At 45.6% G+C, this 144,179-nt stretch overlaps 1 protein-coding gene and 4 gene segments (V, D, J or C); 4 read left to right on the plus strand and 1 right to left on the minus strand.

Annotated features, from left to right (window-relative positions):
* Positions 1-41,158: 41,158 nt before the first annotated feature.
* On the minus strand, positions 41,159-63,714 carry SUCLG1 (succinate-CoA ligase GDP/ADP-forming subunit alpha). The gene is made up of 9 exons (XM_006275947.4): positions 63,605-63,714; positions 54,705-54,808; positions 51,473-51,589; positions 50,584-50,796; positions 50,405-50,462; positions 47,536-47,619; positions 46,485-46,636; positions 45,888-46,076; positions 41,159-42,992 (listed from the first exon to the last, which is right to left on the minus strand). The coding sequence occupies exons 1-9, from the start codon at positions 63,651-63,653 to the stop codon at positions 42,966-42,968; spliced, it is 993 nt and encodes a 330-aa protein (XP_006276009.1). The 5' UTR covers positions 63,654-63,714; the 3' UTR covers positions 41,159-42,965.
* A 29,528-nt stretch (positions 63,715-93,242) lies between these two features.
* On the plus strand, positions 93,243-96,050 carry LOC132248897 (Ig kappa chain V-V region L7-like). The segment is given in 3 exon segments: positions 93,243-93,317; positions 93,606-93,941; positions 95,998-96,050. Coding segments are annotated over 3 exon segments (438 nt in total).
* A 6,213-nt stretch (positions 96,051-102,263) lies between these two features.
* LOC109285147 (immunoglobulin kappa variable 1-39-like) lies at positions 102,264-102,907 on the plus strand. The segment is given in 2 exon segments: positions 102,264-102,329; positions 102,522-102,907. Coding segments are annotated over 2 exon segments (435 nt in total).
* A 3,786-nt stretch (positions 102,908-106,693) lies between these two features.
* Positions 106,694-107,674, plus strand: LOC132248471 (Ig kappa chain V region GOM-like). The segment is given in 2 exon segments: positions 106,694-106,981; positions 107,076-107,674. Coding segments are annotated over 2 exon segments (450 nt in total).
* Positions 107,675-112,441: 4,767 nt separating this feature from the next.
* On the plus strand, positions 112,442-113,359 carry LOC132248298 (Ig kappa chain V region 3368-like). The segment is given in 2 exon segments: positions 112,442-112,721; positions 112,816-113,359. Coding segments are annotated over 2 exon segments (450 nt in total).
* Positions 113,360-144,179: the final 30,820 nt, after the last annotated feature.

The raw sequence follows: 144,179 nt of genomic DNA on the forward strand, positions 1-144,179 counted from the left end.
TTAGCATCACCCATTACCGAGAATGTAGTCATCATGCTTCAGATAGATTGAGGATGAAGGGCAGATTTAAGACAGGAAGTGAAGACCCCCAAAACTTTTTTTTTTTTTCAGTTGAACCCTAAGAGGAGTCGGGGGAAACAGATGGGGAATGAGATACTAGACCAGTGGTTATAACCTTTTTAGACGTGAGGCATCATTCCATAACTTTTGTTTAATCGAGTGACACCCCGTTTCAGAAACTTATTTATTACAGTGTTTACATCCCTGCAGAGAGGCAGGGACAAGCTTGAGCCTTCACTTATCTCCTCCCACCTCGCAGCATCCCAGGGTACCCCAGCACCTTGGCTGAGAATCACTATGCTATACACGATAGAGATATGAGCTGGATACCATGAAGCTAATAGCCCTGTTCAGCCTGGAGTTTGTCCTCAAAGTACAGTTACTTTCCTCTGCTGTAATTCTCATTTTAGGGCCAGGGGTTTCCCTTTGAGACAGGTGTATCTCACTGTTTCTCAGTTATTGATTATATTAGTCATATTTACATTGTTTTTGACAAATTGCTATATTTCAGATAACTCATCTCTACAGTTTCTTCGCATTCCATCTAAAAAAGCCTCACCCAGATATTCCTGTGTCAGGAAACACAGTAAAAGAGCCAGATTGTTAAATATCACATCAGCTTGGTAATGCGTGTATGTTGAAAGGAAATAGAAACCATATCCCGAGGGGTCAAGCGTGATCTCAGAGGAAAGCTGTATGGGAGTTGGTTTGGCTTTTTTTATAGCAAAGTCCAAATGTTCAAAAAAGCATCAAAGTTATCATTTAAAAATTGATGAGTCAGATGAGTGACAGAAAAATCTTTTTGCCTCTCTTTGTGGCATGAGATTGATTTGCTGTTGTTTTTGCTAGATCAATGAGATACCTAGAGGCTTTTATTATTATTATTACCTATACAGAGATCTGAGTACTTGTCATTTTTTTCTTTCCTTTAAGATGCTGCTCTGCATTTGTCATGGCCTGATTCTTTGTTGTTTCTTTTTGAACTGACAGGGAAAATCACATCTTAGATCAACTAAAAAAAAAAGATTTTGCCTGATGAGTATATAATGCCTAAGTGATACCTAGAGTGAGCCATTTTCATTTCCCTACAGGAAAATGGGGTTTTATCAAAAGCAGGTGAATTGAGGACTTTGCTCTTTATTCTGTTCTTTTTCAGGGTGTTGTGCAAAAATAAAACAATCTGTTAACTGAGAACAAGTTTCTCAGCCAAGAAGCCAGTGATCAAAGGAAACATACCCTCTTCATAAGGCTCAGGTAGAGCTGTTTGCACATTATTGCTTGTAATTTGTTTTTTGGTGAAAAAATGCAGGTGGAGTGATGCTAAAATGTTTCACCAATTTGCCTTGATTTTGCCAAATTGTTCATGGCAAGACAACAAATCAAATAAATAAAAAAACATTTGAGGTTGGGTTCTATTCATTTAAACGCCTAAGTGTAGGCCTGTTCCGTCCTGCTTGGGTTCTTATTCTGAAATTAAATGAAATCATCATTGATTAAAAGGCTTAATCAGGAATAGCAATTCCCAAAGAACTCAGTCGATAGACAATTCCTTGATAATCTCATTCAGTGTAGCATACGTAGCACCAAACGAGACAAAAAGAGATAAACAATGGATGTATCCACACATTCATTAATGCACCGCGGTTATTGTGCATTAAGTTTAGCACCTGTAATAACAGGTACTAATTGAATGCACAGTAACCGGTGCTACTACGCAGTAGTGCCAGCACGTGGTTTTTTTGTGATACTAATGCACAGTAGACCAATTCTACTGTGCATTGTCGCATTAGCACAGCTCTTGCCTTGACATGCTAATGTACAGTAGAATTAGTCTACCGTACATTTAGCTCCTTGTGCAGATGCATCCATTAGGTGCAAAAGCAGGTCATGACTTATCTCATGAGACAGATCTGTCTGGAGAGGTAACATGACCTTAGGGTGCAACTCCAGCAAAAGATCTATGGAAGATGTGTAGCTTTGTGTGCTCTTGATAATCCTGTTCAAAGTCGCACAGTACCTGCAGAAGTGTGATACTTCCAGGGCACTGGGCGTATCTATATGAGACATTTAACTGTGTAGTAGCATAGCTTACTGTGCAGTGATCACATGTGTCTACACATGCACACTGTTACTGCACAGTAAACCCCCTAATCATGAGTAAATTTGATACCTGCAAATTCAGGTAGTAAATGTATGTGTTATTAGTTACTGTGCAGTTACACATGTGTAAACATGACCCAGGGGCAGGTTTGCTCCCAGGTAAGCCTTGCTACTAGGGGGGCAACCTGAAAGTAACCCCAGGGGTCTGGGCTGGGAGCCCCTCCAGCCCCAGGACTGGGCTGCCTCTATGGTAGCTCCTGCCTCCGGCCTTTAAAAGCCAGCAGGCACTCAAAGCCCTGGGGCACACTAGCAGGGAGCCTGAGACCACTCCAGGCCCCTGTGTCCCCCTGGGCAGCTGTCCTAGCCTGCCTGCACGACAGAATCACTGCCTAGCACTGCTCTGCTGTGCAGTTTCCAGGCCTGCACCATTCAGGTCTGCAGGCTGTCTCTGTGTTGCACACACTGCTCCTGGCCAGGCTGGTCAGAAAGCAGCCAGTAGGGCTGGCTTTTGTAAAGGGCTGCCAGCTGTTGGCAGCTGTAGCCAGAGCCTGGAGCCCCCCCCCCAACCCCCCGGTGTCAGCAGGGGCCAATTGTAGGCCCTTGGGAAGCGGAGGCAGACTGGCAGCAAATCTACTCCCACTTCCCTTCACGTGTAGACATTTTCCCAGCACATTTTTTTCATCTGTAATTTATTCACAAGTAAGCTGGTACCACAGAAAATGCACATGTAGACAAGCCCACTGGGTACTACCCAGAGTCCCAACCCTGTCACCTTGGAGAAGCAATAAAACCATTAGTGATTTTTCAATTGAAAAATCTCAACATTCCTATTTCACTTTTTGCAAGGCCAGTTATCAGTAGATTGTAGTTATATCACCTTGTTGAAAGGGCTAAAATACTGAGGATTAAGGCAGCCCCAGAGTGTCTATCTCTTTGTAGTATCAGCAGGAGGAGGAGTGGGAGGGGGAAGACTAGTAATCCTTTAGGAAAGACATTGTTTGTAGTTCATGTTAGACTAATATCGAGAACAGGACTAAGTTCCTGTTGTCTCCGGTACACCATAAATGTATATTCTGTATTGTGTTTATATCCGCATAGAATAGGCCCAAGAATGCTTCTCTTGATTTAACTGACAAATAAACATTTCTTCACAAGAGTGACTCCATGTTTTTTTATCAGGATTCATTGCAATTGAATTTGATTTCAATAACTTTTATCTTTAATTTTGCTATTATACACCTGGCACCTTCACAAGATGGACTTTGTGCAAGATAATGTAATGGCACTGCTGACAATAGAAAACCAATAGCAGGAGATGAGAAAATGAAGGCTTACTGCACAGATGAATATTTATAGCTTTATCACAGAAACCTATTCCTTGTGTTACACCAGAAGATATTTTGATAACAATATTGAAGAAAATTACATTATGGATTTAATATCCATGTATTCTTACATTGATTTGATTTATCTGGACTTAGTGGTGCTTTTATGTTGATGGTACAAAACAAACAAAAAAACCCAATTCTCTTAATTATTATTATTTATTGCCTAGTGGTTTTGCTTACAGAAAAAGTGTGTGAATAAGAGTGAGAAAAAAGACCTACTAAGAGCATGAATAAAGGTTTTAGAAAATACTTGAACAGTCACCTTGTTTCAGTAATACCTAACGTTAAAGACTTTCTTCTGCTAAAATATATGTCTCTGACACATTTAATGGTATTCCACTAAGCACTGAGGTGATAAGACAAGATTACATTTAAATTGGGAACTGGAATCCTTTTTGTAAAAGCACATACATAGAGAGAGAGCCTGTCTCATTCCCCTTAGAAAACCCATAAAAATGCCTCTATACAAAAAAGACAGGGCTTGGTAATAATGAATAAAGGAGACACTTTAAGGAGGCTGATGGACACAGAACTCTAAGGACATGTCCACACATGCAGGCACATGTACCTGCAACAGCTCAAACAGCAGCAGCATAAATATAAATATATAAATAAATAATAAATAAATAGAGAGAGAGAGAAAAGAGAGAGAGAGAGAGTGATGGAGAGAGAGAAATCTATCATTTGGGCAATGTTTTATTGATATATTTACAAATTTAAAGCAGTTTGGAAGCCTAGCAGTGCCTCTATCATCATAATAAAATAAATTCTAAATATCTATATGCTTTAGTGTTTGCTTTTAGTTTTCTAATCATAGAAAAATCAGAGCTCCCTCTGACCCATTCACTAAACAAGATGTTGCAATATCTGCCCCTGCAAGCATAGCTCCCACAAGCAGGTCCCATCCTGTCTGGCAGTTTGGCATGCAGGCTGTGAGATGTGCGGTGGATGTGGTGTTTACAGGAAAGGGTGTGGGGGGCGGGTGGGTGTGTGCTTCTTGGGTGGGTTTAGGGGTGTGTGGGGAGGAGGTAGGGGAAATGTGGAGTGTGGGGGTTGGTGTGGGGGTATGAGGGATGTGGGGTGTGTGGGGAGTGGCGGGGGTGTGGGAGGGATGTGGGGTGTGTGGGTGGGGGTGTTGGGATTGTGGGTGGCCAGATTCCAGAATATCTCTCTGGAGGACTCAGCCTCTGGTTGCCCCAGGCCACCTTTTCCGCGTGTTTTTTTGATACTGGGATTTCCCAGTATCTAATTTAGAGCCCACGCTGCAAACATGCAGTGTGGGAAACATTTTTTTTCATTCTTAGCATGCCTCTTGCAGTGTCTCAAACTGCTTCAAGATGCCACAACAGGCACATGCATGCTTTTCTGGACTCACCCTAAGGTTCTAGCTGGACTCTTAGACTGATTAAGGCAGGTCAGACCACAAGTGGCCATTTTGGGAGGCACAAGGTGAAGTAAGAATACACAATATTTTCTCCACCCCCAACCCCACCCCACCCCATTGTGTGTCTGTATGAGATCCAGCCAGAATTCTGACATGGCCTGAGCTCAATGAATGAAGCAGTAGCACAAATGCTTCCAGCCACTCATGGTCTTATGGAAATGGTGCGTGTTCTTCTTTATCCCTGTTCTGCAGAGTCGGGCCAATGAATGGTGGGATGGGATATGTACACCTTTTGAAAGGGTGTGGGGACAGCTTTCTCACCCCGATGCACCTTCCCTCGAGACACATTGGAGAATTATGGTTGAGGTACCCTGAATGCCTGAGTTTGGTATAAAGGGAGGAGGAGGGAAGGGGGAGAAAGAAAGAAAGAGAACTTGTGTGTTGTCCTTCACCAAGTACTATAAAATAAGCTGTGACTCAAAAGCCACTATCTACTGTCCCTCTTGTACTGAGGTGGAACTTCCAGGACTGGAGTTAGGGCTGCCTGTCTGTCTCGTTTAAGGAGGAGGTGTTTCCTTTTCACAGGGGTGGAGACAGTAACAAATGGAAAGGGCCTCTGCAGCTGTTTGGTTGCTGGGATAGCTGTTTTGTGAATATTGTCTTTACATTATCAACCTGTGCCTTGAGGTAAGGGGCGGGGCGGGGGGTAGCAATAGGTGTGCCTGTGCTTATGCGAGCGTACCAGTTTACACTTTCCAAATCACATCCCACAGCCAAACTCTTACATATTGAGAATGCATGTGGGGGGGTTTGTTTGTTTTTTACAGGCACACAAGCAAGTTATAGGTGGGCAGAGATTTACTATACATCATATACTCTGTGGTAACTGCTCATGTGTGCACTCTTCTCCCATGATAAGAACTCACCTAAAATAGCTGACTGTTCCTTATTGAGAGGTAAGCTGCTACTGGTTTGTTCTAACTTCAGTATGGGAGCATACAGTTGTATGGAGCAATGACATACAAGAACCTATCCTCCTTGATCTTGTGGTAACTTGGCTGTGTTATGAAGCCCTATGGAAAATATATAAAAGCTTTTTTGGTACTTAATGTTTCTAAAATCCCCTGAGAACTAGGTCATGATCTAACTGATAAATTACAGTCATCTTTGCATTTCCTTTAGTGGGACTTGGATTGGCCTATAATGCAGAGACGATAGCAGAGTGGGTAAAAGTGGCCATGTTTCCAGTACATAAGGTTATTTGGGTAAATCTGATCTCTTTTATTAGACCAATGCAAATAGTTGGAAAAATTCTTCATAAGCTTTCAGGTATAAATACCCTTCATCAGGCTGAGGAAGCATCTGCAGCTGGTGTGTGCTCTTCCTGGATGGGATGAATAGTAAAGAAGCCAGAGGCTGGTATACATGCAAGAAAGCCAGTCAGTCAAGATGTAAATTGAGAAGTCAGTAGGTAAGAGACAGGCTGGGAGGGGGGTGGGGCAAAGGGGAATGAATGTAGCTGGGAAATAGTGAAGAAGTACCTGGGGAGTCAGATGTTAGGCAGGTTATAATGTGTCAGAAATCCAATGTCTATATTTAGTCCATTACAGCTTGTATCCAGTAGGTTGATTAAGTGAAGTTCATAGGCTTGTCTGTGAAAGGTGTTTTGTAAATTCCCTTTGAGGATTAGAACTGAGAGATTGGAGAAAGAGTGATTTTCTCATGAGAAATGTGCCTCTACATGTAACTGGGTGTTCTCGTCTTTGGTAGATTTCCGGTGTGTGTTGTTTGCAGTATATACTCCTGCTTCCAAACCAATGTCTTGACTGTGAAATCCTTGCTGCTATCCTGTACCCCATGCTCCACTTTCTCTAGACTATCATGTGTCCTCCAGGTTATTTACTTGTACTAAGTTTCAGGTATTTAAAGGGCATTATCAGTTATTTAACAATTTAAATAGGTACTCTCAGCAGTTTCTTTACAATCCTCCATAAATTGTAATTCATGTTCTCCTTTCCTTTTATCGTTTGCAGTGAGGGCCTGTAAATGTTTCCAGCTAGCTAAAATATGGTGCCTAATTAGATGATTTCTTTGCACTTCCTCTTAATCATTAATTCAGTGATGGCGGTATCTTTAATACCCCTCTCACATAGTACAAGGAAATAAAGCAGGGAAAACAATGCAGCATAGCATATTAATAAAATGCAGCGATCTTTCATTTTGGCCATGGTTAAGCTAGTACTTTGCACCAAGTGCTTCCTGTCGGGATGTTGGTTGTAGCTGTGCTGGTCTATGGACATAGGCAGACAAGGTTCTTTGGGTAGATGTGATATCTTTTATCAGAACAACTAAATAGTTGGAAAAATTGTTCTTTGCAAGTTTTGAGGCACAGCTATCCTCCTTCAGACAGAGGAGATAACTTTTATCTGTAGTGTTTCACTGGAAGGTGTCTATAGCAGCCATCAAAGTGGTCTCAGATCAGGTCCAAAGGCAATCTCAGGATTTGTTAAAGACAGTGGGTAAGCCCAACTTCCTCCAAAGGAGCAGCCAAGTCCCTGTTAATATTAAAGACAACACATATAATGGCAGTGGAGGCCTAGGGCGTTAAGTCACATGGTGGGTCAGAGCTAATCTTCAGGGATTCCTTTGGTTTTAGGTGCAGGAATTAGGGATTCAGATCAGAGACTCTGCATATTGGAAGCATAAATAGTGAAGGAGGAGGTATCAAGGGTGACCCTAAGAGAATATCTGCACTGCATCCATGCTTTGCTTTGGAGAGCTATTCTGAAGCCTGCACTTCTGTTCCATATAGGCTAGCTCCTGAAGATGAGGAAATGTAGCCAACTGAGAGCAACACTAAATGTGTGCTCAGTGCTACTTTTATGATGTCTGCCGTGAGCCTACATGTAACCAGAGCCACTTTAGGTGCATCTACACTTTCATTAATGTGCAATAGTTACTGCACATTTAGTTTAGTACTAGCTTGATGAAGTACTAACTAAATGCACAGTGACTCGTTACTGTGCAGTAGTGCCGGTGCTCAGTTTTTGTTTTGTTTTTTGTGATGATTACTGTGTGGTAGTGTAATAACACTGCACAGTAGCTTATTAGCATGGTTTTTGACCAGCATGATACTGTGCAGTGTTATTAGGCCACTGAGCAGGAAGCATCTCGTGTAGACGTGCCCTCTGAGGTGGTTATGTTGCCTCATTGGTTGGATTTGGTACACATGGAACAGAAGCCAATGAGTGATGCAGACTTCATGGGGACATCCCTGAGCAATAACCAAGGCCCTAAAAGAAACCAGAGAGATGAGGCTGAAGCACCAGCACTGTAGATATAGGGACAAGATAATTGCCTCCTGTGTCATTCAATTGTCTTTAACTGTCTGCAAACAATTTTACAAGTCTAGGGAAATTTAGGCTGGCTAACCATCTATTAATATGGTGAGGAGAGGGAAGCAGGGGCTCAAGAGCAACCTGAGGAAGGGCACTTGATTTCCAAAAGCTTGTCCAGCAGCACTCCCAACTCTACAGTTGGTCCAATTAAGGAGATCACAACAATATCCTTGCCTGTCATACACCTCCTGGCCTATTATGGCTACAGCAACTTTCCAAACCTACCTCAAACATAGTAAAGTGCTGCTGTGTAGAGTGGCCCATAAAGAAGAAAAAAAAAAAGAAATAGATAGACTTCAGCTACATAATAGAAAGGTTAAATCTGAGCTTGGTCATTAACAGCTTTAAATATCACATGGAAGTAAAAGGACAAGGGCTTTAGAGCCAAGATACTATCCCCAAAGACTGCTGAAAGGAGATGAGGCCAAGGAATAGGCCTGAAGGGTGGTTGCAAATCCATGGAAATTTGGGCCAGCTAAGCAGCTATTAGTTTGGAGGTTGGTCCTCAAGAACAGGTCTGGTGAGTCGAGGCTTACGCTAAGCACCATCTGTCCAAGCCAGCACAGTACATCCATTATTCATTACCTGAATCCATTTCAGTATGTGCTATCCTCTCTCTCACTAAATCAAGCAAGTCATTGAGATAAGTAGTTACCATGGGGAAGGAATAAGTTCACAAACAGGGAAAGGAGAGAGCAGCATGGCTCCTAATGTGTTGAAATTGCACTGGGATAAGTTTTCCTTCCACTTAGTTTTCAGGTTGAAGGGGGTGAGTAAGCTTTCAAGAAGGGACAATTTGCACAGCACCCAATACACTGAGGAACTGTTTCATGACTGGAAATAAATCCATGAATGATGTTATGCTGGAGTTGGATGAAACCCTCTTGAAGCTGGTGAGCAGTAGCCCTTTGTCATTCTCCCAATGACTACGGAGATGATGATCCAATTGCCCATGGATCTTGTTACTCATTAGCCAGAGCAAGCAGGGAGCAAACACCAGCACACATTGCTCACAACAGCTTTATTCAGAATGGAGACACCTTCGGGCAAACTCCCTCACAGACACACGGCCTGTGAACACGGGGAGCAGCCCTGAACAATAGTTTTTTCCACATTTTATACACTTTGATTTACACTCATTACCATTTATTTCACCCTTTGCTCCTCCTATGTACCACCCATTTCTCCTCCCATCTCAAGCTCTGCCTCTGTTTACTGTTTACTTCACTAGCATGGAATTGCCTATGCATTTAATTCATTTACATGTCTTTTTGCTATGAGCGCACATCTAAGTCCATGAACTTACTTCTTCGGTCAGTGGGCGGACTTCAACTAAAACCTGGAAGCTTCTGAAGGCCTCTTCACCAATCATCATTCACCTTTTTTGCATATGATCATCTCGGTTACATGTTATCTTTCACATTCCAATCTGTTTTTCTGTCCCATGTTGAACCATCTCCACCTTTCTTAGGCCCCTGTATCTTATCTCATTCATCACTGTAGCTGGTTCACAGCACATAGACTTACTTGCTGCTTTTTCCAGAAAATGGTTGACACTATTAAGATGGTTACTTAACATAAGCATTCATAAGCAAAATCTACTTTTCCTTCTAACAATAGCTGGTGGTTTACATTCTGTTTCTTTTATATAATGATTATATATATCTTACAACACTACTATACGGTTAAAAAACTACTTTTCTACTATATATACTTTTAACATATCATTCTGCCTTGTGATCAGCAGCTTTTGCTGGGCCATAGGTTATAGCCTTTTTATTCAGCTGCAAATCCAATGCTCCCCAATATCCAAATATAGTCACTCTACCAATTCTGATTACATTTAAGAACTGATTAAGCTCCTTTATGGAATAAGAAACCTGAAAAGTAGGAACTACTGTCCAAGAATATAAAAATCCACTCAGGAATCTGAACTATGCAGGTAGAAGGGTTTCCCTCAGGCTAAATGCACATTCATGGAGTGACATATTGTTTTAAGGATCAGTGGGCATATTGACACACAAATTTATGTGCACCTAAACTTAATGCACCTTAGCCTAAGACACATTAAGGTGATTTAGGCACGCATCTACATGTACATGCCTAAAGATGCCTTAACACAGTTCACTGGGTGAATGTATTTTCAGCCTGTCCTGGGCAGCACCCTGGACCGGCACCCGCATACAAAGCCATAGCAGGCAACAGGCAGTTGCCATATCAGGAAAGCAGCTGGGGCAATGCGAATAATGAGCACATTACTTGCTAGGGAGCACAGAGAAAGGAGCAGGATGCACCCAGGAGCTGCCAAGAAGAGGCGGTGGGTGCTGTTCTCCAAAGCACAGATGCTGGAGCTGGAGCAGCAGTTCTTGCAGCAGCGATACCTGTCAGTATGCCAACCAACTTGGGACTAAGTTCGCAGAAGAGGCAGGAGGCATGAGGGCTTCTGTCAAAACAGAAGGGAAAACCCCTGCCCCCCCCCCCCCCATATGACCCTTTCTGCAGAGGAAGAGAGCAGCACAGTGTGAGCAGGGCCTTTGCTAGTGGATCCTCTGTGCCTTTCCCCCAGGGTGGCTTTGATGGCTGGGCAATGCCGCCCTTCAGGGCAGGATGCCTCACTGCCTGGCCAGGATTCAAATGCTCTTAAAAGCCTGCAGACGGGCTGGGACTGCATCTGCCCCCAGTACCTGGCATGGCTTTCCCTGCTCCACCCATCTCCATCCCAGGCAAGCACCTGGCCTCCCTGCTGGGCACAGGGGAAGACAGTCCCAGCCACATACTGTCCCAGGTGGGATCCTCAGCATGGGCTTCTAAGGGTGCCTGAATCTTGGGTGGGCAGTGAGGTGTTCTGCCCTTCCAGGGCTGCACTGCATGAGCAGCAAAACTGCCCCGAGGGAGAGGCATGGGGGACCTACTAGCAAAGGCCCTGCCAGCACTGCGCTGCCTGCTTCCCCTGCAGGGAGTCATGGAGGCAGGTCTTTCCTTTGTGCTTTGATAGGAGCCCTTGTGCCTCCTGCCCCCCCTGCCAACTTAGTCCCAAGTTGGTTGGCATACTGTTTCAGCTCTGGCCCGCTCAGTGGACGTAGAAAACGTTAAGGAACCTAAAGCACACATGGGTTAAGGCACCTTAACTAAGCATGGCTAAATTTGATACCTGCTTTATGCAGGTATTAAATTGAGGCATGATTAGCCTTAAATCACCATTTTTAAGGTGCATTAAGGGTACACACATGTACAGCCACACCCTTAACACACCTTAAACATGACTAATGCGCCTTAAATTGGCATATGTAGATGCACCCAGTACATCTGAAGAGAAAGTAGTAGGTGAAAAACAGAAGCAAAGACAGGTAGTAGCAAGGATGGTCCAGAGAAAGCCAAAGAAACATATGTAATGTGGCAGTGGGAGAAAAGCAGAGAGGGACAGAAAGCTTTTGGGCTTAGTGCTGGCTGAGAGGCTTAGGACTATGAACTGAACCCCCCCCCCCCCCCCAAAAAAAAAACCCCAAAAAAACAAAAAAAAACAAAAAATGTCCGCTGCTTTCTGATTCCTGTACTGGTGAAGGAAATAGGACTTGCTTTACTTTCTTTGTAAATCAATGTGATCGCATCAAATAAATACTTGACTCTATCATCAATTCCTCCTCTTAGCAAACAACCCAGAAGCCTCTGAACACTGGCTAATCACCGAGGTACAAGGGAGTAACAATATAATGCATTTGAAATGGGAGGGTGAATCTGCAACAGGCAAGCATTCACTGGTATGTGCCAGTAGGGAAGCCAGGTCAATGGCTCTTGTCAATCAACTTTGCACCTTTGATTTAACCAGAGCTAGATCAGGTCCCTCCTGTGGAGAATCTGCTCTGCTTTGTTGACTCCACAAGGTTTCTGTTTGATTGCTCACTCAATTTTGGACTCAATTACTGCTGTCTTAGTGTTAATAGCACTGTTTCACTATTTGGACCATTTCCTGTTAGTCAGCTGAACAAATGCAATTAGCAAAAAGCCTTAAATGAGGTTTTCGTGTTAACTGTTTTGAGGCTCTCTTTCCTTCTTTCCCCCATTAGAGTAATGAGGCATTTAGGAGAAGATCTGATTGATTTCAGACAGGGTGCTTGGAAAGTTTCACTGATGCAGTAGCACAAGGTGGCAGCTATTGAGAATGACAGGTCCCAGTAAAAATAAATCCTGGCTGCAAATCACAGCTCCCAGTCTGCACTGACAACTGCATGTGTGTCCCAAAGATTAGCAGCAGCCCATAAAGCATATGATCTAATTTTCCTGTAGTTATAGTTGTCCCTATAGCCATGTACTCCAGCAGAAAGAGAGGGTTGCCTGCTGATCTTATGTCACACAGCAAATTGTGCTAGTTCACCATTAAAGCTGTCTGATGCATCCACTCCTAGCCCAGAGCATAAACTCTGGCCCATCCAGCTCTTAGGATTTGAGCCAGCACTTCCAATGACTGCCCTGCATTTGTATCAAGCCCCTGAGGAGAACAAAGCCTGATTTCCTATTTGTCACCGTGGAGCTTTAGCCATTGGTGCTATCATTACTTCTCAGTAGCGATCTTTCCCCTCAAGAGGTGACCAGGAATGGAAGTACACATACTTTACCTGAGGGGATACAATACAAGAGGGCACAATGGGGACCAGTCCACCAAGATTATTCAAAGAAATATACTTTCATTTCAAAATAGGTCCTTTCAATTCCAAAATCTTTACATGCAAACTTTTCAGCAAAAGCCACGCCCTCAGAAAAGGACAACCAGAATTTTTTCTTGTAACCTGGGCATTCTGGGGAATGGAACTGGCAAAATATTTAATGAGTCTCAGATACATTTTGCATAATATTTACTAATATTTTTTCTTTCTACTTTAAATCCAAGAAAGGTTGTATTCTCACTTAAAATACAGGAATGTAATGTTTAAACAGCTTTGATGCTAAATTCATTAGCCACAAAGAGGTATATAGTGTGAAGGAGAGAACTAACCTAAGAACGTATCCTACCCCAAACATATCTCAGGCCAGTACTAATCAGCAGAATGGACTCTTTAAAATTAATTCTTTGCTTTTTTTATTTACTCAAAATGGTTATTTAATTTCTTATGGGAACTTGGTATTTATCAGAAACTCACTTGGTTTTCAGTTGGTATATGACAGAACAGCAATAATGATAATTTCATTTCTGCTTCTGTATTAAGGAAATTATAAGAATATACAAGATACTCAGCCATTCTGTGACATACAGAAGATATGTGGTTGCTAGAATAGTATGGAGGGGTGAGATTTTCATAATAAGGCTCATGCAAAGGCACAGAGCACAGCAAGTCCAACATCTTCCTCCAAAAGAAAGCAAAACCTGCCAGGTGTATAGGAAAGACTAGACCTTGCCATTAAGATACAGAGTAGGTGGTTTCAATAAACCTGCATCCCATGGCCCTACTACCAAGGTTCCCTCTAATGTACACACGTGCGCAGCCACACACAACTAAAAGTGTGGCCACACACAGCCTTTTCAAGCCCACGCACCAGGAGAGAGCTGAAGGTCAGCTCCTAGGTGTGGTGGGGGCGGGAGCCTGGCGTGGGCTCCACCGGCTCCAGAGAAGTCAGGGCCAGGGAGTGGAGCACTTCCCCAAAGCCAGTGGAGCCCATGTCAGCCCACCCTGCCAGACTCCATCCCTGCCTTGCCTCACCTGGGGAAGGAGCCACTGCCTTCCCTGAGTGAGGTTCCGTCAGCTCCAGGACACTGCTCCGTGCCCCTGCAAGGCCTCAGGGGGCGAGGAGGCACGTGGCGTCAGGGCCAGGGAGCAGAGCAATGTTCCAGAGCTGGGGAAGCCTCAGTGGGGCAGGCTCCCTGATGCAGGAGAGTGGAGCACTTCCTCGGAGCCAGTGGAGCCCGCACCAACCCCTGGCTCCAGCCCCTGGCCCTCGGCTCCAGCCTTCAGCCCCCTCCCCCAGCTCCAGCCTCTGGCCCCTGGCCCCAGCCTCCAGCCTCTTGGCTCCAGCCTCTGACCCCAGCCTCCAGCTCCAGCCTCTAGCCCCTGGCCCCAGCCCCCAGCCCCCAGCTGCTCAGCTCCAGCCCCCAGCTCCAGCCTCTGGCCCCTGTCCCCCGGCCCCTGGCTCTTGACCCGCAGCCTCTCAGCTCCAATCCCCGGCCTCCAGGTCCCAGCCCTGGGCTCCCTTCGGTAAGTGTCCCATGCTGAACTGAGGCGGCGCACTGACAGACCATTACTCCTTAGAGGGAACATTGCTTACCAAACCCCTCCAGCTAACTATGTCTGCCCCCTGGCTGTTCCTGTAGTTCATGAATGACGCGTGCCTCCTGAGTTTGGGGGGGCATGGTGGCTACTCGCAGGCGTTGGCGGTGGTGGTGGCATCATGGGGACGGTGGTGGCAAGTGGGGATCACCTGCAGACGGCTGCGGTGATGTCAGTAGCAAGGCAGGCTGATCAGGGACCTCCCACAGGCAGCCGTGGCGATGTCAGCAGCAAGAGGGTGGCAAGCAGCGGATGGCCACACTGTTGGCAGTGGTGAGCGGGGACCGCCCACAGCTGCTGGCAGCCATATCAGCAGTGAGGGGGACCAGCAACTGCCCACAGAAGCCAGTGGCAGCTTTGGCTGCGTCCAATCTCAGGGGGGCATGTGCCCCCCTGCACCCCGCTATGCGTTGTTGATAGTTCACCTCCAGATCTTTCCTGATTGCCAGGGTCTAAGGGAGAAGCTTTTCTTTTGCCTGCCCATCTGTTTCAGCACATTCACAGTTTCATAGTAGGTAGGGTAGGAAGGGACCTGAGCAGATCATCAAGTCTGACCCCCTGCCATGGGCAGGAAAGAATGGTGGGGTTAAATGACCCCCAGGGTAGGAGCGAGTTGGTTCCAGATCCTAGCCGCCCTGACTGTGAAGTAATGCCTCCTGATATCTAGCCTGAATCTACTCTCGGTCAACTTATGGCCATTATTCCTCATTACTCCCGGTAGTGCTCAGGGGAACAGAGACTCTTCCATAGCCTGCTGGTCCAGATCCGCCCCAGCTGCACCAGCCCCAGAACTCACACAGGCTAAAGATAGCAATTCTAAGAGGACCATCAGCACTTGCTTTTCAGTGTTTCTTAACCTACTTCCTGTTCATACTTCACGTAAGCAGAGCTAAGAATGGAAAGAAAAAAAAAAAAAAAAACCCTTCTATTTCTAAGGCTCAGTCTGCCCAAACCTTGTTTATCCCATTGTTGCCAACTCCCCAAAGCAAAAATCATCAGACACACCTCACAGACACTAGGCAGGGCTCTGGAGTCCTTCTAAAGTAATCAAAAATGCTCCTAGGCCAGACCGTTTACCAATATTACACATAGTTGAGTGGTATTTAGGACTAGTTGTGTTAAATTGGTAAATGGATTGTAATATATTGTTAATATGGGTTGTTAATATGTGCATTTGCTTCTGCAGACCAGATGCAGCCTGCCAGGCCATTCTATTTGGCCCGTGGGGCCTCTAAAAATTTTAGAAAATTAATATGTATCTGCCCCTGGCTGCCTGTCAAAGATGACAGGAGCCAGGGGCAGTAGGACCTAGGGGGAGCTGGGCAGAACTAAACAGCCGCAGCAGCAAGTCCAGCCCAGCCCAGCCCAGCCCCCAGCCCCCTCAAGCCCCGCTACCCCAAGCCCCAGCCAGAAGCCTCTGTCTAGCAGGGGCTGCTGGAGGCTTCTAGCCTGGGGCTGCTCCTGCCTCCCCATGGCATGGGAAATACAGATACGAAGGAGGCGGTGATGGAGGTAAGGGAGGAAATCACCCCAGTCCTCAGGACTAGCTGGGCCAGCTCCTGCAGTCCCAGCACTGTAGCTGTGAATGATGTGGTGTGGGTGGGAGGGTGGGTGGATGGATGGGTGTGGGGAGGGAGCAAAGAAACAGCAGCAGCAGGTGGAGGGAAGGGCAGTGAGTGGGTTCACAGCAACAGCCAAGTGGGAGCATGGGGCCCATACCGGTACACCGAGGCCAGTGCCGGCAGGGGCCAGAGCAGAGCACAGGGCCAGGCTGTCCGGGAGTTCTATGGGCCGGGCTGGCTCCCTCCTCTACCTGCTTGAACAGTGAAGCCTGGACCCCGTACTCCTGCCACCCTGCTCTGGGTCACACCAGTGCTGGCCCCAGTGCACTGGCATGGGATCCACACTCCTGCCTGGCTATCGCTACTCTCTGCACACCTGCTCGCTGTCCCTTCCCCCCACCTCCTGCAGCAATTTCCCTCCTCCCTCTTCCCCCCTGCCCCACCACCCGCCATGATCTGACATTACATTGTTTCCAGCCGCAGCATCAGGACTGCAGGAGCAGCTGGGATGTGGTGGCGGAGTGGCAGAGGGGAGGGGGGGACGGAAAGTGGCAGCAGTGGCAGATGGGGGCTAAGTGGCAGCAAGCGGGATCATGGGGCCCATGCCAGTGCCCTGGGGCCAGGAGCAGCAGCAGCATGGAGCCCTGGCTTGCAGAAGAGCTGGTGGGAGCTCACTCTGTGGGGGGGGGGGGGCAGGCTGTGGGCAAACCCTCCCCCTCCATGCAAGCCACAACCCTCCCAGCTACCATCCCCCTACACAGTCACAGCCCCCCACAAAACCCATGCCCACCCACACCCCACACACAAATCCCCCCCACACACCCTCCCTTACACCCCACATATCCAAACCTATACCCACCCTCCCACCCACACCCTCCCACTATATACAACAGTAAGACTTCATTTTATGCTATTATACTATCACCTCTATGTACACTGCACAAACGCATGTACATCAGGACAAAACTATTTTTTTTTAATGAAATTAATGAATGTTGTAGTACGTTTGATTTTTAGAATATAATTTGGTATTTTTCTGGTTCAAAGATAGCAAAACCCCTTGCTGAAAGGAGTATTTCTGGGGGCAAGGGGAGGGACTTCTTGTGGCAAAGGTCAAGGGTTAAGGGACAGGACTTCCAGTCCCAAGATGGTGATTGGGGGTGGAGCACCTGTCAAGGGGTGGGGCTACCCGTGCAGCCCTTGATGGCTTGCCAAAACTCAGTACAGCCCTCCACCTGAAATAACTGCCCGCCCCTGTGCTAGATTTAGTGACAAAATTGCCGAAATGTCAAAACTGCCAATGATGACAATGGCAGTGTAAGAGAGAGGTTGTTGCCCTGATGATCCAGAAATCATGTGAGAGGCAAGGATTTCTTCAGGTGATATTCTTTATTGAGCCAACTGCATATCTGGAATAAAGTTATACAAGCTTTCAAATGCAAGACATTCCCCATCAGGTTGCTGCGATCCGAGACCGAGGGAAGAATGCCTTGCATTTGAAAACTTATCTAACTTTATCCCAACTACATATTTGGTCCAATAAAAAATATCACCTGAAGAAATCCTTGCTTCTCACATGAAGACAATCACAGTTATCTCGGCTGTTTCTGTGAGTCACGTCTTCAGCCACCCCCATACCATAATGAAAGCAAGCAGCAGCTTCTTTCCCCACTGTGCTTGAAGTTGCAATCTTAATGGGGCTGAACAGAGTAAGGGCATGTTCTTCTCTATGCCACATGGCAGAATAAGGGCCCAGGCAAATCCTGAGAGAGAGAGAGATGAAGGCAGAGACCAGGAGCCGCCTTTGTCTGCAGTATTTGCTTCCTCTAAGGCTGTGTGTACCCAGATGTTCATAAACTGTCGGGGCTATGAAATGCTAGACGGGTGGATACCAGTGTCTTTGAACTGTCAGAGCAATGGATGTTACACTGTAGTCCCAATGGATGATAGAAATGACATACTTTCTCTAGTTGTTTGGACTAAAAGGCTTGTGAGCCAATTTCATAAAGCATATTTCTGACTTGCTGAATGCATGCTAACCCACAGCAATTGCTGTTTAACTACTGGAGCTTATCCTGATGTAGGGGTTTCAAAGAGCCCAAGATAAAGCACATCCCCAGTTTATTTTGGTATTATTCATGATGCCCATTCAGAGCTCAATTTGGAGGATGTCGATGAGCTGTTGTCAAAGACCAGGGACCCCTCCTGTAATGCGTGTGTCATTCATAGGTGCAAAATAAAAAACCTGCAATATTGTCAGGATGCAGGAGATTTCAGAGCGAAGGATGAAACTAGATTTGGAAAAGTGAAAGGCAAGTTAAAATTTATGGTGACAAAGGAATCAAGACATAAAGGAGGAAAGAGCAGCAGATTGAATGAAATGAAAAAATAGCACGAGAGAAGTTGTTTTAGAAAGGCTTCAGGGTTCACAAGTGGAAAGGTTTTATCTCATTTTCTGCAGCTCTTCTGCAGTTGGATATCACTTGCCACAGCTCCAAACTAGTTTAGAAGTCTAACCTAGTAAGTTTAGGAGGTGAGTTAGTCTTTGGGCTTCAAAAAAGTGAGCTGGCCTCGTATGGACTACTCTTTTATAAACTAACCTTGCCTATCAGCGATTTCTTTAGAAGATCAAATGTGGATTGGTTCAGAAGGAAATTTGCCTGCTAAGGACTAATTAAGTTGGTTTCCCAGGTAAAGACTAATTAAGTTGGTCTAGTGCAATGTAATCTCCTCAGCAGACACCACCTTTTTCTAGTGTATTGTGTCAAGCAAGCTGAGAGTGTTCTGCCACTAATAACAATATAATAAATGAACGCATAGGGACAAATCCCGGCTGAAAACTACATGAGATCAATCAATTCTTCAAGCTATTTGGCACCAGATCAAGTGTCAGGATACTGTACAATCTATTTAAGTATATTTGGATTGCTAATTGTTTTTAAGTTGCAGTGAGCTAAATTCTAAGTTACCCTAGTGCTAATGCAGTGGAAGCACACTGAAGTCAGAGGTATTATCTTGGACTTGCAACAAGTTATTGGGCTCACTGGAAAATAGAAATTGCCATACAAGATCCATTCAGTAATTCACCTACTCCATTATCTCATGTCTTGCACCAGCCACTACTAGGTCCTTTCAAGATACTTCACAGTGGACGCAAAGCACTTTGAACATGCTCATGGGAAAATACTTCTTTCTATCTGCAGACAGTTTGGCTGGCTCATGTCTGAAGCATGAAGTTTCATATATCCCATATATATATATATATATTTTTTTTTTTTTTTTGCATTATATATACATGCATATAGAGAGGAAACATATTTAAAAAAATGATTAAATACCTACTACCCAAGGCAGAACTGCCTGTGAAACAGGTCATATATGTACAATATGTATATGTACACACGTGAACACATACACATGCTATATATATCTATATATCTATATTTATAGATATAGGTATAGATACACATACACACACACACACATCTACAGTTACAGTAGATAAACTCATATATCTCCTGTATATCTGTACATATATAATACTTTATATAAATACGGGATATATATATCATATATATAGTAGTGTATATACTGTAAATGTAGATGTTATTATCCTTACAGATGTCAAACCCTTCCCTGAAATCTGCTAAGCTATTTGCCCCCCAAATACCTTGTGCCATTGAGTTCCACAGGCAATTCGATGTTGAGGAGCAGGCATCTACTTTAATCAATTTTAAATGTGTTTCCTCTATATGTTGCCTCTTTCATTTGGGGGATCCCTTGCTCTTGTATTTTATGCTAAAGGAAAGAAACAGGAGACATCCTTATAAGTCTACCGTGACATCATTTATTCACTCCTTTGTATGAAAACTTTTTGTCCTCCTAATCATTTCCTTTGCTTTTCTCTGGACTTTTTCTATTTCCAACATATCCCTTTTTAAGAAGGGGTAACTAGTCTTTGAACCTTATAAAAGATGACTATATGTATCTAATTTATGCAGGAGTAATATAATAGCACAATTATCCTCCCTTCCTTTCTCAGTATAATGTGATAGCGTGTTTGTTTCCCGGCACATGGACCTATCAACAACGAAGACAGATTTTTTCTCTGAGTGGCTCTTGCTACTTTAGACCTCATCGGTGTGTATGAATAGTTTAAATTCTTCTTTCCAATGTGGACAGCCTTGTTGATCAGAATCTGGCTCTGTGAATGCAACACATTTTAATTTAAGACCTCAGTCCCTTTACAGTGATCATGAATGCAATCTTTTGCAATTACATTACACTGACACCTCTCTCTTTCAAACAACAATTAATCTTGCGAAGACAGATAGGAACATTTTAACACTGAAAAAGAAAGCAAGGAATGAGAAAACTAAAAGGGGGAAAAATAATGAACCCCTTTCTGGCTTTCAGTCACCTTCACTTCTCATCCCTCCTCTCTTCCCCTGGGAACTAAAGAAATGCGCTTAAAAATGCTAAGATGTTTACAGATTAAAGCAAGTTGCAAACCTGTAGGTGATGAAAGAAGCCTCAAACTGATGACGTATATGTCAGGGAGGCTATATCCTGGGCAATTATGTGGTGTCCTGCATGAAGTTTGGTTTGAAGACAGCTAGTCTCTTGCCCCTGCTATTCTGATAAAGTAGGTTGTTTCCTACAAAAGGTTGTGTATCTCTGAACTGGTTAGTCTCTAAGGTTACACCTGCCCTGCCTTCTGCCTGGCTTCAGCTAACCTCTTCTGTACTTTGTGTATTGTAAAAAGAAACTGTTCTGAATCTTGCTCTTCAGAGTTTTAAAATCTTTTTTCTAATTTCCAGTCTAAGTGTATTCCTGGCTAGTTTATAGCCATTTTTTCTTGTCCAACATTATCCTACCCCTTAACTATTTTTTCCTCTTTTTTCCACCACTAGCTAGTGGTCGATAGTAGTGACAGGCTCTCAGAGGCTTGATTTTGTTGACTAAGCCAGTCGAGCTCCTTTAGTCCCTCTCAAGGGAATGATACAATCCTTCCCAGGAGTGTAGCATGGGGCAAGCAAGCAGGACACATGCGCTGGGTGTCACCTTGAGTGGAGGAGAGCCAGAAGGACAGGGCAGGGACACCTCACCCTGCCATCCAGGCTGCAGAAAGAAGCCAGCGTAGGCGATGAGTGCCTTGCAACACAAGGCATTCTGGGTGTTGTAGTTTTGTACAGCAGCAGCAGAGTTCACTGCTGCGGGAGCCGAGGGTAGGGGGTAATTTTTTTTGCTGGCAAAATCAGCATTGTTTGCCCTCTCAACATAGGTTTTGATGGTCAAAAAATAGGGTGAAAGTTTTCCCCCCAGCATTAAACTCCATTGCGGCTCTGGAAAATAATGGTTTTCTGGACGCCTTGTACTCGGTGACACTGCCTGGCTGCTACTTGCTGCGGCTCCTGTGTGCTGCAAGCCAGAAGGTATAGGGGGAGGAGCGGGCAGGAAAGGTGAGAGAGGACTGCCCCAGGCACATTTTTCCCACATTGCATCTCTGATTCTCCCATTTTCCTTATTGTCCTAGCAGTCAAACTCTTTCCCTGAGTCCATTTTCCCGACCACCTGGGACTGCACACAGTATTTTAGATGAGTCTCGCCAGCGCAATAGTGAAATACTTCTCTAACTCTTCTGTAAATACCTGGCTTGATATATTTTGAATCACATTTGGCCTTTTCATGGCTATACCACACTGGGGGCCCATAGTCATACTGCAAATTTGCTAATACAACCAACTGTTCTCTTTCTGTGTCATTGCCAGCTGATGATCCATCCGTTTTAACAGCCCTTTGGATTTTGAAAACACTCATCCTTTCATACGAACAACAGCTCCAGTGCAAGTCCTGTGTCAAGCTATTGTGCTCAAAGAGGCAGCAATTCTGTCTACAACAAACTAGCTTATTGTGCATGAATGAATGGCCACTGTTATCTGTTGGCATCTGGGTCTATGGAGAGGACCAGAGGCAAAACATTTCTTTTTGGCCGATGTGGTAAAAGTTCATGTTCTGATGTGGTGGTGATCCACCTGTGTGTGTGTGTTATTACATGGCTTATCTCTTTTGCTCCTAAGTTCACTACTTAACTTGTACAAAAATGAAGAGATCAAGAAAAGGAAAAATAGGCCTTGTCTAAGGGAAGACCTCTGAATTGAAGCAATGTCTGTCCAATGCAGGGAGCATAGAAATGAGGTCTCAAGAGAAGGGGATGAAACAGATTGCTTTTGCTAGGCTGCTCTAGAGCCAGTGACTGTCCATCAAACAGTGCATGACTGTGATGGCCAGAGGTCCCATCCCACCCTCACTGCCTGCAGCTTTCCTGCTGGCTGTGCTATTCTTGCTGAGATGCAGAAAGAAAGATGACCAGGTCCTGACTCACTGGCAGTTCACAAGAAGGCCAAGGAGCTCTTTGCCATAATCCGACCTAGGAGTGGCTTACCTTTTTGGCCTTTCCCTGAAAAGGCAGAAGCACGGTCAGCTGGTCAACTGAATGTGGGCAGGGTGGAAAGGCAGAAGCACAGTTAGCTAGTCAAATGAATATAGGAGAGGTAGGTGGGGTTGAGTAGAAGCTTTCCTGGCCACTGATGTTATTCAGCTTTCTGGTTATAGGTCAACTAGGACACCAAGACTATGATGGAAATTTAAAAGCATAAAGGTATCAGAGTCTTCACAAAGTTTGATTTACATATTGGCTCTGGAAAGGAACTTATTGTATCTAGTAGGGTTGAGTTGAATTTCCTTTCTCCTACCTATGAACCCCCCCAAAGTCAGTGGGAGTACATCCATTGGCATCAGCACTCTTTTGGATAGGACTTTACCTCACCTTGTTCTCCACCTCCTCACTTTTGATTATTATGTTGTGTACCCATTTCAAGGAAAGCAATCAAACTTTTATGCCTCATCCACATGTTTCTGCTCAGTTTTAGGACGCAGCAAGCCACAATAATGTCTAGGGATTTTTATCTCTCCATTTCCAAGTGTCACCTTCAGCTAGAGCAGTTCAGAGTAAAATTGATCTTGAAATGGCAATGTGATTTACACATTAAGTGGAAGGGGCAACAGCAGGTGGATTCTTTTTTTTTTTTTAATCTTTTGAATGTTTGGAGGATCTAGCAACTACAGCCCTGAAAGGAATGAGGAGTAATGACAAAAGGTTGATCTACTGCAAAGAGATATGTCAAGTGTCCACTTGTGGAAACAACCTAAATTCACTATATCTGGGTAGGGTGCTGGAGAACCAGAAGGTGGAAATGAAATGCAGATGCATGAATATGGTGGGTGAAGCGTAGAGAAAAAAAAAGTCTGAGGCTTGAATAACAAGTGTTTAAAATAAACACCCAGCCATTCACCCTCTGGCATCTGAGTTTGTATTTAGCTGAGGTTGACTGGAGTACAAGGTTGGTGGCTTCCCATTCAAGCCTCATGAGGACATTCATCCATACAACAAAGCCAAGGTACATTTGAATGTGGTTTATAGGCTTAGGAGAGGCCTGACATTGGGAAGTAACACATTTGGACTGAGGTGCTATGACAGGCTGGTGCAAACCCTGCTGCAGGCCATCAAATAGAATTCATTTAATGGATGTTTCAAATTTAAGGGTAAAAAGGAGGATTACGGTCATCTAATCTGACCTGCACAGCACAGGAGAAAAAGCCTCAGCCAGTAAGTCCTGCATCAGGTTCAGAATATCACTTCTATGAGCTTTGAATCCCATATGTGTAAAAGGTTGAATAATTTCTCCAGGTACAGTGGTACCCTTAGGACTTTGATTCAGATCCTCAAAGATGTTTAGAAGTTAGGGATCTAAACACCTTTGAAGATCTGGGCTTAATGATATCATTAGCAGGGAAAGCAGGAGTCCCTGAACGTGGACTGGAGCATATCAGCAAGGAGCTATCTTTTTTTGCTACTAACCCTGCTCTCCCAGAATCCAGATCCAAGCACTGGTTTCACCCAGGGGATGGGCAGAAGGGTTGAAATCTGGACCTGAGCTAAATGTAAAAGCATTTGTTGCATTGTGCCTGCATGATTTGATAGGATAAAGTAGGGCTGTTCAACTTCTAAGTAGCCAGAAGCTGCCCACTACATGGGTGCTCCTCCACTGCACCATGCTGCACGGACACCCCAACTTCAGTCTCCTCTAGCCCTGCCACGCTGCCCTGTCCCCTGAAGTAGGGGCAGGAAGAAGGTGATAGAAAACCCAGAGACCTTGATTGCTTCTGCAGCTGGAGCAATGTGGGGAGTGATGGCCAGGTGGGAGCCCAGGGACATCAAGTTAACCACTGAAGTGCATGCAGTCCAAGGGCTATGAATTAGGCAGCCCGAATAAGGTGCCTTCAGTGTTGAGTTCTTGAAATCAGGCCCTAATACTAGACTGACTCATTTGGAAGCTCAGGCATGAACTGCAGTATAGGCCGTTTCTTGAGCAAAACATTAATTTCAGTTCACGTGATTTTTTAACATAGATTTACAAAGGATGGGACTTATTCAACATTGCTCCTCCAAGCCAATATCCACTGAGTATTTTATTCACCAAATAGTAGCTATTAGTCCTCAGAAGCGGTTTTTGTCTGCTTTCTGTGGCCTTTTTGCATGGAGAAAGAGTTGCTCTTTCACCCAGGAGGTGACCATATTTTAATGGCAGACGACACTCTTTCATCAATTTATGTTTCTCAGCATAAAGGCTTTGAAATCCTTCATCAAGAAAGGTATGGGGAAAAGAAAAGCCATTAATAACTATTACAGGTTAAATACTGACATCTGTGTTCATCATGAATAGCACTTACTTCACAGCGTGCCCCACTGGCACCAGTGCAGATAAATGGATCCGAATCCAGCCCTGCTTTTTCTTAACTCTTTGCGATGAGACGTTCTAGCAATGCCACATAAAACAGATAAGAGAAAGTGCCTTTTTTCTCCTCGCTATCAAAGCAGCCTCAGTCCTGCCGTTGCTCACAGTTCGAATGAGTCATCACGACTCCTCTCCTGCAGACCTTCGGGGAGCCTCTGCCACCTGGATTGTCTGCAGTTTATTAGCTGCTCTCCAGAGCTGCATCTGGGAAGGAACATTACATCCTGATTACAAGGCTGGAATTTATTTGCCTAATTGGAAAAACGGTATTGAAAAATAAAATATTCACAAATAAAATGTCAACAAGTAGCTCATCTCACTGGCTCTTTCATCAGCTGGTGCATTTAGCAATGCCAAATACTTGCTAACTAAAGAGTATCTGGTCTGATGATCTCTGTTAATTTTGCAGGGCCCTGAGCCTATACACAGCGTGTGCTGCTTGGTAAGTCTCTAACTAGGTGGGCAGGGACATGGCTTGCTTTACAAGCCTGCTAGGGACAGAAAGATTGAGTCTATTTTTCACTCTAACTCACGTCTAAGAGAAAAACCTCCGCTCTTCCTCCCTGCCACCCTCCCAATAAATCCCATCTCTTGGCAGTTTCCACAGAAGCATCCTAATCAGGAATTTGCCAGCACACCACTGATGATTTGAACAGGGGATGGGAAGAATGGGCTGGCATGGGAGGGATGAGAGACTAAAAGGTCATTAAAGACTGATAATGAAGCTGGTGCCATTTGCACAGATTTAAATTTTAAATACGCACAATGAGCCTCTCACTTGCAAATTAGGCCTGCCTGCACCAGGCCAACCCACTGCACCCACGGGGATCGAACCAGCACCAACTTCAGTGTCTGAATGGCACCTGCTCACCTCTGTGGAAGGAAGTGCAACCTTGGCCATGGATTGGGTCATTACCAGGGATCCAGGGTTTCCATTTCCCATGGAAAAACAAAACAAAACACAGATTTTTCCCTGTGTCAGAGGAAAACTCTGATTTCTCATTTTACTGGAGAAACCTGCAGATTTGGCAGTTTTGCAGAGAGCTGCAAGGGGCTGGCAGGGAACAGAAGGGCAGTCAGGCAGGGGGTGACATGTGCGTCTAAATACACATGGCTGCCAGGCAGCCTGGAGAGCAGCTCTGGCAGGGAAGTGGGGGTGGGATTGAGGCCCCCATAGGGAGAGAGTTGGACAGGGCTGGGGCTAGGACTGCTTCCCAAACAGGCAGTGTGTGGGGCTTGGGGTCCGGGGCTGCAATGTGCGGCTGCAGGGCCCCGGCGGGAAGCAGGACAGGGCTGCAGGCAGCTTGTCCAGGGGGTCAGGAGGGCCTAGCTCCCCACCGCTGTGCGCACTCCCAGGGGGCAGGGGGGCCTGTGCCCCCCAGATCTGTGCACAGGCCAGGAGCAGGCTGCCCACTGCAGGCTCGGGCTCCCCGCCCTGCTGCCCTCCCCCTGGGTCTCCGCAGCCCAGTGGATGCGACCCAGCGCTGCAGGGCAGAGTGGGGCCATGCAGGGAAGCTTGTCGCTGCTGTGAGCGCTGCGCTGCCCTAGCAACAGGGGTGAGGGGCGTTTCATTTTAATCACGGATTTGGGGATTTTTATCAGAGAATCTGCAATTTTTATCAGATCATTTGTGTTTTTATCAGGGAAAACCAGGACCCTTGGCCATTAGGCATACCTAAGGAAGAGGGGATGCATCAACTGTATGTCCTAAAAGTTCCCCCCAGAAGGCAATGTTGTGCCTCAAATCCCTCCCCACTTCAGCTGCAATCTCCTCCCCACTCCCTTTGCACTCTGCTTGAATAGTAATTTGCTCCCTGATACACTGAGGAGAGGTCACAGGCAAAGCTCTTCCCTACTTTATGCTCCAGGGGAGAGCAAATGCCTGCTTACCTCTTGCACCTACAGACCAAAGATCTGGCGTACTGCACAATGCTTCGGGAGATGGGGATTCTTACTGGTCCTCACCATCCCAGCCTAGTCCAACTCCCAGCCTAGTCGAGCATGTATGCTATGGAAGGGATGGTCTGTGTAACCTCTGCTCTGCCTTAGAAGCTACAAAAAAGAAACAACAGCTGTTGAGCTGAACCTCACCCAGGGTATCATTTTGCACGCCATCTTAATTCTGTAGCACCCACAGCGCGTAAGAAATATCAACACGTGTGTGCTGGGAACTGAGATTCAGATCTTCCCAGGTGAGTTAGACACTTGAAGACTTCTGCAGATACCAGCCTTATTTCCTATCAAGAGAAGTAAAAGTTATGACCATTCCTAAGAATGTATTGTGCGCTAGGATGTTTCTAGGCTATTATCTTTACCTCATTGCCATGCAGGCTGCACAGCAGATGAGAAATACAGCAAAGCATCTCTCTTAATCCCCCTCATACTGGGACCGAGAAAACAGTTTCTTTCCATCAGGCTTAACTTCTGGCCCTTGCTTGGCTCACCTCTCTTGAATGAAAAGATTGGACCAGATTGGCAAATGCTTTCACTCTTCTTAGTTTCTGTTCTGGGGCCTTGTGGCAGTGCACCTTTGGGTGCCTGCCACATTAAGGGTAGAGGCAGGCAGCTACCAGGTGCCTGATGAGGGCAGTCATTTTGGGAACCCTAGGTATATAAAGGCTGCATTTTACTGCTGCTAGCCCAGGCAGAAACATTGCCTGGCTGAGCAGCATGGAACATCTAGAGGTGAAAGCAGGAGGCTCTTGGTCCTGGCCATGACCTAAAACTACACCCTGCTGGGGAAGGGTGGCCTGGTGGGGCTTCTAGTGACATGGGAGCCCCCAGGAAATGCCAGGCCAGTTACCACCCCAGTGAAAGGCAAGGAGGGGTGCCTTAACCCCGGCTCCCACCATCTGGTGGGTAATTCTGAGAGCTGGGGGAACAGTGGGGGCCACGTATGCCTATGTGTAGGCACCTGAGCCCAGCAGGGATGCAGATCCCAGAGACCCCAGAGAGGGTAGAGTGCTGGGAGGCCCTGCACAGAGTAGGGCTGAAGTCAAAGTAGGCCTGAAGGGCTGTGCATGTGAGGGGGCTGAAGTGCAAGCAGGCCTGAAGGCCAGTCTCAAGGGCGTGCTGAGTAGGGCCAAATGGGAGTAATCCTAAAAGCCAGCGCAAGGGCCCACCCTGTGAGAAGTTGGTTGCAAGCTTGAGACCAAGACACCAGGGTACGGCATAGTGTAGAGTTTCCTGGTAAGGATCTTGGGGCAGAATTACTCCAGAGTTTGGCACAAAGCCGGACCACATAGAGTAGGGGAACTTGTGGGAACTGAAGGACTGCGTGGCGAGACCAGTATGTGAGTAGTGAGGCCTGATGGCCCAAGAGGGGCTGCTCAAGGAAGAGCAAGGGCAGTGGAGTGTGGCCTAGTAATGGGCAGTATGCCAGTGAGAAGCGGGCAGAGTGTAAGAGAGGCCTCCTGTGAGAGGGGAGGTGGTATGAATGTGTGGATGCATGGAACCTAACTTTGGACTGGATTTGCTCCAGTTTCAGACCAGGGAGCAATACTAATCTGGATACCATGTGCAAGGCATGGGCTGCAGTATAGGGGAGGTCTGGAGCCACAGATAGCGCCCCCTGGTACCAGGGCAGTAATGGGCAGTCTTCCACATTATACCAACATTTTATGAAACAGCAAAGTCATGGCAGGCGAGACTGGCCAGACCACCCCATGAAGACAGCTGAGTGGACTGCCATGAGAGGAGGTAGGGGGAAAGGGATTTGGTAGTAGGAGTCTACTACAGACCCCCATACCAGGAGAAAGAGTTAGACCTGTAATTCTCGAAATAGCTCTCAAGTGCAGTACGTTCAAAAGACCTAGTTGTCATGGGTGACCTAAATTACCCAGACATCTGCTGGCAGGAGCAGTTGGCCAGGTCTGCCCATTCACGTAGGTTCTTAACATGCATACAGGACCTGCATCTAACCCAGGAGGTATGCAATCCCACTAAGGGAGATGCCTTACTTGACTTGGTGTAGGCCATAGGGGAGGACTTGGTGGGGAATCTACAGGTACAAGGTAACTTAGGGGATAGTGACTGTCAGTTGATAGGATTCACTATATGACGTAAGGTGGGAAAGACAACTAGTAGGGCAGTAGTGCTAGACTTCTGGAAGGCCAACTTTAATGAGCTCAGGAGATTAATTAGGGTGGGACTGGGGAGTAATCACATTTGTGAGTTGGGAGTCCAAGAAGGGTGGGAGTTCCTCAAGGGACTGATCCTACAGGCACAGAGAGGCACCATCCCAGTACACTCAAAGAGAGGCAAAAGAGACAAAAAACCTTCTTGGCTGAGCAGGGAAATCCAGGAGAGCCTTCAGAGTAAGAAAGAGGTCTACAGGCTGTGGAAGCAGAGGGCAGCCACCAAGGAGCAGTATAACTGCTTGGCTTGCGCTTGCAGGGAAGCAGTGAGGAAGGCCAAAGCAGTTACATAACTCAAGTTGGCAACAAAGATTAAAGATAACAAGAAGTCTTTTTTAAGTACATAGGGAGCAGGAAGAAGGTGCAGGGTAGCATAGGGCCGCTACAGAATGGATTAGGGCAACTCGTAACTGATAGGGTAGAAAAAGCAGAGCTCTTAAATAATTTGTTTGCTTCTGTTTTCCTGGACACAGACACAAATGCACCTCCCATTGAGTCTTTAGTCTGGAGTGAGAGTAATACCAATCCACCAATGGTTAGCACTGACCTAGTGAAGGGGCACTTGGAAGGGCTGGACATATTTAAGTCGGCAGGCCCAATGATCTTCACCCAAGGGTACTAAAGGAATTGGCTGATGACATAGCAGAACCACTGGCACAGCTGTTTGAGTGCTCATGGGACTTGGGACAGGTCCCAGAGGACTGGAAAAGGGTCAACATGGTCTCTATCTTCAAGAAGGGGAGGAAGGAGGACCCAGGTAATTATAGGCCAGTTAGCCTCACCTCTATTCTCGGCAAGACCTTAGAAAAAATCATAAAGGATCACATTTGCAGGGGGCCAGTGAGTAACACAATGATAAGGGGCAACCAGCATGGGTTTATAGCAGGCAGGTCCTGCCTGACTAACCTGGTTTCTTTTTATGACCAGGTCACAAAGTGCTTAGATGCAGAAGTGGAAGTACATATTACTTACCTGGATTTTAAAAAGGCTTTTGACACAGTGTTGCACCCAATTCTTATGAGCAAACTAAGTAGCTGCGATGTGGATTTTTTTCTCACTAAGGTGGGTGAAAAGCTGTCTCATGGGACACAACCAGAGAGTGATGGTGGATGGGACAGTTTCTCCCTGGAGGGATGTGGGCAGTGGTGTCCCCCAAGGCTCTGTCCTTGGACCAGTGCTGTTTAATATCTTCATCAGTGATTTGGATGAAGGTGTTGAAAGCAACTTGTCCAAATTCACAGACGACACTAAACTATGGGGTACAGTTAACACACTGGAGGGCAGGGAGCGAATACAGGCAGATTTGGACAGACGGGGGAAGTGGGCGGATCAGAATAGGATGCAATTTAACAAGGGTAAATGCAAGGTGCTGCACCTGGGGAGAAAGGCTCTCCAACACACCTATCGACTGAAGGGTACCACTCTGAGCACCACAACAGCGGAAAGAGATCTTGGAGTCCTGGTTGATGCAAAAATGAACATGAGTCGCCAGTGTGATGAGGTAATAAGCAGCAGGGCTAACCACGCTCTTTTTTCCATCAGCAGGTGCATCACGAGCAGGTCTACGGAAGTGATCATTCCCCTCTATGCAGCATTGGTGAGGCCACAGATAGAGTACTGCATCCAGTTTTGGGCACCATGCTTCAGGAGAGACGTGGATAACCTTGAGAGGGTCCAGAGAAGGGCCACTCATATGGTTGAGGGCCTGTAGGTAAGACCCTATGAAGACAGACTGAGGGACCTGAATCTCTTCAGCCTCCACAAGAGAAGGCTGAGAGGCAATCTTGTGGCTGTCAACAAACTCATTGCGGGGGGGGGCAGCAAAGAATAGGGGGCAATCTGTTTACCAGGGCGCCCCTTGGGGTTGCCACAAATAATAGCCACAAACTGAAGGAGAATAGATTTAGATTCGGCATAAGGACAAAATTCTTTATGGCGAGGGTTGCCAAAGTATGGAATGGGCTTCCAAGGGAGGTGGTGCTTTCCCCTACCCTGGAGGTGTTCAAGAAGAGATTGGACAGGCATCTGGCTGGGGTTACTTAACCCCAGCGCCCTTTCCTGCCTGGAGCAGGGGGTTGGACCTGATGATCTGCCAGGTCCCTTCTGACTCTAGAAACCTATGAAATCTGAGACCCAGCCCTGAGAGGTGCCCTCTGTCACGGGCCTTCAAAACTTGAAACAAACAGAGGAACCAAACAAGCGTCCCCATTGCCCAGTAATGATCCCTATTAAAAATGTCCTCTGCTTCTTGTTTTAGGAGGAAATGTTTGGAAGGAATTGAGATCCTGAGCTGGAGAGATTCGTGCACCTCTACTGGATGCATGGTAGGGGACTTAGTGCTGGTGAAAGGGGCCTGGAAAGAGAGCCCTGCTTGCTTTATTAGCAATAACCAATAAGGCAGTCAAAAAAGTAGGGAAAGGACCTGTATTCCTTATCAAAGAATTTGAGAGGTGCACAACTGCATGTTGTGGCTCTAGATTCTGACAGCTTTAGACCCTGGCTTAAACTCCTGGATCCCAGGTATCACCCTAAGCTAGACCCCTCGTGAGACTAAGCCATTACCCTCCTTTCCCAATTTCACTCAGATTGTCTGGTCCCTCTCCTTTGAACAGACATGGCATAGGTAGTGTTTCCAGCACTGCTCAGCTCTGCTACCCCTCCTCTGAGGGTGACAGGCTCCTTTACTCTCCTATCCACATCTACCTGAGACTGCTTAGCAAGGCACCCTATCCAAGCTTTCTTATCCTAGTATCTATCAACATGACCAATGCCACATCTTACCGTGGGCACCACCAGACATGCTTGGGGCAGAGACCATGCTGCTACAAGAGTTCCCAGGAGGAAATCTAGTTAATGCACCCAGAATTTTGCACACAGCTTCCAGGAAATACTTAATATGGGGGTAAGTACACCTGCTTGAAGGGAGTGGCATGGGCTCTTTCTAGGGCCCCATTAACAAAGCAGCCCCAGTGCAGGAAAGGGGAACAAACTGTGGCTCTTCCCTGAACTCCTCATGCACTTACCCCTGGAAGTAACAGAGAGCAGAGACTGGGGGCATTTGTAGACCCTTTTTCCTCCTTGGTACGTTCTCAAATGCTCATCTGGAACAGGATGACTGCTGCCAGGCTGGCCTGTCCACCAGGGATTCAAGTAGAAACCTCACCTGTATGTTACAGCAGCAAACCATGCCATCCTGTACCGGTGTCCTACACGTCTTCTAGTGTGTCTTTTTGTCAGAAAGCCAGTGCTGAATCTGAAGGTAATATATCACTGCAAACCTCAAATCACAAATCAGAGCTTAAAAGTAAATATCATGACGACTATGAGAGCTGACAATATTGCTTTTTTGTTCACAAAATTAAGAACTCATGATCATTTCCAAATCTTTACCAAATCCATCCCAAAGATCTCCAACCCTTAACTAATGCTGCACTAGTATTATCCAAAAAAAAAAAAAAAAAAAATAGGGTTACCATTGAAAGTTCATTGTAGCCCACCTAAAATTAAAATAAATAAATAAAAAAAAAATTCCAGCATGCAAATTCTAGCAACGTAACAGCAATATATTTAGGGGAACTTTTTCCCCCATGATGCTATTATTATTGTTTATATATGAAATCAAAACTGACAAAATAATCTTTTCACTAGAGTTGCTTCTATTCCTCTTTCTTATCATGAAAAAATAATTTCACTTTTTAACAGTTGCCAAATGAATGAGATTGAAGCATTACTGGAACGACAGTACGTTTCTTTTGGATGATGCAATTCTGGCTTTTCAAAGATTTTTTTCAAAGCAGGCTGCTAATGAATTGGAGAATTATTATAATTAATGGTTGAAAATGTAGCATTTTTAATTGTAGAAGCAGTTGCAATTATTAATCTTTATATTACCAGATCAGATTCTCTGACAACAGTGCAAAGAAAGGATAATTTGTTGCTCTAAATCTCTATGGTTAGTAGAATAAATATACTTGTCATTCAAAGACATTCTGATGTATATTTGTGCTGTAATCTAAAAAGGAATTTGCAAAGTATAACATCTAATTTTTTTAAACAATATACACAAAGCTATCAAGAGAGGCTCTTCTGAAGAAAGTGTCTGTGGGAGAGTGGTGTAACATGGCGAACTGGAAAATTGCATAGGGAAAAATAACAAACATTAGTAAAATTTGTTGAATAATTTTGGATAGAAAGCCTGCTGAGTTAGTTGTCAGAAGACTGTCAGAAGATTTATCATACTCTGTTGCTGCCACCTTCTTTCATCTCATTAGTCATGGGTGAGAATACTTATCTATGGTGTGGAAGACCCCCAGGATCCCCCCTCCAGCTCAGGCTGGGTAAACCTGAGCTGGCAGCTCTTTCCCCTTCCCCACTCCCTTTCTGCTGACAACCTAAGAGCTGCACAGGGGAGGGGTTGGGGGAAAGGCCACCCCTTGGCTACAAGCAGGCTCCTTAGGCTTCTACAGATAGGCTTGATCCCCACTCTTGCCCCAACAGACAAGCATCTGTTGGGTGGAGGGTGCTCTAACTCATGGCACTTTATGTAAAGCACTCTGAGTTAGAGCAGCGGCCTGCACATCTGTCAGTGCCCAAAGTCTTTCTGTGGTCAGTTTCTTTGACTTTCCTTTCTAACCCAGAATAGGGAAAAACTTCAAGTTCTTAAATGGAAACTCTCTAAACTCTCACAGCTCTTACCCATCAGGACTCCCAAACACCTCAAGCATCCTACCCTTTTCCACCCTCCCCTTGGAGGCTCTTCTCTAATCTACTCAAGCATTCTACAGGGATCTCTCTTGGTAGTCAGCCTGCAACAGACCAGAGCTACAGGTGGTCTGAAGTGATGTTTCTCCAACCCTAGTTAACCTTGTCTTTGATTTGATCCCTGCTAATACCTCCCTAACCCTCAAACTCTGCACTTTATGTGCTGTGCTTTTTTATTTCACTTGTCACCCTGCAACATCTTTTGGATTTAGGTTGTGTCGTCTTACATCGGACATGGTAAAGTAAACCTAACTATTGTTGTAGCATACCCCAAACTCCCACTGACTTATCTATGTTCTTGGAAAAGGCAGGAACAGCAAAACAAGGTCCATTATCAGACTATTAGCTAGCACTCAGATACTAATGTACTAGGCAGCAGTAAAAAAGTCCTAAGATAAGGTAGATATTAGTAAGACAAGCCGGCTCCTCTTTTTATCAATGCAAAAATGATCATATTCGTCATGATGTGCAATGCAAAACAAAGCCCCCAGTGGTAATTAGCTGAGCCCATTTTCTGTAGTTCACTAATTCTTATTTATTTTTTTGGAGGCTGCTGTCATCAAATTTACAATCCAATTACAATTTCAGGACTGAAGGAATGGTTTCTAATTATACTGTTTCCCATCATCGCTACAATCGTTGCAAGAAAGAATGGATTAATGTTGGGTGATTTTACTTCCTTTGTTGCACGAGTCAGATCCCAGTGTTCCAGTCTGCCTTAGAAAAGGCATATTAAATAAACTATTAGTGGAGTTTTTACAACAGAAATACGATGTTCCATAAACAGGACAAATGGAAAAATACTTGTTTATTGTCTCTTCCCAATACACCTGCAATGACTATGTAATAGTAATAAATATTCATTGCCTATTCCTATTTATGCACTCTGTAAATAGAGAGGGAAAGTGGTTTAATGCTTGGGGAACTGGCCTGGGTTTCGAGAGCACTGGGTTAGATTTTTCTGCCGTATGCTTTCTGTATGACTGTGATCAGGTCACTTAGGGCCAGATTCTGTTCAACCTGTTAAGAATCTAATTGGACTTAGACAGCCAAGTGTGTTCCATTCCACCCTGTGCAAATCCCTGAAAACCTGTTAATACAGCTACTTTTGCAATGGGTCATTATATTACCCTTAAGACTGTGTCACAAAAAGTGTGGCAAGGATGAGGAGAACCTACCTGCCTTTTGCATGAACTGTTTTTTCAAGGAGCTGAGCAGGATGAAATAGAATTGCACTTAGATGCTTACTTCCACTATGTACTTGGTAGGTAGACTAGAATCTGGCTGTAAATCTTTCTGTGCCAAAATCGGGTATAAATGAGGGCTCCTCACAGATGTCAAACACTTCAGGGTAGGGACTCCGCTATCACTGTTTTGCTGAGTGCTATATATTCATGCCCCAAATCACCCCAGCACAGGTTCAGAAATGAGCAAAGGAACAGAGGAAAGCAAATACAATTTTTTTAATTCTTGGGCTGTGGGGCCATTGTGGTCCATGGCAATCTATAAACCAGACTTGAGGGTGGCATTTTCTAGCAACACTGCTGGCAATGCTACTAGAGTGTCACTGGAGAAGAGCCAGGGTGTAAATACACCTTGGTCAGAGTCAGAGAGCATCTCTGAGCACATCCTCTACAGAGGACTAGGGGGGAGGAGGCAGGACTGATGATCCTGGAGGTAGCCCTATGTGTTGAGGGCACCGTCCACCTATACCCTGAACTAAAAGGAAAAGCTGTAGCAATCTTCCATAGTGCTGTCCATTTAATGATGATGGATTCATCGTGGGCAACTGCAAAGCACACAGAATCAGGTGAACTTGTTTCAACTCAAGCCCCTGCCCTAACCTGTAGAATGGGACACCATCATTTTCTTGTATGGGGGGGTGGGAATGGCCATCTACCACCATGCTGGGGGCTAGTCTGTGGCTACAAGAAATACAGCAGCTCATGGACCCCAGGCTCCATGTAATCTGCTGCTGAGAGTGGGGATGTCACGGCTTCCCTGCTGCACGTGAAGACAAAGGCTGAGTCCTAACAGGTATCAGTATGTCTGCTGACAGCAATGGAGTCGAGTCCTCTGTGCCCCCTGCAGCAGCTGAAATTTTGGCTCAGGCACCACATCCAGCTCTGGTGCATCTCCATAGACTCGAAGGCGATGAAACTCAGGCCTTGACCCAAACTCCTCCTGTGCAGATCCATTTGCTGATTTATAAGAACCTGATTCATAGATGTTTGGGTCTGAAATGTTCCTGTTCTTGTATTAGTTTTCGATCAGTGTAAATCCTGGTGGACTTACTTCTGATTCACTTTTACTGCCAGACAGAGGGATCAAGCCTGTGGTATAACTGTGTAGCCATCACTGCATGCACAAACCTTATGGGAGCAAGCAAGCCCTGGCCCTCCCTGGGACACAGCAGGTCCAGTGGCGGGACTTGCTCCTTCTACCCACCAGTCTGTGGATAGTCAATAATCCAACTGATTTGGCCTGGCAAGAAGTGGAGGAGGGGCAGGCAGAGGCTCATCGTCCAGAAATCACAAGCCTGAGATTTCTCCACTTCCCATGCTTGAGGGGCAGAGCATGGAAAAGTCAGTCCAATTTAGATGTGACAAAAATGCTTTAGAGGAGCAAAGCTTTTGGTACAAAATGGCAGATGTTCTCAAATATTTATTCCTCCTAGGGCAAGAAGCTCCTGGAGCTCCCTTTGGAGTGATTTATTGCCCTGTGTACAAAATCTGGACACTGGGAGCCTGATGGCTGGATGCCAGAAGTCAATGGGAGTTAAGTGTGCAGAACAGGCTCCGGAAGAGACCCGAGGGGGCACATCTTGTTCAGCCCTAGGACCGCTCAATGTGACATCTCAATCATATCTAAGTGGCAATGCAACACTAATGTGAACTGGCACAGAGCACCTGCTCGGCAGCATGCCTCTTGCTTACAGAGTGCCTTATGCACCATCAGCAAGCAGCAGCAGCTTTCCCCGGGAGTTTAATTCCTCCCATCTATAGCTTAAGGGAAGAGCCAACAGGTGGAGCACCCAGGAAGTCCTTTCCCCTTTTATTTTAATGCATTTACTTTTAAAGTAATACTTTTCTTTGAGCCTGACACTTTTGCTCTCTTCTGCCTGATAACACCTGAAAAGAAATAATCAGGGAAGGTGTCAGAGGATCTCCGCTCCTGAAGAAATTTAATTTAAAGCTCATCCCTGCTGGTTTTAAAGCTGCTATGTCTTTTTAAGCCCAGGCTTGGCAGGTTTCAGCCATCTCCTGTTTCCATTTGACTTCCCAAGCGATACACCCCGGAGAAGTTTACCCAACCTGCTCTTAAAGTGACAGGGCACTTGAACTTGACTGGCACTGCAGACAGGACGGCAAGGAGAAAACTCGGTGTGCATACCTACTTTCTTTCACCCTCGAGAAAGGATGCTTGCCAAGCTCACTGCTCGACAATGGTGGGAGGCAGCGAACTGTGAGGGATTTCAAATCCCAGTCCTTTTTCAAACCATTTCCCAAATGGCAAGGTCACAGTCATAATCCATGCATGGACTGGAAGGAGTCAGAAAACATTTTTTTCCCCTTTCTGTCCAAAATTGCAATGAAAAGTAAGCAAGCAATCATAGAATATCATTCATTTTCCACAGAAATGTAGAGTTTCTTTCTTTGTTGAAATTCAGTAGCAGTAACTGGGAAAAAAAATTGGACTGAAATCTGTAACACTTTGATTTGGAAACACCAGTGTGGTGTCTTACAGAAAATCTTGTGCCCCATACTTTGATTCTAGTCCTGATCAGACTTTCTTTATTCAAGAAAGGAGATAGTGCATCATGAACGTCTACAGCCATGACTTATATAGCTCTTAGTTAACAAGACCGGCCCATAACGAATGGAGACATGAGGTGTCGGAAATAAAACTCGCATGAAGTGGCATTTCCAAGTTGAAATACCACTAGTGGCATTTCCAAGTTGAGATACTTTTACGGGATGGCTATTCTGAATTTCTCTCTGCCTTAGTCATACCAGAGGCCAGCACTGTGTGTCCTCAGTTTTGGGTCCCCAAGGAGCTACACATGAAGCAAAAAAGCATTCCCTTCACCCAAGACACCCAGCAACAAAAGTACCCAGTATCAGAAGCCTCTTTAATACACCCCTTCCTGCCTGATCAGAAAATAAAGATATTTTTTATGTAAACTCTACAAAGCATATAAATTAGCTGAGGCAAAAAAGAGTGGTCCTTTACCCCATGCAACCACCAACTCCGCAGTACCATCAGCCGCGTTGAGAATTGATGTAAAAGCCCATAATGGGCTCTGTACCGTGCAAATCCATAATTAAGGGGCTCTTAAAAATATGTCTTGTGGCAGAGAAAGTGCAGCAAATTCATAGCCTGAAGCACAGCTGTAATGTCATGAGATTCAGAGAGAAAAAAAAAAAGCCTTCTCTGGTTGTCATTTTGGGTTTCTTTTCTATATTTGGCAGGCAATGACACTAAAACACAGCTTTGGCTCCCACTGGGCTGGAAGTGCAGTGCACAAAATAAGCAGCAAAATTAAAAAGATAGCATTGAATTTTCCAAGGATATTCGACCGACTTCTAATCAGCCTTCTCCTAAGTTTGGTTTGGGGAATTGCCAAACCAGCTCCTCCAGAGGAAGTCATCCTGTTTTTATTATTTGTTGGAGTTAGGGTAGCATTTACCAGTCAGGATCAGAACCCTATTTTGCTGGATAAAAGCAAAAGACCTGTGTATGAGAAGCTTATGTTCGTGTTTAATGCAAGACTTGGCAAGTTGGCTGGTATCTTGCAGTCATTTAAAGAGAGGTAGGTCTTCCTGCTCAGAAGTCCACCAAGGCTCATTCTGAAACAACTACGGTGAACCAAAAGGCATGACTGCGACAGGACGCGGGCTCCCCCTCTTGGACACAGCGCAGACTGCAATCAGGGGATCCAGACTCAGAGGCCTCAGCTGTTTTCGATCCACCTAATGTGACCAGACCCGTCACTACCGCGTATAGACTCTCTCTCTCCTGGACAGCATGTATAGGGCTCATGGACTGAGTGGCATTCTAGGAAAACGTGTGCAAAAGAAACTATGGGACGTCAGTAATGCACTTTGAGGCAGCAGCTAGATTGTGAAGTCCACCCCTTTCAGAATAGGTGTGCCAGAAACAGCAGGATTTTGAAAAGGGGAGATGGTATAGGGTTTCATCCCATACAACAAAGGTAAAAAAAGAAACTAGAAGCTTTACTAGTATGTTAAGGGTCTAGGGCTATACTATTTTGTTTAATGTTGAGCCAAAAACAAATGCAACTTTGCTGAAATGAGTTAAAAACAGTCTGCAGGGTTGTGAAATAAGGGCTACCTTATCAGGAGTGGCTAGCAGGCATCAGGATTGCAGAAGAAAGGCTAGTTTGATTAGTGGAACATCAAGACCATTAAAAAGGAAAGGGCCATTAATACCTGTTGAATGAAGTGTTTAGAAGGAATCAAGCAGATTTATACACACACTTTAACTCTTCTGGAGCCATGTGCCAGTGCAAGCAGACACATACTGGTGAAAGCACCTAAACACAATGCTTCTTTCCTTAACACGCTCTACAATACTCCTCATCCGAGAGCCAACTATGCAGGCTGCAACGCCCTTCACCCTGCCACTGATGAATTGTGTCTTCAAACATACAGTGCTTGCCCCTGCCTTGCTGTAGTCCTGGTAGAAACTGCTTTCTTTTAGCATGAACCGGTGAGCACAGCCCAAGCGCACAAAAGCCACCTGCTGCTCTTTTACAGACTATCAACTCTTGCATTCTTTATACCCTGATCAGTCATGTTAAACAATAAGCAGGTGTCTGTGATCCAAGATGTTTGTATTGGAAGAGGACATGCTCTCTGGGGCACACGACCAGAGTAGCTTTCAAGGGCAGCCATAATATCCTAGTTGAAAGGTGAAATAGCACACTGACCTTAGACTGACACAATGCAACCCAGGTGTCCACTTCCATGGCTGCCTCTGCACAGAAGCCCCAATATACTGGGAAGTAGAGATAGCTTAAGGAGGAGGGGAGGCAGTTAGAGTGCATGTGGCTGTCAAGAAACTGTGGCGCAGATCTCTCTCGAAGATCTGTGGTGCTGGCAGTAAAGAAGGTGTTTTTTCACTGCCATTGCATCTGCAAAGTGCCAGCCCAGAGAAATACAGATATGTTCAGGGTGGCAAACAGCCTAGTTCAATGCCCAGCTTGTCTTCAGTTCACTGGGACAATTTTTCCCCACCTACTTTGCAGACATCGCTAGGGAGAAGGAGGAAGGGGAAGGGAAGAGTTTGTTGCAGTCAGAGTTTGGAGTTGAGGAAGCTGTCTTGTCCTGTTCGTATGAATCGTTTTAAAAATTGTTGTTGCTTGGAAAGATGAGGGAAGAGGAGGACCACTGCTCAGTGCCTCAATTCAGGAGGGCAGGGTGACAGATATTAAGTCTACAATTGTCTAACCCTTAATTAGTCAATGAAGAAAACATTGCTTAACTGCCTGAGGAGTCAGGGTCACCCCGTCCCCACTTCCAGGGAGTTACTGAACAGGTAGCTGCCAAACAGCTCCAGGTGTCTCTAGCTGACATCAGTTTCTTGGCTCTTTCTCAGTCTAGTTTTCATCTTGGATACAGCAGAGACTGCACCCATGACCTTGGTTGATGATCTTGGCCTGAAGATCGACAGGGAAAGTAACCAATCTTACTAATCTTTTAGCAGCTACTGAGAATACCTACACTTATTTTAACAGTCAGTGCACCCTTGACTGTAGTCAATAAGCTCTGTTTACTAGGAAACCCTCCATCCTTCATTAAACAGGATACAGTACTGAACAAAAGGCAGCATGCAAATTTGGCAGGTAATGTGCTCTCCATGAAAGTCATCACACTGGCTCTGGAGCAGCTGGGACTTTGAGATGGGGGCAGCTTGCTCCAGAGCCAGAGCAGAGCCACAATCTGTTGCCTGCACACGGAATCGCAGCTCTGCCCCAGCTCCAGACCAGGCTGTCATCACTGCAAAGAGCCGGGGCAAAGCCATGATTCCCTGCCTGCACGCCTCCACCCGGAGTGCACAGGCTTCAGATCGTGGTTCTGCACCGGCACCGGAGCAAGCTGCAAGTTTTGTGAAACTGCCTCCAAGAGACAGCTCATTACAGTAAAACCTTACCTGTCTTGTTACCCATCACGTGGCTTCTGGTGGTGATGAAACTAGTTCCCAACAAGTCAATCACAACAAAGGCACAACTCTGATAGGCAACTGCTAGATTTATTAGGAAGCCTCAGTGATCAGTCTCAATGTCCTCACCATTCACTGACTGTGGAGACGGGCACACGCTTAAAACCTGGTTTTTAAATTCCTGTATTTCTCCAAACTTGGGAAAAAACAAACAAACAAAAAAACCAAACACATCCCCCTTCTGCTCCACATTCAAAATGAAGCCAAGGTTGCAATTTGAACACATCTAGCAAAAAGTGTTCATAATAATAAGACTTTAAATCTGAGATTTAAGTTACATAACTGCTGTGACTTCCAGCCACCTAATTACTAGGTCTTCTTGGAAGATCTGCTTTGCTTCAGTTTGAGTTATTTGTGGTACTGCAGCAGTTCGGAGTTCCAGGCAACAGGACACATTCTTACGTGCTGCACAACATGATGGACAATGCGTTCGTTATGAGCATAGATTTACCATGTCTTCTGTTATTGCAGGATTATAGCTCACCAGATTTTGAATGGTGGTATTAGGACACCTGCTGTCAGTGCAGAGACAGCAGGGAGACTAGCTGCATTGTTTTCTTTTGAAAAAAGCACAAAACTGCTTTTGGTAAATAAGGACACAAGTTTCTGCAACAGAGTCTTTATGGAGTGTGTACATATATATATTTTTTATAGAAACATCATGTAACATAAGTTTCCCCAACCGATTTTAATTCCATTATAATAAAAACAACTTAAACTCAGTCAGTTTGTTATAGTTTCTCCTACTCATTTACAGGCACCAGTTTGATCTATTCCTGCAATTTCCAGGATGCATTGGTAATCATTTACAAGAAGCATCTCTCACCAAATTTGTTTTCAGAATGCCCACTCATTGCAGCAAGTCCTATCATTTGCAGTATTTCAAAAACACTCAAAGCAATGCACCAACCGGTAAAGGTGGAAGGAGAAAATTAAGACAATAAGCTGGAAAATAACACAATTTGCAAGTTACAAAATTATGAATATACATTTTCATAGGGAATTACAATTACTCTCTTCAACAAAAATATAACTCTGAAATATCAATTCAGCCACTGCATGGGCCGTTGCTTCACCTTTTAGATCTCAAGTGAAACATAGTTTTTAAGTTTTAATCCCCCAAACTTTCAGCAACTGTAAAGGTAAACCCCCATTTACAAGGGTTACATTGCATAAAGCTCAGCAGCTTTGGACAGAATATCTGGATTCAAGTTTACACATCCAGCTGCATGGATCAACAGGATTCACCCTGTAGATGCAGCGATGTTCGTTAAGTGGACGGCATACATTTCTACCTACAGCTTAGATGAAGTATTTACCAGCTGCTAACGGCCAAGTAAGAGTGCTTTTATCCCCACAACCCTACCCAACCCCAAAAAAGTCCTGGGTGTGTGCATAAATAGCTACTAGACCCTACTTAAAGCATCATATATTATGCAGTACTTTACATACGCCAAAAATCTAAATTTTAAACTGCTCTTAAAGCTTCCAGGTAGAGTGGTGGGCTGTGTTTATTTTAGCAACTGCTACCTTGGGATGATTTAAAGCGAGAAAAAGAGTCACTGAGTTTCAGTAATTCAAAATATATATTAATTTTAGTGCTGAATTTATTAATTTGCTACGATTTACAATCAGGTGACCACGTCTGAACAAAGGACAAGCTGAAATAAAAAGTGTATGCCCTTAAAGTCCAATTTAATTAAAAAAAAGACTCATGTCAGTCATATCAAGGTGATCAAGCGTCGGGGACAACAAGTGTAAGAGCCAAGGTGGTGTACTGACATTTCGATGACAGAATATTCCAGAGGATTTTCTTTTACAGCAATTTCCTCTTCTCAAACTCCTTCAAAGAGAGAACAAGCAGACACATTACAGTTGTGACAAGTGTTCTCAAAGAGCTCTAACCATCAGCAGAGATAAAAACATAGGCAAAAATGCCATCTAATGAAGGCATTTTGAAGAAATCCTGCTCTAAATTACCCTTGCTTGAGTGTAATATTTCAGGGAGACCAATGTAGTGTTTCAGCTTGTCATCTATGGGCGAAAAGCAAAGCTATGAATGACAGGAAAGCTCATTTTTGTTGACAATTACTTAAGTAATACGTAGTGCTGTGAAAATACTGTAGTTACTCTTATGTACCCTTTATTTTTAAAACACAACTGTCCAAATAAAAAGTCAGATTTGAAATTTGGGGGGGAGGAAGGAGAAAGTGACACTCCCATTTCTATTGTGTATTTAAAACTATTCTGCTGGCTTTGTTTTAAATTTGAGGCTGATTTTTTGAGTAACACCGCCCCCCCCTGCCATATAGAGCTGATTTCTTATGCCACTCTCAGCAGGTGCAGGGAAAGGAGGAGGAAAAGGGGAGAGACATAGAAAGGAAATCATTAACAAAAAACTACTCCCACTGCTATAAGCAAGCAAACAACATGCCTTAAAAATAATAAATAAATAAAATCAGAAGTATGGTCTTGGGTGACAACAACAGTGAAGACTTGGTACCCAGTTAAACAAAAGCAGATAGTATCATGGTGGGGAGAAGTAAGCTCCACAGCTCAAGTTCAATAAAGTCTTTTTTTACAGCAGACTTTCCCTGCCTCCAACATCTGTCGTAAAACTTAAAAGGTTTACCAATATTTTGTCATTAACATTTCAGCTGGATAAGGCAGATGTATTGCAAAGAAGCTTTGGTTAATATAAAGAACATAAGAATTCCTGTACTGGGTCAGACCAAAGAGCCCATATAGCTCAGTGTCCCATCTCTAACAGTTCTGCCCTGCAGCAGCAGCAGCAGCCTCAAGAAGGATGCTGCTGCCTCCAGGTAGAACTGCCCCAGGTGCCTCCATTTTCAGAAGGCATCTCAGAGCCAAACTGAGAAGAGCTGCAGCAGAAACAGTGTGCCTACCCGCATAATGTAATGCAGGCAGATGTGCCTTTCTGCTGCAGCCACTTCTTAGTTTGGCTCCATTCTTTAAAGTAGATTGCACTTTTTTTATTTTTTTGGCAAGAGGCTAGACAGTGCACATTTTGACAGAAACAAGGGCCAAAAAAGCAAAAAAAAAAATAGTATAGATCTTTGCTAGTTATCTAGGCAGTTCTCTCAGAAGTGTTAGACAAAAGCAAAATACAGTTGTAAAGGGACTATATATGCACAAGGGGACGGTCTGAAGGGGAGGAATTGGAAAGAGGATTTACATTTTTTGTATGAATAATTGATTTCAGCTCCATGCATATGCTCAGGGTTCAGAATTATTCTACATGCTTAGAGAAAAAAAAAAAATCAATTCTTGTGGGGAAAAAAATTAAAGGGCATTCTCTCATCTAGAGATTAAATATGAATTTGTTATTTTAATGTGACATTTAGCTTCTATAAATTAGAACTAGTTAGTCCATTGTGATCCAAATATTATAGTCTCTCCATTTTGTTACATGGCTTTGACAAGACATGGGACAATATAAGACTGCCAGCATGCACAAAAGCCTCAACATTTAAACAGCAGCTGCAGTTTTTGTTTAGTAGAGCTACTGCAACTCTAGACACAATTCTGAATTGTTTCAGCTGGGGCACTGAACATTGGACCTGTTTGCAAAACAACCTTCTCCACCTCCAGCAACAACAAGGCTTTTAAGCATCTTGTTCTGCTTATCATAGCATCATAGTACTTAGGGTCGGAAGGGACCTAAACAGATCAAGTCCGACCCCCTGCCCCGGGCAGGAACGGATACCAGGGTTATATCACCCCAGCCAAATATCTGTCCAACCTCCTCTTGAGGACCCCAAGGTAGGAGAGAGTACTACCTCCCTTGGAAACCCATTCCAGAGCCTGGCAGCCCTAACTGTAAAGTAATGTTTCCTGATGTCCAGCCTGAACCTTCTCTCTAACAATTTGTGGCCATGATTCCTAGTAACCTTGGGTGGTGCTTGGGGGAATAGAGCCTCCCCCAATTCCCGCTGGTCCTCCCTGGTGAGTTTGTAACGGCCACCAGATCCCCTCTCAACCTTCTCTTGCGGAGGCTAAATAGGTTCAGGCCCTTTAGCCTTTCTTTCTTCGACTGGCCTGCCCTGCTGCCCCTTGACCATGCAAGTGCCCCCCCCCCCCCCCCCGCCCCGGACCTTCTCAGAGCTAGCCACATCCCTCTTGAAGTGCAGCACCCAGAAATGGATGCAGTGATCCAACTGCAGTCTGACCAATGCTGCATTCTTGGGGAAGAATCAGTTCCCTGGACCTGCTTGTGATGCATCTGTAGACGCACAACAAGGTGCGGTTAGCCTTACTGACCACTTCCTCACGTTGGTGGCTCATGTTCATCCTGGAGTCAACAGTGACTCCAAGATCCCTTTCTGTCACCGTGTTAACAAGGGTGTTCTCCCCAGCCTATAGGCGTGTTGCTGGTTCATTCTCCCCAGGTGCAGTACCTTGCACTTGTCTGCGTTAAATTCTATCCTATTCTCATCCATTCACCTTTGTAGTTTGTTTAGATCTAGCTGGATTTTGTCCCTCCCCCCAGCGTGCCTACCTTGCCCCACAACTTAGTGTTGTCAGCAAATCTGGACAGCATACATTCCACACCCACACCCAGATCTCTGATAAAGATGTTGAATAGTACAGGCCCCAGGACCGAGCCCTGGGAGACTCCACTGTCTGGACCCCTCCACGTCGAAAATGACCCATCCACCACCATTATGTACATGCATGTTCCAGAATTTCAAAGAACCCAGGTTGTCCAAATACTGACCTTGTGCATAGTGCTACCTAACTGAGCAGGAGACATGCTCACAACAACGCCAGCATTTTGAAGTGCAGCAATTTTTTCTTTAGCTCCGCCTTTCCCCCCAGCAATGATTGCCCCAGCATGACCCATCCTTCTGCCTGGAGGAGCTGTCAGGCCAGCTATGAATGACACCACCGGCTTGGCATTAGGACCCTGTGGTGAAAGAGCAAAGATTGTTTATATACTGTTAAGAGACACTAACCACAGACATTTGAATTCGAGACGTCTTACAAGGAAGCAGTGGCCTGCAGGGATGAAAACAGCTTTGCTCAGAAGGGATATGTAAACAGTCATCAATTTAAAACAGTTCCCATAAAGGGCAGGCATATATGATTCACAAAAATAATCAGAATGTTAGCTAGCAAACAGCATTATAGGATTGAGATCAAAAACTGATACCCTGGTCTCTGGAGTCTTTACACCTCATCTTTAATTGGTTTTAACTAAATTTTCAATATTTTTAGTTCTGTCTCTTAATTCTCAATTAAATGAATTTCTCTTAAGTGGCAAAAATGTCCAGAATGCCTTAACTATACTAGGGCAGCATGCTTCGGGACTTACGGAGTTATTTTCCTTCAAGAATGCTGCAGCATCTTCTTCAGCATTACCTCCAATCTCACCAATCAATATAATCCCCTCTGTATGAGGATCCTTCAGGAAGACATCAAGGCAGTCAATAAAGTTAGTTCCATTGAAAGGATCTCCCCCAATCCCTAGAAAGAGGAGTAAAAACAGGAGCATATTTACTTTCAGACTAATATCAGGACTAACTGATCCTAACCAAGACCGGAAAGACTCTAGCAGGAACTACAGCCACACACAAACCTAGGCAGCCCATGCACAGTTCCTGTAAACTAAGATACAGGTATACAGAAGGAAAATATATATAATTCCACTTTATAAGGAACAAAAGTATAGGCCAATCAAATGCCTTCTCAGATGAGAAAGACTGCAATAGTGCTGGGATCATTTATGTTCCAGTCCATACCAAGTATTTTCTGGAGACGTGGGGGAACCTACGTAGGTACTCAAAACTTGTGCTGAAATACCAGTCTTTACTGCACAAAAAAATAATACATTTTTACCATGCTAACGCACCTTCATTTTCCCCCCACTATGAATTCTCACAGAAAGAGGGCCCCTGTGCAGCAAGGTTAACCTCAGGTGCTCAAAAAAAATACAGATAGACGAGGTCAATGTTAGAGAGGTAAAAAACTAGCTGGATTTTGTCTCCACTAGGATATCCCCATGAAGCATCTAACTTGCATTAACCATCTTGCTATACCACCACTGTAGAGAATTTAGTCCAATAAGCATGCTAAAGCTAGTCTCCATTTTATATTTAAAAAAGAAACCATGCTAGGTTCATGTGTATTCATGGTTCTTAGTGCAGTTCTGCTGTCCGGGCTTTTAACCAACTGAGAAGACAAAGGTTTGTTATATTCTGGCACAGTACCTGGATACCTTGGGCAAAAACAATGCAGTATTTCTAAATACATTTAAAAGCTATTCAGCGTTTTCCTACTAGCTTCTACAATGCTACATGCTGTAGTTTTCAATGAAGAAAGAAGCTCAACCAATGCACAGACTGTTTCTTCAGGAAGATACCAACCAACACAGAAGGACTGTCCCAATCCAGCTTGCGTTGTCTGATGGACAGCTTCGTATGTCAGGGTGCCAGATCTTGACACGATACCTTAAAAGAAGGAGACTGGTTACCTTCTATACGTTAAAAATCATTTGGCTTCTGCTCATTTCCCTTTTTCATTTTTTTTTCTTTTTTTTTAGAGAGATCAGGAGATCACAAGTAGAAAAAACAAATTTCTAGTTACTCTAGCAAAAAAACATTCTGTTTAATATTTGATTTGTGTCACTCATTGCCTGGTTGGTTTTCTTGACGTTCAGCCATCTGAAGCTGTCCACTAAGTCTAAAGCATCAAATAAGATAGCATTCCTCACACTAGAGCAGGATGGCAAACATCCGGGCAACCAAGCTGCTCATAGGTTAGATGACTCCCCTCCAGATATGACTTACAGGGCTTCTATCCACAGCTGCTGAAGCTATGGTAGCAGCATGAGCCAGACACTGGGGATAATGCCACAGCTGCTTGACCTCCTCCCTTCCCCCTTCTCACACACAAATTTCAAGTTTTTGATCGCTGCTGGATAGAAAAATCAGCATTAGTTCACACTGGGAAAAAAGGAGCGAGCTGTTTTAATCCCCTGGAAGCTGGCTGCAACAACACAGTGGTTGCAGCAGCCACAGCAAGAAGCCCTGCGATTCCAATCTGAAGATAGGTCATCTAGCCTCAAAGAAGGAATATGGGCTAGATGACCCATCCCAGGCTGCTGGTAGGGGAAAATGGCCTGCTACTTCATTAAGTTTGACACCCCTGCGCTAGAACTTTACCTATGAAGTCAACTTACAACAGCATTACTTCCTTCTCCTAAATGCATGCTCTACTGCTGTGCACGCCATATAGCAAGGCTGGCTGCAGTCTAGCAAAGGAACAGATTCCATATCTTTACCCTTAAAGCATTTTGCAATGGAAAATGCTTGCAGAAACCTAATTGCTTCTGTAGCTTATTACTGTGTCATTACTGCCATTTAAGATTGGTGCCATGGCAGTACCCACAGGACCCAAGTCTGAGAGCTGCTCTCATACAAAGTCTCTGTTGTTACTTGTCATCTTGATGCAAATGATTTTTAAGCAATAACATATTATGATAGATTGTCTCATACAGGACTGAAGCCAAACTTTGTTAGCACTATAAAGAAGCTATCCAGAATATGGAAGACACCTGGGCAGCTCTCTTAGGGAAAGGAGTAGGCAACACAAATAATGTTATTACCAACACTTAGGAAGTCTAGATCTTTCAAGTCTATGTGCTGTTGAAGCAACAGAAAGTCCTCCCCTCACAATTAATATCTCATTTGTAAAGTATGTGCAATCAACTATTCAGATCAGATATCTTTTAAGCAACTTCAGTTTAAAGATCAGAAGACTGGTACTATTTTTATACCTCATTTCTGTTGCCCCTTACAGCTACGATATCCCAACATAATTCAGTAACAGAAGGGAAGGATACTTATGACTACAGCCAAGGACCACACAGCATTACTAGAGAATGGTACCAAAAAAAGTGATATACGGCTCATGTCTGCACTCACACAATCCTTGAACTACTGCTGGCCAGGCAGACGTGAGAGATTTAAGACTATCACATAGTACTTTACGTGCCTTGCACTTAAGATTTCTCTCTAAAACATTTTATGAGTACAAGATATTTTCAAGAGCTTTTTAACAGTACTTTGATTCAGAAGAAAATGTAAGGTGATGTCAGCCATTTCTGTCTTTTATCATCAGGCCAATATTTTATGATTCCATCTACAAAAAGGACATAATTGAACTCCTCTTTGATTTTTCAATTTCAGATTTATAGGTACTTCTGAAACTAGGTGTGTGACTAGGGTGTTAATATTTCTTACTGCACTAACCCAGAACAGACTAGTCTTTAAAAAAGCTGATGCCAAGAAGCTAAACACTAACCGATAAGGAGTAATTTGCACTATGATAATGAGCATCACAGTGTAGCTAGGGTACTCCTTTGGGTCCTATTCACCCTGATGCAGCATGTGATGATTTCTCGTTAGGATGCACCGTCTCAAAAGGCATTAGACACCTCTCTTCCCCAGCATTCTTTGTGTCTGATGCAAAGCACTAACATTAGTAAGAGTGCTGCCACTAAGGCAGGTGCTTACAAACCTGAAGTCTCTCACCGGCCACATTCTGCAGAAGTCCTCTAAGTCCCAATATTTGTTTTTGAGATTGTATGTAGGCCATGCCAAGAAAAGCCTATGTACATGTTTTGTTTTGTGTTGTTTTTTTAATAAGATCATGGTACCTAGTGTTTTAAAGCAGGGACAATGAAGTCAAGAAAACACAATTCTACACAGCAAGGCAGAAACCAACTTTGGACAAGTTCTCCAACTTCAGAAGCTGGTATGATTTGTTACACGTTCATCACATGATGAACGCATGCTATTTTACCCAGTAAGTATTCAAACCAAAAGTAAATTTGCTTCCCTTCCCTACATAATGTTAAGCTCCTTTCAGGTACAAGTTCCCCGGCCTCCACTGTCAAGGCATTGAAAGATTAAAAATTAGAAGTGTAGTGCTTGAAAATCCTCAGATAAAGAAGAGTTAAGGAAAGATAAGCCAACCACATTACCTCAGAAATCCCTTCCAGTACCTTTACTTCTATTACTACTGCTCAAGCAACATCCATCAAGATAAAAATAAGGGCTTTATTACCAGTGCAATCACTCGTCCGTCTGCATTTACACATGAACAAATTCAATAAATTATTACATAGCACCTCAAATGCCTTAAGGGTAAGAGTTGATTAGCAATACGTTAAGTTACATCATAAAGGATGATTTCATCTTACAATAATGCAAATTAGAAAGTAAAACTTACCAATTCTTCCTTTCTTGTGAATGTGACCTGGCATGATGCCAATTTTACATTCTCCAGGCTAGAGAGAGAAGAACTATAGATCAAAAATCAAGACAAAAGAGTCTGGAGTATCAGTATCATTAAAAATGGTCCAGTCTAAGGCTTTAAAACACACAACATCTTTGCTTTATAAAACTTACGTTGATGACTCCAGGGCAGTTTGGGCCAACTAACCGAGTCTTATCTTGACGAGTCAGTCTGTGCTTAACCCGAACCATGTCCTGCTGTGGAATACCTTCAGTAATGCACACAACTAAAGAGATTTCAGCATCGATAGCTTCATTAATGGCAGCAGCAGCAAATGTAGGAGGCACATAGACAACGGAGGCAGTAGCACCTGTTTGCTCTTTGGCCTAAGGGGTACATTAACAAAAATGTATTACAAATGCGTGATAAGAATCTTGAGAACATCTAGCCACTAACCAGTTAAAATATTCCTGTTCATGAACGTGATCTAAAAAGAGGCAAATTAAAAAAAAACACAAAAACCAAAACAAACAAAACCCCCAAATAAAAAACAGAAGATTCAGGGTATGAAGTCATACCAACTCAATGCTTAGCAATTTCATTTGGGTCGATGGGACATAAGGAGTAGAGGAGTAACTGCAAAACAGATGGCTAGAAACAAGCTATATAGTGTTTACACGGTATACAGTAAAGACTACTCATCAAGTCACACTTCTTTATTCCATGCGGTAATTAGCAGAAGCTAGAGTCACATGCACAGAATATATGCGTAAACAATTCAACTGACCTCTAGCCCCTTTAATTTACACAAGCACTTTAAAAATGGATTTTACAATGAAAACCAAATTCAGATTGGACTTTTGTGGTTGCTCCCCCTATTATATAGGCTGGACAATTTTATATTTTACTAATACTTAAACCAGAAAGTTAAGTCATATCTCTGCTGTTACTCCCTCATGTCATGTCTAGATGCTTAAAGGGGGCATTCATGTATCCAAATCTGACAGCCTTTCTGCCTCCATCCCTTCCTTTCTAAGATTTTGTCCACTCTTGGAAAATTACCTCCTTCACAGAATTAAAGACAGGCAAGCCCAAATGAGTTTGTCCCCCCTTCCCAGGTGAAGTTCCTCCTACTAGACTGGTGCCATAATCCAGCGCCTGTTGGCTATGGAAGGTGCCCTGTAGAAAGAGGCAGAGAATTTCATAAACAATAAAACTCAAATCTTTGAAGACTAAAAAACTTTGAAAGCATTTTTAAATGTCTTTTTAATGCAAGATCGACTATATCCAAGACAAAGTAAAAACTTTATCCATAAGAAAGAAAAGACATGTCAAAATCAGAGCAAGATGATTTTGCTGCACAAAGTAAAAAACAACGAGCTTTAGTTAAAGTGCCCCTCCACCATTCTGAAGCACAAAGACGCTGATACATGAGACAGTCCAGGTTCTTTAATTAGAGCGGTTCTGGAAGCCACTCCGATTAAAATGCTGCTGCCCGCCACCTCCGTAGTACATGTAAAAACACCCAAAGGGGCAATCCTGCCCTCCCCCTTAAGGCATTAGAATTCACTGGAGTGCAACAATGGTCATTTAGAAAGTCTCAGGGTCATACTGCATGATAAATGCACTTAACACACAAGTGTTCAAGCAATAAAACATGCATTGTGTGCTTGTATCATAGCAAAGTTATGATTTTTTTTTGCAGAAGAAGCATTTCCAGATAATATTAAATAACATGTGTTCAGCTATCAGACTTCTCCATGGTGATAAGACAAGCAATTTGCAGTCCTCACCCAGCTCCAGGTGAGACAAGGAGAGCCACATACATCAGGAGGAAGGATCCTGGATATTTCACTTACCAGGATCCTCCAGGATCAGGTACCTGCAGCCCCAGAGGGTTCAAGGGCTGGGATCAACAATCAGATGATTGCTGGTCCCAGCCCTGGCACCTCTCCAGGGCCAGTTCAAGACTCCAGTGCAGTGTCGGGGCTGGGAGCCACAATCAGTGAGCTGAGCACATTACAGATCACAGTAAACATTACCTTGCAATTTTAATACCACAGATTTAACATGTGTTAAGCATTTGTTCAATAAGACCCTTACAAAGCTGCTCTCTTTCTGTGCAACTGAAGTGACGAGGATAGCTTCAAGTGAGATGTCAAAAAGAAAATGTAGTAGAGATACAAAAGTTCCTGACAGAGGACACACCATGGTACCAAAAGGGGACAAAGAAGCAGGCAGATGGAAGGAAGGGTAGATGGAAGGAAAAAGAGTGTTAAGTCAAGAAGTCAAGGGTAAATAAAGTTTGCATTTAGAAACAAGACAGGAAGACAAAAGAAAGTGTTCAAGGATGAAGAGGATACTCTTCAAGATCTCTTTCTGAAGCTAAGACAGTCTGGTCAAAACTGTCCCCATCTAACGTATTTCTAATAAAAAATGAAAAGTTAGTTACTAGGGTTGCAGAAGTTTAAACGTTTTATCGTTTAAATGATAACTGCAGTAATAACTGGTTAGCTTACTGGTTATCCTTTAGTTCAGGGGCTGGGCATCATGGCAAAGAAGTGGGGAAGGGAGGCCATGCAATGCCCTAGCAGGAACCAGAAAGCAGCAGGGCAGGTAGGAGGGAGGAGGAGCAAGGCCTAGTGATGATTCATTAATTAAGCAATTATCTGCTGGTTCACAGGTGCTCCCTCCCAGTGCAGGGATTCACCTGGGCTGTGTTGTTTGGCTTGGCCACCTCCACCCAGTCAAAGGGCCCCAGGAGTGGCTCCCAGAAGCAGCTATGGGAGCTGCTGTGTTATCGTTTAACAGATAGAATTAGAGGAGGTTAAACAATTAATTTAAAAACGATATTTACATCCCTATTAGTTACCGAGCAGTAACATGCTTGTTTAATCCAAACCATGTCCCCAGTGAGGATATCAAGTAACATGCAGTTTAGCTAGATGCAGTTAAACTGATCTGCCACAAAGAAAAGGGTATGAGACTGAAACAGAAGAAAGTGCATACAACGAAAAAGATCAAAGAGGTGATGTACAAAGTAAGATACACAAAAACCTATCTTGGCTCCCAAAATTAAACAACTCAATGTAGCCATTTCAACCAGAAGACTGGCATGGGATACAAAGGCTACAGTTAGTTGGTCCCCCCATTCCCGAAATGAATTTACAGTGTACAGCACAACAAACTGATAGGACAAATAAATAATTTGCAATGCACAGGAATGTTTTAGATGAGCTTCAGAATAATATGAAATGGCTTTTTCTTTTAGATCAGAGCTGATGTGCTCCAAGTCACAAGACAGAGTAGCTAGTTTTCCCCTTGCCAATACTTTGAGAGCACAGTGGAGGTCCACCCTTTATTTCTGCATATCTGTTCTCACAGATCATAGATATGATAATCAAGTCAAATGAATGAATATCAACAGCTGCTACCAGTTTATATCAATGTGATTCTACTGTCAGATGTAGACTATTTTTCATTCAAATGTGTAACAGTGAGAAAATGTGAAGAGAGGATTAAATGAACCAAGCTGACAACAGGAATTGCACAGAATCCCTCTGGAAAATAAACTCTAGATTTGAAAACAAAAAGGCATTGTCTCAAGGTAACATTTGAATGAACAAACACTAACCAGAAACACTGAAGAGACCAGTTACTGAATCTGAGCATGAACTGGATTGGAAACAGTAGGATTCCAGGTTGCTGTTAAAAATTAAAAATACAAAAAGAACAAGAGTATATACACAGCACCCTCATATTTAGATGACAAAGCTCCAATACTTACTCTACAGACAGCTGTTTTGTTACACATGCATGCATGCACAGAATAGTTGCCAGACATGTTACAGAATTATACACTGAATATTGTTTTAACAAGCTTGTAAGACAGTGTCCAGAACAAACTGCTTTAACAATGAAAAACATTTCCCTTGTCCAGAGGTATTTTAGCAGAAATGCAGGGGGTCCATCTACAGAGCAGAAACTTCCCTTTCAGATTTTTTTTTTTAAAGATGTTATGATGCATACAGTAGCAAGGCTAAAATTGCAAAGTAATAGCAATAAATCTGTAAGACAGGTTTATTAAATATGTTAATTACTAAAAGACCAATCAAAGCATAAGATATGGAACATCTTTTAGGATTAGGAGCGCAGAACTAAAGAGTCCTTTTTGGTGCCATAATCCAGTCCCATGGCATCATCTGCAAATGGGTCATTTAAATCTCATTCATAAACTTAAATATTTTGAGCGATTACACTTGTCATAGTGGAAAACTGTTTAGCCTATACACACCTGCTTGCCGGTAAAACCCTGACAAATGATCTTGGTATCTTTATTGATATAAAGATTTTTCCGTGTGGCTGAATAGGAACTATGTCTTAGTCCATTCGGTTGCACTGGAGGAAAAGGAGAGAAAGAGAGCAAAATATTAAACTTGAACATTACCAAAACTTTATTTGATTCTTCTACAAGGCCTTACACATAATAATGCACTAGGCCACAAATAACCCCTTGAAGTTGGCAAGTAAGCCATGGTTTGACTACATCCAGGAAGGAACAGAAGCCCAATATTCAGAGATGCCATGCCTGCATAGCACCTGCTGACTGCATTAGGAGCTGCTGGTGCTCGGCATGTGTAGAGCGGACCATAAATGCCTTATGTTAGGCTTCCAATATCAGCACCCCCGCTTCCCACACTTTTTTTTTTTTTTTTTCAAATGATCCATGACTTACTTGAGGTTTCAGAGAAAGGGAACAGGCCCTGATATTCAGGAATCTTATTTATTTCATGCAGGCACAGCATCGCTTCCATACCTAAGCCAGTCTGAGGCATCAAGCATGTTGAACCACTCCTTAGCAAAATAGTACTTCCAAGCAATATTTAGATAGACCTACCTTCCAACTACAGCCTAGCTGCTGGGGCTCAGAAACCACAAAGATAAAAAATACTTGGACCCCTAAACCCCCCTAATCCCCTGACTGTACAGTGACTCCAATCACTACCAGTTTCCATCTAATGCCCCAAAAACTGTTTAACTGTTTTCTTCCCTACTGCTTCCAACCCCTTAAAAATATACAACTAAAGGAGATTAAGAAGAGCACAGAGCATGCCAAATGACAGGAAATAAGATTCATGGTCCCTCTATTGAAAACGTAAGATTTTATTGTGTTACTAATTAGCAAGACTTACATTTCACATTCAAATAAACTATACAGGGGGTCAGGAGAGATTTAATTATTTAATTTCCATCCCCCCTCTTCCCCCAAAGGGGAAAAAAAAAAAGCTTGATGCATCCTTTTGTCAAAATTAGTTTTAGTTCATCTCTAGGATTGACTCTGGTGATGATGACTTTCATTTCCATGACATACTCGGAGTATTTTACACATTTATTGTTGCATTGGTTCAATAGCTGAGTGCATACTTCCACTCTATAGCGCAGGTAATGAGTTTGTTACTCTAGGAGTAGGGCTGCCGAGACGAGTATTCATCAGATGAGAATTACAAGCATAAGAAAAAAAAACATTGAGGGAATCAGACTGGGGGGGGGGGGGGGAGGGAGTAGAAGCTTAAAAAAAAAATCCCCCCCAAAATTCAGACAGACTCTAGATAGTCTCTCAAGTTTGATCAAGATGACACTCAAGAACATGTGTATACGAGCTACTGTCCTTAGATGGAGAAAGAAAAAAGGAGCCACACATTTACAGGTCATCCCCACTACTGGCTGAAAAACACCCTCTATACTTCAACACAAAGGCCTATGGCAGGATCCCTGCATGTGTCCATTTGTTTCAGACACATTACTAACAAGTGAGGATAAAAATGCTGCAAGGTTTGGGGTTTTTTTAAATGATTTTTGTTAAATGTATAAAAATTAGACGCATGCCATTCCCGAAAGTCATGAACTTATGAAGTTATAAACTTATTGTTTCGACAATGAAAGTACAGGGGCAGCAATCCTTCTATGATATTTCCTGGAAAAGCTTGGAGAAGGTGTGCACTGTGTCCATTTGCCTAGTTAGGCTAAACTAGTTGTAAGACTGAACCAAAGGTTCAAAGTAGCCTGTTAACTTAAATCCTTATGTCCTAGTGTTAAAATCAGCCACGTCCATGCTTCTGTCTTTTGCATACCTGAAAAGTAGTGAAGAACTATAAAAGCCTGTCCAATTTTCACACACAATACTAGTCCATTTCCAAGGAGCTATGCTTAAAAAAAAAAGTATAGAAGGTTTAGCCAATCACTAACAACATGCAGTTAAATACAATTTTAAAGGGAAACTCGTATGAAAGGGCATATTACACACGTTTATGACAGAACTGCCATTAGAGAGATATGTCAGATTTTCACAGTCAGAGAGACTTGGCAACATTTTAATCCAACAAGTTTTCTCACTTGAATAATATCTGCGAGAAACAATACAGAAGCAAGTATTGCTAGAAATAATTCTTAATGTTACAGAATAGTCTTTAAAATGAAAGAAAGTAAAGTAAAACAAGTATATGCTTATAGGAGGTTCAAAATATACTGAATAACGAATTATGGTTACAGGTAATCTTTACAGCTGAGGACAGAAGTTGCACACAAACCAGTTTAAGTGATCAGAAACTGGTTTAAACCTGTAGCAGAACAGAAGTTCATGAACAGAAACCGGTTTCAAAAAGGCCAAGCCAGTTTATGGGACTTCTGTCCCAGACCGTACAAGACTAGAAATGATTGCTATTTGTGTGAACTTCAGTTTAAGACTGTTTTCTGCCACAAAAAAGGACAAACCACATTGTTGTAAGCAAGTAAATAAGGGTCCACACATACAATTGTGGACTCCAACACAAACATGAGTCGTCAATGTGACGAAGTGATCAACAAGGCTAACCACACTTTATCATGCATTAGCAGGTACATGATGAACAGGTCCAAGGAAGTGATGCTTCCCTTCTATGCGGTGCTGCTCAAGCCGAAATTGGAGTATTGCATCCAGTTTTGGGTGCCACACTTCAAGAGGGATTCGGAGCATCTCGAGGGTCCAGAGAAGGGCCACTCGTACGGTTGGGGGTCTGTAGGCAAGGCCCTACGAGGAGAGACCGAGGGACCTGGATCTCTTCAGCCCTCGCAAGAGAAGGCTGAGAGGTGACCTTGTGGCTGCCTACGAATTCAAATTGGGGAGGGCAGCAGGGAATAGGAGATGCTCTATTTACTAGGGCATCCCCTGGGGTAACTACGAAAAATGGCATTAGAAAGAGCTCCTTCACAGCAAGGGTTGCCAAGCTCTGGAATGGGCTCCCAAGGGAGGTGGTGCTCTCCCCTACCCTGGGGGTCTTCAAGAGGAGACCGGAGAAGCACCGGGCTGAGTTCTATAAATCTATGAATTTCACTGTTTAATACCAATTCAGTTATGCCAGTGAAACTTTATTTAGATCAGACCTAAGTGCATTTGAATCTGCACATGTATGAACACTGCCAACATCCCCAGTACAGAGAGATCCTGGACATTTCAGTACTGCATATAACCTCCAACTACAGATGTTTAAGACTGGTGTTTATGCATGCCTGTTAAGGACTGCTGAGCTTCCTAGGATGAGAAGTAACTGCCATATGTGATCTGTTCAATGCAAGTCTCAACTATATGACATTTCAATATCGACCATGTGTCCAAGCTTTAAAACAAAGTGTTCTCACAGTTTGCTTGCTTTCTTTAGCACAACACAAAGTCCATTTCAACCATAAGTTTCAGTAATTTAGTTTGTTTGATCAAAGCCTTGTTACAAACAACCAAGTTTATTTTATTACAGTGTCATGATAGCAATTCCACAGTTAAGGGGCTTACAGGTTTCATGATCGTTTGAAAGCTAAATGTCAGATTCTCAGCCCTATATTATATAAATATATATATTTAAGTGAAAAAGAAGAGCTTGCGAGCCTTTTTCCAAGTTATTCAAGTGTGAAGAGAGATACACTTGGCAATCCTTTCCAAGGCAGAGCGCAGAACAACCTCTAATGCAAAGCCAGCTTAAATTCCAAGCTTTTTGTGGATTTAATCCAGGAGTGCATGCTTTTCACATGGCTGAAGAAATATGGTTTAAAAAGGGAAAAAAGAATAGACAAGAAACAGCTGTTTGAAAAAGTGTGGTTCTACATCTGAGCAGTTAGATGTCTGGGGAGCCATTCACTTCAGAATAAATGAAAAAAAGTCACTTTATCTTACCTGTGCCCACAAAGTATAAAAAAAAATCATCAATATGTTATAAAATGGCTGCATGTTTATAGTTTTCCATGCCTGTCTATACTGAAAAAGTTTACTAAAGATTGCCACTATTTTACTGGTTGGGACTTCTACCCACACTGTAATAAGACTGGAGTTTTGTGGCATGAGACTTACAGAAAGAGAGTTCGTGCTACAAGCAGCTGGCAGGATAGATGAGGGAAACAGAGAACTGCAATGATGCATCTAAATTCACAGGAGGCGAGGAGCAGGCCTAGGGATAGAAGCCAAGGGACAGAAGTCCCAGTGAAGGCCTTCATCCACTAACTAAGCCACATCACCTGCCTCTGAGCAGGTCTAATCAACTGCATGGGAGAAATCAGGATGCCTTCATGCAAGTACAACTAACCTTTGTGGAGTATAGCAGAACTCTTCTCCCATTACCAGGCTTCAGCCTTGTGTTAATAAGTGTCAAATCCATTCTTCACAAATGCATACCTGCAGTTTATTCACAGTGACAGCAGTTCAACTCGGACTGGAAACCTTAGTCTTTGACCACTGATATCAGAGATGAGTGCTGCCTGCACTGTTCACTTTTATTTGGGAGAAGGAGAAGAAGGGGGCTTAAACTGTGAAATCATAGGAGGCGGGCATCCATCCATCCATCGAGACAACAGAAATGTGCGTCTCGCTGAACATCTGGGAGTGTGGCTGTAGAGCCCCCTCTGAAATCAAAGCTATGAAAATAGCCTATTTCAGCCAGATTGCTTCTCTGAGCCTTTAAAACCTACATCAGTGGTTCTCAATCAGGGTGTCCTGGGGTTTCCCCAAGATCCTTTGAAGGGTGCCATGAGCTGTGAGGAGGGAAGGTAGGGATGAAGTAGATACGGGCAGGATCAAGCTTAACCTGCCTGGTTGTTCCCCTGCCCCCACTGCCCAGCACCTCTGCAAGGAGGTAGGCACTGTAATAAATGTTTGTTTTTGAAACGAGGTGCTGCTCAATTCACAAGTTATGGAGTGGTGCCTCGAGTCTAAAAAAGACTGAAAACTACTTGGTCTATATAATAAAACCATATATAGCAACATTAAATAATTTTGCTGCTTTGCACTGACAAAACAAATGAAATAAATATGAAGGTAGCATGAGAAATACCCCAGGATCAAATCGCACTTCAAGTTGGTTTGAGCTCTCCTGGGACTGACTGACACAGGAACTTAACACCCCTTGCTGGAATCCAGGATGGCCTTGCTGCAAGTACAATCTTGATGCAGTTTCTCAAAGTAGCACCACCACCACCATCTTTTATCCCATGGATATCAATGCAGACAGATAGGCCCCAACTGATCCTGCAGAATCACTGAAGGTCAAGTTCATTGAAGGTCAAGTCACGAGCTCACTCAACTACTTAGAGATAACAGAACCTGGACTTTGGGAAAGGAAAGGAAGGGGGTTTAAACTTTGAAATCATAATAGAATCAGGAGCTTGACATGGTACAGTAAAGGAGAGCCTTACATATGGCTTACAAGTATCTGCTTCCTTGTTGCAAGTGGAAAACTTTGCAAGTAGACTGCTTTCCTAGGAAAAGTTTTTTGTTAGCTTCCACAGAAAACGAGGACTCTTCAATTGCCTGCCTTTTCTCTTTAGGAAAAATGAATTGCCTAAAAGCTTAATTTTAAATTTCTTTAGGAAAACCAAGTTTAAACTTTATGTTTATAAGATCATTTTCAAAGCTGAGATTGAGTGTAGTATTTAAGTTTTTGTCCAGGCTGAGATTTATTGCAGCAACTTAAATCCTGACATGTTTATGCTGGTGTAGCACCATCTGATCTTGTACCTTGCACCCTGGTTTTTATAAGTTACAAATCAGCTTTGTGAGAGGCTAAAAATCCCTGGTAAACACCATTTTAATCTGCATAGGGACACCCCAATTGAGCTTGTTGCTGCTCAGCTGTAGGGAACTGAAGCAGAGTGAAAACCAGTCGTGTCCGTTCCATTGATGTCCACAAAGTTCAAAGGAATGAAAAATAAATAAATGGACAAGAATCAAATCAAGCTTTTTTCCCTCCTGCTGCCTGGAATAAAACACTTGAGTTAAACCCAAGCATGAAGCTGCTCTGTTCCTGTCCAGCTAAGACAGGGGCAGGCAATTATTTCAGGTGGAGGGCCACTTACTGAGTTTTGGCAAGGCATTGAGGGTTGCATGACAGGCAGCCAGGGGCAGATAAGTATTAACTTTCTATATTTTTTAGGGGCCCCATGGGTCAAATAGAATGGCCTGGCGGGCTGCATCTAGCCTGCGGCCCGCATTTTGCCCACCCTTGAGCCAAGACATCCCCTTTGCAGCAACTGAAGCTGAGGATCTGTGCACTGCCTCTACGACAGCCAAAAAGCTAGCAAACGGAGCAAAGAGGAAACACTTAACCCTTCTCCCTCTGTATTTGCTTGAAATAACCAGGAGGCTTGGGCCTGTCAGCAGAGGGAGGTGGCTGAAAAAGGAGGAAAGAACCACTAAAAAGCCAATTCAATTAAACAATAAGCTGTCAGGCTTGTGTGTGACTGCTTAAAATAGCTTTTTCCTATAGCACTAGATGTGCCTAAGAACATCACTGGCTGCCATTTACTGGATCACGCTATAGGTCGATCGCCCCCAGGATCCTGCCTCACACACAACCTCCTGCTGAAGTTCTGGCTGCGCTTCTACCTGCACCTTTTCTTGTATGCATTCCCCATCCACGGCCCCACCAAGCCCCAGGACCTCCTGGTCAATCTCCTCCTGCCTCTGCCCATGCTGGCCATCTACCAGGCCAGGAGGGAGCCTGGGCAAGTGTGGGACTGTTTTCCTCTTACTCCTGTTCTCATTTCAGGCAGAGATTCACTGGTCAGCATCCACAGGCTCCTCTGCCTGGTTCAGGGGTCAGTGGTCTCTGGCCAGCGTGCTCTGCTCGGTGTCCTCTTTTGACTCCCATATTGTTAACCTACGATCGTGCTTATTTTTTTCTTTTGACCCCTATAATTAGCTGTTGCGCTCTCACTGGCCTCCCCAATTGAGGTAGGCTTCTAGTTTTCTTGGTGGGCCTCAGCCCACCATCCCTAAGTGCAACATAAGCCTGTATCACATAGCGGGAAAGAGTGGATGCTGAAAGAGAGAGTGAACAAGGTATGACCGGGTCCGTCCGCCCCCGCAATCCCCTTCCACCTGCAGCCTCCAGAATTCAGGTAATGTTTAGCTACTTTTTTAGTACCTACGTTTTCCCCTCCTGCTGCCTAGGATAACACTCGAGTTAAATTTTAAGACCGTTTAAATACATGTAGAGATACTGAAGGAAGCATCTTTGTACATAGATGTCATTCTCCCTGTAGGGAAGCCCCAGACTACAAATGGAAGAGTTCAAGCATAGTAGCAAACGAGAGTAGGTCTGAAAGGCAGCCCAAATACTAAGTAGAAGACGCTTAAAACAATCATGATGAAGCCTAGTGCAAACAGTCACCTGGACTAGTAACTCCTAAAATCCTAATCCCTACCAAATTCCCTCCCTCTTCCAAGTCAAAAGCTTAGTAGGAGTACAGAGAAGCATGTTTCTGTCTGGGTAACAAGTGCAGATTCAGCTGCCTTGAAGTCGACCAGCCGGGGAAGCCAAAAGGGAAGCTGCTTCAGCCAAATTAAGACAAAAACCAGAGACAGCCATGATCAAGCTTCTCAACAAGTAGCTGCTTTTGTTACAAGCTGAACTCGCCGGCCCTATCCCAGACTCTCTCCCACCCTCACCCCGAGAAAGGCGCTCCAATGATGGCCAGTGACACACCGACCTCCACACAGGAAACCCTGGACCCCTCTATGGGGTGTCAGAAAATGAAACAAGCTTGCAAGAGAACATTTGAGGGGAAACCTGCAAAGATTGACCTATTGTATTATAAACTCCCTCTTCCTACCCTGCCCCAAACTAACCTAGTAAGGTTAGCAGATTTAAGACTTTTTTTTTTTTTTTTTTACATGGAAACAGCGACTTGCATTGCCAGGCCCGTGACGCCCCGCACACACATCACAAAGCCAGTGCAAGGGTGTAAAGGTACCGCGTGTTTAAGCAGAGCACGCGCTTGCCAGACAAGGGGTTAACTGTTGTTAGGCAACAGGCAAAACCCTGCCGGCTCTTGCGGTCTGCAATTAAGTACGTTAAGCCCTGATCCACACTACATCACAGTGCAGCCCCCTGCCCCCGCAGCCCTGCGCCGCCCCCACGTCACACTGGATGGGCCTGACCCAAGTGCAGGGACGCTCAACACAGGGCACCTCGGGAAGGGCCAGCTCACGGCTTGTGCTTGTTTTTGGCCTACAGGAAACAGAAGGCGGGGCAGATTTGCACCTTGCAGGCTGTTAAGAGTGCGTGTGTGCGTGCCTATATGCACACGCTTGTGTGTGCACGTGCCTGCATGTGCATAGAAGTGTGTGCACACATCTGCATAAATGTATATACATGAACATGTGTGCACATATGCATGTGTGCGCACGTGCAAGCGCAGGTGTCCGTGTGCATACATGCATGCATGTCAGCATGTGCAGAGATGTGCACATATGTATTCACATGCATAGAGGTGTGTTGTATGTGCACGTGTGGACATAAGCACATGCACACACATGTGCAAAGGCATGTGCGTGTGCCCACATACACACGTGCATGCATATGCACAGGGGGTGAGCGTTCGTGTGCACGTGTATATAGACACGTGTGCATACGAAGGTGGGTGTGTGTGCACATATGCACGCGTGCGCGGCTACACGCCTGCAGAGGTGTGTGCATATTTATGCACAGAGATGTGTGCGCCTCTACATGTGTGTGCAGACGTGTACATGCACACGCGTGCCTCGCCGGTCCGCGCCAGGCCGCGAGGCGCCGGGACGAGGGCCAGGCCCGGGAATGCCGCCCGCCCCAGCCCAGGCGCCGGCCCCGCGGCCGACGGGAGAGGAGGGGAGGGGAGGGGAGGCGCGGGCGGACTCACGGCGGAGGAGGCGGCCGAGGCCGCGCGCGGCGCCGCTGAGGTGGGACATCGTCTCCTTCCCGCTGACCCCGCAGCTCGGGCAGGGCGGCGGCGCAGAACGCCCGCCCAGAAACCGCCCCCGGCACCGGCAGCACGATGGGCAGCCCGGCTTTAGGACCTCGCGCAGCCGCCGCCGCCAATCGGCGCCGCGCGGGAGGACCCTGGCGCCGCGCAGCATTGTGGGGGGTGTAGTTCGGGGAGGCGTGGCGGGGCAGGAGGCGCCGGGGAGCCACAAAATAACCCTAGAGAGTCACAGAAGTGTAGGTGTCAAATAGGGGCCAGGCAGTGAGGGTGGCGGGAGGTCGTGTCCAGTCCAGCTCCTGCACAGAGCAGGAGCAATCCCAGTTGCATCCTCCCTGACCAGGGTTTGTCCACCGAGGTTTCAACACCTCCTAGGATGGAGATTGCACCAACTCTGCGCTGTGCGACCTGTTCAGAGCTTCACCCCTCTCCTAGGGAGGGCGTTTTTTCCCTAATATCCAACCTAAACTCGCTGCCACTGGAGCCCATTGCTCCTCGTCTCATCACCCGCCGCCCCCGAGAACAGCCCAGCTCCCCGAGTTCGGTGATACAGGCAGTCCTCGGACTTACGACACACTTGGTTCCTGAAAACGGCGTCTTAAGTCAAAACATTGTAACCCAGAACCGCTTTTCCCATAGGAAACAATGTTATAAATGGGGGATTGCTTCCTGTCCCAAAGCCCGATCCCCTATTTTCCCCCAAAATAACCCAGAATTTTGTACTCAACCAATTATAGATGAATAATATAGCTACATTAATGCATGTATGTTGTAAATAGCAATCAGATTGATTTGGAAGGACTTCTTCGAGGTGACTTTGCTGGACGTTTTGAAGGGCTCTTGGTTGGCCTTTGTGAAGGGCTCTTGGCTGGAGTCGTCTCAGGAGTCTTGGCTGCAGGTTTTTCTGGAGTCTTGTCTGCTTTCTGAAAGAAAGTCTCCAAGCAAGTCTGGACAGATGTTGTCCCGGGAGATGAGCGACGCAGAGAACTTGTTCACTGATGTGGCGTCGCGTCAGATCAAGCGTTGTAAAGTCAAAACTGACATCAGAAAGTTGAAGCAGAGTGTCAATTTATAAATGTTGTAAGTGCAAAATGTTGTAACTCGAAACATTGTAAGTCCAGGACTACCTGTAATCAGGCATGTTACATTCGTGGATGCAACCGGGACAAGTCGGGCCTATAGAGGTGCATGGGGCACTGCCTGTCAGAGGGCTGAAGGCTGCTACAAATTCCCCCTAAGTCTTCTCTTCTCCAGACTACACAAGTTTAGTTCCCTCGGCTTCTCCTTGTAAGTGATGTGCCCCTGCCCTGTCTGCCCTGCTGTGGGTTTCGAGCTCTTGGCCACAGAAAAGTGCTTCCCTCAAGAGACACAGGTGGCCAGGCTAGTCTGAAGTCAAGTAGGCAGGGCGGATTCATGCCTTAAGACTAACTGGAGCAGATACATGCATAGAGAGCCTGAGCTTTCATGGGCTGAAGCTCACATCATCAGATGCCGTGAATCATCTCACGAGTAATCCCTCCATTCCAGGATGGTCTCTACCACAGCTTGGTGCACGAGTCTGGAGATGACTTCATGGGTTGTTTCCTGTGGTGCTAACCCCTGCATAACTTCATTTAACATGAGGAAGCACAGCAACAGCAACCACACAGTCTTGACAAGGTGGCGATCTGGGCCCCGTGGCAAGAGAAAACCCTAGACCAGCAGGTCACGACCCAAAAGTGGGTCACAGGGATATCTGAAAGGGTCATGAGCCATTATGGAAAAATATGGAAAAATGTGAATGGCACTTGGGAGTAATGTAGGGCCCCATGTTGATATTGCTGTTAATGTTTCCCTGTTGATATGTATTTATATCTTTCAAATTAAGACTGCTGAGTGGCTTTAACTTGTAGTGTGCAATAATGTTTTGGGGCCAAAATACTTATGTGTTTTCTACTTAAACTATTTACTGGGTCGAGGTTTACAAATGGGTCTTGGGACAAAAAAGGTTGCGAACCACCACCCTAGATGACAGGAGAGAGACCTCTGTCTTGCTGCAATCCTCTTCCATCTTTGCAGCTATTAAGATCCTGACATCTTCCCCTGCTTCAGCTGCCATTGAGGACTTGGGGTTGGACCGTGGTTTGTCTGCCAGCTCCCTGCAGACTTGTTCACCCCCACACTGCGGCTGCTGGTGAGCCCGGATCTGCGCTGTGAGGGTCCTCACAGTCTGGATCCAGCCGGGGTCCTCGGCTAATTTGATCCCACTGGGTTACTTGAAATGTGGGTAAATGATAGCACTTCTTTGGTCCCCAGGTGTTACGGTTACATGGAGTGTACTCCATAATTATTCTGAACCTTCCTTCCCACCTGCATCCCCACCTGTTCAGCTGAACTTGGTCAGAGTGATGGTGTAAACAAGATTACAGAGGCCTTTGGGACTTGTTACCGCTGCATCCACATGGCATCATAAATGTAATGTCCCTGATTACTGAAATCTTAAAGCCTTGATTTAGGGGCATGCTCCTACCATGTGCTGAGCAATTAGGTCTTGAGCCAACAAAGCTCTTAATCACCTGACATTAAGCATCTGAACAGGCCCCTTCAAGTTAAGGCAAAGTGGTTTTCTGGATTGAATTGGGTCTCCAGAGTGCTCTGATCTAGTTAGCCTCTTCCCCATGCTGCTCCATGTTCTACCATTCACCATTTTAAAATTAAAAAAAAATAGTCCCCCTAGGCAGAGGAAGGATGGTGAAAACAGATCCTCACGTCTCCCAATTCCACTGCTAAACTAAAATACTTTGGAAGATACTAGTCAACTAATAGAATCCATTGTCCTCCTTTAAAAGTCAGTGCTAACTTACAGTATGAGCCCACAGGGCCCAGCTCCCTGCCCCCAGCTAGAAAGGGCCTTAAGATTCATCAGCCAGTGCCAAACACAGACATGTGACATGTGCCCCTACAAGAGGAGCGGACATCCCACAAGTACACAAATGCACATTCAAATACATGATTGTGTTAAAAAGGCAGAAGACTTCTGCGTGCACACTGAGGTACAAATGCTTCCATAACTGTCGGGTGATTGAATATGTAGATCCCTCCAATCTCTCTGTGCAGGACCTCCAAAATCTTTCAGACAGGCCTGTTAAAAGCCATGCCATCATTTACAATAGATTACCAGGAAGCAACATTTTAAAAAGTTCTTAACATCAAACATTCAATCAGACAGAAATCATTTTAAAGTATTATTAATTATTTGCTTTGTAGCAATGGCTAATGGCTGAGCTGAAAGTCAAGGCATTGTGCTAAGCACTGTACATTTTCTGCAGCCAATAGTACCAAGCAGGGCCAGACACAGGCATGGGCAAACTGGGCAGTCCCCCAGGTCCTGGACAGAAAATAGTAATTTTAAAATTATCATTATCATAATCTCTGGTAAGGGAGGCCCGATACTAAAAGTTTGGCCAGGGCTGCCAGGAGTGTAGGTATGGTGCTGGTACCAAAGAAAGTGATGTGGTGAGCATCGTATCCTGTGCCTTGAACTGTCCAGCCTATTTAGTGCGGAAATGAGTACCGATAGCTTTCTGCCCAAGTCCAAACCAAGGTTCCATCCCATGCTTCTAGATCCACATGTCACTGTAACTGCTCTGCCATTGCATCCATCAGTGAAACCAAATGGTATAGCAAAAATAAGGACTGTTGCACTACTGAAGGGTGGCAAGGTAAAGATTTGGTTTTCCCTTCCAAACTCTAGAAGTAGAAATTGGCCTTTGTGCATTTGCTTCCAAAACCCCGTGGGTGGATGCAGTCTTCAAACATACTTTGGAACATACATTTCAACCTTCGAACATACATGGAGGTTATCATCATCATTACATTGAGAAATCTTGAGCTGGAGAGCAGCCCCAGCTAAGAAACATATAATTGAGTAGATAGGTGTGGAAATGGGGAAAAAAAACCCCCAACAACAAAATCCTTATAACACAATAGACTGGCTCACATAAGAGCACACTCTGATCCGTTCCACTTAAATTAACTGACTTGGTAAGCTGCCAGCTCAGAAATTGTTCTGGCTAGGTAGGAGCAATAAAACAATGACCAATACCCTAGTAAAATGGTATGAGATTAGGACATCCCTAGGTATACAGCACATCCAATGTACTCTCACAAAATGTAGCAAGAGGTCAGTCAGTTCAGCCTAGGAGAACAAAGGATATTTATAGAATGATTAACCAAAGGGCTAAGAAAGAAACCTTGTAGATACATCTCTGAGAACAATATATTTCAACCGCTACAAGAAATACAAATGCCAGATAAAGGGCAGGCTTCCCTCCCCTCTCCCTGCTTTCCCTTTTTCTTTGAAATGTCATTGTAAAGCTAGTATTAAGCCTGGAACCAGAGCTTGATGAAAAATCCCATCTGGAGACCCAGCTGGATTTCATGAGAGGCCCCAAACAATTTATCTCTCTTTCCCTGTGGCTTGCTTCTAACCTCATTCAAAAGCAAGTCTTCATGATATTAAGCACAGGATGGAGCAGGGCATTTGTCTTTCAGATAGTGGAAGGCAAGTGGAAGAAAAAATCTCCTAAACTTTTCCTATGTGAATGCTCCATCGATATTAGGTCAAGGCAAATGCAGCATTTCATACTATGTATCTTAAGATCTCCCCAGGAATAGCTAATTATTGTGAAAAGGAGAGGGGGCCGGTCCTTAAATATCGTTTGCTTGGTCCTTCCTTGCATTCATAATTGCTAAGCATTTAAGGTCTTTATCCAAATACCACTGCAGTTAATAGCAAGCTTTTCCATTCCACTTTTCCAAATGCTGGATTGGCATTTGAGAAGAAAATCCTACAAGTATAAATCTGGCAGGAAACTGTATTGCAGAGGTCCCTACAGGGTGTGCTCTGGGAAAGGAGATGTAGAGCTAGGTCCTGTTACTCAATGACACTTACCCAGACAAATGGCATTTGGGGCACTTGCACAGCATTCTGGATTCTAGTTTGCCCCCTGGTACAAGAGAAATACCCTACACACATGGGCATGTTCTGCTGGGAAGAAGAAGGAGACCCCTCTCATGATTAGATAAGAGCTCTTGCTTTCGGTACTCAACTAGGAAGTGAGAGACATGTATCCTAGGGCCCTTGCACTCAAAGGCACGTCTTCTATTCCTTATCATACTGTACCAAACACCAAAGCGCAGGTCAGGCATTAGCCAGCCTCTTCCCTAGCCTTCTTCTTGAAGCTGCCCTGCTTTAAATTTAATATGCATTGGATAAAGTGTACGGAAAGCAGCTCAGTGGGGAAACTCCTGCCCCTTTGCGAGCAAGGGTGTAGGGCTGGGCTACCACTCACGCCCCCTTTCTTCCGGAGCAGTATCGATTTCACTGAGATACACCCCCTACACTCTTTTTCTTCTGGAGGGAGCTGCCCAGTTGAGAACTGGAAAACGAGTTTGGTTTTTGGCTTTGCCACACACTTCAAGTCACCCGGCTTGACTAGTCAAGTCCCTGTGTCTCACTGGTACTTTGCAGGCTGGGCAGAGCTGGTGCCATGCAGCGTATTTGGCTTCCAGATGAGCTGAAAAGACAGAACAGGAAGAAAACTGTAGGAAAAAAAGAAAGCACACTGCGAAGGCAAAAGAAAGCAGAGGAGGATTTGACATTTGTCAGCCTGGGGTCCTCACAAGCCCCACAGTGAAGGTGCGGCATTCTTAATAGTGTGCTGATCTGGACATTTCAGTGATCAAGGGTCACCGACAAAGAAACAGTTTTTAGAACAAGGCTTGTAAGCCTTTCTCCCAGAGCTTATTCTGCATGCACAGTGTTAACCCCCTAAACCCCCTGTTGCCAATTCATTTACTTTGTCTTTAATTAAGTGTTTAAACGACAATTATTTCACTGGGTTTGGCCTCCTAATTGGCAGCAGATAAAAACATTTTTCTTTATGCTGAGAATCTTAAAAGGCTTAAGAGCAACAATGCTGGTATTTAAATAATGCTCAGGGGATCTCTATTAAAAACGGCATTCAAGTGCTAAGTTCTAATTTCTGAAAAGATGGTGGCTATGGTAAAATCAGAGATGAACGAATTCTGAGACTGAGATGTTATCTGGCTAATCAAGTAGTTCAGGCAATAATCCGGCTGAATGTCAGGATGCACTTCAAGATAGAGACCCCAATCTCAGAATAACATCCCTTATCGTGCAATTTTACTATCATTAATTGTGCTACATATGCTACTTGGCCTGTCATATTTAACCTTCTAATATCTGCCATTGCCTTACAAGGATTAATTTTAACAAAGAAGAAATAGCTCTGCCATTAGTACTTGTCACAAATTTTAAATCAAAGCACATCCCAAAGCCACATTCGTTTCGAAAGCTCCCCCATGCATGTCACTTCTGCATTGTCACAACCTTGGGACTTCCTAGCTTTCCTGTCGTTCCCTCTTTTTTTTTTTTGCTTAAAAATATGTTTCCCTTGGCTCCCTACTTACATTTCCAATGAATTTAACCTACATCCTTAACTTTGTTTAAATGCATATTTTCTAAATGGGGGCCAACCTACAGATTAGCTCTATACTCTCTCTGAATGCTACTCTGATGCCTTTCCCCTTCCCAATCCTCTTCCTGTCCTATCTGCCACTGTACTGCCTGTCTCCTGCTCGCTCTGCCGCATGCCACACGCAGAGGCTACCGCATGGGCACCCCTGCTCTAACTGATCATTTCATCTTACAACCTCCTTGGGGAAAACCATCATTTTCGAGACTGCAAAGGGGAGCATGAATGCTCCTGTCCTCTCCTCTCCCTGTCCTCTCATGATTCTGTCCACCAACCAGGCATGATTTCCCACACACCAGTTTTGCTGTGTTAATTTACATTATTTTCTTGTTTACCACTTGGCATCTTAACGAGGACCTTACTTAGGCTGTATCTACAGACCTTTGAGTTTGGACTAACCCAGCCCATCTATCTCCCTTTTGCATCTCCTTCTGTCAGTGCCGAGTATTATCGGTGAACATAAACTCTTATAAACTTTCATCCACTTTCCAATATTGAAGTTGGCAACTGGAGCACAGCTTACTCAAACCAGAGAGCAGGAAAATGACGGACAGCACCTTCCCTTCTTCCTCATTACAGAAACATCTTGTTCTGCACCACCACGCTGAGCACACTATATATTCCCCATATAGATCACAGGGTGCACCTGGTTTCACTCTATGGAGAGGGATTTGGCTAGGTCCAGCTTAATTTCCCCATATTGTTTCCCAGCAAGGTGGACTCTGCAGCATTTTGGAGCTACGTTCCACCTTCCATGTTTTTCGGATGATTTTCTCTTGGTCTCTGCTTGAAGCAGGTCTGGCTCTGTCACTTATCAAGGCTTATCCGAACTGACTCATTTTAGCCAGTAAATTTTGCTGGGGGATGCTTCAGTAACTCAAGCTGTTAAAGAGGATCTTGACATTTGATAGGCTTTTGTAGCAGTTCAGTGGTCTGCAGCCAGAAAAGTTGTACATGTTCCACTGCCATCCTCTCCTTTGGCTGCTGGCCAGTCAAGCACAAGAGGCCAATTTATTGGAAAATGCAGGTGTCAGGCCATGGGATGTTCCCACAGTTTCAGGAAATATTCGCTTGGGCAGGTTTTGGGGCCCAGCTTTCCAGGTGGCCAAGATGCCTGGCTGGTGATAAACAGGCTAAGCATAAGGATCCAGTCTGAAAACAGGGCTGGGAAGAAAACAGCAGGTCAGGCCATGTGCTGCCCTAGATTACTTTCCATGCTACCCTAGTAAGGTGGGAAGTAGCATCCCACTGGGCTGACATTAGTTTCTAGAATCAGATGTTACAAAAAAACCTAGTATGGGGCACTATGAAAAAAAAAACAAACAAAAAAAACTAGATAGCTGGGTCTTGGACAAGTCACGTTGCCTTATTATCTTCCCCTTTTCCCATCATCTTATCTATTGAGTTGATAGGATTTCTGGGTCAGGGCCTGTGTCTTTACTCCATGTTTGTTCAGCATTAGCACCGTGGGGGTGCTGTTCCCTACGTAGGCTACTAGAAGCAGTATTTTTAGCAATGATTAATAATACTCAGTGCAGAGATTTCATTGTACTATCCAAAAAAGGCAGGCTACTGTTTATTCAAGCCAGAAAAGTGAGTTTTTCTCCTGTCTTTGGTTAAAAAAAAAAGGTGATCTGTCTTCCCCATCGACCCCTTTCCTTTTAACACCTGTCTAGATCTGAACCTTTTCCCCCTGACAATGTTCACCCACCCAGAATGTTTTTTGCCTTGCTAGCAAAACACCACAGTAGAAAGCAACTTAATGATATGTATAACCAGGGAGTGGAAATGTAATAGTAGTAGTATATTTACAGCCATCGCTGAAACAATACAGTCAAAATGAACTGTAACAATTATACATAACAAAATAACAGTGTTTATATGATTTTTGCTAAAAGCAGGCAATAAGAGTGTTCATTCTACCAGTTTACACAAAATTAAAGCAGGACATAATATATGATGATATAAAAAGTTACAGTGATATAAAAAACAGTGACCAATAAAACAAAGCTTCCTATTAAGGTCTAGCCCTTATTCTTCGTGAAAGTAATGCAAATACACCTAAGGACAGGCTCTGAATTGTTAGAGAGCAGTGAGAATGGAAACATATACGTGCCCGAAAAGCCTCTCCATGTGGGCTGGGCACATCACTTTTGCAGAGAAAAAAGTTCAGAGAAGAAGTGGTTTAAAATCCCATTTCTGTAGGGTGGCAGCCACTGAGTGATAATCATCTCCTGCTAAAAGGAATCCAACTGATGTTCCCTCCCTGCTGGGTAAGCAGAATTAATAGCTTCAGCATGGTAGGATGTAGATCAGCATCTGAACTTTGGATGCTTTTTCCACTCTGAAAAGTAAAGGCCTAGTCCTTAGATGCTTTAAACAGATAGCTGTGTTGATCTCAGTGAACCGGGTCTTCAGCCAGAGTACATCAGCAAGGATCGCTGACCTCAATGGCTCTGAATGTTATTGAAATTCCACTATCAGTGTGCTATTTGGGACTGAAACACTCTGGTTCCCCCCCTCCAGGATTTTGCTTTGTTATTTAACAACAGGGAAGTCATTAGCAGAAAATGTAGGCTATAAAACAAAGTGACTGAGAATGGAAAAGACCAAGAGCAAGAGAGAACACATTGGACAAGATGATCTCAGTTTATTTAATTATAGCAGGCCTATTAACACAGCGGTTCAGGTTCTGCCCTGTTGTTCCTGGGTATTGGAAGACATATGGTGCAATCTCATTAACTCAGCAGAGTTGCAGATCCTGCTGCAATGTGATCCTCACACCAGCTCCCCTCTCTTCCCCTTCCTACAGCCACTCTCATCACCTTCACTTTGGTTTAAAAAGTCCTTGAAGTTTGTTCCTTTCTGCACATCAGCAGGCTCAACTGTGGTGTCTGCAAGGAGGGGAGTGGGAGGACAATTTAAAGTGTGGGAGTGGGTAAATGATCTGTATTCCCTCCAGGGGTGAATTAATGTCTAACTAAAGGATTTCTTTTACTACCTCTCTGTACTATACTTTGAGTAAAATTTTACACTCCACCCAGCAGTTTCCCTTTGATCCCTGGATAACGAGAGATCTTTATTGACTGCAGAAATAGAGAATTATACGAGTTTCCAATCCCAGCTCCCCAGCGCGCTCTCATCAGGAACAACCACAAACTGCCTCCAACACGCCCCCATGCAATGTGTTCATTGATCGCGTGCTTTGGTTCATTAAAATCAATGGAGAAATCAGTAGGAGTAATCGATGGGAGCAGTTAGGATTGGTCTCCTAAAATTGTTGTTCTCTCTCCTGCTCTTCCAGTGCTAGATAAAAGCAGCATGGGCATACGGACCTGTGTGCAGCCACATCTCAAACGGATTCACCAGGGCACAGAGCATTCAGTGAATGTGCTCAGTGGGATCTCGGTCATGGCATGGAGTTTAGAAAGAGGCAGAAGCGAACTCCCCAGGTGGGAGCGGGCAGGAATAGACGCTCAGGAGGGAAGCTGTGTGCGAGCAGCTCCCATGTGGCCTTCCCCAGCAGGTGTCGAGCTGAAGAACTTCTGCCAAAGTTTGTCAAAATGACTCATCCAGCAGTTACTGCAAAGGCCTGAGAGTCAGCACTCCCTGCTCTTGCTGCCTAATCAACTGGGCCAGCTGAGTGATGAGGAACGTCTACTCCAGGGTATCTCAAACTAAGGGAGGGTTGGGAGTGGGGGATGAAGAGATGCCTCGATAGTGTATTTTTAAAGTCACAATTTAAGGAAATGTATCACTGAGTATGGAAATCATCATCCTCTGTACATCACTGGTGGGCGCGTTTGGAGACATTCGTTGCTGGTAGCTCCCTATTCACCTTAGTGCCCCTCTACTGTTTTCACAATCCTGGTGGATTTAAGGAGCTTGATTATGATTTGCATTCCCACTGCCTTATACTGCTGTGCCAATAGATTTACCCCCTCTGAATATCATCTTTATGCTGGCAGAACAAGTTGAACTGATGCCCTAAAGTCTTCTAATAGGGAATTGAGTCTGCTGATGTGTTGGTCCAGCACGTGACTGGGGACTGTGGGAACTACTGCAACACAAACACCTACTCATTAATAGTTAATAGTGAGGAATGACAAAGGAGCAGTAGCACCTGTTCATTGCAAACAGCAACAAAGGTAAATGCAGTGTGCAGAAAAGCCATTGTACAGCGTGGGAAGTGAGACATAGTTAGCTGTGTTAATCTGAGATCAGGTACAAGGCAGGGTAGATTTGCAGAGAACTAGTCAGAGTAAAAATACACACACAAAGAGGAGAGGAGAGGAAAGCGCTAATCATAGAGATAATTTGTTCCCCAGGTAGGAAGTGTTGCGCTGCCATACCATTACACACTGCAGGAGGCCCCTCCTTTGTTCAAACACTGTTTTTTGTATCATAAATCTCATGTAAAAGCTTGAGCAGCATTTCTTTTATTTGGGGGAGATGGAACGCAGGGGAGGAGGGAAGAGGAAGGCAAAAAGAAAATATACCTTCTGTGCTTTGTAACCAATTCACATTCAGAGACAAGAGGAAATTGCTGTGGCTTCCAGACTGCCTGACTTTGATCAGTCCTCCCGTGACTCAGAAAAGGTATTTGGGAACTGTCCTTGGATGTGGCACAGATTCATCCAGGCCAAGACATTTGAAATGAAAAATTTCATGTTTAACAAAAATATCCAAATAGCTCCACTGGTGAAGAGCCCCCAAAAATGGGACATGGGGGACCCGACACACAGGCACACATTTCATCATTTATATAACGTTCTTGTTTTCACCTGAATATTTTACGAGACAGGCCATATGGAAATAGTTCATCCCGACTGCACACACAGACAATACAAGCAGTTAACATCCGAACTGTGTGAAACATATTGTTTTCGTTTTGGAAGTCTCCAAGGAATATTATCTTTGGTTTAAAAGCACTGGCAGATAGAAATGCAGTTCCCTGCTGCAAATGAGAACACTTTGCAGGAAGCGTTCTGAGTTACAATGATGCCCTGGAAGAAACAGAAGTTCAAGGTTGGCTCCAAGAAGAAGGGGAATGTAGCTGCTGGTTTTGAGCCTACAGCCGGTTTCCCCTACCATCAGCCCCTACTGTCTCTGTTCCCGAATGGGCGGTGGGAAAAGGGAGCAGAGGGAATTCATTTGTGGGGCTCCCCAGCCAGTGCTGGAGGGTGGGGTGCATAAATTGGAGCCCCCCAATATTGGGAGAGCTCCAGTACACCCGCCCACCCTCCAGCAGGGGCTGAAACCCCCCCAGACTGAACCCTCCACTACCTTTCCCCCTCTTACTCCGAAAACAGCAACAGGCTGGCAGGCAGCACAGACAGACGTTACAGAAGATGGTCTGTTTTGAAACATCTTCATCTGACCCCTCATGCGATGAGGGGTCAGATTTTCACTCGATTGGCCATTTTTGAAGTGGTCTGCAGCTGTGCACTTCTGTTTGGTCATGGCTGTAGACCACTTTCTGTGGTCAGATTGGGCAAAAATTGTCACTTCTCTCTGTGCTGTGAGGTTCGCTCCTCCCCAGAAGTTCTCTTCCACATTGAAAACTTAAAGTGATGCTCAGGAGAAACCATCACTAATTCTCGATTTTCACAGAAACCATAAGAAATGGTGAGCCTATTCATGAATCATTTAGGGGTGCATTCTCTCTATGATCTTGTATGAGTAATAGGAGTTATTCATAAGCATTTACACACCCACCAGTGTGGAAGTCTAGTCTTCTTTTTTCTTTGTGGGAAAATATGTCATCCTAGTAACATAACTAGTGGGGGGCTACCAGGGCAGTCGAGCGGTGTACTCACTTAAAACCACAATTTGGCCTTTTACACAACAACAAGAGTCTTTTGCAGCAAAGAGCAACTGTCCTGTCTGCATACATCGCATTTTCCTTTTGCAAAAAATTAAACCTAGCTGAGATAACAAGAAAAATGTTTTGCTTCTTTTTAAAGCTAAGTTTTTGTTTTGTCCTCTGTGATATTCCACACAGAAATGTCATCTTCAAAATCTTAGTCCTTGCACAGTCACTGGAGTTCTTGCTTCCAGCACACCTGGTCTTATGATGGGATGCATAGAGATACACACACACACACACACACACACACACAAACATATTGTACCATATATATATATATATATACACACACACACACACACACACACAAACATATTGTACCATATATTGTACCATATATATATATATATATATATATATATATATATAGTACCAAATACATCTGGCAAAATCAATAACAATTGCAGTCAAGTCACCAGCTCAGTTCCAGTAGTTTGGGGATTCTCATAGTTGCAACTAGAGTCAAATTTTATCCCTTCCCCACATATGATCTTCAACATCAATAGAAATGATATACATTTCTATTAATTACTCTGGGTGAAATCCTATCTCCGTTGAAATCAATGGCAAAACTATCATTGTCTCCAAGGGGAAAATTTAACTCTCAGAATTTATCTGTAAGAAAGTTTTTCTAAGGCTATGGGACATCTTTCTTCCTTTTCACCAGTGAGTATAAAGCTAATGCAAATTTTGAGAAACCCATATACTTCAAATGAAATACTGAAACATAAGTTCAAATCATTTGGTTTTTATGTTAACTGAAGGATTATCATTGAAAGAATCAAACTTCCACAAGAGCTATTTTATATCTGAATGTCAGCTTTCATTTTTTCCCTCTCCAAAGCACTGATTTATAAAAGGTTTTTTTCCCCCTGTAATCTGTATTTACTTCAGAATATTCTATTAACACTGGTGAAATCCTATTGAATTTACCGAAATGTCCTTATATTCCACTAGATGTCACAATTGCATCATATTTGAATGCCCTCCTAAAACTCATCTTAAGGAAGCACCTTGAAGAAGAAAAACAGTGCTAAAAATAAATGTATGTAAATACTGCCTTTACATTACTAGACTGAGATCAGAACTGAGGGCCATACAATCAAAGACGACAAAGAAAGCTTCCATCTTGAGGCTGTATCTTAAAGATACTCACAAGTCAAGTTTCACAGGGCACATGTTGGTAAGGCAGACCTGCTTCTATAACTAAAGGCACACTGGGGTGGGATGTGGGCAGCATCCCACCTAGACATCTTTGTCTTCCCAACCTACATGACTGGGTACCCACTTAGAGTTGAGGCAATGGGGACAGCCTTTGGCCTGAGTCTGGAACAACACTTAAACTCACACTACCCATGACACAGCAAGACACTTTGATTGCTATTAAATCAAGACACTTTAATCACTGGTCCACTATTACAGGAGCATCAGTTCAAACACTGGTGAAATGGTGAATCCTTCAGAGGGTTATGGCCACCATAAATGGACATTTTATCTTTCATTTAGACAGAACAGGGAAATACATACATTAGGGTTGCTTGCTCTTGAAATGACTCTATGTATTATTTGAAACTATAAATGGAAAACAGGAAGAACAGAAGCAGTGCTACAGATAGAGAAGCAGACTTACTTTTAGAATAAGTGTTGTCCTTCTCCTAATCCAGGCCCTTGCGCAGTGCTAGAAGAAAGTAACTTTTTCTCCTGTCTATGATTCTTCACCAATGTTACACTTCATTTACTGTTTTGCTGTGATTGCACCTGGTAAATGATACTGAGCACATATATGTGCTATTAGCATGCAGCAACAAACCCTGGTACATATTGCACGTGCACCTGGGACCACCTAGGGCTGGAGCATATTAGCACGTTGCTAACCTGTTTTGATAGTCTTACCTATAAACCTAGAAAGCAGCTGTGCATGTGCCTATAGAAGCATATGAAATGTATGAAGGAGGTACACAAGAAGAGGTCGGACACACATTGGTCGGGGATGATCTAGGAGCATAGCTGCTTTCCCATGCATTTCCCATGCTTCTGGGCTTTGCCTGTGGCCACTTGGGGTCAGGAAGGATTTTGCCAGTTTGAGAATATGGTATTTTAAACAGAAGGATTCACTGGACCAAGTACTCCAAATGTGGAAATGAGGAAAATGCTGTTGACGTGAATGCAGCTGCACCCAATTGCTCCAGCAAAAGATTTGGCTCAGTGATATTAATACACTAACTGGAAAAAAGAATTATTTACTGATGATTTAATTATCTACACATAGATACTCTTAGTTCAGTCCCTGGGATACACCTGCCACTAGCTGGGTGGTTGGTTTGCATGATATTGTGGTAATCTGACCCACAATTTATTTTATATAATGTCTCCTTTTTCGTTCTCCAGAGCTATGCTTTTTGAGTAACCATTGTTCCATAGAGGGGAGGTGCTTAAATGCTTCTGCTAATAGAGTTGAATACTATCATACTATTCAGACCTCATGGGGGCACCATATGAATGTTAATCTTCACTGGCCACCTTTACACAAGACGCTGACTGTGCAGTAGCCCGTGACCACTGCACAGCAGCATTGCATGGCAGGAAGCATGATGCGATGTTACTATGCAGGAGTCACAAGCTACTGCACAGCTTCTATCACAAAGTACTAAGTGACTGTGAAGTTTATACAAGTACTAAATGACTGCACAGTAATGACTGCACAGGCAGTATCTCACGTAGATGCGGCCACAGAGGATTATTTGAATGCTTTACTTACTGTCAATCACTAATGGGAACAGAAAGGAAAAGACACCAAAGCCACACCAAAAGGGCATGTGTTATGTTGATACATTCTTTTGAATATTCACAAGTCACCTGATATATTTTTAATATTCTTTGGGCTGCGATAAATACCACACTTTGCACTTTTAGACTTAAAAAAATATATTAAGTCATTAAATTAAAAAACAAAACAAAACAAGTTTAAGACAACTACATTTAAAGTTATTTCCTAATACTTATCATGCAATCAGGGCTCATCTTTTACATGTGTGTATCAATTAAATTAACAGTTCACTTTTCTTCTTCTTCTTTTCTTTCTTCCTTCCTTCTACGTAAAGTACTGTAGGGATGTTTTGATGACTCAGTGTCCTGACTTTGACCCAAAGGGATGTGTTCCCACATGGAAGGGCATGCGCTTGCAGCAGCCAAAAAAGTAGCAGCACACATTTGTGCCACTGCTTTTTGTCACTCTGCATGCCCCTGCACGTGTGTTTTAGTGCAAGGCAAAATGCCCCGCTTCGAGGAAACTGCTGTTTCCCTGCTCCTTCCAGCTCCCAGTATGCTGGAGGAGCTGGGGCTGAACTGGAGGAAAGGAGATTCTCTAGCTACCAGCCAGAGCATCTCCTGGGAGAACCAAGCCTCTGTGTCTGCTGGCACATGCTCCTGTGGTATATGCCATTCCGCTTTTTTCTGCGGCATTTTTTTTTTTTGTTTCGTTTTGTTTTGGTGGTTTTTTTGCTACTGGGATTTCCTGGTAGCAAATTTTGCCTCTGGGCTGTAAATTTGCAGCATGAGGCATGTTTTAATATGCCAGGTGTGCAGTTTCTGGCACCACAAAGAGGCTTGGGACATCACAAACCACATGTGCCTGCACATCTGGATCCGGCCAACGGGGTAAATAAGCAGTTAACTTCAGTTGAGCCAGGATTTCTCTCCATCACTTTCCTTTTTGTTTTCTGGAAAACACCTAACACACTTTGGAGATTTAAAAAATAATATGAAAAGTTGTAGGTCGCTTGAGTAAAAACTGGATGAATCAAATGAGATTTATTTCTAAGAAACCCCCTGTTACTCCAAGGCATTCTGCTTGTTCACATTTGTGCTGTACTATACTATTAAGAAACCCCCCCACAAAACGAACAAACAAAAAACCCTCGTTAGGATTCTTTGCTGATCTACAACCACACCTTCCACTAAAACCTTCCCAGGAAAGTCATTTTAAAATGTGTACAAATGTCCTTTTTTTAATGCTACTTCATGATAATGAGAGTTACACACATCTGTGTCTTTTCGATGTTAAGCCATAGAGCGCAGAGGAAACCTGCTGAGCATAAGTGAAAGTTGAGCAATGTGAGGCAGGGAATATCTTTCATCCCTGGATATGTACAGTGCCCAACCTATTAAGTCTGATAGGAAGTGACTAACTGTCCTACTTCATGAATTATTTTCTAGCATCGTCTATGTAGCTAAACAATCTTCTGTCAAATCTACTCTGCCCAATGACAAGCAGATGGACACGCATCAGTTTTATTTAGGTAAAACATGCCAGATGTGAAGTGCATAGGAAGTCTGCAAAGTATAATGGGGCCAGCCTCAGATTTACATAGCTTTCTATACGGCTAATTTCAAATGAATATGAGAATGATAAATCTTGGCTTAGGGTGAGCAACTAGTGACAGAGACATAATAAAGGAACAGGATGGTTTCACCTATTTAACTGACCCCTATTTTCCTCCTCTGAAGGTAAGTGGTAAATTCCTCTTGCTTTTTATTTTCTGGTTTCACTCTGCTGTTCCAAAGCAAGTGTCACTACTGGTGTATCTTTTCCTTTCTCCTTTTTCTAAAATCCAGTGGACCATTCGTTATAATTCAGGCACCCTTGGCATCATTACTTCTAGGAGAGAGGGTCTTTTTTTACACGCAAGAGTAATATTATAGTGAAGGAAGAAATGAAGAAAGAGAAGGAGGACAAATTGCTTCAGTTCGGGAGAGGTTTCCATGTCCACCACTGATAATTAGAAGCCAGTATTTCCCAGGCTTCCCAGAGTAGTTGTATTTCCCAGTAGCTTCCCAAACTTTGAATATACATTCATCATTAGTGATGTCCAGGACAAAAGTACTGCAGACATAGGTACACAAGATTTAGGAGTGATCATACTCAGTCCTTGGATTTCAGGCACTTATAACAAATGTTGCCCCATAAAGACTGACAAGAACACCCCAGCCCCTCCCAGACATCACAGCCAAGAGCAATGCCTAATGCTTTATAATAAACTTGAAGTCTTAAGTACTAAAATATGCAATATACCACTGGAGGGCAGCAAGAAACACAGAGGTTCTAATAAAGCTTTGGGATCCAGGAGGGGCAGGGAATTAGATAAATTATGCTCAAAAGATCCCTAGAAAGTGGACCATGCTCCAAGCCACAGGGGAAGATCGAAAGCAAAAATTAAGAAACAAGCAGATCTTGCCAATCTAACCTGGGGCAAAAGTATTCTCTTGACTCTACATTTTCTGATCAATGTTCTGATTTTCTGATCAATTTTCCACATTTTTGGATCAATTTAACTCTGGGTTCGTGTGCAAGACACAAGCCAGGCATTTGAGAGTTTTCTTGGTTTTACTAGGAACACCAGTTCAGCCCACCCATTCTTGATCCCTAGTCGTGGCCAATGCCAGAAGCCTTAGAGGAAAGGTGAAATAAATCAGTTAATTAAACAGAAGCTAAGTAATTCTCTCTAGGGGGGGAAGTTCTTTCTGGCCCTGGAAGGCAAGGGGCAGAAGTTCAGAAGCATTTATCCAGTATAATATGATGCAGCCAGTATTGCAAGCTTATTAAAAGGTCAAGAAGCAGAAGAATGGACCAAAAAAGGCAACATAATCAGGAAAAGGCTGTCACAGCACCTCATCCAGACCTTCCTTAGATACGCACATAAAAGAACAGACTTCCCCAGCATCTAGCCATAAGCATGTCCTCCAAACACAAACTCATTTCAAGGAGACCAGGTTATTGCAAGCCGGTTTTCTGAATCCACAGCCACACAGCACAGACACTTGACTTCCATCAGCAGTAAGCAGCCACATCTCACCCCAAAACCACTTTCTCCAGCTTCAGCCTTTACCTTTGAATCATGCCCTCAGCGTCAGCAATGACTATGGGTCTCACTGTGATACAGTCCAATACAAAAACCTATTTGTGCCAGAGCACCCTGGGTGTGAAGCATGTGAGAGCAGGTAAGGATGTTTCTTGTATAGTTTGTGAGGAATCTTTAAACCGCGGTGGTATCTTGAAAGGAAATAACCATTCGCCTTGAAGCACAGACTTGGCAAGATAGTCTTCCCTGGGAAATAATGAGCACTGACAAAACACCAGGCAGCTCAGTACCTACAGTACCCTACATATATCACCCATTCTATCACAGTGTTCCCTTAGTGTCCTTTCATCATTTTAGCCATTATTTAACCACTTCTTATTCAAAATGGCACAAACTGTCATTAGTTCATTTTTTCTCTTGGCCCGTATTGGAACCCTCTGAAATGTTGTCCTTTAACATTTGTTGGGGAACAGTTACGTTTCTCCATTTCCATAGCATCGCGTGAAGCCGGTATTAGGCCACTAGAACAGGCTGACCCCTGTTCCGAAACATACTTTCCACTCTAAATGATTGATTCCCCGAGGAAGATCATCACTCATTAAAACCTTCATACTCACCTTGCATATGAAATCTCTTGTGGTTTGCAATACTGCCCATGGAGCATTTGCCACTGGATCTGGAGGTACATGTAGGCTGAAATGATAAACTGAAGTTTGACATTTTCCTCCTCCACCCGGCTGTGTCCATGCTCATCATCAGGGCTGCTTAGTTTCCCTATTGACAGTTCTGAGCTCTCCGAAGGGAGTTCCCCTCTTGTCCCCAGAGACTTGGGGGGGTCAAACTGCGTCTTTTGCTGCACACACTGTTTCCTGCCGTCTCTTACTTTCCGTCTCATAGTTCTTTCTCACCCTGCACATCCCCCAAGGCACAAACCCAGCTTCACTCAGAGACTTGTAGAGCTGGCAGTCACTGGGTCCTGCTTCTTCTGGTTCTGCGCACGGGAGACAGGAAGGTCCAGGGTACAAGGAGCAGGCAGCATATTCTGCCCTTTTATAAAGGAGCCCAGGGGTCTGGGATTGTCAACATGAATTGTTATGTTTGACTCTGGAAAACTAACCCTTCTCTGCCTGGCTTGAGTCAACCCTCCTGCCCTGATACACCGTCGCAGGGCTTTGCACATGGAGCTAAGGAGACGCTCTCCATTTCAGCTACTTGATGCCTAGAAGACAGTTTTCCTTATGCCCCTGGGGGATAACTGTTCTTCTGGCATGGTTTAGTACCTGCCATGGTGTTGGGGCTTAATGACCATTTTATGGAAATGGGAGGTTCCTCCCTAGCTTGCTCCTGCGGCCATATGGCTGAGGGCAGGTGAAGCTTGGGGGCATCTGAACTCTAAGCCTCCAGGTTTGGGCCTGCACATAGGATGCCCGCCAAAAGACTTTGGAAATGTCTGAAGCTCCTGGTGGGGGGGAGGATGTTTGCTGGTTGTAGGGCCACTTACAGTTCTGGATGGACTCATGGATTTGGACTTGATTTGGCTTGGAATATGAATAATTTCTTAAAAAAACAAAAACAAAAAAACCTTGATGCCTAGATCTCAGGACTAGGGTATTGCTTTTTCCCTAGATTTGTAGATTATAAAGTGAGCAAAGATCATCTAGTATAACCTCCTCTCATGTACAACATGAACCATCAGACTTTCCTGAATTAGCTTTTGTGTCAGTTAAGGCATATCTGTTGTCTCTCAATCTATCTGTGGAGCACCACAGGCAATCTGCTAAGTAGAATGAGTCCAGCCTCAATTTATATAAGTTTCCATTAAAAAAAAAAAAAGAAGATTAATTTCTTAAATGACACCTAGTGGTTATAAACCTGGGATTGCTTTGAACTATTAGTGAAGCAAATACAGAGAAGCAACATGTTCTTTCACATTTTTTTAATCTGGCTTCTGTGAAAGTAAGTGTTTTTTGGGTTTTTTTTAATATTATAACTTAATTCATTGTTTCAATGTCATATTCATGAAATAGTCTTCTTTTCCTCTCTTCTAGAATCAACTGGATTGTTTGTTATAACACAGCCACCTCTGGTTTCTGCATTTCCTAGTGACCAAGTCAGTTTTCAGTGTACAGCTGACAATAACGTTAATGAAAAAATGAATCTGTATCTCTTCAGATCAGTACATGTGCCCAAGGCCATCATGTATCATACAACCAAATGCATCCTGGGTACTTCAGATTGCTTTCGTGGTAGTGGGAGAGGAACTGACTTCACATTCACCATTAGCCAATTTCAAATTGAAGATGCAGGAGAATATTTCTGTGGCCATGACTATGGTTTTTATTTCACACAATGATACAGTCCACTACAAAACCTGTCACGCTCCAGAGCACTTTTGGTGTGCAGTAGGTGGGAGCAGATAGAGTTGTTTCTTACTCAATGCATTAAGAAACTTCTGTGTGAAAGCAGATTTTTGTCTAAAGGAAATGGAAATTCATCTCAGAACACAGTTTACTAAAGTGTTTTGGGTTTTTTTTTAAACAATTGAAACACATTAAGAAAGACAATTTAAGGTAGTAACAGAAATAGAAATATCTTTCTGATCCTCTCACCCCCATAGTGCTCTTTAGTCATACATAGGTCGAATATGTACATTGCTTTTCATATTTGACCTGGCTCTGTATTATAACTTTATGAAATGTTGCTCTCGGTGTCATTGCAAATTATTTTGGGGGTGGGAGGGGTTCAGTTGTACAGTCACATCACACGCAAGGTCACTTGCTACAGTGCTTGAAAAGACAGAACACAGGTTTTAAATGTGATTTGCAACATAACTAAGCAATTCTTTACAGATTTCTATTATAGCTTTCATTTTACACAAGACCACATTGTTTGGAGCATTGCAATTACTGCACACCACAATATTTCTTCTTTACTATATACCAGAGTCCTTTGTGAAGGAAAAATGAAACATATTCTATTGCTTGGGGTTTTTTTCTCTGTTGGAGTTTCATGTATCATAAAGTTCTTCTTCATGTTCATTTGCAAGATCTGTTTCCACCCTGAAGATCATTAAATTCAGATAGTACTGGGTCCACAAAAGGCAGTTAGTTCCCCTCTAGTCCCAGGAATATAATTCAAGAAGGCTCAGAATTTGTCTGCTTGTTTGACTGATATTTTCACTCTTTCCTTGCTTTCCTCTTTCACATCCATTGATTTCTTTGTCCATCTCCCACCCACCCATTCCATTTCCGTTTTTCTACTTTCAATAGTCTTTACAAGTTGATACCTATGCTGTCACTGTCACTGTCCCCCCCCCCTGGAAACACCACATGCAGTCTTTATAAAACAGCATGCCTATTACTTAATATTGGTATTTCTGCCAGTGTGGTTGCCTTTACTTATTGACAACACACAAACCCAAGGTCAGATTCCAAGTTCATAAAATATACAGGTATCAAGAATCCAGGTAGGAGTCTCTGCATAATGATCTTCTGTGCAGGAACACCAGAAACCTCGGAAAAACTGAACTTCAACATTTGAAATGGGCTGGGGATTGCTAATTTCATTATCCTTGTCTGGAACTCACAGGTAACGTTTTCTAAAGCACCTAAGATATGAGATTCCCATTAACGTTCAACTACTAGACCACTTAGGTGCTGGAAAATGTTAACTAGGCCTCTCTACTTGATATAGCAGAATAGAGGCAGAGCTTCCAATAAATACTCCCTGATGTACATGTTTAATAAAAATCTTTACGATTCTAGGTGATGCAAGATCAATGCATTAACATTGCTAGTAATCAGTAGAAATATTAAAATGAAGCAAACAAACACACCCCTCTTTTTTCATTTCATAGGCAATCAGTCCTAACTGATTCCTATGAACTAATAAGATGGAGGTGGAGGACATGTATCACTAGTGGGGGAGATTTTGGCTTGAACTTAATGCTGTCCATGCAAGTAAGTGCATTCAGAGCCCACATAATGAATTGGGTCCTATAACAGGGGACTGGTATCAGCCCCTGTTTTAGGGAAGAAACAACAGTGGGAATACTTACCTGGGATGGAAGGGTGGCACTGCAGAGGCACCTGATGACATCAGCTCACAGTGGGTTTTTTCAAAACCTTCCTGGTCCTTCTTGGAGAGATGCTGTTGATTGGTTGGGCTGGTCAGAATGACCTGTAAAAGAAGAAGCACTGGTTGGGGTGTTGGTGCTCAGGAGAGAGGAGAGAAGAGCAACCAAGTTGGTTGTGCTGGGTCTATGTGAAAGCATAGAAACCAAGGACTAAAGGAATTGAGACAGATGGCAGCTGGGGAAGTGTGGCCGTAGGGTCACTGGGCAGACGGATGCGGTGAGTCAGTGAGAGAGTGTGGAAACCATGGACAGAGAGAGAAAGAGATGTGGAAGTGTCCCATCTCAGCCCTAAAAGGAAAGGGTTACTCAAGGGAGAGGATACACAGTAGGCCTGTGTGAATAGGGAAGTGTTCAATTCGGATTCAGTTTGGAGATTTGGATCACTGTCCTGAATCGATTTGGCTGAATTGGCTTCGGAAGATTTGGCGCTGATTTGGAGAGATTTGGATATTAGGCCGTAGACTATAATGGGGAAACACTGAAATACCTATAACTTTGTCATTTTTTGGCAGATATTGATGAAAACAGCATGTGTGGTAGCCCCTTCTGAGTTCATGAAGCCTGTGGAGTTTCAAGAAGATAGGTGCAGGGGTTTCAGGGAAACTATACCTCAAACGGCTAAAAGCAAAACTCGTATCACTTGTGTGTGTTAAGGCAGATTTGGATGAAAACAGTAGGGACGGTAGCCTGTAACAGGGGGACTCTCCAGTGCCGGTTAGATCTCTGCCTGCCCACCTGTTTCTGGGCTAGCTGCACGCCCTTCTTTTGCCCAGGCAGAAATAGCTCACAAAAAGGACAGAAAGGCTGAAAACAGAGGCTTATATGCTTTTTCTACATCCTTCCCCCAGAGCACTGAGATTGGAAGGGGACTCAGGAAAAGATCACATCACAGTTACTGGCCAGCTACAGATGTCAGTCTTTCCACCCCTGCTCCCCCTCCCTCTTGTCAGTTTCTGTTCCCCTGAAAGATTCCCTTCCAAATCTTTGAATCTTTTCCTGAATCTTTTCTGAATTGATGTGGAGGGGTTTTTTTTGGTCTCCTGATTCAATCTGGATTCGGTGATTCGGCCTCCAAATCAGACCAAATCTTCTCTGAATTGAATTGGTGACCAAAGCTTTGCACACACTTAATTCATAGTATTGGTAACCTAGCTTTCTTTAAGGACTGCTGGTGAGCACAGCGAATAATGTCTCCTGAAATGGAGAGACAGAGACTGGCCCCACTTAGAGATAGAGAAGACGGGGAGGTAAAGGCAGAACCTGACCCGCTGAAGAGATAAACTGGGTGAGAAGTTTCTATCCACTGAATGAGGAGAAACTCTGGGCTATGACCTTGGTTGGGCATGGACAGGGTATGAAGGGTGGTGGAGCCCTGCAATGGAGACCAGTATACCAGGCACCTACAGTCACATGTCAGCTGTCTATCGCCTTTGTTATATTTTCTTTTTCTCTCCCATAAAGACATAGCAGGAAAATCAAAGGGGACGATGTTTTATAGGGTCACCAGAGACTGAAAAGGTCCCTTCAGACACTTGAGAAGTTCAAGGCAAGTTAGAAGGCTGTTCCAAGGCACTGACTGTTGAAACTCTGGAATAGAAGTTTCTGTTCAGCTGTCTTGGGATAGCTGCTGGTCTCTACTCCATGTTCTGATGCCACTTACAGCGGGGTCTCATGAGTACAAATCCAAACAACACCAGCTATCAGTAGCCCTGCCACTATGTTTGCTTACCTCTTCTTAATTAAACATTGCATAGAACTAATCATTGGGCAGGATGCTGATACATTGGCTCATTGTTATTCACAGATGATGATTGTTGTTACTTGTGTGAGAGTAGCACCTATAAGCTGCAATGAGGGTGAAACCTCCATCATTCCAGGAAGAATCCAAACAGAATATCAGAAATTACTCCCTCTCTCAAGGAGTCTTAACAATGGGAAACTTCAGATACTTGGAAAGTCCCTTCAGACACTTGAGTGGATTGCCTTGGAGCTTATATGGGAAGAAGGTACCTGAGTTATCAAACTGAATTACTTCCAAAAATCTGCAGAAACCTGAGTCTAAGCACCAAGAAAACTTTGTAGTTCAAATTGGAGGTTCTGCCTATAGTCAGATGTTGGTTGAGTTTTATGGTTCATTGTTGAGAAGGGCAAACATTTTTGGATCAAGCTTTCTTTCCCCGGAGATGCACATTCAAATTTGGGTCACCTGAAAGATTTTTGGAATGTGTGTCTCTTTTGGTGAATTATTTCAAGTAAATGTTAATAAAGTCAACAAAAGCAAAATGTCCCAGTCTGGCATTTTCAGAATAAAACAATTCCAGCTTTCCATGGAAATAAAATTTTGAAATTTACTTCTGTTTTTCTAAAAAAGATTTAAAAGTTCAGTAAATACTTACAAATGGTTTCAGTCAACCCAACCCAGACTACCTGCCACCAAATAAACCTCAGTTATTTTCACATTTTTAGTAGGAGAGTTTGGGATGGGACACTCAGTGATGGGATATGATTTCAAAACTTTCTGAAAGCTGCCTTTGTGAGGTATCTGCTCAAGCGATCAATTTTTGATGTTGAAAAAAATGACACTATTGAACAAGGTCCCATGTCCCATTTAAAAAAAAAAAAGTCATGGAGATTTTGTTGGAGCAATTTCTTGTTTTGCAGACAACCCAGAACCCAACCAAACTGGTTATAGGCTTGCATATAGGATGGAAACTACCCATTTCCCTTTTGTATTCCAGAATCACAGAGGAGTCAATACTGATATCTCATTATTCTTATATTCCTATATATTCCTATAATACTGATATCTCATTATTTTTATATTCCTATATATTCCTATATATGTATATATTCCAATATTGATATCTCAAGTTTCCTATACTTAGGGTGGACAGCCGTAACACTTATAACATTCTAAATACACTTTAAACGTCAAGGATGCCTATACACATGCTTGGGGGTGGGGCCACATTTTAATTAGAGCAGTCCCTGCACATCCACTCTAATTAAAATGTCTCACTATCATGTGTATTAAACCTCCACATGTTTTAAAATGGCTGCAGGATGCTTTATCTAAAACTCATTTAATGAGGTTTAAATAAAGCACCCCTAGGTACATTCAGACAAGCATGGTCATGAGGTATGTGGCACTGAAAATATATTTGTAGCACCACATACTACACAGCCCATGTTCTCTGCGCTGCAAGGGTGTGCTGCTTGCACATGCACTGCTCCGTTCTTTGTTGTTTTCTTCTGCAAGTTTTATTGACCCCTGATACACGGGTAAAAAATACCCTGAAAAAACGAAGAAAACAGACCAAGGCATGCTTGGGCATCATGTGCTGCTGAAAAGAGGAGCCGGGCCTCCGGGAGCCGCACTGTGGCTGTTGGTCAGACTCTGCCTAGCATGTTCACTGTGACTGCAGCCCTGGAGGTCCCCAGGACCCCAGGTAAGGCTGCTGAGGTGAGCACAGTGCTGGCCTCAGCCTCCTTTATCACCCCAGGGGTAACTTGTCATGTGCCAGAGCATGAGTGGCACACGTATTCTCCGGGGACAAATAATTGCAGCACAAGGAGCCCTGCTGCTAGTCGTCTCCGTAAAACTAAAGATCTATGCACATCTGGACGTGCCCCCTGTGATCATTTAAAAGTGTGCAGGGTCTTAATACACATCACGGTGAGGCAATGCTGGAGTGTTCTAATTAGAACACGGAGCAGACTCAATTAAACCCAATCTAGACTAATTGAACCTGCTCCGATATATCCTAATTAGAATGTGAAAGAGCACATTTATAGGCAGCCCAAGAGCCTAGGCAAAGAGGACACTTAACACTGGTTTAAAATTTCCAGGAACATTTCAAAAGCACACCTGGAAAATGAAGTTCTGTTCTAAGCCCGTTCTCCCTGAATCGCTTCAACGTTGACACACATCATTCATGCCTAGTGTCTGTCCAATCTTTCAGGAGTCCCAAACTGCACAGCTCCTCACTGCCTCTGACCCATGGAGGGCAATGGGGGTGCTCTGGACTCTGCTCCCCAGAGATCTGTGGCCTACAGGGATCACAGATGGCAGGGGTGGGGAAGCAGAAAGCCTCTGTGTCAGATTAACTTCCCTGTTAGGGACCCTGGGTGGGGGTCACAGGCTTATTTGGGGTGGGGGGAAAGGTAGTGAGGTTGAGGTAGGGGCTTTGTGGCCCATTGCTGGTGGCAGGTGGGTGGTTGCGCCTGTAACAGTAACACTAGTCCATTGCTCGGTGGTGGGGGTGGGGGGAAAACAGAGCCATTGCACAATGGGCACTTCATAGAAAAGAATAGCTACCAACTCCCATGTTCAATGTGAAGTGATTTAACTCATTAACTGTTAATTATTCCTCATTCTCTGTGCTCCTGCAGACAGTCCTGGCCTGCAGGTCCCACCCTGCACACAGGAGCTGGAAAATCCTGGGAGCTCTTGTAGGGGAGGAGGGGGCAGAGCTCCCAGCCCCCTCCTGGCACTGACCCCTGGAAGGCATGATGGTCTGGGTATGCGACCACCCATGATGGCAATTTGGCAGCAATGCTGTCCCTAAAAGGTGAGGGTGCTGCCCCTTAGCTGTGTACGTGTGGACACATCTGTCCAGGGACATTTGCAAGCAGGTTCCCAATCAGTGACATTCTTGGAACGGCTCGAGTGGTATGTCTGTCTGCACCCTTTGAGTCACGAGACCATTTTTGCCCTCTGGGGATGGGAGGCAGGGTGGGGGACTGCCACACACTCACGGGACCTAGCTCCATATACATCAGCTCAGAGCAGTGAGGCTTGGAGGCTGTATGCAAGGGCTGCTTTGCATAGGAACATCCCGCTGCAGGTGTCCTGCTGTGCTGAGGGGCTATAAAACCCTTGGCTCTATTCTCCAAGGTTTATTGAGCAGCACCTGCCAGCCCTAAAGCAGTGAAACGATGGCACAGATTCAGCTGTTCTGGTTCTTGGCCTTGTGGATCCCAGGTAAGAGTCAGGGGTAGGAGCCTCCCCACCCAAGAAACCTTAATTTAAAAATAGAAAACAAGCAAGCATCAATCCTTTAAATAGATTTTACTGCTTTATAATGTGCAAAATTCATCCTTTTACCAAGCAAGGTCATTCTTTTTAAAGAGCTTATTGTGAATGATTTCTTATCAGCACCTGTTCTTTCATGTTTGAATACAGGCTCCTATGGGCAGCTCACTGACTCCGTCTCCTCACCCTTCCTGTAGGAGAAAAAGCCACCATCAGCTGCCAAGGCAGCTCCACCCTAACCAGCAGCTATGTATCCTGGTATCAACAAAAGCCTGGACAAGCTCCTAGGCTTCTCATCTATCAAGGCTCCAGCCTGGCCTCAGGGGTCCCCCCCCAGTTCAGTGGCAGTGGGTCTGGCACTATTTATTCTCTTACTATCAGCAGTGTTGAACCTGGTGATGAAGGAGATTCCTACAGTCAGTATCCATTCACAGTGATACAGACCAGTACAAAAACCTTCCTCCTCTGTGTGCACAGACACTTCTTTCTGTGCAGATGACAGTCTTGTCAGTGTAACTTTGTGTGCACTGTTGTGTGTCCAGGGCATTTTCCTGTAAAACATCTTTCTGTACACCCTCTTTTCAACCCTCCAGCAAAACAGGATTGACACAGCGGTTTCATTTCTTGAACTTCACTGACAAGCCAGGCCGCTCTGCTGTAATGGCCACATAGAAATCACCTGCTGGACTGACACAACCCTTCACCTTTGCATTGCAGCTTGTGCCCAACAGACTCAAGCTGCTGTTCAGCTGGTCATCACTGGCTCATAGGGACGTATAAGCCCCAAACCTCAGCCAAGTATATTCATTGTCAGATGATTCCTGTTAGACCCCCACTCCATGCAGAACCCACGGCTAGGGAGACGAAGGTCCAAATGCTCGTGAATCCTGGTACTCATTAGCCAGAACAAGCAGGGAGCAAACACCATCTCACACTGCTCACCACAACTTTATTCAGAATGGAGACAGCTTCGGACAAGGGTCCCTCAAGGACACACAGCCGGTGAACCAGGGGACCCGCCCTGAACTATAGTTCTTTCCAACGTTTTATCCACCTTGGTTCATGCTCATTAACATTCACTCCGCCCTCATCCCTCCTTCGGTTCCACCCATTTCTCCTCCCTTCTCAAATTCTGCCTCTGTTTACTGTTTGCTTCCTTAGCATGCTATTGCCTGTGCATTTTATTCATTTACATGCCTCTCTGCTCCATCTCCTCCCAGTCAATCCTGGTTTCTTGCTGGTTCTTTCTAGTTGCTTGCTGACTTCAGCACCATCTCCAAGGCTGTACTTCTGCTTTGTCCCCTAATGATAGCCATTGGTCTGTATCCAATTTTTACACAACACATCATGCACTTTGAACCCTATCTTTTTGTTAAGAATCTGCTACATAAGTGTTAGCAAAGTTAGTTGCTTTTAATATATCATCCAGCCTTGTGACTAACAGCTTTTGCTGAGACACAGGAAAAAGCCTTCATTCCACTGCACACCCAGTACTGCCCACAATCCATATCATTACCCTAATATAAAGCATCACCAAAAACTTGCCATTTCACTAATGAGCATTAAAATAGGCTAATGCACATGTTTTCTAGTATCTCACAATGGAGGTACTAGATTTAACGTGCAGTAACTAAAATACATTAATGAATGTGTAGAAGCACCTGATGAAAACCATTCTATGAAGCCTAGTTGTGCAAGTAACACACCCAGAGTGAAACCTTGGCTCTATAGTAGTCAACCAAAGCTTTACAATCAACATGAAAGGAGCCATGGATTTAAACAGTGAATGAAAATAAGTAGAAAAGTGACACAGGCATGGGATACTCAGTGGATCTACAACTTGTCACTAATCCTCATTTACACCCAGGAGGAGTGATTCTGTTAAAGGAATGAGGCCTTTACCACCAAAAATTCTGGTGTTAGTTGAGGGAAGAATAAGAAACATAGGATGTCAGAACCATGGAGAACCATGATCCACATGTGCAATGATTAATACAGCCCTTTCACTGCACTCTCTGCATTGGGCAACAGGAGATGTAGATTTGCATAGAGCTGATTTGCATATTTCCACCCCAGCGACATCCCCCTGATCTCTGCGGCTATTATAAGATGGATCATTAAAGGCTTTGTGTTTCTCAGGTCTGCATCAATCAGTCTAAGGCATCAAGATGATCCTGCAGATTCCGCTTCTCTGGCTTCTCATGCTCTGGATGCAGGGTAAGAACTGCAAAATAATACTTTGATACAACTACATAGCCTGTGATAGACAGATTTAAAATCCCAGGGTGATGTGTATATTAGAAGCAATGAAAGGAACTTAATAGATCTCTTTCTTCATTACAGAAAAGCTCTGAATTTCAAAGTTGCACTTTACAAGCAGAATACTATTTCAAATTGAATATAGGGGGAAATTTTAAAAAGTTAAATAAAATCCACCCAGATCATTGCTTTAGTTTATAATGACTCTATCTACCTTGTTTTACATTTCCTTGTTCCCTCATACAGGCTCCAGTGGGGACATCCTCATCACTCAGACTCCAGAGTCCCTGGCCATGTCTCCAGGAGACACAGCCACCATCAAGTGCAAAACCAGTTCCAGCATCGGCACCAGCATGCACTTTTATCAGCAGAAATCAGGGCAGGCTCCTAAGCTCCTTATTAAATATGCTTCCACTCGTATCACTGGTGTCCCAGACCGGTTCAGCGGCAGTGGGTCTGGGACAGATTTCACATTCACAATCAGTCAGGTTGAAGCAGAAGATGCTGGCGATTACTATTGCCAACAAAGCAGCAGCTGGCCTCTCACAGTGCTACAGCCCAATACAAAAACCTCCCTGCTCTGTTCAGTTCTGCTGCTCCTGGAACCAGCTGCTTCATACATTCATAGATTCATAGATTCATATGAATCTATGAATCTATGAAAAACCTCCCTGCTCTGTTCAGTTCTGCTGCTCCCGGCACCAGCTGCTTCCTGCCCAGTCTGCTGACCCATAACAGTACAAGCAAGTATTGGTCATGTTTGTGGCTCTTCACCCATTAATTCTCCCCTGCAATTTCATAAATCTCCCACCAAATGAGATTCCTTACATGACATTTCCTATTGGCATTATAGTACAATACACTTGCAATTACATTCTGAATGCAGGAGGAAGAGATGCTCCAGGGCTCAGGAGAGAGTGGCCTATAGGTAGTCTTATCAATACTTCTTCCCCAAGATGCTTTATTAACCTGCCTTCTTGAACCACAACTTCAGTTACATATATTATCCTCATCCAATATGTGTATGCCATTAGCACTGAGGGGCTCCCCTCTTAGACCAAAGGCAGACGAGGTTCTTTGGGTTAATCTGGTATCTTTTATTAGACCAACTCAAATAGTTGGAAAAATTCTTCTTAGCAATTTTTTCGGCACAAACATCCTTCATCAGTCTCTCAGTTCTAATCCCTAAAAAGAATTTACAAAATACCTTTCACAGGCGAGCCTATGAACTTCACTTCATCAGTCTACTGGATACCAAAAATCATGGCCTAAATATAGACATTGGATTTATGACACATGATAACCTTCCTAACATCTGACTCCCCAGGTAAACACTCCACTTCGTACCAGCCATTCTCATTCCCTTCCTCACTACCCTCCGGTCTCTCACCCTTTGACTACATCCACAGTCATTCTCCCTTCTCCCCACACCTGTCTCTCACCTACAGACCACCTCAGTTTACATTTTAATTGACTGGCTTTCTTGCATAGGTACTGGCCTCTGGCTGCTTTACCACTCCGTCCAGAAAGAGCACAGACCATGTACTGATGCTTCCTCAGTCTGAGGAAGGGTGTTTGTGCCCGAAAGCTTGCTAGTTTTTCCACCAATTTCAGTTGGTCTAATAAAAAATATTGGATTACCCAAACAACCTTGTCTGCCTAAGTCCTTAGACCAATATGGCTACAACCTACACTCCTGAAGCTCTGAGACCATGGCATTTTTAGCCTGCACAAACCCCACACAGATGCTTTCCTCAAAAACATTATAGATTAAGTTCCTGTGATTGTATGCAACTAGTCTGTAGACACCCACATGCTCTCATTACACTATTTGTTTCCACCCTGAAATGCATGGCAATCACAGCGTTGGGACTTAGGATCTCTAGTTCTGCAGGCTCAAGCCTCAACCACTGGAGCTAAACTAGACCCTTAGCTCTGTGAGACCAGGGACGTTCCAGGGAGGATGCTGTGATTGCACCCAGCACAAAGTACATGTATCCTATCAAGGTCCAGACCATTGTAATACAAGTGTCTGCTTCATGTAACCTCTTGTGGAACAAGATTTACCATCAATGCAAACAAAATAAGATCCACAAATACCCATCTACCATAACCCTCTTATTTAAATGGGAAAAATGTGGATGGATTGTGTTTGAACCAGGGGGGTTCTTACTTATTGAAAAGTTTTACAAAGGTTCCAAAAGTGGTTCATAATGACTTGATTTGGAGAAAAGGTAAAATGTCTTTGTTAAGCAATTTTCACCCAACATTGAAGAAGAAAGTGGATCTCTTGCTACCTATTCAGTGGCTAGCTCCACACTTTGCAGCCCCACATTTATAATGTACTCTTAGGAAGACTCCATGACAGACTCACTTTAGAGTAATTCTAAACTGAGACAGGAACAAAGAGGACCCAGAGAGGGAAGACAAGGAAGTCAGTAAGCGTTGGTGACCTGAATTCTTTTTAAGGGTCAGCAATGACATCTTGGAAGCAAAGCAACATCCCTTTCTTCATTTCATTAAGCCTTGCTGGTATACTTTGCAATTCAAGTCTGCAGGACTTTTGCTTTAAACCTTTCAGCATTGTTAATGCTAGGGCTCTAGTCATCCAGCCCCAACCCTTGGCTGCCCCCTCCAGATCCTATCCCCACTTTCCGTAAACTAAAGGACAGACTGAAGCAGTTGGTTTGAAGCTGATGATGATAGTGATTATTACTACCAAAAAAGCAGAAGCTCCCGTCACACAATGTTACAGCCCAGTACAAAATCCTCCCTGCTCTGCTCCGTTCTGCTGCTCCCGGCACCAGCTGCTTCCTGCCCAGCCACAGGCCAGTGACTCCGCTGTCCAGTTACAGCAAGACCTGGGGCTAATCACATTTGCAGCACTTCACTCCTCAGTTCTCCCCATCACCTCATGGTTCCTACCAATGAGATGCCTTACATGTTATTCCAATATCTCCCTTGATTGGTAAAAGCTGATTTGATGTAGCAGAGAAGTGCATATGCTTGTTATTATGCTACAATACAGTTTCAATCTATTCTGTGAGTTTGTATCCTGCATGGGGTGAGGGTGTGGGGTTCCCCAGTACTCCTGGGAATAAAGAGTGCTCTCTATCATCCATCAGTCATCTCACTACTACTTCCCCAGTTAATATCCCTACAGTAATCTGCCACATTACATTGTGATTCCCATTTTATGCACTAGTCTCATTTGTATTGTGATAGGACCAAGGAGCCCTGCTCTTGGACCACAGCCCCTTTGCCACTACACAGACAGTGAAATCACTGATGTTTCCCCAGAGTCTCATGATTAATTGACCCTTTAATGAATGAAATCCAGCAGTGCTTGAACTAGGAAGTTGTCTCATCTGTAGAGAACCAGAAATCCAGGTTTACTTCACCATCCAATTCCTCTCTGAAGTCCATGGCGACAACAAGGTCAGGATTCAGACCTCCAGTTCTGCAGGTTTAAGTCCCAACAACTGGAGCTAGAACAGACTCTCCATCAGCCCTTAGTACTGTGTGAACAACACCTTTCCAAGGGTCTATTTTCAGTCAACCCAGCACAGGGCACATGTAGACTTCCCAGGATCCAGATCACTGCTACAATAAAGTCTTTTTTCAGGTAATATGTATTGACAATATTTTCCATAAATCCAAATAAAATCACGAGATCCATAACTATCCATGTACCTTACAATTCTCACATGTTTTCAAGAAAGCAAGTTTGGCTCAAACACATCCCACCTGTGAGGTTGCTAGAACATCATAAAAGGCTAAAAGAAATGCTCTCATGGATGAGTATTACTTCTTTCCCAAATGGATTTATTATGGAGCTTTCCACCATCAGCCAGGCAATAATTTCAGCCTGAACTGCTGTGACTTGTATCTCTGGAGTTCCAGACCGGTTCAGCAGCAGTGGATCTTGGACAGACTTCACATTCACAATCAATCGGGTTGAAACAGAAGACACTGGTGATTATTACTGCAAACAAAGCAGTAAATGGCCTGTCACAGTGCTACAACCCAATACAAAAACCTCCCTGCTCTGCTCAGTTGTGCTGCTCCCGGCACCCGCTGCTTCCTGCAGTCGCAGGCCGGGTAACCTGTGACAGCAGGACTGTGCTAGTCACAGTCACTGCACTTCACTCATTGGTTCCCCCATCGTTTCATATCTCCCACCCAACGAGACTCCTTATACAGTACTCCACCATCTCTCCTGACGTGTTAAGTCTTCAGTGGCAAATTTCCTGTGCTTGTTTCTTGTAGTATAATGCAGTCTTAACGCAATTTTTAAATGCAGTCCCAAATGCAGGGGGTGGAAATTGTTCCTTCCATACCAGAAACCATCACGGTGCTTCCAGGAGGCCTGGACTATGGAGTTGTGAAATATTCTCGGGATAAAGCAGCATGCCAGTCTTTTCATTGCTTCTTCCCCAGTGCTCCTCTATTAATCTGCCTTACTGAACGGTGACTTCACTTACATATTACCCTCATTTGTATCCCAGGAGCCCTGAGACGCCCCACTCTTGGGCTAGGGCTCCTTTGCCACTGCACAGGGCTAAAACACAAATAGTTCCCAAAAAACAGACATATTCATAGAGAAGGTTAGGCAACAGAACCCAGGCTGTTTGGACATGCCTACTTGGTAGAAAACCATGAATGCACCTCCATGCTGTCACCCATTCCCATCATCCATTTCCATGCGTACCCTGCCCAAGGGCCAGGTCATCCTAATAGGTATATCTGTTTCATGTAACCTTTATTGGCACTGTATTTGCCATGAATGCAAACAAAATGAAGAGATCCACAACTATGAGGGTCTCTTCCCCTACAGAGAAAAGGCCTTAACAGATTCATCATGAAGTAATTTGGAATGGTATTGAAAGCCAGAAGAAAATGAGGATTAAAAAAAAAGAAAAAAGGTCACACATATTTGGTGGACTGGGTCTTTTATAAGAGTCTGCAATCACATCCTGTAAGAAAACTGGCATCCTTTCCTTTATTTCATAAAACAACCCTTGCCTAATTTTCACTTTGAGTCTATTATTCCATTCAGGAGCGTCGGTGGAAAACTTTCAGTTAGTCAATGGAGCCCCTAAAGATATATACTGGTTGTGAGGGCAGACCATTACCTGAGAGTCCTATGTGAGTTTGCTGCCCTATGTGACATGGCACTAGAAGTTACCAGAAATGACTAAATATGTGACAAAATTCAAAGCTCAGCGGTGACACCTTAGGGCCATGGGAGTGAAGGTTCAGAGTCCTTTAGGGGATTCCTGAATGATGGGGTGGGAATGGTTTGTGACTTGGTCCAAAGCTGTGAGAGACTGCACTCTGCTTCCCTTTCAGATGGGATCCCAAACTAGTATGAACTGCTGGCTGAGGGCAGATCCAGCATTGCCTCCTCATGCCTCCTGAAACCATGGCCCTGTTTCAGTTTTGCATAGGAGTCTAAGTATCCCCGTGCTTCCAGGGCCAAACGGCTTCCCAGCAAGCAGCCTCTGACCTAGGCTTAGAAGTAGGTAACTCGTGTTACCCTATCCAGAGTATGGAGAAGGAGGCATGGTGGGCTCCATGCTAATGTGTGACATGTGGAGTATGTGTGCATGAAACACGTGTCACATGCAGCCAGGACAGTGCTATGATGTGGCTTGTAGCAGAGCAAAAGATTTCTTCCGATTTCACGTACCAGGAGCCTGAACCTCTGTAGCCTCCAGGTCCCAGTTCCCTCTTTAAAAGCTGCCCCTGTGAAGGACCATTTTGGTCCCCTGCTGCCCTCTAGAGGGGACTTCTCATGGTACAAGGCCCTGCATCTGGAGGAAGGGATCTTGCTGCCAGGTATTGCAGGTTAAAGGATCCCGGAGAGAGCAGAAGGTGCTCAGAGTAGATCTGCTGACTCCAAGGTGAAATTGGGCTCTTTCTTTGCTTTCTCTAACTACAGCCTAGTGATGCACAGCTAGGGGTAGGCACTATAGGTGAGCTCAGGGCTTTCCTCCCAAGGAGCCCAGACACAAAGCAGTCATGGGAATCCTCCATGGGAATCTTTTCTTGCTCTGCCCTTTACAAGTACAGGTGAGGAAAAAATCAGGAGGCCCAATACTCCAGAGCCACGTGGCCTCCTGTGCCTAACAGCAGGATGGCCTGGCAATTCGTGGCTGCTGCATCTAGGACCTGGAGAGAACCAGAAACTACAGACAGGGAGCTCCGTATCTTTGAGGAAGGTCAGACACGGCCACTCTCCGCTCCCTTGGTGAGGAGCTTGCGTCTGGTTCAGCAGGAGGAGGAACGAAGGGAGTCCTTAGCCCTTCCCCTCATGCTCTGGTGCTGCCTCTGCATCCCAGGATTGCTCCTCAGTTATAATTGTCCCTTACATCAAAATTAAAGACCTGGCAGCTTCTGGCTGGGGTTCCTAGGTGCTGAGCTATGGGTGTAGGTTAAGAGGCAGCGAGTGTATGGGATCATGCTACCTCGGGGAACCCTGTAAAGCATGTTCAGCCTTCAACATCTTGTAAATGCTGTGGCCTGCAACCTCCAGTTTATCAAGCCTGGTCCCTCCTCATCTCTCTCTCCTCCCTTTGGAGCTCACAGACAGACAGCAGTCCCTGGGGCTTGCCTGGATGGCAGGTACTTTACCTGCAACCGAGACCTGAGAAAAAAACTGTGAATGATTTGTGGGTTCCTGTGTATGTCTGACTGCTCAGGGAAGGACTGGGCATGGCTCTGTGTGCATCCTGCAAGAGCATAAGGATAATTTCTAGCATATACTAATGGCACGAGAGTAACACGTGTAGATTCACGTCGCAAACTGCATCACCAGTACTGGAGTGCAGTGAATTTGCATGTTGTATTTTCACATATAATTTGCATCTCCCCACTTGGGTGGCTTGCCGTGGTGGTACTGCTGAGAGCCTATAAATGTTTTATTTTCTACTAGGGGAGAATGAATAGGCAGTGCCCACCAGGCTCAGGCAGGATGATCTCCACAGCTCCACTTCTTTGCCTCCTCATAGCCTGGATTCATGGTAAGAAAGAGAACGAGACTGTGAAAGCCTCGGCTCACACCTCCTTTAGTGGTTTGCACTGGGTCTGAGCAAGTTCACAGTGGCTGTGAATGGTTTCCCTTGTACCGTATCCTGTTCACTACAAACTCACTTGCTATTTCTAGACTCCTCTGGGCAAGTCGTGCTAACTCAGTCTTCAGAGTCCCTGTCGGTCCCTGTGGGAAGAAGAGTCTATCACCTGTGAAGCCAGTACCAGCATTAGCGCCTGACTGAACTGGTACCAGCAGAAACCTGGACAAGCTCCCAAACTTCTGGTCTACTATGCCAGCAACCTCCAATCCAGGGTCCCTGCCTGGTTCAGTGAAAGGGTCAGGCACAGATTTCACTTTCACCATCAGCAGCAATAAAGCTGCTGCTGCTGCAGATTGCTGCTGTCAGCAGCGTAGCAGCTTCCCTTGCACAGTGATAAAACTCAGCACAAAAACCTCCGTGCCGCCTCCAGCCCTGTTACTACTGGTGCTGTTTCATTTTCAAATAGGTTTTGTCAGATGCTTAAATAAGCACTTCCCAATGTTTCCTGCGGCTTTTCTCTCTTGTATCCCATCCTGTATTCCAGTATGGCAGAGATACGGATTCCCCTTTCAGTTTACGTAACTCCTACACCTATTGCACCTTTTACAGCTGCTATTCTTCAGAATATGATGTTTTCTCTGATAAACTAGTCTGTGTCTGTGGTCTCAGTCTCTCTTAGAGTCTCCATGAAATCTCATTTTGGGATCATTACCAACCTCATACAGTTATACTAGTCCGGGAAGTTTTCAATCTATGATGAGATGAGGAGACCATATTCCTTGTTTGTAAAGGGCAAGAAGAATTTGTGCTGCAAATTCCCAAAGGCCCCGGAGGGAGCAAATTTTCAAATGCATATGTACTTTTTAGGTAATGGGCACAGGCTTGATTTTCAGGGATGGGGTTGGGCAGGTGGAGGGGTGTCTGCCCTGGCAGGCAGAGCTGTGACTGTGGCTGCCTGGAAAAGTGCTCCTCTCTGTCCCTGAATCCTCTCAGGAGTGCACAAACTTGGCCTGGTTGGTCCTGGCACACACAAGCCCACTGGACCATCTGAAGAGCACCTGGAGACAGCATCTGAGACACTTGTCCAGGAGCTGCTGGGCTGGCCAAGACAGCCCGTGTTGGTGGGAGGCAGGGATGAGATGCTGTAGAAACTCTGGGGAGGGTTTATGAGTTTTTGGCACTGAATGGAGAAGGGAGAGGCATTTGAAATGGGAAGTGGGTGGATGTCTGCCAGGGCTTTGCCTTGGGGAGTAGGTCTCGTAAGACATGTAGCCAAGCTGTTTGTTAGCTCTGAAGGGGATGAACCTGAGGGAGGGAAGACAACTGAGGCTCAGCTAGTTTGGTATCCTACTGCATCCATTTGCCGTTAGCACAGGGTCATTTCAGGGGACATTCACCCTGAGATCAAAGGTGCGCTTGCAGCACTGGCAGACATGCCAGACCTACCTCTACCTTGTACAGCTGAGAAATGTGCAGGGCAGAAAGAGGAATTCCAGCCAGAACCAGCCTCCGATGCACCTATTCAGCTGCTTGCTGGCATGGCAAGTTTCTGCTACCCATGGCTACAGTGCCCATGGACCTGAGCTACATACTCTCATGCTGCCCTGGGTATGTCTAGGCACGTTTCATACCACCAGTGGAGCATCACTTGTTTGAAAGCATCAAAGTTTGTATTTAACCGCCCCCCACACACACACATCCCCTTTACTTAGCATCAGGTAATTTACATATTCTGTCTCCTCTTTTGCATACCCAATGGGCCCTTACTCAGCTGTTGAACACATAAACGTTTGCATTGCCGCTCCGTGCTCCACTGAGTAGCATTTCCAGCTGTGCCCAAGCAGGATGATCTCAAAGATTCTCCTCTTCTGGCTCCTGGGCTCCTGCATTGAGGGTAAGAAATGTCCCGTGCAAACAGAGATGATGAGAAATGGAAGACGCCCTAGCAGAGCAGCACTAGGTTATTTCTCTGTCTGATCATTTCCTATGCTCTCTGTGCTGGAATTTCAATTCAAAGCTTCCACCCATGTTAGTATGACTCTCCCAGCCACCCAACCCCTTATTTCTCTTTTCTTTTTCTCTCCAGGTGCCCAGGGGCAGATTGTGGTGACTCAGTCTCCAGAATCTGTTGCTGTATCTGTGGGAGAGACTGTCACTATTCAATGCAGATCCAGCAGAAGCATTGGCACAGAAATGAGCTGGTACCAGCAGAAACCTGGACAGGCTTCCAAGCTCCTGATCAACAGTGGCAGCCGTTACACTGGCATCCCTGACCGGTTCAGCCCCAGTGGGTCTGGCACTGACTTCACTCTCACGATCAGTGGGGTTGCAGCTGAGGATGCTGGAGATTATTACTGTCAGCAGGATTACACTACGCCTCTCACAGTGATACAGCCCAGTACAAAAACCTCCCTGCTCTCTGAAGCATGCCGTGTTGCAGTCCCGGGTACACTCAAGTGGCACAAGGGTTGAAGCCCAGCACCACCTCCCCCATTAGCTACGTTAGCAGTATATACATGGTTATAGTCAACAGTCTATGTGGCTCTAACATCTTCCAAAGGGATTTGCTCAGGTCACTTGTGCTCCATTTTTTGCTGCCGATGAAAGGACATGGCTCCATATACATCGCCAAAAATTTCTTGGCAGGAAAATAATGACTAGCACATCTTTAGAGGAGACAGTCTGCCCCCCTGTAAGCACACTAGCTTGTCCCCAAGCCCGCCTATCCTTCTTATCCAACTGCTGTTTCATTTAAATAGAGATACACTATTAAGGGCAGGAGCAGAGACAGGAACCAGGACTCCAGACATCTTCCATGTCATGGCAGTACCCATGTCACTGAGTTACAAAGCCAGGCTCCCTTTGGGTTCCCCTCTGTCTGGACTCATCTTATAATATTGCCTTTCCTCTCCAGTTGACCACCATCAGCAGGAAGAGTGAAACGCCCCTGGTCTGCTGAGCCCATGACCAAGTGGTTAGAACAAGGTCTTAGGAAATAGGAGGGGCAGGTTCTACCCCGCTCTGATCTCTGCAGGGGAGACTTTTGGGTCTCACTACTCCATTGGAAGTGGCCTGGCCACAAATGCATTAGGCTAAATGGTGGGAGGCTCCTCGTCTGTCAAATACTTGCTCATTCTGTGACAAATGGTTCAAGGGTTTACACAGTGTAGTAGGAACCCAATAGATCATAAACGGTGGATCCCTCCTGAACACGCTGCAATGAACAAAGTGCAAGAGATATTTAACTACATGCAACTCCTCTTTTGCGTATCCCCATCCCCATGACACTGCCTTGTTGGTGGAGCAGTCAGAAATGTTCCAGTTTAATGCTGTGTGTAAGCTCAGGATCTACCAGTCCAGAACCAGCAGGGTGATCTCACACTCTCAGCTCCTCTGACTTCTTAATTTCTGGATTCAGGGTGAGAGCAAAAGGGAACGTTTAGGCAAAAGCAATAACTGACTACCAAGATCTAGTTGTGGCCCATATCCTAAAGCTTCACAGGAGCATTCATCAAGGGAAAAAAATATTCTTCACTTCCCCCTGCTGGCAACCAGGAAAAACCCTGAGCACTGGATGATCAGAAATCTTCCATGCTATGAAGAGTAAGCCCTGCACCCCGAGTGGGACTCCCTGTTTGAGTACAGCCTCCATTCCAGGGACATCTTCAGTTCACTCGGAAAGTGATTCCTTGACCCAACGTTTGGCTTGGGAGACCATCCAAGGGACTCGCTCCTCCTGTGATTTGAAGTCTCCTTCTCAGCTCCAATCCACATTTATCCCTGGCCAGCTCTTAATCATGTGACCTTGTGCCAATGTGATGTAATGGCTTAATAAACCTTTTCTCCTTTCCTAATCCTCACCCCATGACTGTACTTAGCAAGGGGATCAGATCCCTTCCCCTCCTGCTTTGTTAAATTAAACAAGCCAAAATCTTCTTTCACAAGACAAGCTCTCCATTTCCTTAATCATTGCAGTGTCTTTTCTTTGAACTAATCCTGATTTAATTTCTACTTAATAGGCCTCCTGGTCTCTGCTAAATATACCCTGCTTCAGGCACCCAATGATTACTATTCTTTTCCAAGGGTTTGTGGTCATCCTAGAGTCATCCAGTCCATCCAAGCCTCTCTCATCCTCAGCTGTCTCATATACTTCTGCCCCATATCTTAGCTTCAGTCCTTCTTACTGGTACCCAGGTGTATGACTTTGCCCTTCATACTGTTAAATTTCATGTTGTTGCTAATGCTCTTTTTGATAAAATGATCTCATTCTTCCTGCAGAATAATCCAGCCCCTGCCCTGAAGGGCAGCACCTCACAGCTTACATCTCCTGCATACGTCATGAGGACATACCCATTTCCAGTACCAAGAACTGCTCAAATGCTAACCCAGTGGTGTCAACCTCTGACGGGCCAGATGAGGCCACTAAACCACATCATTGGGCCCACAGCCACGGGGGAGAAAGCATGGGGTACCTTCACATCCTTCCCCTTCCAGGATTTATGCTCAGATAACCACATCTGTGTGTAGCCAGAGCATGGCCTTATAGATTCATAGATGTTAGGTCGGAAGGGACCTCAATAGATCATCAAGTCTGACCCCCTGCATAGGCAGGAAAGAGTGCTGGGTCTAGATGACCCCAGCTAGATACTCATCCTACCTCCTCTTGAAGACCCCCAGGGTAGGGGAGAGCACCACCTCCCTTGGGAGCCCGTTCCAGACCTTGGCCACTCGAACTGTGAAGAAGTTCTTCCTAATGTCCAATCTAGATCTGCTCTCTGCTAGCTTGTGGCCATTATTTCTTGTAACCCCCGGGGGCGCCTTGGTGAAAAAAAGCCTCTCTAATACGCTTCTGTGCCCCCGTGATGAACTTATAGGCAGCCACAAGGTCGCCTCTCAACCTTCTCTTGCGGAGGCTGAAAAGGTCCAGGTTCTCTAGTCTCTCATCATAGGGCGTGGTCTGCAAGCCCTTAACCATACAAGTGGCCCTTCCCTGGACCCTCTCCAGGCTATCTGCATCCCTCCTGAAGTGCGGCGCCCAGAATTGCATGCAGTACTCCAACTGCGGTCTGACCGGCGCCCGATAGAGGGGAAGTATCACCTCCTTGGATCTATTTGTCATGCATCTGCTGATGCACGACAAAGTGCCTTGTGTGTGCTTAGTTGATGTGCACAGGTTTACTAGTCCACAGTGTAAAGATGGGGCCAACACAGCCAGATACATGGCTAGAAAAGGGAAAGGGATACTCACCGGGAAATTGTGTTCTGCCTTTTCTAACTTTCATCAGCTTAGATGAGAGAGGCAGATCTCACTCAAGAAAAAGAATAACTTGAACGACATAGTAGAACAAGTATTAGAAACTTCCCTGGTATTTTAAACCTTGCTTTAATTTTTTTAGTATCCTTTTTATCTGGACCTACTCCCAGAAGCCATGCTCACTGTTTTTTCCATTGGAAGTTTTCTACGTAACTTGTGAAAAAATATAACCGTGTCCTGTTATTAACAGCAGAGGGCACCGCGTGGTTATTGATGCCTTTAGACAGCTAGAAAGGTAGTGTGTTGTGTTAGTCTGAAACCAGGCAGAAAGCCGGGAGAGGGGAAAAGAAACAAACCATGTTAAGCTTGCCAAGAACAGAGATGCATCAAGTCTTGTAAGCATGAGCTCAGTCTTGCAGTGGCTGTGAAAGGCCATGCACAGAGCTGTCTATCATACAGAAACAGTGATTTGAACACAAAAGACAGATGCTGGGGTCTGAGGGGAATGGGACAGTTCAGGCAGAAGCAAACAAGTAATAAACCCATACGCCAAGCAGTTACCAAAACTAATCCAGGCAATGGGATAATAATCCATAGTCCCTGTGTAGTTCATACGTAACGCAATCCCATCTATGCATGATTTCTTGTTCCACAATTTTGCATTCATGTTTCGTTTATCCAGTTTGGTTGTTTACGAGTAGATAATCGGAGGTCAGCAATGAAATGCCCAGGAAGGTAGCAAGGAGAGACTAAGAGGTAGCTTGATTTGAGAGCATAAACGTCTTCCAAGGACAGTGCACTGAATACTAGCAGAGAAAACGCACCACAAGACCTAATGGCTAGAAGCTGAAGCCAGACTAAATCGAATTGGAACCAAGACGTAAACTTTGAAGGAGGAGGATTAAAGAAGAGGACGAACCATCAAGGGAAGTTATGGAGTCTCCCTCTTTTGATGTGCCCATCTCAAAGCACAGGTGTATTGAACTGTTGGAGTGAGCAAATTTTCTGACCTGTTCTTGTTGACGGGTACAGCTGGCACCTCTAATAGTTTTCTGTTCATGACCTGCATCTGTTTCCTCCTGATAACACAGGCATGAAGAAGACAGAAACCTCCAGGACAATTTAGCCTAGCCTGGTATTTGCATATCTTTCCATACGTGACTGTTACAAAGGGCTTCTGAGTAGTTATAAACTTCTGCTGCACTTTTATCATAGCTGCAAGTGCAAGATGTCAAGAAGCACCATGACGTTATGGGTGTATTTCATCTGGCTCCTCTTCTCCATGGTGGAAGGTAGGTTGTGCAGGCATCTTAAGACCTGAACTTGAAGGCAGTTCTCTACAAAAATCAGATTCAGTCTGAGGTTTTCCTCTCTCTCCTTTCCTAGAATCCAGCGGGGACATCGTTATAACACAGACACCGGCTTCTGTGACGGTGCTTCCAGGAGAGACGGTCACCATCCAGTGCAAGGCCTCCAGCTCCATGAGTGATGATATGGCCTTGTTGCTGTTCAAATCTGGACAAACTCCCAAGCTCCTCATTCATGATGGAAACTACCGTTTCACTGGGGTCCCCGACCGGTTCAGTGGCAGCTACAGCGGCACCAACTTCACCTTCACCATCGGCGGGGTGCAGGTGGAAGATGCTGGTGACTACTACTGTGGGCAGGACTACACCACCCCTCTCACAGTGATACACTGCAGTACAAAAACCTCCTTGATGCCACAGCTTCCGGTGTGTGAAGCAGAAGGAAGCAGGGGAGGCTGCTTCTGACACAGCTGATCTGGAACATAATGAATGTTTTAGTGAAACCCATTTCTCACACCCTCATCACTCAATTCACTGATTTCAAACATTGTTTTGACAAAATTCCTTTCCGGTGGGAGAATTGCCAGGGACAGACACTCTCTCAGGGCAGTGCCCGAGATACACGTGTACATAGTCATTGCCACAGCCCCACAATGTTCAGCGCAGCAATACATTTTTTTTTGACATGAGCAGAAAAAAGCAGTTACTATCATTATTGTTAACCCTTAGTTAACCTAGTGCAGAAAAAACTGTTTTAAATGGTTATTACTTGTTTGTGACATGGGCACTACTTAATTTGGTTGTGACATGCCCCCTTGCCCATGGCACAGCAAGTAACATCATGTTTACGTACAGACCATTTTGTTTATCATTGTTAGTGTTTGGCAAGCGGGTGTATACAAAAGCAAAAAGCATGGTTAACTTTGTTTTGAGATACTGTAAAATCCAACAGCTAAAACACACAAATATAGCAATTGATAACAAAAGCATAATGAAGGGTATTAACAAGTTGAGGAACCATGATCACGTGTCCCACCCAAACCAACGGAAGAGGTCTGATAGCCAACCTTGGCCTATACCCAAGAGTTGGTTTGGCTTTTTTGCAATTTTTTTTTATTTTTTTTGTTTAAGACTGTCGAAACGCATCAACCTTGTTATGCATTATTATTTGTTTGGTTTTTTTTAACGATTTGACACTTCCTGTCCTCCATCCACCTACGACATATAATAAGCCTTCACATTTGTCTCTTGTGCTCTCTCATGTTCCAGTTAAGACACCAAACTAAAAAGGCAAAATTTTCTCTCTTTTCTCTCTCTCATTCAATGCTTTTGTCTACACTCAACCTTTCTGCAACATCCCCCAAACCTTCAGATTATCAAAGCTGTTCTCTTTTAATAATTCAGAGCTTTTCACTCAAAACATTATGACTTGGCTTCACTGCGTAAAGTTTCGAACAGGCTTTAAAACAAAACAAAACAAATATGTATAAGATTATTAACAGGAAAAGAAAAACCATAAAATGAATCGTTAGTTGTGTCTTTGGCCTATCATGACAGAAGGTTTAGGACCGAGTTGGAGGTTTCGAAGTCAGCTCTGTTCGCCGAGAAATCTGTTGGTAATTGCAGGAATAGAGCGACGACCCTGCTTGCGACATATGAGCAGGCAGCCATTGTGGCGTCGACCCGGGTGTGTTGCAGGTTGGTGCTTGGTGATTCTCGCGATCGGGCAGTTATAGATTGCTTCTTTGATACCGCTGGGCCTGTAAGGGGACAAAACAGACGAAACAAACAAAGAAAAGGGTGGCCATACTCGGTGAACAGCATGGCGACGAGTTAGCCAGTTGTGATGAGCTATGATGAGCGACCAGGTTTGATCGCCTTCTAGGAGCACAGAGTAGGAGCCAGGATACTGCGCGGGTTTGCAGATGACTTTCTTGTGCACTCGCGGATGTGGTTGACGATGGTGTGGTGTCTAGGGGTGAGCTTCGGCTTTCATGGTTGGGGCTTTTGAAGCGCTAGTTCATAGATGCCCCCTTCAAGTAGTTGTTTGTTGGGGCAGGCTGCGGTGTTATCCGGAGTGTGTTGTTAGGCGTGGGTGCCTCCGGGGCCCAGACCGGTTGGCGGGATCGGTCGAGGTTGGTAGTCTAGTATATGTGCTAGTTGTTGTTGTCCCGCATCTTTTAGGATGTGTAGTCGTTGTTTGGTACGCATGAAGTAGTTTAGGAGGAACCCAAACATGGCTCTTTTCTCCGGTGTCCTCTGGGGTGGCAGTCTTGCTTTCTTTCGTGAGTTGAATTGGGAATGTCTTGGCTTTTGGTATTCGACTGGATATGCAGTAAGATAGCTTGATATTCCGGCTGGGTTTGCAGCTATTGACTTCACAAGGCCTTGCAGTTGTGGAAGTTGACTTAAAAGATTTTCTGCTGGCTGAGTAACGAGCAGGTTGAGGAGAAGGCGAAGGTTGATGGTATCCTCTTCTCCATAAATCTCCATGCATGCTTCGATGACGTCAAGGGTGGTGGTGGTGGTTGAACCCTCTGGGTTGGTTATTTGCTTGGTTATTGTTATAGGGTGAGCGGCAGCTGTAGTTGTTATTGTGTCTGGTGGGAGGATCGGATTCTCGCTCGTTGCCCCCTCCCTGTGGGACGGAGGTGGGGCCGTTGGGAGCGACGTCATCTCCTGGGGCGGGGCAGCTGGGTGGAATCCCGCCTGTTCTTCTGTGGCTCCGCCCTTCTTTTTCAGGTCCTCCGGGCAGCTCTTATTTTTCTCGGTGCCATTTTCTGGTGGCAACGGAGGGTTTTGGCACGCTGCCATCTCCGCAGCAGCTTTGCTGACTATAGCTAGCTGGGTTTTTAAGTTTGCATTTTCACGCAGTAGGAGTGACACTACATTAATCATCTTTTCTTTGTCCCACTCGGAGCTTGCCCACTCCTTTTTAACTCCCTCCTCTCCTCTCAGCGAGAAGTAGCCGCTGACGCACCCTGTCTCCGCTCTGCTCGCTTGGTGATAAGCGATGTGAGCCCATAATTTATCCGCATTATCTAAGTGGTGCCCCCCACTACACCAGGGGCAGTTTTTAATTAATTTCACCTTCATTACATTTTCCCTTGATCCTGTTCGTGACGCCATGTCGGGACCCAGGGCAGCCGGCCAGCAGCTCTCCCTGACTCCCACCCGGGCAGATAAGGGTCCGGGGCCTTAGAAGGCCGTCAGGCGGGTACTTGTGATGCTTGGAGTGGAATTAATTAGGCGGACGCTAATTGGTTGCAAAGCAAGATTGTTTACTCACGTCAAGGTGTTGTAAAACGGAGGTCAGAGATACTTAGTTAGTTACAGCTTAGAGATCGTCGTTCAGTCATTTTGCAGATATATATATATACGGGCCGGCGGTCGGCTTATCGGGCATGCGGGACAAGGGTACGCCAGGGAGGTCGCGGCAGGAAGATGCTGACAACTGATCAAATTGTTAGATTTACTCCAAGGTGTGGGCAGAGTTGTCTTCGACTTTGCGAAAAATGTAAGCAGGTTTTGTTTGTACGATAGCCAATTGTTTTTCGCCACGTCATAAATCTAATTAGAATCGCCAATTATCTAGCGGTCTTTGCTAGGGTGTTATTTTCACAAGGTTACTTCTTGTTTTCTTTGACCAATTAAAATGATTTATATAAAGCAAAGAAGGCAAAAGTTTTTATCTCTGTTAGTGGCGCAGCAATACATTTTTTTTTGACATGCACAGAAAAAAGCAGATACTATCATTATTGTTAACCCTTAGTTAACCTAGTGCAGAAAAAAAATTTTAAATGATTATTACTTGTTTGTGACATGGGCACTACTTAATTTGGTTGTGACACTCCTTAGGTCTATTTGTCATGCATGTGCCGATGCACAACAAAGTGCCTTGTGTGTGCTTAGTTGATGTGCACAGGTTTACTAGTCCACAGTGTAAAGATGGGGCCAACACAGCCAGGTACATGGCTAGAAAAGGGAAAGGGAAACTCACCGGAAAATTGTGTTCTGCCTTTTCTAATTTTCACCAGCTTAGATGAGAGAGGCAGATCTCACTCAAGAAAAAGAATAACTTGAATGACAAACTAGTAGAATAACAAATATCAGAAACTTCTCTGGTATCTTAAACCTTGCTTAAATTTTTTTAGTATCCTCTTCATCTGGACCTACTCCCACAAGCCATGCTCACTGTTTTTTCCATTGGAAGTTTTCTACGTAACTTGTGAAAAAATATAACCGTGTCCTGTTATTAACAGCAGAGGGCACCGCGCGGTTATTGATGCCTTTAGACAGCTAGAAAGGTAGTGTGTTGTGTTAGTCTGAAACCAGGCAGAGAGCCCGGAGAGGGGAAAAAACAAAACAAACCATGTTAAGCCTGCCAAGAACAGAGATGCATAAAGTCTTGTAAGCATGAGCTCAGTCTTGCAGTGGCTGTGAAAGGCCATGCACAGAGCTCTCTATCATACAGAAACAGTGATTTGAACACAAAAGACAGATACTGGGGTCTGAGAGGAATGGGACACTTCAGACAATAGCAAACAAGTAAGAAACCCATAGGCCAAGCAGTTACAAAAGCTAATCCAGGCAATGGGATAATAATCCATAGTACCTGTGTAGACCGTATATAACACAATCCCATCTATGGATGATTTCTTGTTCCACAATTTTGCATTCATGTTTCATTTATCAAGTTCTGTTGTTTACGAGTAGATAATCGGAGGTCAGCAATGAAATGCCCAGGCAGGTAGCAAGGAGAGACTAAGAGGTAGCTTGATTTGAGAGCATAAGCGCCTTCCAAGGACAGTACACAGAATACTTGCAGAGAAAACGCACCACAAGACCTAATGGCTAGAAGCTGAGGACAGACAAAATCGAATTGGAACCAAGACGTAAACTTTGAAGGAGGAGGATTAAAGAAGAGGACGAACCATCAAGGGAAGTTATTGTGGAGTCTCCCTCTTTCGATGTCTTCAGAGCAAGTCCAATTACCATTCGAGTGCTCCATGTCAGTGCTAATTCTCCTTTCAGGTAACTAAGTATTTGGCTTGGTGCAGACCTAGCAGAGATGATCTGCAACCTGAGACATGAGGAGGGGTGGTTGCATTGGTGCACTGCTTTGCAAAGGGACCACCTGGTGTTCCCACTTGGTCTTGGACAACTAAAAAGACCTCATCTGGCTTTAGGAGGGAAAGCACTCCATGCCAGTGCATTTCACCCCTTCCTCCCTCCACATCCACACAGCACGCTGGGCCCTGGGTTTTCCTCACTGGCAACATTACTAATGTGTAAACTGTGTCCTCCAATGAAACTGCAAGCTCCAATCATTCAATCTGTAACATGGTGTCTGCACCGGGGTACCCCATTAATGAATGTGATGTTCAATGCCCTTCTCAAAGCACAGGCATATTAAACTGCTGGAGTGAGCAAATCTTCTGACCTGTTCTTGTTGACGGGTACAGCAGGCACCTCTAATAGTTTCCTGTTCATGACCTGCATCTGTTTCCTCCTGATAACACAGGCATGAAGAAGACAGAAACCTCCAGGACAATTTAGCCTAGCCTGGTATTTGCATATCTTTCCATACGTGACTGTTACAAAGGGCTTCTGAGTAGTTATAAACGTCTGCTGCACTTTTATCATAGCTGCAAGTGCAAGATGTCAAGAAGCACCATGACGTTATGGGTGTATTTCATCTGGCTCCTCTTCTCCATGGTGGAAGGTAGGTTGTGCAGGGATCTTATGACCTGAACTTGAAGGCAGTTCTCTACAAAAATCAGATTCAGTCTGAGGTTTTCCTCTCTCTCCTTTCCTAGAATCCAGTGGGGACATCGTTATAACACAGACACCGGCTTCTGTGACAGTGCTTCCAGGAGAGACGGTCACCATCCAGTGCAAGGCCTCCAGCTCCATGAGTAATGATATGGCCTTGTTGCTGTTCAAATCTGGACAAACTCCCAAGCTCCTCATTCATGATGGAAACTACCGTTTCACTGGGGTCCCCGACCGGTTCAGTGGCAGCTACAGCGGCACCAACTTCACCTTCACCATCGGCGGGGTGCAGGTGGAAGATGCTGGTGACTACTACTGTGGGCAGGACTACACCACCCCTCTCACAGTGATACATTGCAGTACAAAAACCTCCTTGATGCCACAGCATCCGGTGTGTGAAGCAGAAGGAAGCAGGGGAGGCTGCTTCTGACACAGCTGATCTGGAACATAATGAATGTTTTAGTGAAACCCATTTCTCACACCCTCATCACTCAATTCACTGATTTCAAACATTGTTTTGACAAAATTCCTTTCCGGTGGGAGAATTGCCAGGGACAGACACTCTCTCAGGGCAGTGCCCGAGATACACGTGTACATAGTCATTGCCACAGCCCCACAATGTTCAGTGCTCTGCCTCCCTGGGGCTTGCTTTACCACCCAGGCTATTCTCTAACAGGGGGCATGTCTACATGTGCTGTTTAATGTGCACCAGCTTATTTTAGCACTAAGGCATCACTTTGAAAAAGTGCACTTTTGCTAAGGCACATTAAAATAAGCGAATGAGCATTAAGCATCAGTGAAAAACACTGTTCTTTAGCTAAATCGCACACCGCTGGTTATGACCTATCACCCATCCCTTGAACCTGTACGGAAAACCCTCAAAAAATTGCAACCCATATTAGAAAAAGACCCTATTCTTAAAAAGATCTTCCCAGAGCCACCCATCCTAGCCTTCAGACAAGCACCGAACCTCGCCAACCTCATCACCAGAAGCAAACTTCCTCAAGCCCAGAACACACCAAAAGGATCCAGACCGTGCCATGACCAGAAATGCAAAACCTGCCAACACATCTCCACCACCCCCGCTATCACCGCACCCCACAACAGAGCCATCAGCATCCCACGATCTTACAGCTGCATCTCCAGGAATGTAGTATACCTCATCCAATGCACCAAATGCCCTGATGGAAGATATGTAGGAGAGACCAGACAACAACTGCGCACCAGAATGAATGCACACCGGGAATCCATCAAAGACAGAAACACCCAATTACCGGTGGGGGCACATTTTTCATGGGAGGGCCACTCTCTCTCCAATCTCTCAGTCCTGATCCTCAAGGGAAACTTACACAACACATCCCAGAGACGAGCCTATGAGCTCCATTTCATCAACCTCCGGGATACTAGAGATCAGGGACTAAACATAGACATTGGATTTTTGATACATTATAATCTGCCTGGCAACTGACTCCCCAGCCCAGCCCAGCCCAGCCCCTGGCTTCTTCACTTTTCATCCCATCCAGGAAGAGCACACACCCACTGCTGCAGCTTCCTTAGCCTGACGAAGGGTTTTTGAACCCGAAAGCTTGCTGAATAACTATTCTCCAACCATTTGGGTTGGTCTAATAAAAAATATCAAATTTACCCAAGGAACCTTGTCTGTTCTTTAGCTAATGCACATTAAGACCGGCCAATGAGCATTTTCTTAGTACCTCACAATGGAGGTACTAGATTCAATGCTCATTAACTAAAGCATGTTAATGCACATGTAGATGCACCCCCCTGACTGCTGTGCTTCATGCTGAGGTCAACCTTTCTTGGATGCTGTAGCAGTGCTGCAGGTAGGTCTTATGGACAACAACCTCTAAGGTCTTAGGAAGGACTAGGTTGCCACTCAGTCTCCTTTTACCCTGTTAAAAGAGCTAAGCTTTAGCTTCTGAATAGATGCAGACATGCCATGGTTCTCTACATGTATAATTTTTCTAGCAAATGAAACCATGGTACCCCTGCATCCATTCAGAAGCCAAAGCTTAGCTACCTAATGGATGCTCATGACTTAAAAGCAGGTGCTGATTGCCTCAATTCACCTCATTGCTCTGCAACCTCTACCTCAGCCTCCTCTGAAGTGACTTCTGGGGAAGGAGACCTGTCTCTTGGGGAAACTTGAGGGGTGTGGTGCAGACACTCAGGTGATTCCTGCTCCTTCCCCAGAATATCCCTTCCTCGGGCACTCAGCTCCAGCTCCAGCTCTTCCTCTGTCACTGGAAGGCTCCGCATGGGAAGTGAAGTGGGGGTGAAGGAGACTGTCGTGCTGGTGCTGGTGCTGCTGCTTGTTGTTGTCATGGTGGTGGGGGGCGCATTTTGGCTGGTGCTCTTGGAGGGGATGCAGTCTCAGGCACAGGCCGTGGCAATGACACTGCTCCCCTCTCCTTGCTGTGTCTGGAAGCCTCATCCCTCCTAGGTGTAAGAAAGAGGCTGCGCCTTAGTTTTTTTTTTGGCGGGGTGGGACTTACACCTCTCCCTCTACCCACTCTTCCACCCCTCCCTGAAGCCTGGCCAGCTGCCTTCCCACCGTGTCTTGTTTTTATAAAGATATATAATGTATCTCCCTTCCTATATAAATTCGATAAAGTATGTATATGCGGCAAGGTATAAATGTATAGAAATAAAATATAAATGTATCTCCCTTGCTATAGAAATTCTATAGTGTAATATCCAATATAATTATAACATTGAAAAGAAAAAACTCAATGAATATAATAATAAAATAAAAGGGTCCAGAAGAAATCAAAAGGTATTGTGGAATCCCACTTGCTAGGCTAGTAAGTAGGAAATCATTCAAATCAATGGTATTAGTAGCCTTGGTTGTCTAATGCTCCTGAGCTGCTGGAAGATAGCTCAGTACCTGTCAGACCCCAAGGAACAAAGCAGGGCAGTCCAAACAATGCTGCCTTTTATACTGTTTTTCCGTCCCTCCCCCAGAGCACTGGGATTGGAAGGGACCTCAGGGAAGGATGACAGTCACTGGCCAGCTACACAGTCAATATGAGAGCAGTCCTTCCCCACTCCCTCTCCTTGCTTTCTGTTTCCCTGCAGACAAGCCCAGCTTCTGCCCTGCTGTCATTTCGAGGCTGTTTTAAACCCCTTTGTTTCATTTTGATTTTGCTATTTCAAGCTCGAAATGAGTTGAAACTGTGTCAAAACGAAACAGTCGGGGAAATTTCGCACAACCCTACCCAGTATCTCTTGAGCATATATTGACAACATTTCATAGAAACAGGACACTGGCTGCTGTGATTCCCCTGCTTTACCTGTGGCAGCTCTATGCTGTGTCAGGGTTGCCTTATGTAGAGTTTAGACTATGGCTTGTCTAGGATGGTTTAGCTAGGGACGATCTGGCCCCAGGAGTGGGGTTGGACTAGATGACTCCAGAGGTCCCTTCCAGCCCTACTTCTCTATGATACTTTGAGTCAAAGGAATGCTTAAATCATGAAGGGAATACAGCTGAGAAGATGGAGTGGTTGGGAAAATGATGAGAGATGTAACAAAGTGAGGCTGAGGGTCCGTGAGCAGGCTGGGATGGTCATGTTGAGACAGACCAGATTCAAACAGAGAATCTGCAGCTTCAGTCACAGACAAGGAGCAAGCAAATTGAGGTGGGGTGGAGAAGAGCAGGACGAAACAAATTTGATTTTCATTGACCCAATGTAGATCACCAGTGACTCCACTCCAGGAAATGGAGAGCATGGATATCAAACTGCTGCTAAGAGAGAGATGAATGAGGCTTAATGAATATAAGATCTACAGACTTCTCTGATCTGTGTGTGCTCCTCTCCCAGCCAGGAAGTGGTATTTGCATTCACAACTCAAACTCTCTGTCCCCCTCAGCTGCACTGGGCCAAGGTGAATGCTTGTTTGCACAGAGCTGCTGCTTTGCATAGGGCCACCCAGTAACTGCGCCCTTCTCTGGGGAGCAGCTATAAAGGGGCTGGTTTAACGCTTGGTGTCTCTCAGCTCCATGTCAGTCGGTGCAGAAGCAGCAAGATGCTGTGGCAGACTTGGCTCCTCTGGCTCCTCGTGCTCTGGGCAAAGGGTAAGAAGACCAGCAGGGGAGAGACTGGTGCATAATAGCAATAGGTAGAACAAATGTGGTGATGCTTTTGGCATTATGTAGAAGGAAGTCCGTCCCCGTCCCCCCCACACCGTACAGAATAGTTCTTAATAATTCCATCCAGAATTTCAGGAGCCCAAATACATGGAAAGATTTATTTAAAAAAAAAAAAAAGGCAGTTGTGGGGGAGAGGGTTGCTTCTCTTCGCTAATCATCACTGTATTTGACTTATAACATGTTCTTCATCTTCATTATTTTCACCCATGCAGGATCCAGTGGGGACATCTTAGTGACTCAGAGTCCAGAATCCCTAACAGTGTCTCCAGGAGACACAGTCACCATCAAGTGCAAAACCAGTTCTGGCATTGAGAGGGACATGAACTTCTACCAGCAGAAACCAGGACAACCTCCAATTCTTCTTCTCCATGACACAAACAAAGGCCCTTCTGGGATCCTAGCTCAGTTCAGTGGCAGTGGGTCTGGCACTGACTTCACTTTTACCATCAGCCGGGTGCAAGTTGGAGATGCTGGAGATTATTACTGTCAGCAGCGTCAGAGCGCCCCTCCCACAGTGCTACAGCCCCGTACAAAAACCTCCCTGCTCTGCTCCGTTCTGCCGCTCCCGGCACCAGCTGCTTCCTGCCCAGCCACAGGCCAGTGACTCTGCTGCCCTGGTGCAGCAGGGCCAGGTGATGATCACATTTATACACTGCACTCACACTCAGTCAGAAATCTCCATGCTGATTTCATTGATGGCATGATTCTTTACATGGCATTCAGCTGTCTCCCTTGTGCTTGTGAGAGTCTTTTTGCTTTGAATGAACACTGAATCTATCTATCTATCTATCTATCTATCTATCTATCTATCTATCTATCTATCTATCTATCTATCTATCTATCTATCTATCTATCTATCATGAATTCACAGAACATGTTGCAAATTGGAAGCTGGGACCAGTGCTTGGGGGATTAGCCTTTCTCTTTGGAAACCCAACCTCAAGTCCTTCGTCTCCCATTGACTTTGCCCTTGACTTGCCTTGGTGTCACTTTCAACCACATAAGCTCATTTTTGGCACTTCTGCCCACTTGGGCTTTTCCTTGCCCAGGGGTTGCTCTTCTCACCCTGTGCTTCCCCGTAGGCCATGCTCAGAAAGTCGCATGATGAAAGCTTTAGGTCTGGTGAAGGGTTTAGACCAAAGGCAGATCCAGGATTTCCTAATGAGGGATGCAGGAGCAACCACCTGCATTGCCCCCAGCCACCTCCATCCCTAACAGTGTGAACAGACTTTATTTAAGTCCCTAAAGCAAGGGACACCACTCCCTTCTCCCTCCTGTTCAGAGGCAGCCCCCTCCCCACAATACCCCTGCCAGTTCCTGCTGCTTTCTCCAATGCTCTGTGGTAGGGAAGTTCAGGAGTGGGCCAGGGAGAACAGTGGCTGGCTCAACTGGTGAAGGGACCGTTTGGAGGGAGAGTAGTTCCCCCAACCCAGCTCCTTGGAGCTTTTAACTTGCTCTGGGATGGGTAATCATCCTTGTCAGCTGGCTCCTGTCTCCCTGAGCAGGCAGGTGATTGCTTATTAACCCCCTGCAACTTGGCTCCCACCCAGAGCTAGGCACCTGGTTAGAGGGCTGTGCCTTTGAGCAGGAAGAGGAAGAAAGGGAGGCTGATCACCTGATTTAAGGAGTTTAAGTGTTCCCAGATGCTCCCAGAGTGCAATACAATCCAAAGGGTGGAGAAGGCATGCCACTGCACCCCTTCTGGATCCACTCCATGTTTACATCAAGGGTGTCAAACTTACCTGGCCATGTGAGCTGGGTGAGTGTCACTGGTCCAGGCGTACTTGGGGGTCGGTCCAGGAGGCAGCTTGCAGCACGTACCCCAGGGCCCTTGCGCTGTGTGCAGCAATGTCTCCAGCCAGTGCTGGATCATGACCCCAAGCAAGTAACCAGCTTAAGTCCCTGCACTCCCCTGGCTGGGCCTTGCTCAGGTGACAGGTGCTTCCAGCCTCTGGAGTGCACCGGGGCCTTGAAGAAGTGTTGAGTGATTTGGAGGCTAGGAGCACTGGCGACATGTTCAATGAAAGGCATGATGGGAACCAGCCACAAAGTTGTTTTGAAAAATCTGTGAAATAATGCTGTTCCTTATTCCTCGGTTTATCACACCATCAACTGATTGAACGTGTGGCCAGAGCAGAACTTAAGATATAGCTAACCAGTTAATTGCATTATCACTGTAACCCCAGTCATAGGCTTCAGTGTGAGGGGCTAGAACAGGCAGCCCAGGCTGGGGTCCTTGCTTGGGGGGCCCGAGCCTGCCTGGGACTCTGAGTGGCAGCCTTACCCCAGTGGGGGAGTCCAGCTGGCCCCTGGCAGCACCTCCTGCCTGGCACTGTGGAGCGCACCCTGCCCATCCGGCTCCAGCTTGTGGCAGCAGACTCCAGGCCAGCCAGCTGTTCCCCGGAGGGGGATCTCCGATCCTGTGCTCTCCAGGGTCATTCTGCTCCCAGACTCCGGGTTCTGAATTTTCCCTTGAGTTTGGTAATTCAACCTCTAACACTGGAGCTTTGACCTGGCTTGTGATACAGATCCTGCCCCTGGCTCTTGTTACTTGGTATATGTTTTGTGATCCACGCTTGGCCCGTGTTTTGGACACTAGCAGGTGGCAATGGCCCAGGGCTTGCCAGGCACTGAGCTGTGCATGTATGTACAAGGACAGGGAGTGCAATGGGATCACTCTGCTTCCCAGACACAGGGGGATGCTCAGGTTTCCTTTTCCTGACAGCCTGCCACCTCCAGCCCACCAGGCCTGCTCCTCTCCCTTCTCTGGTCCCCTTGGGCACCTGTCCCAAGTTCAGGGACAAATAGCAGTCCCTGGGGCTCGCATGCACTGCAGGGCATTACATGTACACAGGGACAGAGAGAGAGCAGTAACTGGTCTGTGGGCTCCTATATATGACTGTGCAGGGAAGGGCTGCTCAGGGCCTTATGAAAATCCTACAAGAACATGAGGATTATTTCTATCATACAAACACAGCATGAGAGTAACATACAGGCATTCACATGCCAAACTGCATCACCAAAACTGGAGTGCAGTAAATTTACATGTAGTACATTTGCATTCAATTTGCATCTCCCCACTTGGCTGGGTTGGTCTCTTGGTGCTGCTGAGAGCCTAAAAATGTTTTGTTTTCCGCTAGTGGGTAATGGAGAGACGACTCCCACCAGGCTCAGGCAGGATGATCTCTGCTGCTCCACTCCTCTGCCTCCTCATGGTCTGGATTCATGGTAAGCAAGAAAACAAAGACTGTAAAACCCTCGGCCCATGGTTAGTTAAGGGTCTGAGCAAGTTCACTGTTGCAAATTCAAACAGTTTCCCAGGGTGTGAATGCTTCCATTTTTATTGTATCCTGTTCACTACAAACTCACTTGCTATTTCTAGACTCCTCTGGGCAAGTCATGCTAACTCAGTCTCCAGAGTCCCTGTCGGTCCCTGTGGGAGGAAGAGTGTCTATCACCTGCAAAGCCAGTACCAGTGTTGGCACTTGCCTGAACTGGTACCAGCAGAAACCTGGACAAGTTCCCAAGCTCATGATCTACTATGCCAGCAGCCTCCAGTCTGGGGTCCCTGCCCGGTTCAGTGGCACTGGTTCAGGCACGGATTTCACCTTCACCATCAGCAGTGTTAAAGCCGATGATGCTGCAGACCACTACTGTCAGCAGTGTAACCAATGGCCTCCCACAGTGACACAGCCCAGCACAAAAACCTTCCTGCCACCTTCAGCTCTGCTACTGTCGGTGCTGTTTGCAGCTGTTTCATGTTCAGATCTGTTTTGTCCAACAGGAAACATCTGAACTCTCGCTGTTAAAGAAGAATGCACAGAGGAGGGTTCAGCTGAGCACAGAGGGCACTTACACATGCAGGGAGTCTGCTCCAACATGCTGAAAATCCACCACGTCAGAGCAGACTCTGACATGCTCAAATAAACAGAGTCCCAAAGTCCCATACAGCTTCTCCCTGCTTTATCCCTCTCTGTGTGCTGGTGCATCAGACATACCGATTGCCCTTTTCGTTTACATCAGTCCAAACTGCACCTTTCAGAGCTCCTGTTCTCCAGAACAGAACGTGTCCTCTGCTGGACTAGCTTGTGCATGTGGTCTCACTCTCTCCATTACAGACTCCCCCATATCTCATCAGGAAGGTCTCACAATCATCACCGACCCAACACAGTGATGCAAGTTCTGGATTTTCATGATCAATGATTATCTGAGTGGCCACATGCTCTATTTGCCAACTCTCAAAGGCCCTGGTAGGAAGAAATCTCCAAATGCACTTCAGATAACAGGCACAGACTTGATATTCAAGATCAAAACTAGGCAGGAGAAGAAGATCAGAACTGGTGGGCAGGGGTGTGGCAATGGATGCCTGCAGAGGTGCTCCACCTCTGTCCCACAATCCTCCCAGGAGTGCACAGGCTCTGTCTGGCTCTGGCCCACCCAAGTGTGTTGAACAGGGTTGAGACAATTATCCAGTAGTGCTGCAATGGCTGAGTCAAGCACGGGGGATGGGAGGGGAGAAGGGATGTGGTAGAAAGTCTGGTGGGTGGTTATGAATTGTTAGCACAGAATGGAGAAAGGAGCGGTGTTGGAAATGGGAAGAGGGTGGGTATCTCTCTAAGGTTAGGGGGTTTCTTAAGACATGTAACCAGGCTGCAAATTTGCTCTTGAACTCCCTAAAGGCTGTTTCCAAAGAGGATGGAGCTGGACAGTTCTCAGTGGTGGCAGATGACACAACAAGGAGCAATGGTCTCACATTGCAGCAAGGGATGCTTAGGATGGATATAAGGAAAAAACTTTCTCACAAGGAGGATAGTAAAGCACTGTGACAGGCTACGTAGAGATGCTGTGGATTCTCCATCCCTGGAGGTTTTGAAGACCCAGCTAGACAAAGCTTTGGCTGGGATGATCTAGTTGAGGATGGTCCTGCTTTGAGTAGGGGGTTGGACTAGATCACTTCCTGGGATCCCTTCCAACCCATATTTCTATAATTCTATGAATCTGTGATTCAGAAGGGGATGAGGCTGGGGAAGAAAGACCACGGTAGCACTGCTACAGTCATCCAGCCTGCCATATCTCACTGCTATTTGAACAGGGTCACACCAGGTTATATCTACCTTGATATCAGAGGTGGCATTGCAGCACTTGCAGACATGCCTGGCCTACCTCTACTCTGGACAGCTCAGAGATCCAAGCAGTGAAGGGCAGAAAGAGGGATTGAACCAGCCACCCAAGTACCTATTCAGCTCCTGGTCAGGCCTGGGCAGCTTGCACAACCCAATGGCTACAGCACTCTGGGATCTGAGCTAGTTGCATTCATATACCTTGGGGGTGTCCAGGGGTAAAGCTTGTAGCCGTGTTGGTCTATGGACATAGGCAAACAAGGTTCTTTGGATAAATCCAATATCTTTTATTCAAGCAACTAAAATAGTTGGAAAAATTCTTCTTTGCATTTTTTTGGCTACAAACACTTTTTATCAGGCTGAGGAAGCATCTGCAGTTGGTCTGTGCTCTCTATGCATGCCTCACACTGCTATCTGCAGCGCCGTGGGAACTGCCTGAAACCATCAACTGTGTATTTAAGAACTATCCCCTCCACCCCCTGGACTCATCACCAGGTCATGTATATACTGACTTCCCTTTGGCATACCCACACATGGGCGATGATCCCTGACTGAGCTGTTGAACACATAAATGTTAGCATTGCCACTCTGTGCTCCAGGGAGTAGCATTTCTAGCTGTGCCCAAGCAAGATGATCTCAAAGTCTCTCCTCTTTTGGCTCCTGGCTTCCTGCATTGAGGGTAAGAAAGAGTCCCGTGCAAACAGAGATAATGAGAAATGGAAGAAGCCCTAGCAGAGCAGCACTGGGTTATTTCTCTGTCTGATGCCCTCTGAAGACTCTCCATCCCTTCCTGTGTCCTGCACACAGGAGGTTCAATGTAAAGCATTCAGTGGTGCTACTGCTGTTCTCCTAGCCCATCAGTCCCCCGTTTTTCTTCTCTCTCTCTCTCTCTCCAGGTGCCCAGAGGCAGATTGTGGTGATGCAGTCACCAGGGTCTGTTGCTGTATCTGTGGGAAAGACCATCACTATTCAAAGCAGATCCAGCAGGGATATTGGAAGAGAAATGAGCTGGTACCAACAAAACCCTGGACAAGCTCCCAAGCTTCTGGTCTACAGTGACAACCGTTACACTGGCAACCCCGACCGGTTCAGCCCCAGTGGCTCTGGTACTGACTTCACTCCCACGATCAGTGGGCTTGAAGCTGAGGATGCTGGAAATTATTACTGTCAGCAGGATTACACTACACCTCTCACAGTGATGCATCCCACTACACAAACCTCCCTGCTCTCTGAAGCATGCCGTGTTGCAGACTCGGATGAACACAGGTAGCACAAGGGTCGAGGCCCAGTTCCACCTCCCCCATTAGCTAGGTCAGTAGCGTGTACATGGTTATTGTCAACAGTCTATGTGGCTCTAACATCTTCCAAAGGGATTTGCTCAGGCTCCTTACTCTCCATTTTATGCTGCCCAGGAAAGGATATGACTCCATATACATCCCCAAATATTTACTGACAGGAAAATAATGTTTAACATCTTTTTAGAGGAGACAGTCTGCCCCCCTGTAAGCCCCAAGCCTACCCCCAAACCTGCCTATCCTGCTTATCCATTTGCTGGTTCATTTAAATGAAGATGCACTTTTAAGGGCATGAGCAGAGACAGGAACCAGGACTCCAGACATCATCTGTGTCGTGGTAGTACCCATGTCACTGAGTTACAAAGCCAGGCTACCATTGGGTTCCTCTCTGTTTGCACTCCTCTTATCTTCGACTTACCCAACTCCACCTTGCCCATTATGTAGGTTAGTAGCATTTGCCTGGTTACAGCCAGCTGTGCATGTGGCACGAGCATCCTTAGAAGGGATGTGCTCAGGTCTCTTCCACACCAGAGTGTGTGATTGCTGCCCAGGACAGCATGTGACTCCACATATGTCCATGAAACATTCATGGCAGGAAAATGAGATGAGTGACTCTTTGGAGGTGATGCTCTCCATGTAAGGCCATTACCCTATCCTTTTTATCCAATAACTGGTCCAGAAAAAATGCAGACAGACTTCTAGGGTCAGGAGCAGAAGCAGGAACTGGGAACCAGAACCTCAGATATCCTGTTTCCAAGGCAGTACCCATCTCACTGCGGTACAAGCCAGACTTCCTTTGCATTCTTCTTCTTATGGCCTCACCTTATCTTCCTCTCTTTGTAGTGGACCAGCTTCACCAGAAACCTTATCCTAACAAGTAAGAAATATAAGTTCAAACCCGCTCTGACTGCCACAGGAGAATGTGGGTCTTACCACTCCCTGGGAAGTGTCCTGGCCACAAAACTTTTGGGCTGCAGGATGGGAGGTTCATCCTTTTTCAAACCATTGCTTGTTCTATAGCAAATGGCTCAGGGTCTTACACAGGGTTCATGTGCCATCCTGGATGTAATTACAGCCTGATAGATCGTAACTCATGGGTCCCTTTTGAGCATGCTCCGATAAATAAATAAGATGTATAGGGATTATTTATCTACACATAATTCCTGTTTTTATACCCCTGTCTCAGTAGCATTGCCCTGTTTGTGGAACACTTAGAAATTATCTGAACACTGTAGCAAAACCTCTAGTTTTGTTTTGTTTTGTTTTGTTTTGTTTTGTTTTTTTAATTTAAAAATAAACTCCTTCCCCTTCCCTTATCCATTTCTGGCTTTCTCTCTGCCCTCTCTATCCCTTATAAGTGATTACAAGTAGTACTAGGTAATCTAAGTTCTTGTATGCTATTATTGTAATAAGCCCCCTTTTTATATTGTAAACAGTGCTCTGTTATGTTTGCATTGATTTTTACTATTTTATATTGTATTATATTGTATTCCTATAATTTTTGCATTGATTTTTATTGTTTCATATTAATAGTGTATGGTTTAGGCCTGTGTCTGTAAGGTAATGTCAAATTTCCATTGTGTATGTCAAGCCTCCACTTTGTGTTCCCTGCCCTATGCAATATGCTGCAACTATGACTCATACCTACCCCTCCTATGTAAACTGATTCCTGAATGAATGGGGATAAATGAGGGTACTTGAGAGACAATGGCAGTGGGTCTAAAAATAGCTCCCTCTGAATGACCGAACCATCAACTAGACGACCCAAACATCACCCTCCATTGCCCCTCCCTGGCTCAAGATTTGGTGGGAGTCTACTACAGACCTCCTACCCAGGATCAAGAGCTTGACCAGGAGTTCACCAGGGAATTGGCTGATGTTCCTGGTGCATGGTTGTCATCGGAGACTTCAACTACCATGACAGCTCATGGGAAGAGCGCTCAGCCAAATCCAAACAGTCACAAAGCTTTCTTTCATGCATGGTGAGCTCTATCTGACTCAAGAAGTCTAAGGGATGATGAGAGGTAAAGCACAGCTCAACCTGGTACTGGCAATGGGTGACAACCTAATCAGTGACCAAAAGATCGAAGAGAAGCTGGACAACAGTGACCAAAGGCTGATCACCTTCACCATCTGCCGTAAAGCTGGCAAGTCAGTCAGCAATACAGAAATCTTCAACTTCAGGAAAGCTGTCTTTGACAATCTCAGGAGACTTGTCAGTGAGGCCCTAAGGGAACATGACCCAAAGGGGAGGGGAGTTCAGGATGAGAGCTTGCTCCTCAAGGGAGCGATCCTGGATGCAGAAGCAAAGTCTATCCCATCTCGGAAGAAAGGCAGCAAAAGGGCACAGCATCTGCTTTGGCTCTGCAGGGAAGTAGTGGACCTCCTGCATCTAAAAAGAAAGACCTACAAAGGATGGAGGACTGGATCCACCTCCAGGGAGGAATATTCTGCACTGGTCTGAACCTGCAAGGAGCAAATTTGGAAAGCCAAGGCTACGACTGAATTCCAACTAGCTACAAGTATCAAAGACAATACAAAGTCCTTTTTTAGATATGTGGGGAGATGGAGGAAAAGCAAGGGCAACGTTGGACCTCTGCTAAACCAGATGGGACAACTGACAACTGAATCCCAGGAAAAAGCCAACTTGCTAAATGGATACTCTGCGTTGGTTTTTCACCAGTCCCAAGGGACGCCCCTGCCTATTATGTGATGGGAAGGGATGGGTGTTGGAGATTCCTTACCCTCCATCAATGCTGACCTCATGAAGGAACACCTTGAGAGGCTGGATAACTTCAAGTCAGCTGGCCCTGACAGTTTACACCCCAGGCTACTCAAGGAGCTGGCAAGCATCATAGCCCAGCCCCTGGCATGGATCTTCATGAACCCCTGGCACTCTGGTGAAGTGCCTGAAGATAGGAAGAAGGTCAGTGTGGTGCCTATCTTCAAGAAAGGGAGGAAAGTGGATCCAGCAAACTACAGGCCCATCAGCCTGACCCCTATCCCAGGGAAGGTCTTAGAAAAGATTATCAAAGAGTCCATTCTTAACAGACTGGCTGATGGCAACATCCTGAGGGATAGCCAGCATGGGTGTGTTGAGGGTAGGTCGTGCTTGACCAATCTTATTTCCTTTTACAACCAGGTGACCTATCACGTGGATAAGGCAGAAGAGATTGATGTTGTATATACTGACTTTAAAAAAGCCTTTAATCTGGTAGCCTATGATCACCTCTTAGCAAAACTGGCCAACTGTGGCCTCAGCTTCACCATGATCTGCTGGCTGGGGAATTGACTACATTGACTACCCCTGCTGACTTCCTGCCCCTAAAGCAGGGGGCTGGACTAAAAAATCTTCTGAGGTCCCTTCCAGCCCTAATGTCTATGAAATATCAGTGGTGCTTTGATCCATGAACCAAATGCAGCCTCCAAAACTATGTCATGCAGCCCATGAACCACTCAGCTATTGGAGTGAAAACGTGGAACACAACCTACTTCCTTCCCCTTCCCGGACTTAACTTCAGGTAACCACACCTGGGTATGGCCAGTGTATAGCACTCTGCGTGCTTAGTTGGTGCACCGACTTCCTAGTCCGTTATGTAAAGATGGGGGCAGTGCAGCCAGAAAGATGGCTAGGAAGAAGAAAGGGACACACCAAGGGAAACAGAGTTTCGTCTTTTCTGTTTCTCAGCAGCTTAGATGAAAGATGCAGGACTTACTCAAGGAAAATAATAATATGGGCTTTAAAGTAATGGAATAACAATGTCACTGGCTGGAGAGTCAATTTGTATGACTTATTTTTCTGCTTTATGGTTAATTGTTTCCACCTGTAATGTAGGATAATGCTACCGAGCTCCTCTATAGCAATTTGAGATCTATGGATAATAAAAGATGGCTATTGCTTAATTTCCCCCCATCCCCTCTGGAAAAAAAAAAAACAAAAAACAACAACAACAACAACAAAAATCACCTGCTGGAAATTGAGTGGGGATCCATGACTCACATGGTGCTGGCACACATCAGGATGGCTGAGTGGTCTAGGGTGCCAGACTCAGGGCTTTGCTTTCACCCCTCCTGGGAGTTCTGGTGTCTGTATGGAGGTGTGGATTCAAATCCCACTTCTGACATGCCTTTTTCCTGCCCCTTGGGCAGGGGGCTGGACCTGAAGATCTCATGAGGGCCCTTCCAGCCCTGATGTCTATTAAATCTATTAAATCATCAAAAATGTACTTGGTTTTCAAGTTCTACTTTTATCTTCTTAGTATCCTCCTAATCTGGACCAACTCTCACAGTGCTCACTGCTTTTTAGATTCCTACATAACTTGTGAAAAAAAAATAGACTCTGGTCCTGTTATTAACAGCAGAGGGCACTATGTTACCATTGATGCCTTCAGCCAGCATACGATTTAGTTTGATGTGTTAGCTCTGAACTTAACCAGAAGGAAAGGTAAAAATACACCTATGGCAGGGCACCTTTAAGGGGCTTGAAAAGGTTAGGTCATTATCTAGCCTCCTTCTGAAGACCCTCAGGGTAGGTGCGAGCACCATTTCCCTTCAAAGTTGGTTCCAGATCCTGGCCACCCTGACTGTGTCTAGCCTGAACCTACTCTCCATGAACTTGTGGCCGTAATTCCTAGAAAAAAGTAGATTCTGGTCCTGTTATTAGCAGCAGAGGGCACTAGGGGTAACACCTTGCTGGACCTGGTACTGGCCACGGGCGATGACCCGGTGAGGGGACTGCAGGTCCTTGACCACCTGGGCAATAGCGCTCATCACCTGCTGGATTTCAATATCCAACGCAGGGTGTCTAGGGCTCACACCAAGGCTTAAGCCCTTGACTTCAGAAGGACCAACTTCAATGAGCTTAGGAGACTAGTGGGGGAGGCACTAAGGTCCCAGAAGGTAGAGGAGATGGGAGGCCACGAGGGATGGTCGTACCTTAAGGTGGCGATCCTCCAGACCCAAAGGATAACAGTCCCTGAGAAAAACAAGGGGGGTAAGAGTGCTCAGAAACCCCCTTGGCTCAGCAAGGGCATTCAGCAATGCCTGAGGACTAAAAGGGAGGCCTACAACCAGTGGAAGGGAGGAACTATCACCAAGGAGGAGTACTTCTCCTTGGCCCGGGAGTGGAGGAGGGCTGTTAGGAAGGCCAAGGCAGAGATGGAACTCAGGCTAGTGTCCAGCATTAAGGACAACAAAAAGTCCTTTTTCAAGTACATTGGGAGCAAGAAGAGGGCACCAGGCAATGTAGGGCCCCTGCAAGACATAAACAGTGATCTGGTGGCCACGCCAGACAAGAAAGCGGATATTTTTAACAGTTTCTTTGCCTCTGTTTTCCTGAACAGGGACTGGGATATCCCACCTACCAGAGGTAGGGACAATCTTGGGGATAGCTCTATCAGGCCTTCAGTCAGCACAGATGTAATTAGGGATCTTCTGGAATGGCTAGACATTTTTAAATCTGCAGGTCCAAATGCCCTCCACCCAAGGGTGTTGAGGGAGCTGGCAGGGGTCATAGCGGAGCCCTTGGCCCGGTTGTGTGAGCATTCGTGGTCATCTGGCCAGGTGCCGGGGGATTGGAAACTGGCTAATGTAGTCCCAATTTTCAAGAAGGGAAGGAAGGAGGATCCAAGTAACTATAGGCCTGTAAGCCTCACCTCGGTGCTCGGGAGGATCTTGGAGAGGAACATCAAGGAGCACATCTGTGGGAGGCCTGCAGGGGAGATCATGCTCAGGGGCAATCAGCATGGGTTCACCAAAGGCAGGTCCTGCCAGACCAACCTGATTGCCTTTTATGACCGAGTAACTAAATCCTTGGATGAGGGTGTTACTGTGGACGTAGTCTTTCTAGACTTTAAGAAGGCCTTTGACACTGTCTCTCACCCCATCCTCATCAATAAATTAAGTGACTGTGGCATTGATGGCTGCACAGTTGGATGGGTAAAAAATTGGCTGATGGGGGCACCCAGAGAGTAGTGGTGGACGGGTTGTACTCAGCCTGGTGAGGTGTGAGCAGTGGGGTACTGCAGGGCTCAGTCCTTGGGCCCGCACTGTTTAACATCTTCATCAGCGACTTGGATGAGGGGGTGGAAAGCACACTGTCCAAGTGTGCTGATGACACTAAGATGTGGGCTGAGGTGGACACACTTGTAGGGAGAGAGAGGCTGCAACTAGATTTAGACAGACTACAAAAGTGGGCAGATGAGAATAGGATGGGGTTCAAAGTAGACAAATGCAGGGTGCTGCACCCTGGGAGAAGGAATCCACAACATACATACAGGCTGGGGAGTTCCCTTCTTGGAAGCACAGAGGCAGAAAGGGATCTTGGAGTCATTATTGACTCCAAGATGAACATGAGATGCCAATGCCAGACCGCAGCCAGCAAGGCCAGCCATACCTGGTCATGCATCCAAAGGTGCATCTCAAGTAGGTCCAGAAAGGTGATCCTCCCCCTCTATGAGACTTTGGTCAGGCCGCAGTTGGAGTACTGCGTCCAGTGCTGGGCACTGCACTTCAAAAGGGATGTGGCCAGCCTGGAGAGGGTTTAGAGGAGGGCCACCCACTTGGTGAGAGGCCAGCAGGACAGGCCCTATGAGGAAACACTGAAGGACCTGAACCTGTTCAGCCTTAGTAAGAGGAGGCTGAGGGGGGACCTGGTGGCTGCCTACAAGCTCATCAGCTCATCAGGGGAGATCAACAGCAAATAGGCAGAGCTCTTTTCTCCCCAGCACCACCTGGGGTGACAAGGAACAATGGTCATAAGCTGATGGAGAACAGGTTTAGGTTGGAGATCAGAAGGCAATATTTTATAGTTAAGTTGGCCAAAATCTGGAACCAACTTCCCAGGAAGGTGGTCCTCGCCCCTACCTTGGGCAAATTCAAGAAGAGGTTGGATGGTCACCTGTCTGGGGTCTTGGGAACCCAGCATTCACTCCTGCCTGTGGCAGGGGGTCAGGCTAGATGATCTGTTCAGGTCCCTTCTGACCCTAGTTACTATGAAACTATGAAACTGTGTTACCATTAATGCCTTTAGACAGCATAAGAGGTAGTATGATGTGTTATTTCTGAAGTTAGGCAGGAGGCAAGGTGAAAATACACCTGTGATACTGCACCTTTAATAGGCTTGAACAGACTGTGGAGCAGCCAGCAGCAGCGGTGCAGCGTAACAAGGTGGTCACATGACCACAAGAGAGCTCATGGATTGGAGGATGTAGCTGAGCAGCCTCTGTATAAACCCAGGCCCCCAGAGATGAGTAGCAGTTGTTGCAGGGATCCAGAGGGATGACGTTGCCCAGCAAGAGCTGCTGCTTCCAGAGCACCTGGTGGTTAAGTGCAGGAGCTATGGGGATGGAGGAGGCTCCTGGTCCTGGGGAATGACCTACAACTACACGCCAATGGGGTTGGATGGTTTTGTGGGGCTGCCTGCCATGGGGTGGTCCCCCAGAAATGCCACACCATTGCCTCCCTAGTGAAAGGTGAGTATGGGGCATCATATAGCCTCAGCCTCCACAACCTGGTGGGTTACCCCAGAGAGGGGACAGATGAGGAGTCCAGGCATGTTATCAGACAGCTGAGGCCCAAGGGGCATAATGCCTCGCAGCCCCAGTGAGAGGGTGGTGTAGTGGCTCCAGTGAGGAGGCAAGTGAGAAAGCAGCAGGCTGCATAGAGTAGGGTCCATGTGGGGGGCCTGAAGGACTGTGCATAGGCTCGTCTAAGTAGAGTGATCCAGTGAGGGTGGTAGATTGGGCCCAGGAGGGGTCCTGAATTACTATGTGGTGGAGTGTTTGGAGGGGCCTGGGAAGGCAAACCCAAATGAAAAAGAGGGCAAGCAGCTCAAGAATCTACCTAGAATAACCTTGAGTGGCCCATGCTGGGGCCAGGATCAGACCAATTGAAGGGCCAAAGCACCCACTGTGATGAATGGCCAATGGCTAGAGGTCTGGAGTCCTGACTATCCTTGAGGAATGGCCAGGGCCTGCGAGGCCAAAGGGTCCCAGAAAGGGCCACTGCCGAGAGGGAAAAGGGTCTTGGGAGTTTATCAACCCAGAATGAGGGCAGAGGTAGATTGCCTGAGTAGGAGGGATCCAGATGAGGTTTAAAAATCAGATGGGCATAGAGCAGGGTGGGCAAAATACGGCCAGCGGGCCAGATTTGGCCTGCCAACAACTTCCCGCCAGCCTGCAGAGCCCCTTCAAAACCCATATAATGGCGGCTGCCTCTCTAAAAGCCTCTGGTGGCACCAGCCACTGGCTGCAGCACCTGAGGCTGTTTCCTTGGGCTCTGGTTGCAAGGCAACCCACCCTGTCCTCAACCTAACCCAGCTGGGCTCACCCTGCCCGTAGCTTAGGCCACGTTTGCAGCTTTAGAGGGGTGAGGGAGGAGGGCGGGGGGCAGAACCTGTGGCAGCAGTGAGGGGACACAGTGGTGTCTGGGCTGGGTCCTGCTTTGCTGCACAAGACTGGAAAGGGCCCTGCCCTGCAGGTAAGCCCAGGAAAGTGGCTGCTGAGCAGCCTTTCCCCATGCTGTGCCATGCCATTTGGGCCATGCAGGGTCGGGTTGGGCCAGCACTGGGGCGGGGAAGCAGCAGCTGGGCTGCAGCTCTGGCCCAGTCAGCACCAGGAACGAGAGGTGGTGGTGGACTTGTGTGTCGCTCGGGACGGGACGAGCCTGGCCGGAGTGGCAGGGACTCAGCTGCACTTTCCCCCTGCATGCACTGGTTACTCCTGAGCAGCACACGACTCTGCTGCTGCTTCTGCTGGCTGGTGCAGACCCAGGTGGGTCAGTCACATCCGGAGCAGCATGTGGCTGAATCCAGCTTTCCACATGCTGTTGGGGATGGAAGGAGCCCGGCCAGGTCAGCACCGGCCAGAAGAAGTGGCGGCCGAGCCCTGTGCTGCTTGGGACTGACCAGCGCAAGTAGGGGGAAAGTGCAGCTGAGCCCCTGCCACTCCAGCCAGGCTTATCCCATCCTGAGCAGCACACGGCTCCGCCACTGCTTCTGCTGGCTGGTGCAGACCCGGCCAGGCTCCTCCCATCACCAGCATCACGTTATGAGCCGACTTCAGCCACATGTTGCTGGGCATGGGAGGAGCCCGGCTGGGTCTGCACCAGCCAGGAAAGGTGGCATGAAGCTGAAGTTGGCTCCTCACATGCTGCTGGGGATGGGAGGAGCCTGGCTGGGTCTGCACCGGCCAGCAGAAGTGGCAGTGGAGTCATGTGCCGCTTGGGACTGACTGACGCAGGCAGGGGGAAAGAGCAGCTGAGCCCCTGCTGCTCCAGCTGGGCTCATCCTGTCCTGAGTGGCACACGGCTCCGCCACTGCTTCTGCTGGCCACTGCAGACCTGGCTGAGCTCCTCCCATCCCCAGCAGCATGTGAGGAGCTGACTTCAGCTGCATGCTGCTTTTCCTGGCTAGTGCAGACCTGGCCCGGTCCTTCCCATCCAAAGCAGAATGAGGCTGAAGCCAGCTTCCCAGGTGCTGCTGGGGATGGGGCGAGCCCAACTGGGTCAGCACTGGCCAGCAGAAGCGGCAGAGGAGCCTCCTCCTTTTGGGATCAGCTGGCACAGGTTGGGGGAAAGTTCTGGGGGAGGTCTGATGCCCCTGAAACCCCACTGCTGGGGCAGGATGTTAGAGGGGCCACAACCCCTTTCTACCTGGTAAGTTATGCAAGGGGAGGGCCTTCTGGTGGCAAAGGGCAGGGGGCAGGGCTTTTGTTAACAAGGGTCAGGGGGCGGGACATCCGGTCTCAAGATGGTGACCAGGGGTGGGGAAACTGAAGGAGCAGAGCTACCCATGTGGCCCTCAACAGCTCTCCAGAACTCAAGTGGCCCTCCACCCAAAATAATTGCCCGCCCCTGGCATAGAGTGCGGTATAGTGTGGGCCCAGAGCTATGTAGTGATGCCTTCTGCAATGCATGGGACGCAGTGTAGGGATGGGACATGTAGCAGAATGACATCGCTGTCTCTCCCCAAACTCAGCTATCAGGCTGATGACCAATCTGACAATTTGGTTACCATGGTCACCACAGACAGCAGAGACCCCTGGCCCATTCAGCTTCAGGTAACTCTGAGTTGTAACCTGAGCTGGATACATTCCTGAGGGAGGGGAAACCTGCTCCCTCTGCCTATGTGACTGGCCTCATACACCTGGGTGGGGGCTTAAATTCCCTATTGTTCTAAACAATGTCATCATGACTGGGAGGGGATTAGAGACCAGTCTACCCAGCAACCAGTGATACATTTCAAATTGGTTGGCTGGCATCCAACAACTACCAGCCCTCATTGGATCAGGTAAATGAGGTCATAAAGTCTATATAAGTTAAGGACTGCCCAGGAGGAGCAGCAGCTGCCATGATTAGAGCTCTCAGAGAAGCTGGACCATTTGAAACTTGCTCTCTCTCTTGAAATTCCTGGTCAATGAACTGGTTACCTCCAGAGGAAATCTCCGCCTGCCTCAGGATGATACTTGTGAGCAAGCTACTTGAGATTGAACTAGATATATAGCTTGCAGTAACACAGATGTGTAATTAAAGGCTACCATGCCACTGTTTGCTAAAAGGGATTTCTCTGATGTTCCTCTACCTTGTTCCCTATTCCAAACCTACTCCTTGTAACCAATAAAGTTCTCCTCTGTACCTAGCATGGGAGACTTTTTGGGAGAGGGTCTAGATTATGCCTTGGGATTGCCTTGGTCCAGCTGACTAAGGAGAACACTATTTGTGCTTCAGACTGAGGGAAGCACCCCGAGTTCTTGTAGTGCATTGAGCACCCCTCAAGGACTACTAGTCCTGTGTTTCCCAGGGGGGACAGGGCCAAAATCATTCCAGACCCTGGGTGGTGGAGGCATTAACCCCAGGCTTGCAGGTGTGCTCCTGGAAGGGGGTCATCTGGATGTGAGGTGCCTCCAGGGAGTCACTTGGAGCCTGGAAGGTGGTCGGGCACAGTGAGGTGGGTGGCTCAACACAGGAACACATCCTACAGGCCTGCCACAGGATAGAGCCATGTATTACACCCTTGGCTTCAGACAGTAAATAGGCAGCCTCCTGCCTGTAAACAACTTCTCTGCGTTACATCAAAGGCATGGCATGCATGGCAGGTGGGTGGACTGTCCTAGACAGGTAGACAGGCCAATAATTAGACCTACCTCATGACAGCCTCCTGTCACAACCCCATTAAGACTACTGAAATCAGAGTTGTGTATGCTTTCATAAGCCTGAGCTCACTTCAGCAGATGCTGTGAGAGGACCAGCAAAGAGCAGTGTATTAAAAAGAAAGAGCCATTTGAATAAAAAAAAAGAACTGGAAGAGAGGGGCAGTCTTGGCAGGGGCAAAGAAGTAATTAGCCCATAGTCCAAGAGCTAATCCGGGTAATGGGATCAGAATCCATAGTCCCTGTGTAGACCATACTTAACACAAACTCTCACTGGATGATTTCTTGTTCCACAACTTTGCATTCAAGTTTGGTCTTTCAAGATCTGATGCTTAAGAACAGCAAATTTGAGGTCGGTGATGGTATGTCCAGGCAGGTACCAAGGAGAAGACTGAGAGACAGTTTGATTTCAGTGAATAAACACCATTCAATGAGAATATATTAAATACTTCCAAAGAAAAGACATCACAAGTGTTTATGTCTGGAAGGCCAGACCAAGACAAAGAAACCAACACATAAGCTTTCAACAAGGAGGAGTATTAACCAAAGGGACAAATCATCAAGGGAAGTGGTGAAGTTTCCCTCTCTTGATGTTTTCAAACCTAGGTCAGATGCTGGTAGAGGGCTTTACATCAACATTAATTCTCCTTCCAGGCAAATAAGTACTTGGTTCACGTCATGGGTGTAAGAGATGTAACAGGAGTGGTGGCTGTAGCCATGTTGGTCTGAAGACATAGACAATGTTCTTTGGGTAAATATGATATCTTTTATTTGACCAACTAAGTAGTTAGAAAAAAAACAATTGCAAGATTTTGGGCACAAACAAACACCCTTCTTCAGGCATAAGGAGGTCCTAGTGGTGTTTTATATTCTTTGTGGTTGGGTAGGAATAGAAGATAATAAGCAAAATGCAGGTTTGTGAAAATGCAAATTCATGGAAGTGAAGCTCAGGGCACAGTGATGATAAGAAGACCCTGCTCCAGCCCCATGCCCTCCCTCACCACGATGGCCTCGATCTGCCCCCTCCACACCCCTTTCCTTACAACAAAATTACCACCCGGAGCAAACAGTGGCTTCACAGCTTTTCAATACGCTTCTAGATCACTTGATCCTAAGTTGCTGCCTACACTTCAGGTAGGTTACTCACATATTCATCCAGAATCTCAAAGAGCTCCAGAGACCCTTTGCTTGTTCCCATGTTGCCACAGACGTCTGCTGTGTTCTCAAACATGTCTGTCTTCCCTTCTTCAAGGAGGAGCTTTTATACACTCGTTGTGACCTCATCACTAAGTTCCCACCAGAAGCAGACCCATTGGCTCCTGACTGATGTTTCCAAATGACATCAGACTGACCAGGGGGGATGACTAGTGAGAGGACCTGCAAAGGAGGGAACCAGAGACCCTGGAGGAGCAGGTTCCCCATCCCTTTGGATTATTTACAACTTAGCTAGTTGCATAGGCAGGGAGCACAGAGGGGAGGTTGGGCTGCTGCTTCAGAGCAGAGAAACAGACTTGGGACGATTTCTCCACACACCTGACATCACATGCAGGGAAGCAGGCAGCTCTTAAACAAAAGCAGAACATATTAGTCAGCAGCAGTACAGAAGGAAGAGATTTTGGCCCACAATGGCTAGACCAAAGGTGGGCAAAATATGTCTCACAGGCTGCATCTGCCCCACTAAGCACTTTTATCTGGTCTGTCATGCCCACCAACAAACTGTCTCTGCCCAGCCCAGCCCTTCAGCCCACAAGGGTGGGAGAGAGGTGCTTACGTGTACACACAGTCCCAAACCTACCTTATTGCCGGGCTCCCACCCTCAAGGTCAGAAGGGCCCAGCCCGACTAGCATGCAGCTTCTGAATGGGGCTGTGACTGCTGCATCCCCAGGGACCTGCTCCACTTCACCAGGCTCCTGCTGGCTCTAGGCAGCAGGTGGCAAAGCAGCGGGGCAGGGGTGCAGATGGGAGGAAGCGTGGGGCTGGTGGCAGCACAGAGCCTGTGCCCAGGGGATGTGAGGGAGAGGACTGTGGGAAACATTGGGGTGACTGCAGCCCACTCCTCCCCCTGCCCTGCAACTCCTCTCCCAGAGCAGCCGCTTTCTACCCTGAGTGCAGCCCGGCTTGGCCCAGGCCCAGCCCACAGCAGCAGCCCGCCCTTGCCCCATGTGCAGTTCCTGGGGCACACCCCACCATGCCCTCCCAGGATGTGTGCCGTGGCAGGAGTCTCCCCTCTCCCTGCACCCCTGGATGAGCCACTTGTGGTTCTGTCCTGCACCCCACCCAGCTGTACAGTGGAAGAGCTAATTCACTTCTAGATTGTGGTTCCAGACTTGTAATACAAAATGTTCTGTATTGCTAACAACAGAGAAGGAAATGGAGCTCCTGCACCTGCTGGTACAATTCAGAGGGAGGAATAACCCTAGGACTCAGGTCAGCTATAGCACTGGCATCCTGGACACCAGAGACCTCAGGGACAGGTGACAGTAGTTCCTTGGCTATGCCATTTGTACTGGGCCAGACCGGCGAGGGAATCACCAAGGCCAAACCTGCTCCCTGGCAGCTTCTACACCCCCACATATGACTGATCATGTGCCCAGCTCATAGCCTGTTCCCTGCAGCCTGGCTCTGCCCAGGCTCCCAGCTCATGCCCTTTGGACTGTGCAGAGCTTTCCACCCACCCATGCCCACTCTCCTTGCCCATGGCGAGTTGACTGCCCCGGGGCAAACAGCAGAGAAGAAGGCTCGTAGTTTGATTGCATCTGCACATATGTCTTAAGGACAATATCCCCATGACCTGGCTTCACAGGCCTGTGATCTCCTGAGATGTAGCTGTACAGGGGAAGCATGAACCACTTAGGTGGACAACGTGTGACCAACCTCTGTTCACTTGGACTTCTACATTGTGGGATCTGAGTGAAGTCTGCATGTCTTAGCAGGGCCACGGGGGTTAGTGGTGCTGGTCAAAGCCAAATGAAAAAAGGGAATGTACTCAACAGCATTGAACAAAGCATTGGCACCATCTGGAAAATGAGACTTTATTCCTTTTTCATTATTACATATACAGACATTTTTGTTTTAAGCATTTCTTTTTGTAAGGTTTTCCTGTGTGTTAGTTTTCCCATTTTTTCTCTTTCTCCTCCTTTCCCCATCCTGCTTTTTCCTTTTAAAAGAAAAATTGAAATAAAAAGAAAGAAAGGAAAAAACTACCCACTTTTTTTAAAGGGCTTTTTTTCCCAAACTTTGAAAAATGGTATCTTTGAAAGTAGCTCCACTGTATTTGAATAAGAAATGACAAAATATTGCAATGTATCCAGGAAATGGGTTGAGTGTTTCAGCGCTGTATATAGGCACACTTATCTACTGATTGCATTGTCTCTTTTGTAGGAAGGATTCAGTGTCCATGTCTCTGATTTCTCATGTCTCGTGATACAGAAACTCACCCACATGTTTCTTCTTGAGCCTACAGTCATAAAATACAGAGGAAATCTGGTGAGTGTAATTTAGGCCAATCTCAGATTTGCATACCTTTCCATATGTTAAAGCTCATAAGCATGGGCAATTCTTCAAGGCACTTCTCAAAATCCTGAGTGAAGTTTAACACTTGGTAGTGGGGAAATCTTGAAGCAGGATGACTTTGCAAATGCATGTGTTGTGGCTCCTTTTCTCTGTTTTTGAAGGTAGGTTGGTGCTCTTCTGCAGCTTTCACAGCTCCAGCAGGTCTGTAGTGTCATCATCAAGAGATCAACATTTTCATGGGAAAGGACTCAACCCCCCTTCCCCCCCCTCAAAAAAAAATAGAAAAAGAATGGAAAAAGAAAAAAAATGTTGAGACTGGCTTGAACATGAAGCTGATTTCACTCTTGACTTATTTTTCTTTGCATCCTCATTTCTGAGCCGTTAGTTTGCACTCAGGCATGTCTGCAAGTTTTCACCACAACCAGAGGAGCTGGAAACAGCTTCACTGTAAATTTAAAAAAAAACAGATACTCAGGTTTTCAGGTGCTCTGGGAATCTGAAAGGCTTGGGCTTACAAGAATTAAATGCAAATCTGTTCAAACTGCCTTGTGATGACCCCCAAGGGCTGGCACCTGCAGGGGCTGGAGGCAGCTCTTCACTAACAACCTTCTTCTTTCTCCCCTTTCCAGGACTGAATGGAGACATTTTGGTAACTCAGACCCCTGCTTCCCTGGCAGTGTCCCCAGGGGAGACAGTCACCATTCAGTGCAAAACTTCCAGCCCCGTCGGCAATGAAATGAACTTTTACCTGTTCAGACGAGGAGCAAGACCCCGGCTCATGATCCACCATGCAACTAGCCGCATCCCCGGAGTCCCCGAGAGGTTCAACGGCACACACAGCAGCACTGATGTCACCTTCACCATTCGCGGGGTGCAGGTGGAAGACGCAGGCAACTACTACTGCGGGCAGGACTACAGCTTCCCTCTCACGGTGTTACACTTCAGCACAAAAACCTCTTCCTTCCCACAGCGCTGGCACAGACAGCAGGACACAGCAGCTGTGCCTGACCCAGACCCAGATGTTTGGTACTGAAGAGGAGCTCTGGAAAGCAAACATGACTGGGCTGCTCTAATTTGGATTTAGTGCTAGGAAGGAGTCCAAAAGCATGAAGGTCCCAAAGCCCATGGGGGTCCCAGGAAATCTGTCTGCTAACTGCAGGACTTTTGAATCAGGTTCAGACAATCCCTCCTCCAGTGATGAAGCAATGACAAAGCCAACATCCTTGTATCATTGTGTGAGGGTGGAGCTAGTGCAAACCCCATCATAAGTCAAAGACCATAACACAACCTGGGTTTCTTTTCAGCGCTAAGTAACAGTGCAGCATGTGTGATCCAACCAGGGATCATCTCTGCTGCACGGGGAGGGAATCCGGCATGCCACCGAAGCAATAAGCCCCTCCTTGGGGGTCCAGATGCACACAGGTGGCTGCTGTCACTCAGCTCACACCTCCTTTCCACCTGCACACTCAAAGCAGCAGACTCTGTTCAGCACTGTCTGAGAGGTGCAGCCCATTCAGACACTGCCCCTCTTTAGAGTTACAAATCTGGGCCATGTATGGGGAGAAATGACACCCACATTATTGACCTGAGTGACAGGAAGGTCTATGATGCACCCCATGGGGATGGAAAGAAGAGAGACCTTGGTGGAGAAGGAACCCACCAAATAGGAAAAAGAGGGAGCAGACAGCGAGGTAGGAGGAAACCCATTGCGGGATGCACTTAGGAGAGACAGCAGAGGAGGGGATCAAAAGAAAAGAGGCTGCTGACACAATCAGTAGCTGCTCCAAGCTCCAGGAGCTGTGTGTGTTACTCCTAGTGGTATAAACAGCCCCAAAACATCATGGGTGTTACCATGACCCTTTCACTGTACAAAATCACTGTCAAACAAGGGTTTTGAGTAGCCAGCCAGCGTATTCCCTTGGTAGACATCACCAACAAAAAACAACAGACCTGTTATAGATACAGGGAGCAAAGGAGGGCAACAGTGAGATCACTAACATTTTTAAGTGTAACTAAGACTTTCATTCTAACGATATCCTTTATTCATTTTATCTTTAGCACCAAAGAGATGTCATAATCAATGCACCCTGCCTGATGGTCTTTCAGGTGGCATTTACAGTGGTGACAATGGTCCCTTTGGAGCAAGTTGGGCAGCAGCTGGCTGGGATGGTCCACAGCGATTGCCATGTTGCTGTTGGCACAGTCTGCTCCTGCTTTCTCTGAGACAAGCGTACACAAAAGAGCTGGAGCAGAGCAGCAGGGAGAGCACATTCAATCTGTCTCCGATGCTGGCTCCTAGTTGCAATGTCCCTGCTAGAGAAAGACATGGCACAGTCTCTCCACCGCAGTGAGACTCAGCAAACCCCCATGGCTTCAGACTGGTTAGGACTTTATTCTGAGCTGTGTTTCTGGTAATGGGCTTGCAGAAGTGCTGGCAGAGCTGCAGACCTGGTCCCAAGACAGAAGGGACAAGCAGACAAGCACATTGCAGCAGGTTAAAAGGTGAGGGAGAATTACTGCATATCCAATGCTCTGTGATAACCACTCCTGTGCTGTGCCAGCTCCTATCCTGCAGAAAGTGGAGGCAGAAGAGTGGTATGTGACCCGGCCTACTGCAGTAACGGCTGTGCTGACCTAGGTTAGCATTCACTTGCTGTGGGACAAGAGCAGTGACCAGAGGGTGTGGAAAAATCTGGGTTCCTTAAAGCACAAAGTAAGTCATTTGTCCATTCATACCCTTATGGGGTAGACGTCTAGCACAGTGTGAGGTTTAAGGAATGGGCAGAGATTTGATGCTGTGAGAGGAGCAGTATCCATTTAGTTAAACAGCCAAAACCAGTCTGGAGGAGCTAGGATGGGTTGGAAGAGAGGAAATCACGGCAAAGACGGTACCCAGCACTTGTGCAGTGCCCTGCGCTAACGTGGAAAAGGAGACAGGGTCACACTGGGATCAGTAGGGAGGGCATTAGTAACAGAGAGGAGATGGCTTATCTGTCAGGGAGGGAATACACCTGAGGAAAGGGAGATGCTGAGGGGAAGCAGCGAACCATGAGATCTGTTCGCTCCTGATCCAGTCTACTCAGCCTAGAAAAACCTGCGTAGATGGGCTCAGTCCCATTAGCCTACATGTCTGTATATGTAAAGGACTGTGTTAATACTGATGCCCGTGGGGCTGAAGGGAGCAGTTAGGAGGTCAGGATGGGGCTGCTAAGACAGACAAGGGCTCACAGGAAAGCAGATGAGACTGTGCAAAGCTGGGGAGAGGGGAGGGAAGGACCTGAAAATGGGAGGAAAACCATTTAAGGACAAATTGCACTGGATTCTCATTGACCCCCGTGTAGATGAGCAGTGACCACACTGAAGGCAATGGGGTTGTAGGATGTCTTGTCTCAAGGACTATCGCTCCCCTGCCAAGCTTCACAGTGACCCAGAGCAGTACACAGCCCCCAGCCTCCACCTCGGGTGTGTGAGCACTGCTTCATGTGCACACACCACAGCTGTCAGCATCTCCACCGCCCCTGACACAGGGTTCAGCGTTGTGTGCTGGTGCCCAGGGCTTCTCGCAACAAGAGCCTTCTCCTCATCTCCTGCTTGCTCCCACCACAGCACCACTTCTCTGGTGTACACTTTTACCATCTGCTGTGCAGAAGATGGGGATGCTGGAGATTAGTACTGTGGGTAGAGCTGGAATTGCCCCTTCCCAATGAAAAAAAAAATTAGCCCAATGCAAAAATCTTTTGTATGGAGCCTGCTCAGCAAGAGACCATGGAGCTGCACTCCTTCCCAGGTGGCACAGGGTCCTCTGGAGGTGCACAGGACTTCCCATGCCCCTCGTGGGAGAGCTGCCTGCCTGCCAGGGGAAACAGGGTTGCTGTCCTGAGCTCAGTATGGCCTTTCAGGCTGAGAGCAGGGCTCAGGGCACCATCTGACTGTGCTGCACACCTCCTCTAGCTGATCTCTGCTAGTCCAGGGCCTAGAAATGGCCTGGCTCTCCAAATATCAGATCTCTAAAGCTTTTATGAAAAAAATAACTTGCCTCCAGATGTGTGTCTATTAGTGCCTTACACCACATCAGTCATCCCCAGCCCAGGATAGAGGCTGAGAGGTGGCTGGGTTTCAGTGTGCGTGCACTTCCCCATGGAGGAAATCCTGAGCATGAACAGTATCCTAAGAGTGAAAAAGGTAATGAGGGATAATAAAGAGAAACACAGTGGTTAGTCTACTGGCTACTTTCTGGCCAGTAGAGAGCAGCATGTGAGGGCTAATGCTCTCTGAGAGAGAATCTGGGATTGCAATCGGAGTGCCTGATGCAAGAGACACTGTAGGCAGAGCCAGCCGTAGGAGCAGGTGATTGTGGGCAACTGCTAAGGGCACGGTGTCCAGGGGGTGACACATATACCACAAGTGGCAGGCAGTTGCTTAGGGCCCCACAGGACACCAGGGCTTGGTGGTGCAGGGTGGGCTGCCTGGGATTTGACACGTGGAGGTGGCAGCAGCACCTGTCCCCACTGCAGGGGGTTGAGCAGGGTAGGGTGGAGCGGTGCATGCAGGGAGACCTGGGCTAGGGCTGGCCGCCCTCCAAGGGGAGCAGGGAAAGGCTGTGGCCAAGTCTTGCATGGATGTGGCCGGTTGCGTGTCAGGCCCTGGATGAGCCCTGTGGCAGATGCAAGGCACCAAAGCCCCCGTGCCAACACTTGCCAGCCATTCATTGCAGATTGCTTGTCCCTCTGCTATGGCTTCATGGGGCTGCAGCCCACAGTATCTGCCACAGGCAGACGCACTGCCCAGTTGCCCGGCTCATTGGACGGAGCCCCTCCGCAGAAGGGCAGCAGCACCTGGGAGGGGAGAGTGCCAGGGCATGGGCACAAGTGGGGGTGCTGGGGTGGGGCGCCAAATTCAAGTTCACCCGAGGGCACCATTTTCCCTGAGGCTGGCTCTGACTGTAAGAATCCTCTGCCAAAATCAGACCTGAGATGACACATGGCCAAGAAACCCACAATGGATTGCTACAGTGATCCACTCCTGTCCGAACAAATCAGCTGGCATTTCCTCTTTCTTTTGAGCAGCTACGGGCTTCTCACTTGGCCTTGTACAGTCCCACTTTCAAGCTCTGTAAGTGAAGGCTGCATTTGAAGCAGATGTAGAAAAATAAGGTATTAGGTGCCATGCACCCACACAGCGCCCCTGGGCCATCCACCCCCCAGCAGCTCCTATCACGTACACGCCTTCCTTGTTCTGTCAACACACTTTAAACCATACAGAGCATTCACTCTGAACAACCACGGCTTTCTTATGGGCACTCCAAGAATTGAGGTTTTCATTAATATATTGGCATTTGTAGACTTCTTTTGGTATTATTGAAATCCATGAGAGTCTTAACATTGGCCTCAGTAGGAGCTGGTCCTTCTGGAGCTATGAATGGGATGAAGCATGCACAGGCTGAGATAATGTGCCTCTGCACCAGGAGGTGCTGTGCTCCCCACTGTCATAGCACTGGACCCTTCAGAAAAGGTCTTGGTAAAAACCAAGCCCAATCTAAAGCCCCATTAACATTATGCCATTCAGTTCCCAGATCAGTGGTTAGGACCTGCTGGACATTTTCTTGTCTCTAAAGGATCAAGATGCTGTCTTGGACACACTCTGCATGCTCCGCTTGCAATAACTGATTCTGTTTGGAAAGTGTAATCCTCTGCACCTGCAAGTTGCATCTCTCTGCTTAAAATTGGAAGGTCCCATATTCCTGCTGCTGCATCTAGCTGCACTGAAAAACCTTCTGTAACCTTCAGTGAACCTTTCCATATACACTGTGTTTAAAACCTCAGAGTCAACAATCTGCTGCTGTGTAGATGAGAGCCTGCCTCCCATTAAAGCTATGTATCCCTGGAGAACAGGAGAGTGACCTGCAGCTGTTTCCTCTCCACAATGCAGCCATGAAGGGACAGGAAGCCTCAAGCATCATTGAACTCAGTCTCGTATTTGCATATTGGCCTATACTGGCAATTAAAAGATGCAGGATTGCAGGGATGCAGCATTATAAGTTCCTGCCACATGATACTAAGATTTGGAAGCACCCCAAGTAAAGAAGCACCATGATGTTATGGATGCAGCTGAACTGGCTCCTCTGATGCTGGTGACTACTACTGTGAGCAGCACTATAGCAGCCC

This window comes from Alligator mississippiensis, chromosome 2, assembly GCF_030867095.1.
Source record: "Alligator mississippiensis isolate rAllMis1 chromosome 2, rAllMis1, whole genome shotgun sequence".
Classification (NCBI taxonomy): Eukaryota; Metazoa; Chordata; order Crocodylia; family Alligatoridae; genus Alligator; species Alligator mississippiensis.

Coding starts and splice junctions, on each gene's coding strand:
- SUCLG1 (XM_006275947.4), bottom strand. CDS start 63,653: ATGTCCCACCTCAGCGGCGCCGCGCGCGGCCTCGGCCGCCTCCTCCGC. Junction 47,620..50,404: donor TCACAAGAAAGGAAGAATTG/GTAAGTTTTACT, acceptor CCTTCTTTTAAG/GTATCGTGTCAAGATCTGGC. Junction 46,077..46,484: donor TCTTGAAGGAAAATAACTCC/GTAAGTCCCGAA, acceptor CTTTCACCACAG/GGTCCTAATGCCAAGCCGGT.